This window comes from Strongylocentrotus purpuratus, unplaced genomic scaffold (assembly GCF_000002235.5).
Source record: "Strongylocentrotus purpuratus isolate Spur 01 unplaced genomic scaffold, Spur_5.0 spur5_scaffold_6, whole genome shotgun sequence".
NCBI classification, from domain to species: Eukaryota; Metazoa; Echinodermata; class Echinoidea; order Camarodonta; family Strongylocentrotidae; genus Strongylocentrotus; species Strongylocentrotus purpuratus.
Window position 1 is genome coordinate 31302935 of NW_022145612.1, and position 144179 is coordinate 31447113.

The window sequence follows — 144179 nt, forward strand, 5'->3', positions numbered from 1 at the left end:
CTTTGCCAAAAAATAAATCGAATGATATTAATAAATGCTTGAACTAGGCATGCATTATTCCAATGTAATTTTCGTTATACGCTTTTTGTAGTTTGTATCTGTTCAAGATTATAAATTTCTGACATTACTGACTACTTTCGTCAATATGATATGATCGGGGAGAAGTTTACTTCCTTTCAATCATGTTTGTCTCATACTGTGCATGCCGCGACCATTAGCATCACCCTCAAGGTTACCTACGAGCGCTCGAATATGATCATCATGAAAAAGGCGACTTGAAAGGAATCATCCTGTAGAGATGTATTGTGCCAGCGAAGTATAAATAGGCCATTTCTATTTCTCTACAATGTCCATTGGCACATCAAAATGGTTGCTACGATCTTAACCAAGGTAGTTCAGATGGTGAAGGTCACTTTCAACTCTTCATTATCGATTCCTTGTTATACCCATTTACATTGATCCACACGAACCTTCAAGATCCACTTTACCACTCGTAAATACCAGGAACATTGGCAGTTCACCCAGAAACGATGAAGATATCATTATGCAGTCAATTCAATACAGTATACGTCAAACTAGATCAGCTCTTTAATATGTGACTGCTTTGAGAAGCCGTCTCTTTTTGTATATAAGGGTGTATGTTGTACTTTGTAGCTTCTTTAAGGAATGACTCAGGGGTCGGTATGAAATACCTATCATCACTCTTCCCTCCTTAACATTTGTTGACATATCAAATACAGACTACCCGTAATACCATTTGAACATAAGGCGCCATTTGCTGATGAACATGTATGCCTATGGCAAACAAGGTTGCACTTTTCGGTAAAGCAGATTTCAAACGAACAAAATAACCTTAGCGGTTTATGAAATTTTCTATGATAAAGCCTGTGTTACATGACTCAGTATTTTTCGTGTGAAAGGAAATAATGCAGTAAATAAATGGTTTTTTAATTTCCATCATGTGATTATTTGTTCTCACTTACTCTTCCGTAAAACACGATGACTGCATTATTAAAAGATCATCGTGTAAACTTGAAAGTGCGAGAAAAATATACATTCCAAATCCTCTATACCGTTTGAGTAAAAAAAAGATTCCACCCAGAAAATTGTCATTTATTTTAAAAGTCAGCTATGAACGAAAGCTTATCATTTATGTTTTGAAAGAGTGTTATATCCTGAATCGCTTTGTATCATTTTGTTGTGTGGTACTTGTTCACGCTTGGATGAACAGGAGGCATTGTTTGCGAGAGTGCAAAAATCGACTTGCACAAAAGTAATAAAGTGAAAGAATGATTAAAAGGTATCAAATGAGATGCAATGAATTTCATATGTTTTTGCAGAAGCATATTCACACACACACACACACACACACGCGCGCGCGCTCGCGCACAAATGTTATATTGATAATTTATATAATTATGTGTGGCATGATTAATTTTTGTTAGGGATGTTATTTGGATCTGCAAAGACCGAATTAATACCCAAATCCCAATTCTTTTATTCAAACATCATTATGAGCATTACCGGCGCAAGTCGATTTTTGCACTCTCGCAAACAATGCCTCCTGTTTATCCAAGCGTGAACACATACCACACAAATATGATACTTAATGATTCGGTACAAAACACTCTTTCATAAGATGTATAATAATTTACTGTTCGTCGATGATTTATAAAATAATTAGCAATTTTCTAGGTGGAAATTTTTTGGACTCACATTGTATAGAATAAGTACGGTTAACCTAAATTAAACGGCGGTACGAAAAAGGTCATGCCATTTAAAAGGACACCTACGAACAAAACACATACACTAATAGACTTGAAACTCCCCATGAACGCCTGGGTCCGCAACACTGTGCCCGCCCGGGGTGTCTGAGCCCACCCCTTTCCTTGAATGATCAAAGTTAACCATCCACGTATCTACCCCGTAGGTTTGCAATTATGATTAAGAACATTTTCAGGTAGCTTTTCTACATATGCCTTCGTAAATGAAAAATTTAATTCTTTATTTTTCTTCAAGTGAATGTACTCTCTTGTTTAAAGGTTGATTTATTTAGGAACACCTCGCATTTTCAAATATGAAAGTAATTAAGTTACCTCCAATGGATATTCCATAATCATGATATAACCGCCTCGGCTAAAAGGAAAAAAAGAAAGATATCAATTAAATCGCCTTGTAGTTCTTTTGATACATATAAGTTTTCCATAACATAATAACATACCGAGAGGTAGAAACCCGGTTATATTTATATGTACAGAACAGAAAAAAGAAAATAATTATCATCGCAGATGCTCCAAAACACATAATTGTAGTCGTTTAGAAAACGTCAACGGTATGATTTCGCCGCTAGGGATGAACATGGTAGATGATTTATGATTTCATGGTCAACCACCGGATGATAACCGGATGATCTATCTACGTTTAAATCATTTCTTTCATTTAGCGCAGATACGTGCCTATTTTTCATCAGAAGTTACGCTTTCCCGGTGACAATCGGAACATTGTTGTAATCAGAAAAGAGCCTTTCTAAACAGGCATTCGGATTTGTTCGGATTTGTGCTTAGCAAATTGTTAACGAAGTGCATTGTTTCTATGTAATCGTTTCTCCTTCATACTCATGATACATGTTATGAAAAGAGACGGTGGTGGTGGTTATTTTACCTGACTGCAAAAAAAGTATAAATGCTTGATAGAAGGCAGATATTGAGGATTAATGCCTTACCGAAGGGCACTAGCGCATCGACTTGGTTTCGAACCCGGGCCACCGGATCACGAGACCACCGCTCTACCGACTAAGCTATCGCGCCTCGTCCCCATGTTCATGATGTATTATATGACATATATCTCATGGTTGTACGGATTGTCAATGACCATAACTATATACACGTGTTGACGAGCAGATCTATCCTCGAATGGGGACCGATCCATCCCTGGATTATTGAGTAACACCGGGTGGACATTCATGAAAATAATCAGTTCATAATACAACTCATGTTACACACATTGACCTGATATACCCATTTATATTTAACCATTTGGTGAAGATGTTTAATTTAGTTTCATGATTGAGTATCCATCAATACTCCAAATATTTAGCATCGCTCTATATTCGTTTGGATGGGTATCCTCAAGGTACAAACATGCAAATTGTGCTTCTTGGGTAACTCTCGATGTGGTCAGATATTTCCCCTTTTTGTAATAGAAATTTTTCCGACATTTACTATGATACCTATACATTTCTTGAAATGTGTAATCATCTTTAAATCTTTTAGCGTCGTTTAGGACTTTGAGAAGTTATTGGACAGTTTTTTTTCAATTGACTAACTATACATGTATGGTGGCCTTCAAATTTATGCTCCATACCAAAATACTCTTAGGTATGGAGCATAAGAATGTTTAGATTTCTGAAAATTCGGAACAGATTCTACCTGTTAAATGTTATCCGGGACGTGGAATAAATTATATGTCCCCTATATCCATTTCAATTTCTCTCTCTTCTTCCTTCTTTCTTGTTTTTTCCTCGTATTCAGCATTCGTTGCTACGACACTAAAACCCTGGGTTAACAAAAGATGATTAGCAATGAAAGTATAATGACATATTGGTATTTAGGCTATAGCAAACAATTCTTACAACAATCTTCATTGGAGGAATAAGCCAGACAAAATGATTAGCAACAATAACAAAAAGATTCTTACGGAAAGACAGGCGATATTAAAAAGAGTTGAAATGAATTAAATCCAGAAGAAAGATTTCGTCATTTTCTGCAAATAATAATCTCACAAAATTAAAAAAAAAAAAATCATAAGTCAATGTATGAATAGGATGTTGAACGTCATGCTCTGAAATGACGCGAGTATCATTGTTTGCGATCTAAGCATATTAAGAAAAAATTCTGAGTAATTGTCACTGGTGAACATAATAAACACTTTGACAGTTTCAAATATATTTGTATCAATCGGCAGTTTAATCCAACGCTACGTTTTACACCATCATTTAGCAAATAAAGATTGGGCATCTAAAATAAGCGTCCAAATGCTACTTCCCAACAATGATCGGATGATTATTTGTTTTAACTTGATATTAGTTGTTTAATTGTTCTTTAAGATATTCGATATATTTTGTTTTTGAAAGTAAGGACCTGTCCTGATTTGAATTTAAATATCAACTGTAGTGTAAAAACTGTTTAAAACGTCACTTTCCGTTTGTCTATTTTAATATTCCAATGTTTAAGAATAATTTTACCTCCTTTACCTAAGTACTCCATTTTTAATTTAATTTAAAAAAGGACATTTGCTTTGGTTCTTAACATCATAGTATGCCTGTCCAACGCCATGCTTTAGTTCTATCAACAATTCCTGCCCAGTCAACGGAAAAGAGAACATTTTAAGTCATCTTAAAGTACCTAAATATTATTTTAAAAAGGACATTTGCTTTGGTTGTTAACAACATGCCTGTTCAACGCCATTCTTTCGTTTTATGAACAATGGCCTGCCCAATCAACGACAAAGAGAACATTTTAGGTCATCTTAAAGTACCTAAATATTATAAAGTCACAAATGTTTATACCTATTATGATTGCTGGCAGGAAATCAACATAGATTAATCACTCTTAAAGGTAAAGACCAGTATTGGAAACGCCCCAATTTCAAAAAATGAAATGGAAGCTCTCATTACCAATCATGTGAAAGAATATGTTTTGACTAATACATGATGATAAAAAATTTGCCGGGAAACCGCCTACTAATTCATATATTTGGTAAATTTGTTTCTCTCATGGTCTGTGAGAGATATAGGGTAGTCCCATATACATCTTTCTGTGTATAGTGCTTGTAACTTTAGGAAGAATGGGCCAAATTTCTTATCATTAATGATTCCAGAACCTTGCAGATGCTAGATGCTAGATGATCAACCTTTTCTCATCGATTCCACAACGTTTCTTTCACAATGCAATCGCATGACCTTAACTGGTCTTTACCTTTAAGATCATTTCTCAAATACAAAATATGGGTACTTAACAGATCTAGAACGTGAACTCAGTGCTTAGTTCAAACGAATATATTATTAGAGGAGATAATAACTTGGTCAACGAGCTTAACCTTTTTCGGAAGAAAAAAATCGTTCTAATTCTTAAGATGTGGGAGTAAATCGTTCATTTACAAAGCTTATGTATGCATGTTTGCTAGATTAACCGTCGAGGGAATCTTGATCATCAAAATATACATTAGATATATTCAAAGCTTGTCTAAATCCATAATGAAGAATATATTTTTAGTCTATTCGAAGACATCTCGCCGAAAGGAGTATTGCACACCGCGTTTTCAACACATGCATAACCCAAAATGACAGAATCTAGAGATGCTTTATGGAAATGTATGCGATATATTCAATTACTGGTAAAGATATAGTTTTTGAAAACAACTTTGAAATTCAGAAAATAAGCGTGCTGTTGAGTAATTTTGTTTTTCATGTTCGCTTTAATAATGAAAAGGGTGCAACAAAATTCCCACAAAATAGGAGTTTAAGATTATCTTAATCATCGTGTGGTACGTTGGAAGAATTGATTTGTTTTCCATCATTCTTCAATCAAGACTGTTCTGCATTCCAGAGCTAAGCGTTGTGGCGTGCGCCTGTAATCCAAACAAACTGATTCAGCCGAGGACGCAGGTTCGAAACTGAGTCACGTCTTTCAGATGGTGACGTTAAAAAGGTCGGTCCCCAGACGTAAATAATCAGATCTGATTGATACACGTCTGTAAAAACCCAATACACACATATACACACACGCTATAAAGAATAGTTTAGAATAACTATTGTAAATCCACAATTAAGGGGACATTTTCGGTCTATTTGAAGACATTTCACCGAAAATATTCTTGCAAACCACGTTTTTAACACACGCAATAACCCCATATAACAGAATATAGAGATGCTTCGTGGTACAGCATGCGATTTATTTATTGGTAAGCATCTACTTTTTGTTAACGGCTTTGAAATACAGAAAACAAGTGTTTTGTTGAGTTAACAGCGTTCTGCATTCCGAAACTATAAAGAATTTATATATGTGCGTTATGGTGGGGTATGTGAGGGTGTGGGTATGTGTAGGCTCTTGAGTGTGGGCGTGTCTGAATGTAAATTCGATGTTTGTAGAATTTCACATTATGGTCACTTCTCTCGCCTAAACGTACTAAACGCACTTAACGCGAATCCCAAACGAATTTTTGGAACATTTAAGTCAGATTACACGGATTTATTTATTTGTTTTGTTTTGTGTTTTTTGGAGAAAATTGAATAAAAAGGGAAGTATGCAGCCATCACTAACTAGACCTGATTTAAATATTTATTATTTTGAAGAAAAAAAATCATCGCTACGCAATCATAATCTGCCATTCAGTTAACCTGTCGGGAAATAAATAGGATATTTAAAATCTCTAAGAAAGTCAGATAATAAGTGACTCAATAAAAATATTGACGGCCAGTTTTCATTCAAGTTTGTTGTAATTAAATACCTGATAGTCATTACAGATGAAAACAATAAAAGTGACAGAAATCACTATCGTTCATAAATGTTGCGGGGGCTTTTGCGTTTCTAATAACAAATCTTGACGCATTGACGTGTTTTATCAATTGTCAGTTTTTTTTAATATTGTACATGTTTTTACAGATCAGTCAAACAATCGTTTGAATATCCCCTGACTTTAAATGAAGGTCAAAAATGCTCTAAGAAACTTGGATTCCTTTATAAACTGACCTTTTCGTCAGCCTTTCTTGTCATAAACAGGAATAAGCAGGGGCGGTTCTTTGCATCATTTGACATCAATGTGTTTACAAACTATTGAAAAAAAATATTTATAAAGCGGCTCTCACACTGAAGTCTCCTTCTAATGAAACAAAGCATTTACTTTTTTATTTTGCAATTTTCTTTTCACTTCATAAAGTTCATGACAACATATGCCCTTCACATTTTAGTGATGAGGCAACATTTGACATTGAATAACCTTTGATTCTTTCCTGTTTTGTCTTTTTCACTGGATAATATTTGCTTCCTTTCACAACTATGAAGAATCATTTTGATATTACCCAGGATCCGACGTAAATGATACCCGCCCTTGTGAAACAAGCCTTTGTCTGACGTTCGTCCATTCAAAATATTAAGTATTAAATAATGACGTGTGTAAAAATAAAACATTGGAAATGACATTTCCTTCTTACGCTGTCGAGTGAATGGTAGTTCCCTTATACAAAGGAGAATAGATTGTTTTCCTTTGGGTTATAGCTCTGCGACCTTCACTGGGCGGGGCGACGCTTTCGTCCTTTAGATTAGAAGACGAATGTGACAGCTTCTCGAGGAATTCAATGGAATGCAAATGCGTAAAGTTGGATGGGAACAGGTGAAGGATAGTGGAGGGGGGGGGGGGGATAAGAAGAACATTTTATGGCGTCTTTTAATTATATGAACAATCGCTAAACATGAAGATGATTTGGCAAATCGGTAAAGCGTGTGTGACGTCATTCCATAAAGATGTTTTGTATATCATGGATATCGTGTATTTCCAATACATTCCACCGGAAATTGATTTCCTCATTTCCTTTCCCCAGCTGATCTACGAGTAAGCTTGCGTTTAGACACATTTAGATCGAGTAACTTCGTATATAGTACCACCCTCATTAAAAGTTGATACGATATTGATGCTGTCATCCCCGAAAGCAACGAGATTATCATCTTAAAAGTCTGCCAATTACGCAGAATAAGTAGGTCACGATTTATTGTAATACTAAAAAAGAGGTAAATGTCTGTCAGTACAGAGTTCTTTTGACACAAAAAGTCATCGGAAGCCTTTTATGTGTCAAAATGATACACGTATGAAGTTCCGTGGACTATACAGTGCGTCCCAGAAAAAAAGAAACCGAGAATTACCGATGTTTTATCATAACTTAGTCACAATTATAGTTTATAAATGACACATATTTGTACAGCTTAGATCCTCCTCTTCATTTGATGCAACTCATGTGATGCATATTTCACGCATGAGTGATTAAAACAATTTAAAGAAAGGGTACCAAAATGTCATTTGGCGAACGGTATCTGAGTTTCAAAGGGAAAATCACATTTCCAGAAAGTTCATTTTGTGCCCTTTCATATGACACCTCAATCAGGAAAAATGAGCCAAGAATAACAAAGTTCTGTTCGTTTAAAGTAATGTTTGCATTTACATAATTGTATCAAACAAATTCTTTTTCATTGCCTGCCTGCCTGCCTGCCTGCCTGCCGTAGCAACAAACAACAAACTCCGTTTCGTTGACGATCAGCCATGCATGAAGTATTTCGTCTTCTTGGTTATTAGGGCAGACAGCCATTTTGTCTTACCGTATTCGTGGTATCATATGGTTAAATAAAGCTGTCGCACTGTATTTTAAAAGTTCATAATTATTCTGTCAAATCAGATAGGTTGGTATATTCATCTTTATATCTGTCACTCCGCCCCCCCCCCCAAATCGCTCTCTCTCTCTCTCTCTCTCTCTCTCTCTCTTTCTTTCCAATTGCGGGCACCTCGGAAAAATTTCTTATGAGAGCTCTCCGAGATAGAGATGCAGAAAATCTCTGATTTTTTTTTAATACTAAAATGCAAAAATAAATTGCTGCTCGATTGCCTTGTGTCGCCTAATTCTAGGTTTGGACGACTACAAATTAGAGCGCGTACCAGTTATTTATAAAAGAATCTCAGGATAAGTTAATTCTATTATCATTAATATTATTTTTTTCATATTACGTTTACAAGAGTTAGAGAAAGCAAATTTCCAAAAGCATCTTATATCCTGATTTGAATCTACCAATTTAAATTGATAGGACGTATAATGGATTTAATTTTGCCTGTGTGGTAAAAAGTGTTTATACCATATACAAAATTCAATTTTCTTGCTCAGTCACGGCGCTCCCTTACAAAGGGAATTGTATCTTTTTACAAAATGCGTTGATAGAAGTTGGAAATTCCTTGTTTATTCTCTGTATTCTCTTTAATGATGCGTTCCTTGCCCCCCCCCCCCACCACCACCACCACCACCATGGGTGTCGATACTTACGTAATACCTATTCATCAGGGGGGATGAATGAATAGATCATCCCCCCCTGATGAATAGGTATCAGTTACGGATCGACACCCATGACCACCACCACCACGGGCCACGACAATTTCTTCTAGAACCGAGCCCCCGGGCCGAGCCTGTTCATCCCTTGCCCCTTAAAACACGCTCCGCGGTCCATTAATTTTCTTTTAATTGTTTTCTTCAAATAGGTGTTAATAAATACATCATAATGAAGAAGTAACATGAATGAATGTAATGTAATACAAAACATTAAAAATTATTCAAAAAATATTAGTGTCAGTACAGACATTGCAACTATTATGTGAGCGATATGGTCCATCACAAAAGTAATCTTTGCATTTACAAAGTAACTATTGTTTGATTAGAAGGAAAATTGCAATTAACTGTCAGCGTTAAATCCAGGCTGATTATTGTTTTGCTTTTCCTTATTTATATTTTTTATAAATCATTTAGAAAGTCCTCCGCAAAAGGGTAAACATTCTTTCCATAACTATAATTTTAAGTACCATTAGCGCCACAGCGTGACGGATATTAGCGCTTTTTTAGAAGCCATTACTATCATTCACTTTTGATGTTTAGTATGATTGATTAAATCTAAAAATCAAGATGTACAAGTGTTTGTCTTTAGTTAAATGTGTGTATACTTTTGTATTTGTTTAAGCGTGAAGCCTAAACAAGTTTGGTATGTTAATCGACTCCGATGTGAGAACGTTTTTATATACCAGACAGTTGATACTACATTTCAATTTGACAAATGATCAAATCCCGAATCCTCGTCCTTTCTACTGCCCCTTAATTATCTCAATTACGGACAGAATCTCTTAAGCTATTTCAATCACTCGCAGAGACTTAGAAGATATAGGTTGCTAATTAAAAAAAAAATCAGATATAGCTGAACGGCAAAGCTTTGTTTGCCTCATTTTAGTCATTTAAAAGAACAATTTTATTAAATTGGTCGGCCTCTCTCTCTCTCTCCCTCCCTCTTTCTCTCTCTCTGCATAAATTTCTCTACCTCCCACTCTCCTTCACTTTTTAGTTTCTCCACCATTGTTATTCGCAAAATACGATTGCTGAAAAGTTGAATAAAATGTATTCGATATTTTAACGATTATAGGATCTGACTTTGGCATTTCTATAACAACAAAAAATCCAAATTTGTTAATAAATCCTTTGAATAATAATTAGGAAATCTTGGTAGGAATCTTATGGAATGCAAAGAAGAATGCACTAGATAATATTGTAGAAGGCAAATAGTTCTCCATAAGTGATAAATATTTACTTATTGAAAATTATCTGCAACGGGATTGAGGGATGAAATATGACTAAAAAGGGGTATTTCTAAAAATGCAGTCTTCTTGACAAAAACAACAACCGGGAGTTGTAATTCAGTTGTAATTCGCGTATTGTGTGTAAAATGGAGGCCGTCTTGTAGATCATTACTCAAAAGCATCGTGTTAGATGCATTTGAGAATCGTAATTCTTGATAACTACAACGAAGATTTTGTCTTGATATAAAATTCAACATTTACTATTGTAGAGTCCTTCAATGATTTCATATCAGTTTTACCATTAGCCAGTAATCAAATAGGCCTAACAGTTTTTGCAAATTAAATTTTGAAATTAAGAGACAACGGTTATGCTCCATTCCTAAAACCGTTCATGAAATCATGTGTTCCGACATTTACTCTGGCGACAAATGCTCCGGGTTTTGTTTCTCTCAAAAGCATAGGTTAAGTGTTATGATTGCAATTCGGTTTTAGGATAGGTTTAGGGTTAGGTTTATTGGTCTTGTGTAGAATTGGTTATTAAGCATCCAGGGCTTAAGTTAGGAATTCGGTAAGTGTAGGCAATCGTCGCAGGAGAACCTTAAATCACGATGAAAATGATCAACGTCTTTTAGTCAAGTCAGGAGAAATGAAAAGGATACTATAAGCTTATCATACACTAAATAAAAGAAGTACATATTTCTGAGACAATCCCTTTAAATACTTCCTGGCTGCTTTCGATTGTGTCTACTGGTATGTGAAATGAGATGTTATATCATGTTAAGAGGGTAGGATGGGGTGGTGAGACTGGTCGGATGCTTATTAGGTCATTTATTCACAATCATCGCATCACATCCGTCGAATGGCTACAAATGAGCAGTAAAAACAGATCAATAATTGGCATAGATTCTCTTCCTGGCAGCTTTGTGAATAACTACAACGGGTTATGAGCTTCCGAGCACGCTCCGGAAAATGCATCAAACCAGGCACTACTGAAACTTCAAGAATAGTGGGCGAGATATAAGGCTTAGATACTAAAGATATCCTGATTTTTTGAGTGAACAGAGGTATGAACAAAAAACGTTAATTTCATCTTATTAAAATTCACTTAATTCACCATTATGATATTTTAAAATCAATTTTCTGGCTATTCATGTTTTTGATGACTACAGATGAAAATATCATCTTCATTACGAAAAAGGCTTTTTCATATTTCGTATATGCTAAAGTTCACGAAAGGAAATGACATTCACAAAGAAAATCAATGAAAAAATGAGAGAATGATACAACAAATAGTAGCATAAAGAAAAATAGACGATAAAATGAAAGAAGGATAAACACGAAGCATGAAATAAGTAAAGGAATTAAAATTAAACGACAACATAATTAATGGCATGAGGGGAGATAAAAGATTGTTATTTTCTAAAGCCACCTAAACATGTCGTGACTTCTTTAATGGAAGTTTATTTCTATTATTACAGAAAGACAATATCTAAACTGATGGGAGTATATCTATTAGAAAAAGGCAAGATAACGCGGGGATAAGTCTTCCGGTTTGCATCGAGTAGTGCGGATAGCGTTGGCATTCTACACAGAATCCACTTCCGGTCCGGACTAAATATGGACTAGGGGAAGTCTCGCAGTGGATCGAGAAAATCCGCATCAAGTGCGGAGCAAGAGATGCTAAAGGCGTTCACCTGGGCGTTCACATTAGCTTTTGGTCCGTACTTAATCCAGACTTTATCTGGATTTATACCCCCTTCTATCCGTAATAATGTAGCAACAGCTTTAAAAAGAGATTCCTCCTCAAAGACTTTACAAAACAGTTTGACTGTTCAGAAAGGAACAACAGGAACGGAGAATAATATGTGACGTAATCATTTTATTTCCGGGTTTTTAGCCATATTCGAAAGTAATTCGATTATTACGAATAACTAGAAAAAATAGACCGTGCTGTAAATAAAATAATATTGAAAATCATTTCTTACTGGTTGTATGCCTGTTAATTTTTTTTCTTAAAATAGTAAAATATGAACGACATTCTGCAGACAAATACCTAAATGAAATAACATGGTGATAACATTTTATGCAATTCAATATCAATCAGTACATCATTAAGGCATTAATGAGAATATAAAATAAATGACAATTTAAAGACAATAGGCCTATCTCTTGAAAACGGAGGACCCTGCCAAAGGGACGGTCCTTGAGGGCAGGATGTCAAAAGGGAAACATCAGTTATGAAGACAATGCCCCTTTTTTCCTTCCTTCTTAAAGGAAAGAACTTAAAATCTGATCAACGAGTTACATTGATAGAATGTGGCTTATCTGTAAATTGTCTTCAATTTTCTGCATCCTGTGCAAATCATTTTCAGATTTTGATGAAATTCATATGCCTGTTAAACTTAGAAATGTCTGTGATTGCCGCTTTATTAAGAGGCATGCACTGTAAAGCACTTTATGAATCTTGAAAATGTAAGATTTGTTTGTAATCTCGTGAATATGATTTTTTTTAAATTAATTTTGGTCAATTGAATGACATCATGAAGGAAGTTATTGAAATTGAATCTTTTCAATGGAATATCAAACTCTCAATTTTACGGATTGCGTGATGGAATTATGCAAGATTATATATTCGGCCTTGTTACGTCTGCGTGACCCCTAAACTCCTGCATACCAATTGAATATAGAGCAGAAAATATTATACAGTTGTCTGCATCTGTAATTTCACTCAGGAAAATTTGATTTCGTTTTAAAAAATAAAAATCGAAATCCAATTTCCTCTGAAAGGTTGTTACAGTCTGATGGTATGGTCTTTGAAATCATCTCTGAATTCATTATGTTCACCGAGCTGTTCGCGACGGCTTCACACACTCTTAAAGATATTGGGTAAAAGGTTCCCCAATGTGAGGTCATTTACGTATTGCATGCCCAACTTGGGATATTTTCTTCCAAGTCATGATCACCTTTTACTACGAACATGAAGAAAAACAGTCACATGGGTTAGGCTTTATAATAGTTGGTAGGACAAATAATTACACTGTTTTTATCCATTCTATTTTTTACAGTGCAGACACATAAATACCATGTTTGTGAGGGTAATGGCATTACTTAACTCCCCACAAATCCGTCTTTTCTGTTAAATGATCCTTCATGAAATGTTAAATGCAATTAGGAGGTCCAATCTGATTTCAATGTGTGCACATAGAAATTTGGTACCACCAACAGAAATACTTAGAATTGCCTTGCCTTGAAAATTATGTAGAAGAGTGAATGAATTAACATGTATGTTCTTCGCAAGAGTTTGGCAAGTTTGGCTCTCACGTAACTCACATTTTAGTAGGCCGGGGGACAAGTTAGCAAGTCCCTCCCTTAGAGTAGCGTCTGACTCAGGGAAGTCCACAATTTGTGGTGATACACCGATCATTAGTGAAGCTCCTGGTGTTAGGGCGGATAGGCTAGTCGTTATAGATGATTATTATTGATGTAAAAAAAGGAAGGGTGCCAAGACGCTATCCTTGGGGAGGCCATTCTTCTTCCCACGCCAACGCTTCTTTTTACCAACATCCCACCAAAGAAGCGTTCTGGACCAACGTCTTTAACTGGTTAGTAAGTGTGTGTTATAGGTGTAGTAGCCAATGCTCTGTTTATTAATCGGCGATGATTTAACTGCATAATGTGTTGCTGAGAGAAATAAAAGTGCAATGACTGCATGGTATGATATCTTAGGCTGAATTCATTTTTTCCCTGATAGTCTTGAACCATTGTTATTGTATCCTTTCTTGTATTGCTGTACGTTGAGATCTGACATAACCATTCAAGATTACAATTTCTCATTAATTCTAGGGTCTACACTGTATTTTGAGGTTTTGAAATTTCAAAATGTTTGAAATGTTTGGACACCGATCATATATATATATTTTTTTTTTGGTAACATTTTTTTTATTGCATTCATTCAGTACAAATTATATTTTAAAAAAACATACAGCTTCATTGATTTACATAACATATCAAAATATAAAGAAAATTGTACATCCCTCAACAAAATACATAAGATAGTTAAATACACAAAACATAATGTTTTCAAATTAATTACACTGAATGAATATTATAAATCAAAGCCTTACGCATAGACAGACAGACACACCACATACGTTCACATACTCAGACACACATACAAACTTACATATCCCCTCCCCCTTCATTCCAAAGCTCAACAAATCCCCCTCCCTTCCCGAGCATTCACATCTACATGACGATTATGATATACTCACAACATGAAGATCATGAAACAATAACAGAGCCGACAATTCCGTCATTCTCAAAGGATTTTCATTTTTTGTTCTCATCAAAACAGATTGCAATAATAATTGATGAATCTCACAAGAGCTTTAGCTACACCTTCACGCAGTAAACCTATTATCTGCTACCAAATTGACAAGTTTATCTATATGCAGATTCCCTTAAACCACGTATCTAATAAGTCATTAGAGGGTACGCAATTTCCATATTATTTATTTTTCTTCACAAGAAAATAGCAATATTAACTCAGGAAGAGGATATCCTGTAATCAAAATTTGTATCATAGGAGATTCGACGCGCTTCAAATCTCCTTCATTCGTCTAGATTATATACTTGATGTAATTATCTCTTCGCAACCTGGATATACGTTATAGATAGTTCTTAAAATGAGATAACTTATATAATCCTAATCACGGTAGAGGTTTACGGTACACCATGTGTAAAGTCCTAGAAGGACTAAGGAAAGTGGATAGAAATTAGAAGTGAAAATAGAAAGGCGAGAAAGTGGAGGTTGGAAGGAAGAGTATCTTTCAGAAGTACACTTACTCCTGAAGACGGACAGTCAACCTGTCCGAAACGTCGAGTCTACTCTCCTGCTCCTGCTCTGCAACTCTACTCAACTCTCCAACTCAATCCAGTCTTCTACTCAAACCTCTCATCCTATCTACAACTTTCTGGTTTACAGTCCTTTTCAGGACTATACTCACTTCTGAAAGATACTCTTCCTTCCAACCTCCACTTTCTCGCCTTTCTATTTTCACTTCTATTTTCTATCCACTTTCCTTAGTCCTTCTAGGACTTTACACAATGTGTACCGTAAACCTCTACCGTGATTATTCATACCACCATGCAAACCTTCAAACATCATCTTATATAATCCTGTACGACAACGGAATTTATCTACTCGTTGTGCTCATTTTCCAATGATTATGATGTATCTATTTTCATAATTATCTATACTGATTTGATAAATTAAGTGTATATACCACATGAGCTATAAAAATAGGATAATAAAATGCAATGAGTTCAAGATATCTGAGCCTTTCGTTGCACTTATTTCGGATTTTTGTAGGAAACTACACAAAAAATGGTTGTATTAGGATAAAAATGTGACCGTTTGCGATACACCAGCCACCGTTCAAAATCACCCAAATTTGAAAATGGATGCACTTTATTTATCTGTCATAAGAAATGAATACAGCAACAGAAACAACAAATGTCTTAGTTTGAATGACAAATGAAAGGCAAGATGATTATTATATCTTCTTCACTGGCTGTCATTGGCTGTCAAATTATATTTGTATTAATTTGACAAAGACATTGAATATTATACACAATCAATGTAATCAGTTTGATATATACCATCTCATAGACTATTGATAACTTTTAAAAATGATATCATCTTTTATGCAAATTCTACTCGGGCATACAAAGAGATAAGTAAAATGCAATTTTTTACACTTAAAAATACTTTCAATAGTGAATAATGAACCACAAACTTCAGTTGCAATTTCGTTTTCAATGCCAAAGGTGCAAATATTTATTTTCTCATTCTTTTTTTAAATTTTTAGTAAAGTGTTTAATTTCATGTTTAAAAATGTGATGGTATGTAATAAAAACCACCATAGCTAGTACTTATTTGAATTATATCATCAAAACATAGTATCTCGGGGTGACTTGTGTACTTTGATTTAGCGTAATAAGCCAGAGTGTTCGCCTGAGGTTGTCTGCCGGTCTTAAATCCACTTTGGAGTATATGCTGGCTTGAATTCCTTGAAATTATAAACGGAGTATTCATTCCTATTCTGTACCCAGTGGGGAAGCAGAAAGCTTCCTCATTTTGTTGAAAATTATCACACAGACTATCAGGCACGTAGTCAGAGTTAGATGGTTTTTTTTTTTGGGGGGGGGCATATACATGTAATCGATCGGGGTAAAAAAAAAAAGGGGGGGTCTAAAAAAGTTCAACCGATCCTGGAACTTTTTTGGGGGCACTTACCCCCCCCCCCCCCCCCCCCCGTGGCTACGTGCCTGCAGAGTATGTTCTAAGCTCGCGCACATATACACACACAATGTTATTCAAGTATTTTTTTAAGCGTTTTTTTTAATCTGCTTTTATAAGATTCTTCGTAATCTCATTGTGACATACATGATTTTGATGCCATCAAGTGGTATTACAAAACTACATTACGACTTAATACAAAACTGTATCCACACAATCTTAAATATCATCACTTTTATGTGCGTATGACAAGCTTGCAAAATAGATCTGTCTTTTTCATTCAAAATTATAATCATAATTACTTCAGCAAAATTGTCCATGTCTAATTAAGCATTTTATGATTGCTTGCTACGCGGAAGGTCTGCTCTTTGGAATTCTTATTAGCTGAGCAAATTTCCTCCCTTAAAGGATAGTTGAGTTCTGTTGCAGAGGGCACTACACAAAATATTTTTTTGTGAGATAGTGAAAACTTGAGTGTCAAATTTGAAAGAACATATCATTTAAATGACAATATCATCTTTGTTTGATCAAAATTGGTTCATAGACGGCTAAAATATAACGATTTCTAATACTTGTGTACTACCGCAAATATTAGATATTTAGAAAAATTTGAAAAAAACATTGACAAAAACGAAATAACGCCTTTTACGTCGTATTTCAGCCAATGCCGATGTTGGCTTTTTTGTTGGCATTTTCGTGTTGCTTATATTACCCACAATTAGCCGGCTCATGTATTGTTATTTTTAATTAAATAATTAATTAACGGTCACCGTGTTTTTTGGAAAGTGTAGCTGAATTGGTATGCTCGTATTGGCTAAATTTCACACATTTTGGGGTCTAAAATTACCTTCATAGCAATTTTAGGTTCTAAAAGGGCACTATAAATGTCATAGATAAGAATAAGAGCAATAACCATGCACTTTGAAGGCATTTGCGGTCTGAAAACAGAACTCAACTATCCCTTTAATAGTTACACGTGTTGCTCAGATTATTGTATTTAATTTGAGTGGCAGGTAGCATTAATTTTCTTCTCATAAAGATTCGTGATTAGAAATTTATTTATTCTGACTTTGACACACGCTCCGGTTTAATAAACATTGCTTGTAAAATTCGTGATGATAAGGATGAAGCCTTTTGTATTCTACTTCTCTTTATATTTTTAAAATCCATTCTTGTTGAGATGATATATAGACTTCTTTATTAATGAAAACAAGATCATTTTCAGAGTTTTAAGGTAATATATTGACATTAAAATGATATAATTCAACCCTATTTTTTACTTTTAATGTTGAGTTAATCTTTCAAGTCTTCCCTAAAATAACATTTGTTCAAAAAATTGCTACTCAATAAACTTGATAAATATTATGAGATAGATTTTGTTTTACATTGTACTTAATTTAATCGAAGAACGTTGCGCTGTTGCCCATGCCACACAACTAGGCGATATAGCGGTCGGCCTATCGATAGCTTCCTACCGTGTAGGTGTTTTTGTTGTGTGTGTGTGTGTGTGTGTGTGTGTGTGTAATTCTTTATTTCCACGGGTAGTACTATGTTCTATTCAAAGAGTATTATAATTTCATATGCAAAGCATCGTTTAAATTAAAAAATTGTTTTAAAAAAAAAAAGGATGTCTATTTTAAATATTGTTCCACTGTATACTGTTTGGATGAAAAAAAACATGTAAGAATTTAGTTTTGACTCGTAACTAATTAACTTCTGAATGATGTAATTTGTATTTAGTTTGTTTTGATTTGTACTACCTCTGTTGGGGAATTTAACATTTCATAAAACAAAACAAAAAAGTGACGTCAAACAGGTTTCATCCAGGATAGCCCCGTTTATGTCACGCAACATCCTTTTTTTTTCCTTCTTTATCCTGGAAGTAAGCAAATATTAATCGACTACGAGGGTAATGGTGCAAACTATCATCGCCGAGGTGATCTCGGGGCTACTATCGAGGGAAGATGGTATCCCCGAGATCACCGAGGCGAAGATAGTTTGTATCCATTGCCCGAGTAAAGGAGGCTAATATTTGTTTTATATCCCACATCGGCAATAAGGTCTATTTAAAGTGAATTTTACATAATAATAATAACTGATCTGCAGACAGTTTAGCTTCAGCTAGATTTTACAAAGCGCACATGCATACATGTAATACAGTCGATGCGCGCTCATTTTACATTGACATTGACTTTGACGTTTCGCGTAACCTACTTTGCTATGCGTATTCAATGGGCAAGGGTGGGCAAGTGAGGTAGCAGCAAAAAAATACTTTACAATAAGTACTATCTCAGGTAGATAGTACTTATCTATACCTTTTTCGTGCTCTGTACAATCGCAATGCAAACAACTATATATAAAGGATATAATTGTTTATATATAGATGTGGGCTATAGAGTACCCTAGTGTGCCGTCATAGTGGCCAAGTTGTCAAGGTTGCTGGTTCCAAATTATGTTGTGCTAAGATCACACCAGCGCCAAACGCTGAATTTGCCCTGCTCCAGCCCGTTGCATTAATGATTTCGCGGTGATCCTCACGCACAGCCACTTTTGTTTGGAGCCAGTAACCTGGACGACGAGCGAATATGACTTTTGCATTTCGGTGCTTTGTAATATGAATTAGGGTCATTTTATACAGTTTATGTAGATTCCAGTTGCCTTTTGCATTTTGCTTGAAGGAAATACGTTGACAAAAGTTCATATATTCTACATCTTTGGCATGAACGACATCATCAAACTTTAGTGAGCATCCACTAATGTATACGATTGAAACTATTCCATTGATTATAAATATGTGCCCTTTATCTCACGCACTAAATCATACCCTAACAGAAATGATATTACGGGTCGTAGAAACAAGGTAATAACGGACAAAATAAGCCTTGTAAAAGAACCGCATGATTATGGTAGGCGGTGGACCTAGAGGCGGAGAGGTTATCAAAAAAATGCATCCCCCCAAAATGCAATTATACGAGGTTGCTATTATGACTACATTGCTCCAAGAACAATACTGTATAAATCTACTCCATTTCTCAGGATTTTACTAAATGAGAAACTTAAGAGGAGAATCACACATTCATCAATCTTAGACAACTAGCAATTTCTGCCTTAAGAATTGTAACAGTTGTAACCTGATTCATCAATCTGCGTATTTACTATTTTGATATACTATACCATTTTGTTTTAAGACATATAAATAGAAAGTCTATTTATAATGATAATAAGTTCGGGAAATATGATTAGATTTCATTATTTATAAACTGCCTGACATCGGCCCGACTTGGTTATTTATCGTGAATTGGCGTGTAAGAGTTCCTCTGCAATACATAACACCCTAATGGCTAGCTTTACAGTTACAGTTGCCAATTTGCATTTGCTTATCTAATGTAATTTGTACTCCTTAACCACGGTTCTCTGGAATGATTATGGTTCGACAATTGATCCACGGCGATCTCATTTGAATTTAAAGAGAATTATACCGCTCATCAAATCTCCACTCCAGGCAGTCCTGCTTACAGAATGCACAGTAATTGGATTTTGTATGATGAGTCAAGAATCTCATATTATTTCCTTTTTTGCGGGACGCACTGTATAGGGAAAGAAATTATCCCGATATCATGGGTCTCTTCCTCTGAGATCAAAATAAAATCTGTTGACCTTTTGGAATAATTATCATTTTGAAATAGATATTAACTAACCTCCCACACAGCCTTAAAGTTATCATTGAAGAATTAGCATTTTGTGCCAGACTTAAATGAATGGAACATTTTAATGTATCTGTTTAATCTGTTCATTTCACAAATATACACAAAAAATTTCTCTTTCGACAACTATCATTGAATTATAATTAATCTCATACATCTACCTTTCTTCTGTTTATGACTAACTTCTGCTCTACTTCATCACCGAGTACATGTGTTGAAACTTTCAAATTGAGTTTCATATCATACTAAATTTAAAATATTTTTCATTCATTCAATATCGACGCATCATAATATAACGGCAAACGTGTGTATTTCTTATAGGATAGGCGATTTTATTTTTTCAAACGATGTGAGCGTTTAATGTATCGTTGTGATGTATCGGTTATCGCGACCACACTGACCCTTTATTTGCCACATTAAAAACTCTAAAAAATAAGTGATTTACACAACATGCAAACATCTCTGTTCATGTTTGGGTTTAAATCCGGCATTCTTCCCCCATCACTAGTCATATTATTCCAACATAATGCTAATTTTCATTCCTACCCAACCAGGCATTCTAATGACTATCACTGGTTTAACGCCAAAACAGCCTTAGCTCAAAACTCAAAACTCAACTTTTTAAAATGAGGTATTTGACAGTATAAATGCGATTCTGGCCCTGATACCTGGAATGCTCTACCCCCTGAAATAAAGACGATGAATACAATGCTAACCTTTTAAAGAGCGGTGAAAAAGTTTCTTATCGATCATTATCTTTAAATCCACCGTCAGTTACAAAACTCGATAATTTTCAGTACTCTTCCCTTTTTTGGCTTCCATTCATTGAGACGTTGATTATAACCTTCCATGACCTGGTTTGAATAAACGTATGAATAAAGAGTGACCTACTTGGGATACTGACTAAACACTGTTTTGTATACAAACATTTCAAGGATCCGACTCGCAGGCCCAGGTTTACAGTCTTTATAAACCTCTCGCTGATCTCACATTCTTATTCATATTGTCCAGAAATCTCGCGAGTCTCCTCATTCTATATTAGGGACTTTTAGATTTGCGTGGACTGATACGTGTGACGTCGATTCAAGGTAGTGCATTAAAAGGACGTCGATCGTAGCAATCCACATTGTCTTCGTGCGAATCTAAAAGTCCCTAATATATCCCAAGTTGGCCACCCAATATTTAAATGTGCTTCTTCTTTTTATCTATATATCAAATTGAGATCCAACTACCATATACATCTGTTAATCTTGATGTACACCCCCTCTTTCTTTCTTTTTTTTTCTCTCTCATTTACCAATATTTTCCTCCATATTTGTATTAGTATGTATCTATTGAGGGTAGTCATGCTATCCAGCTTTGCTTATTTTGTCAACCCTCCTCTTTGATGTTTTAGATTAGTAACAACCAGCCTTACTTTATTGTACATATACTCTTTTGGCATGTGTAAAATTTGCAATGATTTGTTTTATATATATTTGTAAAACTGCAAAAGAAAAATAAATTCAAACAGAATTAAATCAATCAAATCAAATTAAAAGAATAGAATACTGGCCACGAGAATTAAAACAAACTATAGCGATATATGTAAATATGTAGCAAATAAAATGACTTTTATGAAAATATAAATATATATAAATATATATATATATATATCCATGCATACAGTGTCAAAGTTATCATGATTGCAAATATGCGATTGAGTAAGAAAAAATGCCCATTACAAGTTTAGCAACAATTCTTCTTCTTCTTTTTTCATAGTAGATTGTTTTGTGCGAGAGCACAGGTCATCGGGAAACGGTATATAGCACTGTCAGAGATGGTCTGAGGAGTCGTATAGAAAACCAACAAATCGGTCATCATTGAAAACACTTTTCATTATTAGATTATGTATAAACAAGTTGTGCAATTGAAGAGGAATAAAAATATACATAAAGTGCGCATCAAGTGTACCCAACTTTGGTAGCTTCTAATTGAAAGGTTTATAACCTATGTGACCTTGAATCATATATCATGGTAAAGGTTAACAATTACTCTGTCCTGATTTTTTAGTTATTACATCTGGTCTGTTTGTTTGTTTGATTGTTGTTGTTTTTTGGGGGGTAATTGTTACAGTGATTCGGATTTGATTATTGTTCTTTTAATGTTATACAATTATTTAATTCTTGTATGATTGTTGTGTTTGTAATGTTACAAAAAATTTCGAAAATCAATAAAAATTTGGAAAAAAAACAAAAAACAAAAAAACAATTACTCTGTCTACTGATACCATATTCATAATTGTGCTGCCACAGATGCCTGAGCAGCATGCCTTATCAAAAAAATATTGTCACGATCCTCTTGTACCAAATTAGGACTGAAACAACGAATTTGGGTAAAAAGCCATAGCGTGTGTGTTATCTCATTCAAAAAAGCAATAGCTCATTTATTTACATTGACTATAAGGTAGTTGAGAAGAAAAGGTTTTATATCATCTCAAATTCAAGGCAAGGCTTATTACAAGCGAAAGGTATTTATAATTTTTTTCATTATGATGATTACAATCTTGATTTCATTTGAATCCCTCGTTTAAGGTAACCCTTCTCAGAGTGATATATAATGGATACATTTTTATTTGGGTTGTTATATTATTTTTAATGAAAGTCGACTGTCAATTTCTTTTTCTCTTATCATCATATGTGTTCTTTCTTGCATTTGGGTTTAGTAGCCTTTAAGTTTTGATTCGCTATTCCAGATAAATAATGTATGCTCCTTACACGCATACACGGACAAGTGAGCAGAGAGAACTTCGATATCACGAGACAAGACGTTAGTAGGCTGTTCAAAATGATTAAAGGTAATCCTACGGATTGAAACAAGGTTCTGTGAAAGCCTAGATAAATTGTATCCTTTTAAACAATGAAGCAATGAAGCACGAGGCATAATTTAACTTTAAAAGGATTTAAGACCAAAAAGCGCGTGCATATGGCCTGACCCACAATTGTCCATCAGCCCAAACTCCGTACAAGGCAACTTTGACAACACCTCAAAGCTCTGCCACCCGTGACAGAAATATTATGAAGAGGGTATCATACAACAGAAAACAAGTGACTGTTAATGATGAAATAGATTTCAAAGTCATATTGGATATTACTTTCAAATTAAGAGCTATCAAAGTTGGTACACTTTTTTCTCCATTTCTCATTTGAATTCCTATATCGTAAGGTGTGAATTCATATCGGGGTGTTGTGTCGATCAATTCAGAATGACTTGTTTGTCTTAGGAGAATCTTTGGTACTTATTGCATATACGCCTACTTAAATTCAATTGTGTATGCAGTTGACCGCTCTTACTAGGGACTTTTTGATTTGCGTGGTCTGATAGGTGTGACGTCCATTCAAGGCAGTGCACTAAAAGGACGTCGATCGTAGCAATCCACATCGTCTACGTGCGAATCTAAAAGTCCCTATTATCTGGTGATTTGTGACTACATTATTCACCAAATGGTTTCTTGTCTTATTTCATAACGTCATCCACTTAATTGGATCGTTGATGTCAGGGGATTGATCGACAAATGAATGAAATGAAATTGGAGTTGAAAACAGAAAAAAAGAACACGATATTCATATATCAAAGTCAAAGTGGGCAAACCGTTAAAATGGAAACTTTTAAACGGGAAATATATAATACTATAGGTAAGGTCATGTAAGGTATTTATTCATCAACATATCGCAGCCACATGGCTGAATTTCATGCATGATTTACAGATATTTGATTTGAAAATATTAAAAAAACATCATATTTACCATTCTTTTTTAACAATAATTCGACGAAAAAACCCAGTAAAACCCAGAAAGGAAAGAAAGAAGTAAAGAAGAATATGGAGAAAAGGAAAGGAAAGTTGAAGGAGAGGGACTGGAGAGAGAGGGGAGAAGAGAAGGGAGAGGGAAAGAGAGAGAAAGAGAGAGAGAGGGTGGGTGAGAGAGGAATACGAACACAGAGCTGGTATAATATAATACTTATTAAAAATGTAATTGAAAAAAAAATCATCCAAGTTATTGGAAATGCACATCAAAGGAATTTATTTACAAAAAAGTTATTTTGAGGCAAAAAAATACATTTCCACATTTACTAGCAACAATCATCTTTAATTCACTATTTTGTGTGTTCTAAAACTCTATGTTCAGATTTGCAGCATTAGAGTTCAACAGTTTGATAATTTGTGCCATTGCGCTATATTTGTAACGTTGTGTCCTACTCTTCAGTTATCGTAACCTGTTACTATGTCTTAATTGTCTGTTTAATGATCGACTTTCGGTAGCCAATGACGAAAGTTCTTGAAAAGCTTAGTGGCAAAGTTCCGAAAAAGAGCCTCTCTCCTTTCTTTGAGCGATACCAGGTTGCAAGCTCGGAGAGTACGGTGATAAGACCAGTACCTCCCGGCTAGTATGGTCCGAAGGGCACGCTTCTGGATACGCTTTAACTGGTTCTCTTGGTGCAAGGTTAGGGAGAAGTGCCACATTGCACAGCAGTACTCAAGGATCGGCCTTATGTATGCATAATGAGGTGAATACGGTGAAGAGGTCTATTGAAGGTATAGGAAAACTTTCGAGCATCCTCAAGATATAGAGCTTTCTTGCGGCTCTGGATGTGATATAATCGACGTGATCTGTCCAACGAAAATCGTTCCTCGCGATCACGCCAAGCAGTTTTACCTGCTGACTTTCGGGTATGAGTTGATCAAGAAGCTTTATCTCGTGTGGAGGCAGTTGGCGACGCGCGAAGGAGATTTGCATGACCAGACATTTGGTGGGGTTGAGGTGCATGTTTGATTCCTCGCACCAGTATTCAGTCTACAGAGTACCACTCATTAGGAAAACTAGCCACGAAGTATGTGGATTTGACTATTTCCTTGAAGTCTAAAGGTATTGTGGTTATATTCTATAAAGGAAAGTTATCTGGAGGTGGTATTTTTGTCGAAATACTTGTCAGTAATGTTATGGTACCAGACAACTATAATTGATCGCTACCTGCGAGGCTATGGCATTAAGGGATGTGCTCTGAAGTGGCTTGATTCGTACCTGGATAATCACAAACAGCACATCGTTGTGTATGACTCTACTTCCAGACCATTTTCCCTCTCCTAGGGTGTTCCCCAAGCGTCTGTCTTCGAACCATCGGAATTCACCTGTATACTGGTCCGTTGAGTGCGGCCATCTCTTCCCATCGAGACATTCATCATGTCATGTACGCCGATGACAAATCTTTGGGTGCTGCTATTGTAGCAGAAGACTGCACCCGCTAAGGATGCAAATTTGTACCTTTTTTCTTTGTGCGTAGTGTAATAACTTACGGTCCTCCTCCATCTTACAGTGATCATTTACAACTATTGTTTTAAAGGCCCACTGCACTACTGGTAGCTACTTGCGCCCTCTATATAACAAACAATGCCTAGTCGGTGACCATTGGTCCCCCATGATCCTCTTTTTCTTATGTTAACTGAGAGCTGAGTTGATTAGATAACCACCCGTCCAGTGACCTTGCAGAGCGGTCTAATCCCTCCTGTAAACTATGGCAGATAAGCTTTAAGGTAATGTGGTCATAAGTTGAAAGTTTCATAATAGCGCAAGGTGCTCAAGGCGCTCCGATCCGATATTACCCCGGCACTGCTTGGCTACCGATATCGGTGCTCATAGCATTCAAGGAATTTCTTCCTACCATTTCCCATTTAGCACCTGGGTGGAGAGTGGTAAATTTAGAATGGTGTCTTGCCTTAGTGCCGCGGCAGGACTCGAACCGTAACCCTCTGGCTTATTTAAACCCACATGTTGATCTCAGGATAAGATATATTAACTAAGAATGTGAGGTGTCGTAGTCGAGTGGTTTATAAGCACTTGACTTGAAATTCAAAGGTCTTGGGTTCATACCCCGACACGGCACAAATATCTTTTGGCAAATCATTAATCTACATTTACCACTCCTTATCCAGGAGAGAAGTTCAAAGGAACAATTATTACTTTTTACTTAATACTCTCATTACAGATTTTCAGTTGCCTTTAAAAAGCGTTCTGCACGAAGGGCCTGTGAATGCTAAACGCATGATGTAGTTGTGTTTTCCTCTACACACTAAGAAAAAATGGTGCAAGTGTGCACCTTTAGGGGTGTAAACCGATGCAACACTGGCAGCATCTTTAGGGGTCAAATCCTGCACCCTTTTTAAAGGTGCAATCCTGCACCCTTTAAAAGGGTGCCAGATTGAACCTTTGAGGCGACATGTTAGTACCTTTTATGGTTCAATCCTGCTCCAGTAGGGGTGCAAACTGATGCAATAGCAGCACTTTAAAGGGTTCAATTCTGCACCCTTTAAAAGGTGCAATCCTGCACCCATCATCGTGGAATACTCATGAAATTTGCTCGTACAAAAATACATATTAAACATGCATGATTTTTTTTGGTTAGTAATCATATAATCAATATATCTATTGCTAAAACGTGAATGTAATTGTAATTGTAACATTGCCAAAAATATGTGCATTGTCATAATTTGCTTAACAAATCATAATAAATGTATTTTTATGTGAACACGTGGAAACTCTTATTTTGCACCCTTTTTTCTTAGAGTGTATCCAAAGCTTGATTGTGGTGGCACTAAATGGTTTAGTAAAAATTCCTCGGCATCGCCTCCGAAACCCTTACCAGCCCGTTTTAGACCAACCTGAACGGACATCGAAAAGCTGGGGGAAGTGAGGCAGTGTTGTACTGCCCATTACCCCTATAACTAAATCAAATAAAACTTCGAGTCAGCCACTTGAATTGGCCTCGCCCTCGTGTGAATGAATCACATCCAATTTGACTGCAGGCCCATAAGACTGAGTGTCAATGAGACCGATATCTGCTGTTGACTTGTCTTTGGAACATCAGACCTCTAAGTTCACCAATTTTTTTTTATCCGCCCCATGAGCTTTTGGTCTGCCGTATACAAGTCGGCTAGGCAACGTAGACCACTGAGGAATAGACCGTATTTGTATTTGGAAAATTTCTGATTATAAATTGTGGAGTTACAGCCCCTTGTTATTTGAACGAACTATCATGTTTTAACATTTTCACAAAAATGATTATACCACATAATAAATCTAGTCAGTTTCCATGAATAAATCTTTCAATTTAAATTCATCCGATCTAGGATAAGCGAAAGATAATCAATCTTTAAAAATACAAAATAATTTAGTCAATAATTCCTTGCTAAATCTTTATCCAAACGAATTTTAAGACATTTCTGCTTTTTTCCTCCTTTTTTTGGCCTGTAAAACTCTTGCTTATAAATGTAAAAGCCATGCAGATTTTAAAAAAAAAGCAAAATGTAATATCCCTAGTTATAATACAGTGAGCATGACAAGGATTACATATACCTTTACTAATTGTGTTATCACATTTTCACCTGTCAAGTAGCAACTGGAGCTGGATTATGAGGTTTATTGCTTGTCTATCTGGATTTCATGGGGATTTCAATTTCAATTTCATTTATTTCCACAGATTCATAAAAGACAGTATAAATTACAATCAAATATAAAAACATGACAACAAAAGATGAACCTGCAGAGGGGGTGATCAAAAACCACAGAGGTTTATCGGGGATCATCCCCTGCTTAAAATTACAATATCAAAATACAATTATTTTTTGTTTAAATTAAACAATAACACATACAAAAACATATATAAATATTACATGCAAATATATGTGTGGGGTGAGTAGTAGTGGGTTGGTGGTACCAAGAAATACAATATATAGAGGAAATGAATGATATACAGGAAAGAAATAGTGAGAAAAATAGAAATGAATAACAAGGGATTCTGCTACTAGTACTCACGGCATTAAAATTAATTAATATTGTTTGCCATGGTCTCCTATCCAGTAGCGGGATCAAGGTAGTTTCCTTTCAAGATTTGTTGCTCCCTCCCTCAATGAGCAAGGTTTAGATGTATTGTGAAATTATTCACGTAGGAGGAAAATCCCGTCAGATAACAATTGAAATGAACCATTACTCAATCTGTTGTTCATTTTTATATTCCCTCTCTGTTTGTGTATTTGGATATCTTCCACAAAAGTCTCCTTAGACTATTTGAAAATTGAAATTACCCGAGGTTCATAATAATGTCAAAGCACTTGGTATTGTATCTTATGTCGTATGTTCTTCGTGTTTTTTTTCTTTCCAGAAAACCTACTACAAGGTAGGACACCTAATATCGTTCAGAAACGGGATCCCAAACGCTGTAGACAATGTGACAATATAACCTGTATGTTGCTTTGTATGGGTAAGTATCATTCATATTGATTGGATTCAGCTATATTTGAATTTATACAACTCACTCCTGGATCCTGGTCAAGCGCGGCCACATGTGATTCCTTAACTGCGACTATCCAAGAAGTTTCCGATACTATCCAACGGAATTTAAGTACGCGATGCGCAGTTCAGTTCTTGTAGAGGTGAGCACTTTTATCTCCGTTTGCGAGCAGTAAGCCCATTAAACTTGAGATTTTTTCGTCAGCGACAATGACAATAAAAAAATCTAGATTTTTTTTTTTGCTTCAGATAAAAAGGATCTAGAAGTTTCGTTGCATGAAACAAATGAGGCATGTTTTCACAAATGAGGAATCTATCGTACTTAGCTTGGTGGCTTCATATGAAAAAAGCTTACAACCTCAACTCGAGTGAGCGTAGATTATATAATGAATTAATTGACATGCATCATTGTTATGATATTCAAAGACATGTTTCTCGGACAAAACGTCGCCTTCCATGGCCTTTAAGTGATATAACGAGATGGCGCATTATATCTGTATCCGGACACCTACCCCCTGGACATCCACCTCCAGATTACCACCCCCAGTAAACTACCCCCTAGGACAACTACCCCTGGATAACTACCACCCAGACAACTACCCCCTACGACAACCTTCCTTTAGGACGATACCCCCAGTCAACTATCCAAGGGGGAAGTTGTCTGGATGGTACTTGTCCGGGGGGTAGTTGTCCTAGGGGGTATTTGTCCGGGGGTAGTTATCCAGGGGGTAGTTGTCCTAGGGGGTAGTTGTCTCGGGGTAGTTGTCCGGGGGTAGTTGTTCCGGGGGTAGTCGTCCTAGAGGGTGGTTGCCCTAGGGGGTAGTTGTCCTAGGAGGTAGTTGACTGGGGGGTGGTTATCCGGGGCTGGATGTCCAGCGGGTAGGAGTCCTAGAACCCATTATATCACAAGGTTCGTATCACCAAATACGAGGGCTGTTAAAGTTCATAGCCCGACTATGAAGGAGCAGGTATTTGGTTACTTGATGATGTCTTATCATACCCATTACAGGTGATAATCATGATATGATATTTAAGTTAAGCAGCACCCTTAGGCTACCTATGTATTAAAGCAGCTTTTCAAATTGTGGCTATGTCAGTGGATGTTGTTCAGCAACGTGCAGTCATCCGTTTCATGGCGCTCCAGAAGAAGGACCCGAAGCCCGAAGGATATCCATGAGCTGCTGCTGCAGGCCTCATTACAGGGGACATTGCTCATGTTTACATCACAGTAAAGAAAGGGGCAGCTCTCTCCAAAGCTGATACGGAGAGCATTGATGACAACCTGCGCAGTGGTCGCCCACCACTTCAGTAACAGATGACAATGTGAGGGCCTTGAGAAAATTGCAATTTTCATTAAGAACAGGCGCATATCGATACGACAATTGATGCCGAAATGTCTGTAGGGTGTGTTAAAACTATCCTACATATTCAGCTCAACTTTGCTTCTGCAAAATGGGTTTTTCTGACCCCCTGAGCAAATACACATCCGAAAGGAGGATTCACAATTGCGTTTTTCAGACCATGGGGACTCCCTTGATAGAATCGTTACTCAATGAAACTTGGGACTCTCACTTTGATCCTAAAAGCAAGTGGAAGGCCAGTGGAGGCATCCAGGCTCACCACCTCTTAGATAGGTTCTGTAGGGCTTCCAGACCCTCCTCGAAGAAGTTCACTAGGAACTCCCCTATAATCTTTATAACAGCAGCGTTCGTATATCCTCGTCGTCCTCACACTTGCGACCTCTTTGTGGTATCTTCATATGAGGGAAGAGATGATAGTCTGACAGTGCATGGTCCGGGGAGTAGAGTGGCTGAGGCAACAACTGGAAGCAGCACTCAATGACTTTATTTAGAGCTACTCAATTGATGTGTGCCGGAGCATTGTCTTGGAGTAGACACACACCTTTCCTCGACTTCCATCGACTCTTTTGCGAAGCTCCCAGTGATGAATGATAATCGCCGCGATCCTGTGGCCGTGCTCAAGGAAGTCCTCGAACAGGATTCCAGAAGCATCCCAGAAGATCATGACTATGATCTTGGCAACTGCTGAACAACATCCATTGACATAGTCATTTTTAAGTCTTAGGTATGAACAGCTGCTCTACTACGTTGGGGTGGGTACTGCTCAACTGTAATCTCTTCACCTGTAATGGAAAAGATGAAAATTTTAAGAGACATCAATAGGTTACTAAATAGCGGCTCCTTCATAGTCGGGCTATGAACTTATTGAACGTCCTTCGTACCGTCACACCTTGTAGTTGCATGAGTGGTAACGAGCGAATTGGAAATGAATTTATAGTGTCGGAATCATGGAGCGAGATCGTAATCTATAGGCTAACAATTGTCAATTATATATATATATATATATATATATATATATATTTTTAATCGAATCATTCTTAAAGGCAATCCAAACTTTACGCTTTCTCAGAAAGAAAGAGGAAAATTAGAGATTAAGCAGAAAGATAAAAGTTTGAAGGAAATCAGTCAAAATAAATTGGAATAAAAAAATATATACGTAGGGCACTTCAAATTGGCCGAATCTGTATTTTATTTTAATGTATGACCTAGGAGCAACTTTAGAGCACCTTAAAAATATGCTATCCGCAATATATTTTGAGTAGTGCCTGAAGGAATAAGGCACATAGCAGTAAAAACAGAAATTAATAATATTTTGTACACGAGAAACGGGAGAGTTGTCCAGTTGTTGAGTGGTGGAAATGTCAAAAATAAAGTGAGCAATGCAGAGAAATTATCAAGCTCTGGTGGTGGAGAAAATAGAGTGATAACATATGACAATGAAATAGCTAACGAATTTAACAACTATTTTGTAAACATAGGTCCAAAGCTGGCAAATGAAATACCACCAGTTAATTCTGACTTTACAGAATATTCAGGATATAGAACAGAAAAATCACTATTTTTTAAACCAATAACAGAGAATTAATTGAAAGGCCACTTACAGACTTCAGATACAAAAAAAAGCATGTGGATATGATAATTTGCCGGCAAGATTGTTGAGGGATGCTGCCCTATACATTTCAAGCTCATTAACATATATTTTCAATCTTTCCATAGAAAGAGGTAAATTTCCAGACGCTCTGAAAGTAGCAAAAGTGACACCTATTTATAAAAAAGGGGCGAAAAGATCTAGCTGGTAATTACAGGCCTATTTCAGTTTAACCTATACTGGCTAAAATCTTTGAGAAAATAATAAATAATCGTGTAATTGCCTATTTGGAAGTAAATAATATCTTGTTTCAACACCATTATGGTTTCCGTAAGAAACATAGCACTAAGTTTATCTTTGATTAATCTTGCAAAGATACTATTGAAATACTTTGATGAAGGTAGAACAACAGTTGGCATCTTTATTGACTTTCAAAAGGCATTTAATACTATAAACCACAGCATTCTCCTAAAAAAAATGTCACATTATGGAATACGTGGGTTAGCCTTGCAATGGTTTGAAGATTATTTGTGTAAACGATCACAGTTTATACAATATAAAGACAAAATATCTTTGAAGTTGAATATAACATGTGGTGTCCCTCAAGGCTCCGTTCTTGGACCAACATTATTTTTACTATACATAAATGACTTACCTAACTCCACAAATTTTTCAGATTATTTGCTGATGACTCAAATCTTTTTCATACTTTTAATCCTAGAAAAAAAGAAATTGATTTAGAAATTGTAAGTGGAAATTTAATGAAGGTGCAGGAATGGTGTAATGCAAATGAAGTCACAATTAACCTACAGAAAACAAACTATATGATTATGAAATCCAAAGGTAGATCAATAGACAAAAAAGGATATGTGAGAATATCAAGATCAGATATTAGTATCTATAAAGAGGTATCCGTTGCATCATTTGTAGGAATTGAAATTGATTGTCACCTTTCATGGAAAGAACATATTCAGACAATAAACAATTGCATAAGAAAGAAAGTAGGTATTCTGTTAAAATTGAGACATTATGTTCCCAAGAATATACTTGTGTTATTATATAAGGCGTTTATACAGCCTCATCTCTCTTATGGAGTAGAAGTATGGGGGAGCACTTACAAAAGTAATCTAAATTGTATATATTTAAGTCAAAAAATTGCAATGAGAGCAATTACATTCAGTCCACTTAGAACAGACTCCAAACCTCTTTTTCAAAGTCTAAACATTTTAAATATTTTTCAACTTCATGAACTTCTTGCATCAAAATTTATGTACGATTTGGTAAAAGGTGTTTTACCACACTCTTTGGTGGATTGTTGTCAGATGATACAGCACAGATATGCAACTAGGAGAAAAGAAAGTGGCTTACTCTATCATCTAAAATGTAAGACAACGGAAGGGCAATTTTGTATTTCGTTTGTAGGAACAAAGCTGTGGAATGATCTCCCAGATGAAATTAGATTAAAAACATCAAGGTTATCTTTTCGGAGACATCTTTCCACTTACCTTTTATGTAAATGACGTGGGCTCAATCCCATCCCCCTCCGTTTTTCCTTTTATTTTACTTATCTTCCTTTTATATATGTATACACTTGCTTGTTAACGATTATAGCTGCCTTAAGCTTTTACAGGATTTGTGCATGTACGCACATCTGTATGATTATTTTTATTAATACATCCTTTCCATTTTCATGAACTTATTGATGATTTTATTTGTTCAACGATTTGTCTTTTTTCATTATAATGCTGTAACACTTAAACTTTTTTCTTTTTTCATTTTAGTATGTAAAAAAGTTGCATGATACTGTATTATTTTGTCGTATATATGTAAATACAAAACAAACAAATTTTTCATTCATATGTATGAACAAATTAACAGAAAAAAATCTTGCCAAAGAATGGAACTAGGATCGACTAGCACTTGTGCTAACTTCTAGTTCCCATTAACAACTTCACCTTACTATAGTAATACACATATTTACGTATATATCTTTTGTACATTTAATAGTATGCATATGTATGTCTAAATATCGTTTTAAAACCATTACTGTTCAATCGACATTACTCTTATGTTATGTATACATGTATCAGTATCATTTTTGCATTGTATGATTTTTCATATGTACTGTCATTATTGTGATGTGTTGTTGTTTTTTTTAAATCAAATTTGTTAATAAATTCAAATTCAAAAGGATTACGTCACAATCGACTGACCTCAATGCCAATTTGAGATTTACTTGGATTTAGTGATGACAAATTTATTTAGCATTCATAGCTCTCTTTTTTTTGGACAGATTTATGGAAAACTTCGCCCTTCTGTTTCTCTAAATTTTCTGCTTTCATATAATAAACTAATTAAAAAGGTTAGATTATCTTTTAATTTATTTCTTCAAATATTTCAAAAGTTCTTTGGACATCCATTATACGAGATTTTCTTCCAAACATAACAACCGATGAAAACAATCCCGCCAAAAGGCAAATCAGACATGTTTTCCTGATAAAATAAAAAGGGGAGATTTTGATTGTATTCTACGAAATCGATTGCACAATTTCTTTGAACGCTTGGGGGAAACTAGCTTCATCAGGAAATGTCTGAATATGTGTTTGCCATGTCTATCTAGTGTTCAGAGACACATTTTGATCACGTTTTTAAAACTTTGCCTAATCTAATATCTCTTGACGGTGAGCGACCGTTTTGATGGATAACAGTAACAATCGAAAGCGTTTACACTTAAAGAGATTAAAAAGTTGCCTGACTCCATTTTCAGTATTCGTCTCAAATGGGGAGTTAGATGAGTGGAAGAATGGATGGCTATAGAATGAGGGAATGGGGTAAAAACCCGGAGGTTGCTCATTTCACCAATGACATTGTAATAAATACATTCCTATGGGAAGCTGTTTGAATCTCAATGATATTCAAGTCACTTGAGGGCGTATAACACTCTCCAGTCCTCGATTGGCATGCAATCGGGGTGTGAATTTGGAGAAACGCATTCATGAATACCAGCGTATTTGATAACAAACTCATACTAGACGAAGTAAGATGTAAGGAATAAGCAACTTGATCATCTACCTGATGCAAGGTGAAGTGGTATAAATTAAAAAATGCTCTTGGGATAGCAAGCGTGTTTTTTTTCAGTCATCCTTAGTCTAAATTTGACATATGCATTCCACTAGCGTTAGGGTTAAATATGCAGTTGCCGTAATATTCATATAATCATTAAATATTTAACGACAATTATAAGCAGAGGTTATAAGATAAGAGACAGGTGGGAGATAACTTGATAACAATATCACCTGTTCATCTCTCCTTACAATTTCAGAATTTATTTGTACACGTGCCCCAAATCAATTAATCATGCATTATTTTCTTTAATGCTCCATACTAATGTTTCCTCTTTGTTTTCTTAAATAGGTGTTGAGTGAGAACGGTCATGAGCAAGATGTAATGTTTACTGGAGGAAATTCCTTTCTTGCATTAATCATGCATTGTTTTCTGTAATGCTCCATACTAATGTTTCCTCTTTGTTTTCTTAAATAGGTGTTGAGTGAGAACGGTAATGAGCAAGATGTAATGTTTACTGGAGGAAATTCCTTTCAATTTAGCGTGCTAGTACCATTATCAAGGCATTACTCATCAACGATATAATTCATCAGAGAGTATGTCAGTTACTGGGTTACTCTGAATCACTAATAGTAGTTTAATTTCTTCCATTTTTAAAGATTCCATAATCACATATTCCATTGAACACAGAAATAATAATAATAAATTAAAGCCATCTAAATACCTTTCCAAATGTGGGACCAATCTTGTTTACAGAAATTCTATTAAAATGCATACAATCATATCCATTGAACGCAAGCTGAATACGCGAGAATCATGCATGTGAATAAGTGGAAGGTGATGTAGAACACACGTTAGACAATAAACAAAATAAACAAATATGAGAAAATATTCAATAAAGTTCAGTTTCGAGACGAAAATAATAATAATGATATAAAAAGTCAACTATAAAGTGCATTTCCAAATTTTTGATAATACCTTGTGTGAAGATGTTTCTATTTTGTGCAACAAATCTCGTAGAGTTTGTTCGTTTGGAAGATTTCATTCGTACAACTTGGCCAGTCATCAGGTTATTCAGGACATCTAAGATGAAAGTCGGAAGGCGCGTCTGAGTCGCTATGCTGTACACACATGGAGCAAAGCGACCGGAAGCGCCCTCGGAACTTCTTCCGGGTCATCAATATCTACTCGTCTACGTCGTCTATTATGCGCTCTTTTTCAGTTACGTCACTGTTTCCGTCACCATTGTTAATATGTTTGATTGTTTCCTCGACTGTCGCTACCATATTTATTTTTTGAAGCGCTCGGCTTGAAATTAATCTTATTTTCCTTTTTATATATATTTTATCGCACAGTAGAGGGTCGATTTAATTTCTTAACTAACTTCCTCTCACTTTTACAGATTATGATTATTTTTCTAATATTGGGAAAAGTAGTAGCAGTGTAGTAGCAATAGAAGTAGCATTACACTATTGTAGTAACGGCTGTGGTTGTGGTAGAAGTAGTATTAGTAGTAATAGTATTTCTAGAAGTAGAAGAAATAGTAGCGGTAGTTATTGTATATGATTTTTTAAAAATCTAAACTCTGTATTAGCCTCGAACAAGGCCCACGAATTTGTGTAGTTTACTTTAATAAGTATGATAGTTCATACAACAAAAAAGAAACGATATATCAAATATAATTTTGAATCTTGTCATAGAATTATTTCCTAATTATTCACTCCATCCTGATAAGAATGTTCAGCAAGAAAAGTTTATTTTTTAACCGTTAAATTGATGACATTTTTCATTTTTCATTTTGTTTTTTACAGATAAAAGGGATTACAATCCAGCAGAAGAAATCGGTTTTTCTGTACAAAAAAAGACACAAGAGGTGATTATTAAAAGTATCATATTCTTTAATATTTATGTATTCATTTAATCCCAAGACAAAAAGAATGAAATGTGTAGAAACTAATACATAATGCTCAATATAGAATATGTTGTTTTGAGTAAGCTGTAATTTTTACATGCTCTTCTTTCTTTAAAATGCATCTATATCTTACAAGAAGTATGAGTATTTGGTAAGATTTCAGATGAAATGGAGAAAGTCGTACCGCTGAAAAACAACCATTGTACTGAGTCATAAGAATGCTATTGACATAAGTTTGTTAAAGGCGTTTTTTAACAGTTGAAATCAAATTCATTGGGTAATGGAATGCAAAGCAATGTAAATTTTGGTAATGTTGCGCGAGCTCTGTAATGATGTTCCTCTCATTATTATGATAAATCAGTAATCTTAAACAGATCTGTTCGGATGTAACTCCTATTTTCATATTCCTATTTTTTCTTTCCTACACAGAGATAATTATGATTAACCCATCTCATTTCCCCGACCATGTTAACATTTCTAATTAGTATACCTTAAAGGTACTATGTCCCATTTGCAGGCCAAAAAAATGAAAAAGTTAAATTCCAACTGCATTTGAAAGATAATACTAATTTAGAACTTCCCTAAAAGAGGTGGGGCTTGAAAATGACTTCAAGTGGGAAAATTATGACTATTAGTTGTAAAATCAACTTTAGGGCTATAGAGCCCAAAAGTAATAGTCTTGATTTTCAGACAATTGTACCGAATGGTCATACGTTTTATGCTGCGCAAAGATTCAACCAGTTTAATCTTGGCCGTCACAAGAAGTGGGTTATTGATATAGACAAATGCTCATGTACCCTTTACAACTCTTTTCATGTATGTTATTAGCAAAGAAGAAAAAAGGCCAGTCAGTCACTCAATAGTGTCTGACAGTGAAGTCTAGCAAGTAAACGGGTTTCCTTGCATAATTTGAATATGAGGACACTGCTAACGTTTAAATTTCACAGATAGGACATACATGACATATTCATAATTCCTGCAAAGTTCTACAGCATTTGAGGTTGGCTGCAAAAGGGACATAGTACCTTTAAGGGAATTTGAGCAGTGTGAAACCTGATTGCATAACAAGTATTCTTGAAATGCATTCACCTATTTCTCAACCTTTTTATCCCTTACGAATGACCTCGAGAATCTTAATTAGCTAGTGTGTCTAGCCATCCATGACCAAAGTAAAAGTCATAGGTTGAAAACAATATCAGTCATCTAATCATCTTATATCTAAGATCCTCTAAAGTTGCAGAAGAAAACTTCATAAAGGTTCCATTTTCTATCAAATATAAATCACGTGACTGGTTAGATATCAACGATTATAGTCAAGCCAGGTGACTGGCTTCCAGAAACCAACTGAATCTACGGACAGATCGGGCTACAAAACAAATATTAACTTATTTTACTCGAGACGCCAGCTAAATCCATCAACTGCAATAAAACTGAATAGGGAATGCCAACCAAAATAGAATAATACTATTACCTGGTTTCCCACAGTAACCTCCTCCCAACAGCTTACAATTATTGTAGTGCCTCGATTGACTCATGATGAATCTTTGAATGGAATTCGTGGCGATATCGTTTGGTGTGGAGTGGCCCATCCAGCAAATTTGCGTTATATACATGTATGAGTTTCTATCTCATCATTGTGCACTTACGATTTTTTTAAACAATTTTACTTTCATGATATTTTTTGTTTTTTCCTGTTTGTCTTTTAGGAGCTAGGATGCGTATTTGACGAGATCTTGGAAGAATTACCAGAAAAGGGCAAAGCTGAGTTATTTGATGTAAGATTACGAGTCTCCGAAAAGGATTAGGCCTATCCATTTTCTGATCTTTTGAGTATGCATTGAAAATTATAAAGTAATTCTTTGATAAATGTTTTTCATTTTAAATGTTTAATTTATAGGTATGGGATTGGCTTTTTATTGAAATGCTCTCAGACACACACCCACATGCAAAGGTTTTTATTAAAAAATATGTACTTACAATATAAGGTTTTACTTTCAACCTTAAAGGCTAAGTCCACTCCAAAAATAATTTGCTTTTATAGATGCAGAGAAACAAGAGAAGCACAGCCAAAAAAAAATGAGTAAAAATCGGATAACTGATAAGGAAGTTATTTTTTTGTGAAAAGTATGAAAAAGTATGGAACATTTGAAATCACTACACGAATTGCCGATTGGTTATCAGTTTGTGACGTCATTGCCCCACTATTTATCGATGGCTTTATATATTTTATCCCATTAATTTCTCCTTTTATCCCCCAAAACTTGATTTCCCCATGCCTTTGCCCAGATTTATATGATGTGTATCATATTGCGTGCATAACATTTCACAAAACTTTTCATGAACTTTGAAGAACTGATACTATTTCCTAAATATTGTATTTTCATAATTATTGATTTTTATATAAATAGTTTACCAAAATTCACATTTATCATGATTTAACTGAAAAAAATTACTCTATATTAGTGCATCCACACAAAAACATATTACCATCGATATCACTTGGATGCTGGTGTGAAGAAATAGGATTCTCAGGGGGGAATAAAAAATTTATATTATCAATATAAAGGAAACAAATAGTGGATATTGAGGCAATGACGCCACAGACTCATGTTTGAGTTGCCAATTCTTCTTCTGATTTTCTAAGTTTTTTATGTCATTAAAAATTCATAACTTTCTTATTAGTAATCCCATTTTGCTCAAACTTTTTTGTTTGGTTTGTGTGATTTTTGTGTTTCTATTGAAAGTAAGTTATTTTTGGAAAGGACTTGCCCTTTAATAGTTACTTATTGAACCGTGCGTATATATACTTGTTTTCGCTCCCTTACAAAAAAGGCAAAAAGGATTTAACATTTAAATCGCTCTTTTCTCCCCCACCCATTTATCCACCACTCCATCTCTCTCTCCCTCCCACTCTTCCTTTATCTCTCCCTCATCCTCATCTTTTTCTCGGATTTTCTCGGATTCATTCTATTGCAGGTGATAATGCGATGGGTTGACTACGACTGAAGATAAGGTCTCCTATTTCGTTTGTTCATATCATATCCTTTTGATTGATTTCATGTCCTCCTGTCATCAGCTGTTCTTCAAATGCTGTCATCATTAATCGTCGTCATTTTTTCCAAAAAAATATAGTTTCTCCTTGTTAACTGCAATGGATTTTTAATGGTAATAAGGAGTGGGAGGCCAATTAAATGTGTGGTGTGAAGAGTCGCTATATCCGGCAGGTGACCGATGTTATGCACTATGAAATTAGAGCAAATTAGATTGATGAACGAGTTCAATTATCGGTTGAGACCTGTCAAACCATTACCAACAAAGTAATACTTCATCAAAGAAATCAATTGTGGATTCTATATTTTATTCATTCCACGTTTCCTATCCTACTCTTGATGATAATCGAGTACAGGTTCACCATTATTTGAATATTCGTTCGGAGATACCTTGCAAAGTTCCAACCTCTCCACCTCAATAGCCTCTACACTGGGTATTGGAGAGAATAATCATATTTGGAATCAGTTTGGTGCGTCTTTTTTGGATCTTAACTTGTGCCCTTTGTCAAGAGAATGTCTGTAAGGGACCCCACTGGAAATAAGCTCTCGAGCTTTCGTGGGTTATCCTGTTCAAGCTGACTTTTTTTTGATCTGTTATTATTGTATATTGTTGTATGTTGGAAGCTTGTCGAATAAAAATCAATCAATCAATCAATCATTAAGATAATAGAGAAAGTGATTAAAAGTACCATTGTTAGATTTGAATTTGTAAAATATCCATGAGTCTAGTTTGTGTGTTTTAACTTTCAACTTTCAGATTTTTGCAGATATATTCTATGAAGTGGATACATTTTTTTTCGCCTTTAGTATACATATCAAAAGTAAGCCTACTAACTGGAAGGTAGAAAGGTAGAGTTTATGTTTAAAAAACATTCGATGAAATCTTTTGATAGTGTTGAATATTCAAAACAAATATGCTTTTTCATTCAGACTGAACGAAAGCCATGTAAAAAGAAAAGAAAGACTAAGACCATGCTGGCAGAGTAATACAAGGTATAATAGATTCAAAATGTGAAGACATTGGAGACGTAACTGTTTTAAGAATAAGAAGGTGAAATCGAAGACCATGAGAAAGATGTAGAAATAGAAATAGTGTGTCATCGACCATGCGTTATGAATAGAACACTTTAATTTATTATAATTGCATATTATTGCCAAAAATGGTAATCGTAGATCTGCTGAGTAGAACTAAAAGAAATAAGAACAATCGGAGTACGATTATTTGGTAACCCTAACAACGACTAACAACAATTTTCATCACTTCACATTCCTTTCCTGGTTCATTAAGCCAACCAATTAAATAACAGGCTTAAAGCCTTGGGATGTTCTTTAAAGAAAATAAATAACAACCCTTCCACGCAATACAATGGAATCCCCAATTAGCCTGGACTCCCCACGCAGTAGATTACAATGATTAACTTATAGAATTCGTAAAAGTATAATTTAAAAGTATTTATGAAAAGCAAAGGCTAATCTGTGTGGCGAACGGTTGTGTTTGTTTCTTGCTTAACTCAAGGTGGCGCCATTGTAGAGTTAAACTGCCCATAGTAGTACTTCCTGCAAGTATCGTCTTTTTGTTTTGCAGCCAGTAGAAGTGTCTGTTAGAGTCCTCTGGAACATACGTCTCTCCGTCTCTACAGGAAGTGAATCTATCATGGGTTTTTTTTTCATGTGAATTTAAACAAATGATTGAATATGAATGTAACACGTTATAATTAATGTCAGCAATGTACATTCAAGTCATGACAAATATTCAAAAGGAAACTTGAAGCACATTCTATCTTGATAATAAAAGTGTGTTTTCTGCATGGTAATGAACGATCCAACAATTAAGAATGTATTAACAAAATCTATACAACCTTAGAAATAAGGAATGTAATGAAAATTATGGTTATCGTTCTCATGAAAAAATCCTTTTAAGCCCCAATGCTATGACATATTGATCTTTTAAACCGCCTTGATATTTTCCATTTGCAGTACTTGATTATCTTTTTTGGATCAAAGCGGGGCGATGCTTTCTCAAACTTCAAAGGTATTTAAACTAAAGGATAGTTTAATTATAAACTGATCTTGTATTCTCTAGATATGAATAAAAGTAGAAATCCTGTTTTGTATTGAATATAAAGTCGTATTCTCATGTCAGCTGACGTACATTTGATAACCCTGTTTAATTTAGCGATATTCAACTTGGCTTCAGGGCTTTAATTTAGAACCAAATGATGAATGATACAGTGTACATGAATGCAAATTTGTCTACGAATACGAAGGTATTGAATATGCGTGAAGGTACTTGACACCTAGAAGTCCCTGATTAAACATAAGCGTTTGCCACCGGTAGTGTGTAACATTGTGTGATAATATTTGAAAATGATTGCTTTCTTTGGGTGTGATAAAGCATACCAGTACTCACAGCTTGAAAAACATAGCCCTAGGTAGGGACAAACTGAAATGATTCATCTATTGTATTGTTTTAAAACAGGGTAAATATGTACTCTACTGTAAAATATTGTGAACAGTCTATACATGTCATTTTCCATCAACGTGTTACACTATCTGGTAGTGTAAGCTGATTGAAGAACAAATAATGATGCATGGAAAACAGTTATTTTTATCATATGTACTGCATAATGTATATTCTCTCACTATATATGTGTACAAGATATATATATATACTTAAAAAATCATCCCAAATGGGTGTTTTATGAGAAATATATCATATGTTAAGGCATATATCATTTTGATTCACGTAATCTTCATCAAAGCTCTATGCCATGATTCAGGTTGTGCAATTTTAGACTGGAATATGTTAGTGTAAGCCTTTTATTACAATGCTGGTTCTTACTTTAGCAGTTAAGTTATAGTTGATAGTCTTGCTGTAGACGTAGAAACAGCTAGAATAGAATATCATGGATTTAAATGAGTATGAAAATGAGAATTGATCAATGTTTTTTCAATGTAAATGCAACAAAGCGAGTAATTAAGTACGTCCCAAATACTCAAAACGAATAGACCAATTAAAGAGTACTTTTTCATCGATAGACGGCGCTAGATAAGAGCGCTTTTATCGGGCTCATTGAGTTTTTAGTTACAGCTACTGGTGTATGTTTCGAGGCATTTTTCTCAGAGTGGCATTGGGAAAAGATGTATAATGCTCATGGGTGTCGATCCTTACGTAATATCTATTCATCGGGGGGGGGGGTGAATGAATAGATCACCCCCCCCCCCCTGATGAATAGGTATCAGTTACAGATCGACACCCATGATAATACTTTTTAAAAGCTGTAATCATCCTCTACTAAAACATGTCTTTAACGGAAAACGTCGGCCAAAAGCTTCTTACTGTGTAGGCCTAATATGAAAGGGAATTATGTGATCTTTATTCACGCTTTGATCCTTTATATTTAAATGAATCGTTTAAATCATAGTACAAAGTGAACGAACTGAAGCGTCAATATATTTAAAACGATAAGTTATCATACATGATGAGATTTAAATGGCTTTTCCTTTACAAACCTTGATTTTATGATTACATATATTTATTTAGGCATTTTATTCGTTTGGCTCGATATGTTGATTGAACACAGAGATTTGTTTCTGTGGAATAAATTTATTCAACAGTATGTTAATTATTTCTCTGATGAAGTAAAATGTTCGAATTCGTTTTTCGTTTTCTTTTATTCTCTTTTACTTTTATTCTCTTTTACTTTTATTCTCTTTTACTTTTATTCTCTTTTACTTTTATTCTCTTTTACTTTTATTCTCTTTTACCTTTATTCTCTTTTACTTTTATTTTACCTTTTACCGGTGATTTTTAAATACGTAGATGTCTATACATTCTATCTTAGTAAAAAATTGTCATATACAAACTGAATTCATGTCTATTAAATTAGCATAGGTACACAACAAATGTAAATAAAGATGGCTTTCAAATTAAATTGGAAACTTTGAATGTGAATATTTTATTACGATGTTAGCTGGTGTTTGTGAGGGAACAATTATGTGTTTGTGAGTACTTCCTTTGCATCGATCACTTCTATTTGGTTACAACCTTGTTTCCCGCGCAGTGCATTTTAATCGGAGATGACGTGTTTTATACTGATGTAATACATGTGTGGGTGTGTGTGTGCGCATGTGTGCGTGCGTACGAGTAGCAGCGAGTGTATTTGGGGTGTGTGCGTGTGCACGCGCGTGTATGTGTGAGCGTGTGCGTGTGTGTGTGTGTGTGTGCGTATGTGTGTGTGTGTTTGCTCGTTAGAGAGTAAGGGTTTTGTTTGTAGTTGAGTGGGCGGGCGTGTGGGTGCGCATGTGGGTGGATTCAGTAATGTGTTTTGAGTCTGGCATTATTCTTTCGATAAGTGCATATCAATAACAAGAAGACAGGTCCCACATTTTCCTATTCATGAATATACTCCTATTATAAACGGCCGGGGAGTATATGGAAACGTTTGCTTGGATTTGTCACATACAAGATGTTGACCACAAACTAACTCCCACACAGTGTTGTGTGCAGGGGTTACGGGTAAATGAGTAAATTCTGACAAAATATACAACCAATTAACACAAGTTAATTACCAAAAGAAAGCTAACGATTAGATGATTAGCCGCTCACCCCAAAGCCGGCCGACCACAATGGAACGAGTGAGGGCTTGCGAGAGTGGCCGAAGTGGAATTGAAACTCGCTATTTTGCTCTTCTCCAACGCAAAAACAGACGATATTGTGCTGGATTACTATGTTTTTTCCGACAAAAGTACAGAGAGAGTGCATATTATTTTTTGATATTATACATGTTGATAGGTTACCCAATTGACTACCGGGCACCCGAATGGAGGAAAGAAACGCACTTTTTTAGAAAACTTCATTTTTTTCATGCAAAACTGCTCATTTGTTCTCTGCACGCAAGTCAGATTGAGCGGATGATGCATCGTTTCCATATATGGGAATTCTAAATTGATTTTAGATCTTATTTTGAGGAAAGTGAGACATATACTTTAGTGAATGAAAGATGAGAAATGAATACAGTTAATAATTTTGAAAATCTTTATTTTTCCATCTTAAACATAATCACAAAATTAGTGCTTAAGTAAAAGGAACTTGGTTAATATACATATATATACCATAAAAGTATTTGAGGCTACGGAATGGGAGGGGGGTGCCTCACTTCATAACATAATGTTTTTAAATTCAATATTATTATCAAATTATTAAAACTTTCTAATATTGGATTCTAAATTGTATGCTTCAAAGCACAAACAATTTTCCATTTAAATCACCTCGACTTGATAGTAGGTGATGTAAATTATTTTGAGAACATTACAAATGTGCCATTTAGTGATCGGATTTGTTTAACCATGTTGCGCTAGAAGGTTCCTTGTTCTTTACACAACACTAATACTCTGACAATCTGCTGACAAATTGTATTAAGCTAATCCATCTTCCTCAGTGAGGTAATTGTCTCTATATCGTCTACCCACGCTGATCAACACGGTCACTTTTAACCAGTGGCTACAAAAAAAAATGCCGCCTAGTTTAGCTGTAAACATCTCAAAGCTATAGGCCATCATTAAAGTTTATGTTATCTCTATTAAAACCTTAAATCTGTGGCTTTAACCAGTGGCTACAAGAAAATCTATAAGCCATCATTAACATTTATATATTAATGTTATTTGAGAGATAGAAGGTGAATGCATCATCTTGTAGTAGGTCATAGTTGACAGACAGCTTCCGAGTGTCTAATATGAACCAGCCCCTCCCCCCCCCCCCCCTCCATTCTCAAATGAATTTGCCACCATCCAAAACTTAAAGAGAAGGTTGCGTTCTGGGAGAGGTGAAAATAATTTATGAGCTTTTTCATTGTTATTATGCAAGTGTGGAAGAATATCAGAGAAAACAAATATTCATGGCTCTTAAAATGCCCTCATATTCTAAATATGACATGTTACTGTTTAAAATGAGGACCACATTGTATGCCACATGTTTGTATAGTCCCAAGTACATCTTTATGTGAACAGTGCTTGTTCCTTTTACCAAGACTGGGCTAAATTTCTTATCATTTTGATGATTCCAGAACCTTGCAATACACTCCAATAATTATATGCTACAATTCAATCAAATTTTTAAATTTAAATTGTATTGATTAAAATCCAAGCATATAGGATCATTCTCAATTTGTATTTTATAACATTAGATAACAAATTCCCAAAATGATAGTTAAACATAGATAACTGAGTGAAAGAGCAAAGATGACAATAACCAGGAAAGACAAAAATGAATGTACTACTTCTCGTCTCTTATGGAATATAATACAGGGATGAAAATAAATTAAATTACTCGTAATACTTGTTACCTTTTTTCTTCATCTTTTTCTTTTCAAATGAAAAGGAAAATGAAAAGAAAAGAAAAATACAACATGATAGTAAAACAATAGATATCTAATGTCTATCTACCCCTCCCCATGAGATGACAACGACAATACGACCCTATTCCAAATCCAACTTCGTGGGAGACAGTGAGCATCATATGACAATTAATAATGCTTGTAACGATACTAAATTTCAGCGAGATTAATAATGTGGTTAAAAAGTATAAAAACAGCAATAATAAAACAATGAAACAACCAATAATCTTCATCTCATACAGTCGTATCTCTATCTTTTAAAAGACTTAATATTAAAAAGTCGAAACATGTTAATACATGTAGTACAAAGATAAACGGCATTGTAAATGAAAATGTAAATATATGTATTTATATATATATTCATTTTCATATATATATATATACATATGTTTATATTTATTCAATTAGTTATACTATTTTTTTTTTTTTTTTAACGGGTGGGGGGGGGGTGAAGATCGATTTTTTTTTCTAATCGATTTCATATCATTTATTTTACAATGCAATCGCATGACCAGAACTGAACTGTATCTTTAAATCTATGCCTTATTACAAGCAGATGCCGCCTAGTTTATTTGTAAACACCACAAAGCTATACGCCATCATTAAAACTTATGTCATCTCTATTAACAACTTAGATCTACAAGAAACACTATCTCGAATAACAATTGGAAAATCCAATTTTTCCAATTTTCACCCAGTGGTTGGTTATTTCCCCGTAAATCACTCCTTCATGTTTAATAGTACTTTAAAGCAAACAACATTATTGCTAAAACTCTCGCGATATCAATCAACTCTTGAAACATTGTCATGTGCGTCATCTTTTGAAATGTACGAACATGATAATTATCCGAACACAATTTCTATGGGCAATTACACTTTTGGTATTTAAATAGCCCTTAGAGTTGATTTTCGAAAGTCTTAACGACCGTCATAACATTTTAAATATGCACAGCTAAAAACCATTTTGTCAATTTCTGTTAAGTAGAATTAGAGCAGGAATAGGGTCACATCATTACACAATTTGATACCAAAATGAAATGTATAACATAAATTAATTTGTATTTCTTAAGACATTTGTATTCTTAAATTTTGAAGAATCACCAGAACAAGCGATTTCGTTCATATCCAACGAAAACTATAAGTAGTAAACACACGTATATTATACATTATATAATATCATGATTTCTCCAGGATATACAATATTATAATACTGATGCATTAACAACAATAATGGCCTCGTGGAAACTATAACATTGAGATATAAAGGCAGGGTGTAATCATAGGTCTGTGGTGTAACCATTGTGCACAAATGTAGTAATGAATATTTAGCGATGAAAGGTGCAGGTAAACTAAACTAATTTATCTTTTGGAAAATTCAATCAAGGAAAATCACTTCATATGTCACAACAGAGGGGTAACTAGGCCTTCACTTAAAGACATTAGAAATGGTATCGGGAATTCACCTAGAAGTACGTGAATTCATTGCCATAAGGTGTTCATATTACTTATAACTTGAAATGAATCAATTTAGTACCTTCATAGTATAATTTGGAGAAATATCCAAACATCATTTTCATTTTTAGAAATGGTAGAAGTTAAAATGTTAAGCGGAGGACTATTTTTGCACCCCGGATTTTTCGAAATGTTCGAAGCATTTCTTTGTCAATCAAAAATGAGTTGCAAAAATGATCCTCTTCCTGTGACAGGACTAACTGATGTCTTCCTTGATGTCCGATGCTCAAGATGGTGTCATTCTGACTCAAGGAGGGCCTGTGAAAAGTTAGAGAAAAGGGAGGAAATGTATTATTAAATCCATCTTCAAAGTAAAGCTGCACTGTGTAGCCCTCTTATATCTACTTTACGTTGCGTATTGATTCAGCAGGTATACAGAAACCAATGAGTTAAAATTGAAATTTAAAGTGACCTTTTTACTAAGTGAATTTTTGCCTTTAATGTTTATATATTTCCTTTTCCGTTCACAATGCCTTGTCCTTTCCCTCAACTCCATTTTCCCCAGGATAATGCGCTTTATATTCATGTTCTGCTCTGGTAGGGGTAAAAGATTTAGTTGCAATCACGTAATCCCTACTCAGAATGATTAAGATTTTATTTCAAGAAATTAATACACAGTTATAATTATCAATACAGAGGTATAGTTCTATTCAACTTCATTTTACTTTCATTGTCAGGAATTGCCAAGCAGAAATAATTGACTTTTTAAAAAATAGAGTCGAACATATACCTTAATCTTCACAAGTAGGTGTCTCTGACTAAACATTCCAAGAAAATTGAATGCCTTATTAATCACACTCGATCACTTCCAAACTAATTTGTCTGTCTCTGGCCCTCTCTGTCTTTCTCTCTCTGTCTTTCTCTCTCTCTCTCTCTCTCTCTCTCTTTCTCTCTCACTCTCTCTCTCTCTCTCTCTCTCTCTTTCCTTCTCTCTCTCTCTCTCTCTCTCTGACTATGTGTATGTGTTTCTCCCTTATTTTCTCTCCCTCTCTCTCTCTCTCTCTCTCTCTCTCTCTGTTGTTCGACAATTTCGAAACTGCTCTTGATTTTTGTTCTTACCTTCATTACTCGATCTCTTCCTTCTTCTGACAGCGACTCAAATACAGAATCTAGAAGACAGGTTTGGCTGCTGATTCGAGGCGTGTACTAAAAGAATAAACAAAAGCAAAAACACAATTTGTTTCCTCTAATTTTCTTGATTGGTCTTTCTTGATGTCGTACAATGCATTTCATTTCTGCGCTAACCTCACAGCTGATCTCACATACCTTCATATCACACATAATTATTGACATACCTGACACACGCAAAATGATTAAAATTAAGATCTGGACGGCCATGCATAATGGCTCAAGGCATGGACACACAGAGGATTTTCTTATGTTGGGGACCGGGGTAAAATGCAATACATTATTGAAAATGTATTGCATTTTCTTTCTTCTTTTTTTTATTTATGGAAACTTCCCCCTTCCCTAGCCCCGCTGCGTACAGTTATGGTTCAGGGACAAAGCATTACTGTGAGGCCCCAGGATCGAAACCGTGTCGATGTGCCATATTAGTGCCCTTTTGTGGGGCATTAATCCTCATTACTGTCATTTATGACTTAAGGGCGTAGGTCCCCTAGTTAATAAGCATAGTAGCATACACATGCTTTAACAGTCACGCAAAACATCATTGGCAAATTATTATTCAATAAAATTTGAAAATGTATACTATCATCTAGATCCATTAGGAATAAATTATTTTAAAAATAATTCCATAAATTGGGGTAAAACAAAAATATTCCAACTATATGAGCGACAGTGTATCTTTAAATGAAGAGATAACCATACTGATTTTGTAGATCGCATAGGTCATCTTGTTAAGTTATTATTAATCTTATAATTTTGATTTCATTTTATGATATCATTTTACTCGTTGTTTTTATATTAAATTGAACTTGACTGATAGTTCAAATCAAATTGAAATCACTTCAAATTACGCAACAAGTAGATTGATAGTATAAATTACAGATTGGTTTTCCCAGCAAACCTTGTAGTTTTGTTTCAGTCCATTTGATATTGAGCGTTCTTCAGTCATTCAAGTTTGATTATCGGACAAGAGATTTTACACATTTATCATTCAAATTCATTCCGTCTCGAGCTAAGATTCATTCAAGTTCATCGGCAATTGCCGGAAGGTGATCTCGGGCATTCGCAAATGGGCAGTCAATTTGGTAATACATAATTTTATGTTCTTTTAATTTAACATGGATGTAGCTTATGTAGGCCCCTACCTAAATTTCTTTCTTAATTCCTTAAAAATCAAAGGATTTTGATTTATTCCGTTCCATTGTCGATATCGCACAAAATGTTAACATGGTCAAAATGAAGTTCTTGTAAATATATTTTATGTTTCCGTATTTTCTTCACCTCTCATAGCTACATGAGATCAGATGCCTCAAAATCCCCCCCCCCAAAAAAAAAAAACTAATAAAAAATAGGAGGTAGTGTGCTCATGCAGAAGATCATAGAAGGGTAGAAATGTACCCCCCATATTATAGGGTGCACGCCCAATGGCGTAGCTACGGAGTCACTTGCTTAAGTCATTAAGTATAACACTTATTTGCAAAATATAGTTTGAATTACTTAAACGGGAATCATTCGAGAAATTGGACTAATTTGAATGAACGAAGTGCTATAGATTGGTTGCTCTAAAACGAATTTGAGTGTATACGGACGGCAGTATTACGTGATCAAGACAGTCGTGCTATAATTGAATGAACAATTTTTTGACAAAAAGCGTGCATAAAACATGAATTGAATGACAAACATATAAAATACAAATATATAAAATACGAATTTGTAGGCACGGCTCATGAATTTGAACTATCGAATAGAAAGACTATATTGTTCAAAACTGAATGCACGCAAAATGAATCGGATTGGCAAAGTTGCGAAATTGGACGGGAAAACCGGTATCATACTGGTATAGCCTGAAACCACTTTAAAAACTAGATTCTGTTATTCGATCTTCCGATCAATATTTTCGGTCGCAAAATATATCATCCTATTTCTCTCATGACACCAGTGGTATGTTCGCCTAAAACCTTCACAAGACACCGACAGAGTGCCGAGTACGGTCTTGCATATTTTTCCATCTGTCTAATTTTCATTATATTTTCAATCTGCTATTGTATTTCTTTTTGCGTTGTACTATTTAGATATGAATATCTGCATTTGTTTGTTCTATTTGAATTGTTGATAAAGGAAGTACATTTATTTTGTAATCGTCCGTTATATTTACCTCATCCTTTGATACTGTTTCATGATCTTCTGGTTCTAGACTGAATGATCGCTTTCGGCCCACTAGAAAATATAGAGAGTACATGAGTAATTAATCAAGAAAATATAAATATCACGTATTTCAGTAAGTGTCGAGCTTCATAACTTTGAACATTATATGGCATTAGCTAAGAAATTAGGCCAGAAAAATACCGGGCTTGATTAATATTTTGATCATTTTATTAACCTTCATGATTTTCCTGAACCTGACGCTGTTCCATTTATCAAAAAAAGTGAACAAGATGACATCTTTTCACCATAATATCTCCCCATAGTACAATCCTACACTCGTTATTGTTTCAAACACGATGCGTTCATTCTCCTGTCAGTCTCTATAATTGTCTTCATCAATCTTTCTCCCTCTCCTCACAACCTGTCTTCATGTGCTTGTAACATCTCTCTCTCTCTCCCATTCTCCTCTGTCATTACTCTCTCTCTCTCTCTCTCTCTCTCTCTCTTTTCATTAAGAAAAATGAACAAGATGATAATCTATTTACCACAATCCTAAACTTGTTATTGTTTAAAAAACGATGCCTTCATTTTTCTGTCAGTCTCTATAATTGTCTTCTTCTATCTTTCTCTCTTCCTCTCTCTCCATACAACCTATATGATTTTCCTGAACCTGACGCTGTTTAATTTATTAAAAAAGGGAACAAGATGATATCTATTTACCGTAATACCTCCCCATAGAACAATCCTACACTCGTTATTGTTTCAAACACGATGCGTTCATTTTCCTGCCAGTCTCTATTGTCTTCATGTGCTTGTAACATCTCTCTCTCTCCCATCTCCTATGTCATTACTCTCTCTCTCTCTCTCTCTCTCTCTCTCTCTCTCTCTCTCTCTCTCTCTCTATGTCTGTCCCTCGCTATTGTAATGAAAGGAACAAGATGCGTTCATTTTCCTGTCAGTCTCTAGAAGTGTCTTCTTCTCTCTCTCTCTCTCTCTCTCTCTCTCTCTCTCTCTCTCCTCTCTCTCTCTCTCTCTCTCTCTCTCTCTAACTCTTTACCCTCCTGCTATCTTTATTTCTTCCCATTCATCATAGTGATGAAGTCATTGAGAGGTGCTGAAACAGACAGGGCGGGAGATTTTTTCTGACACTCCTCCACGTCACCATGGTTACATTCTATAAAGGCATTATATCAAAAGCGTGTATACGTTCTACCAAGTATGAGCATATTCATGCAGTTCATTGCTTGATGAATTGTTACAATGAACAAAAAATTCGAATACAAAATTATGTTATTAACATGGAAGACAATGCATGAATATGCCCCGGTGTACATTTCTGACAAGATGACTGTTTATAACCCTCGAACTAATTTGCGATCAACAGGTTAATACCTGCTTGAGAGTCCTCGAACACGCTCTCTTCTAGGTGATCGACCATTTACTGTCTGTGCATCGAGATTGTGGAATGGTCTTCCCCTGTGTCACCAGTTATCCACTTTCAGAACTCAACTAAAGACATACCTATTTCAGATTGCTTAAAATTTAGTCACTATTTTTTTTTGGTTTTTCCCAGTTAGAATCATGAGACATTTTTGGTAGTTTTTCAGTCTCACCAGCGCCTTTGATTAGGCAACTAGATAATGGCGCTTTATAAATTCCGGGATTGGATTGGATTGGAATGATTTAAATTATTCATATTATTCATAAGTTTGCTTTCTGTTAATCACATATCATTAATTTGGTACCAAATTTTGATGGAAGAAAAAATGTATAACCTTCAACAAGCTTATCATTGTTAAATTTATCATATCAAAAAGAACAAAGTGAGCATTATACGCAGACACGTTGAATATAATCTTTCATAACGATCAATTAACTGTTTGTTTTAGATGAACACAACAACAACACAAAAGGGCGTCGCTTTAGGGAGTGGTAGGCACGATACTCCATCATTCAACATTTAGACAAAATTCGTCTAACACCGTTCCCCTCCCATCAAATATTGGTCTTCCATGAAGATTTGTATTTTTAGACCAGTATTAAGAATCTTAAGTTACAATTTTTGTTAATATTGGGTATGGTTTGAAATTTACGAAAGCTATGATGAAAAACCCTTCTTTTCTACTTTATCGGGGCCGGACATGGTGGTTGTAGCCCACTGTTCTCAATGGCAAGTGTAAAAGGGAGAGTCAGCCCTCCCCCCACTTACCCGGCCCTCATATTTAGCCCTGCCCCACCGCATTCGCTAGAGTTTATACATAGTATATAATACATTCGTGTTGAAAGTGCTTGCTTGATTATGAGGGAAGAAGTAGATGGGAATGTCGAAAAGTCCCTTGGAATACACGTCTAGATTTTTATTTTTTATTTTTTTTAAATTTTTGTTTACATTGTCTAAATAGGCCGGTTGTTTATTTGTATGGAATATAACATATTATATTAAAATTAGTATAAAAATAATTAATTGGTTGATCGTGAAAACCACAGTAGAATTCTGTCTTCGACTAGAAGAAGTGGATGTTGATTACACCTATCGTCTATAGGTTGATATCGGATGAAATTTCGAGGGCGATTCCGGTCGCTTTGCTTTTACGATGACAAGAGAAAAACAGCGAAGCGACGCGAACGCGCCTCCGAACTTTCCCGAAATCTGCCGAAAGGCGAGCGTTTCTCTAGAGTTGCACAATGTCACAAAACTTCAATCTTCTTCAAAAACTCTTCGACTTGCTCATTATCTCATTAAAGCTACACCTGCACATTATGAAGAGCTTTTAATAATTACATGGTAACACATAATGCGAGGCACACGTTATCTATCAACCCAAATACGATAAAACATTAAGTTCTGAATTAATAATCCATTTCTCTATTCCCATCAGATGATGATAAATACGTGCTTTCATCAGTAGGTGTTGATGTTTTAATTCAATGAAAAGCCGCTTTGATGATAATATCATATCATACTTACTTGTGCATGTCCGCACACAGGACATGTTGGTACACCCTTTGCATCCTAAAAACACAAACACAAAGGAAAAGACGTTAAACAAAATTGAAATATCATGTTCTGCTCATTCCCAATTTAAAATTCTCTCTCTCTCTCTCTCTCTCTTTCTCTCTTTCTCTCTTTCTCTCTCTCTCATTCTCTCTCTCTCTCTCTCTCTCTCTCTCTCTCTCTCTGTATGTGGGTGTGTGAGATCGTAAGTTAGAGTCTGGAAGTCGGTATGATACATATTTTTCAGTTTCGTATCACGAATACATTCATTTCACGTATTCACTAACAGACATTATAGACCCACTTAAAATAGTCTTCGACAGTCATGGTGTCCACTAATCATTAATTCGGTTTCTCCATTTTGATATTTCAGGTTTTAAAACATGTATTTTCATGTCTTCCAGTCAGGAATACTAAATCATTAAAAAAAAACCTGTCAAGATTCAATTTGAAACTCATTAATGATTCATTGATAATCTAATGTGGGATGATTAAAGTCTATTTCCGCGACAAAGCATACTTGATTACGGATACACGCATTGCATGAAAAATATGCTATTATTCATCTTCACATCGCTGTAAAATCGTTACAACCTGGGATGTTTATCTCATACTTCGGGTCAACGACTGCCATCAACCATAATTTTGTCAGATTACTGATATTACTGATATTTGTCTCCCCACATTCAAGAAAATATCAAAATATATGTAAACGGCTCTACGACACATGCTTAAGCGACATTGTTCAGCGGTCATTTTCTACTATTTAACCAAAACCCTAACTTCATCCTTTGACCAAACGATATACCTATCCTTGAAATCAAACCCTATTGCAACCCTAACCATTGTCCTAATAATGGTTTATAGAACAAAACGTTACACTCGTGGTTTACATGAAGGAGAGGGGAGGGAGAGAGAAAGGGGTGGAACCGTGGAAGGTTGGAGGAAGAAAGAGAGAGAGAGAGAGAGAGAGAAAGGGGAGAGGATGAGAGAGAAGGGGGAGAGGATGAGAGGGAGGGATGGGAGGAAGGAGGGAGAAAGAAAGAAAGGCAGACAAATAACGACAGACAGAGATTGGGGGAAGTTTCGGTTGGCAGCTGTTCTTCTAAGTCCAAGGAGTTTGAGAAAAGGGAAGGGATGGGAGGGTAGATTTTAATAAAGGAAAACTCGTAACTTCAATTTTGTAAGATTAGGCCTATATGTTGAGAAATGTGAAAATCAAAATTTTAAAGAATATTCAGATATCTTTTGGAGGAAAAAAAACATTGCTTGATCTCGTTTTGGGTCGTCAAATAACTGTGTCGTGCGGTAATATTTTCATATTATGTAGTTGCGTTATATTTAAGTGATAAAAAGCTTTGTTATAATAATGTTTTAGTTTGTAAAAGATAAGACTGTGGATGAATGCTTTGCTGCTATGTTATGTACGAGACAAAAATGGAAGTATGAGAAATAACATCTATGAATACAACAAAGAATACTATCTCCTATATGTGACTTCAGGAGAATAATAATCTACCCAAGAGCAGACAGTCCCTCCCCTCCCCCCTCCCCCCTATCAAACATAGAAAAGCTGGTTTGGTGAAGTAGGGATGTTGACGCTATTACTGACTGTAATGATTGTTGGTATATGATTGCCTCCTCTGGTAATCTTCAAGTGTGAGTTACATTAAAATGTTACATCAACACTGCTCCATTTACAGACTAATTTAAATGAGTCTTAATCTGCTACAGGCTACTTCCAACTTCGAAGTTAGTCGAAGTTAAAGCGGCACTGCACTACTTGTTGCTCATTGCGCCCTCTATACAGCAAACAATGCCTAAGCGGTACCCGTTGATCCCCGTGGTTAGCTGATTTGATGAGATAACCACCTGCCAGTTACCAGCAGGGAGGTCGAATCCCTCCTGGCCAAACTAATGCAGATAGGCTCTCTCGCATACTGACTGTCAACCAATATTCAAAACTTGTCTTAAAGCCTATATCTGCACTAGTTTGGCCAGGAGCGATTGGACCTCATTCCATGGTCACGGGCAGTTGGTTATCTCACCAAATTAGCTCTCAATTAACATAAGAAAAGGGGACCATGGGGGACCAACGGTCAACGCTTAGGCATTGTTTGCTATATGCAGAGGACGCAAATAGCTATAAGTAATGCAGTGGGGCTTTAAAGGGACTTGGTAACATTGTTCAGATGACAGAAAATGGTGCTCAGGTAGTGACTTGGATGCTACAGATGTCAAATTTAAGATAATCTTAAAGTTTGAGCAAAAACAGACCATTATTAATGATAAAAATTGAATAACACTGATCTAATCGATTCCCTAATTCTCCCAACTATATTATTACAATTTAATTACATTTTAGGTGAATGTTAATTGTCACAAATGTATGATCGGCTCTATATCCCATTCCTGATTTTTAAGTGTTGATATATTTTTTAAAGCCTGTCTGATGTCTTACTTTCATGGAAAATCGGTTGGAAAATTCAAATATTGTTTTGGAGAATTTACTGTTAATGTTAGAGGGTGTCGCACAGTGACGCCTTCAAAGAAAACCATAAATTATTTGTGGTTTGAGAATATTTCAGGAATGTTTGCACGGTAGAAAAATATAATAAGTATCATTTCATACAATAGTTACGCAGTTTTTTCATCAACCTTCAACAATGTTACCAGTTCACTTAAAGTTCAAACAGTTAATCCATACCCAAGCATGCTCAAATGGTGTGCGTGATGTTACGTATTAGATTTTACTAGGGAATCGCAATTCCTAAAAATCCTAACAATAAAAAAGTGTATTTTGACCCACAACATAAATCATAAACTAAAATGAGTTAGTTCTTTGACATAGCCTACACACAGGAAAAAAATCGCTGTTGGTCAGCAATAATTGTTATGCCCTGTAGATTTTCCGAATTACTTTACAAAAACTGGTATCATCACTTAAACAATAATCTTTTTTCACTAAAAAAGAATATGGCACTACATGAAAATTGCAATTGCGATACCTTAACCCGAACTGAGCATAATCTACACTAAGGTGTAAACAAATTACTGGTAAAATGTTCCATCTGTAGCTCTTTGGAAAAATACATGTTCAAGTACTATAACCGCAATTAGGGGGGTTTGCAAAATTGATCTTATTCATTAAACACACAAACGGGAGTCATCTTGAATTTTGAAATTTAGAAGAAGAAAAAAGGTGCAAATTTTTCAAAACACTATATTTTGTCCGAACTTTACCCTGGCTTCGAGTACAAAATTGAGAAAATTTCTAAATGTATATAATTGAGCGTAATTGCACATGATGCATGACGGAATCTGGGCGAGACTTGGCAGCTTATTCATTATCAGTGGTTGTTGCTTGAAGCGTTTTGTTTAGCTTTACTTTTCATTTTACTGGCTATGAACAAGTTAGAATTGACCAGGATTTTTTTCTACTAAAAACTTAGTCAACAATAATTGAATATCGCATTCCATCTGTTTTGCCTCTCTAGAAATGTACTATATCATTAGGAGTCTCTCTCTTCAAATTCATCAAAGATTAATATAGCATGTACAGTGACCCCGTGTTAAGTATGCAAAGTGTCATCAACGTCTTGCACCTGTATGTATGAAGCCTAAATGACCGCAACCGGTGAGACAATATTTGCATGGTGTCGAGTCTAAATATCATTTTGCGCTTGAGAAGTTGAGATCAGACTGTTTATTAAGAATCAAGAGCAACATTTATTCATTTATTCAAGATATCAAAATATTATTCTTAGCCTCCCCCCTTCCCCACCCCCAAGGGTAGATTCAATATTTTCCTAAAAGGGGGGTGTGAAATGTACAAACCTGCGTGCGCCCCGCCCCCTGGATCCGCCCCTGCGCGTGCCCTCCCTTTCTTAAGCTTCGTCACACCATCCCTGGATCGTTTGCTTGTTTCCTTGTTTTATTTTATTTCTGCATTATTTACATAAACAAACAGTAATATACAAACCAAGTACAGATATATTATTACAAAAGTTAAAAAATAAAATTCAATCATAGGCCTATCATTAAAAAGAAATCAATAAAATAATTATACCTTTAACAAAAAAAGGTGATAAATCATTTCAAAATTGAAAAAAATACAAACGAAGAAGAATGTTTGTACTTACCTACTCTGCTCCTCTTATATTCTTGGTTGTATCTTGCCATTTCCATGTCATCTAGAAGATTACACGTACACTGGACTGCAATGAGCACCAGAAGAAAGACCACTGTCAAGTAAAATTGACAACTCATCGATGCCATTTTCCTCGCCATCACTGATTTTGTCCTGGTATACTAACGGTCACTTATGTGAAAAATTATTGAGAGTAGTAGATTCTTCTTTTGTAACGCTAAATCAATAATATTCTTCTGTTGATCACTTCAAACAGTTCTATCCAAATAATATACTGACACAATATGCAGTACAAACAAAAGGTAACAGATTAGTGTTGATCCCAGCAGTTCTCTAATCCATTTGTAGTTTGACGCTTCCTTATATCGATTCTATTTCAATAATTTATCGTCTGACAATATTACTGTGAAGCTAATATTACTAATTTCCACGATGTCGCTGATGGAAATGACGTATAATCTTGATGCTGAATTAAAAATCTATGGGTCATCAGCCAACCAAGCTCCGATCTGTTCGTATTAACAATGCTCCTCAAAGAAATATGATAATTATCCTATATAGGAATCGAAAGTTGGATAACGTGAATAATCACATCCATCTGATTCGTGGAAAGCTACGCAAGTGTATCCATACATCGCCGCATCTTCTACATACGGTATTCCGGTACGCCGAATCGAGCACGTCCTCTATCGTCGGCGGGACAAAGCAAATAGCAATTTTTCTGTAAAGTATATTTGATGGAGTCCAGCCCATGGTCGTTGCTATTGATTTTTTTCCCCCTCTCCCCGACAATGATTTTTTTTTATATATTAACGGTAAAATTAGTAGTTACCGGACACCATTACTTTCTGCGCACGACTGGACACATTAAGACTAATTGCATGTTTCTGGCTTTCCAGTTGGCGGAACTCCTGGAGTCTGCGAATTATCATCATTATTGGTAATATATTTCCTCGCAACGTTATCAATGATCGGTTACATAAAGAGAGAGAGAGAGAGAGAGAGAGAGAGAGAGAGAGAGAGAGAGAGAGAGCATGACGTCTCGAACAGAAGTTGCGCTAATAAAGCAATACATGATTAACAAGAGAGCGCGTTAATCAACCATAAACCAATTCAAAGTTTACCAACACACTTGTCATAAAGGAAGAAAAATATGATGGCTGTAGGATAAAACGTAATGAGTGGTACAAAAATTTATCTTTTTCTTGTCATTTTGCAAAACAATATCAAATAAAACTTTATTTCGGCAAATCTTTTACATTTATACTTTGTTCACGAACGTATAAATAAGTGATTTGCTTCATTCGACTTCGGAAATTAGTAAATGATTTATTAATCATAATTAGATACATCGTGACACATCTTCATATCTATTCAGCTCATTCACTTTCTAAAATCATCAGTCTAGACATCAATCTCTTTCTTACAACCCACTTACATTGATGCAAATTAATAGAATCATGCTTTCTTTCTTGATAGTGACTGGCCGGCTACTTAATAATTAGACTCCACCTATCATTATGATGTCTAGAATGGTGATAAAAATTGTTTGGTTTAAACATCTTTTGTTCATCCTCAATTACCTAGTCTGATTGCTCATGTCACGATGTCATGAGACAATGATAACATCAAACCAATTGTAATGTAAGAGGTCAACTCACCAAAGCACATTTATCACATCAACTTAGAAAATTATCTTTATGGTTCGAGAGCTGACGGGAATAAATAACTAATTATACACACACATTCATACGCGATTTGTTTTCCTACCAAATGACGCACCAAGTCAGTTTACAGCTCCGTGAGAAGTAAAAAAAAAAAAAAAAAAACGATCCACTATTCAACGTTGCTTTTCTTCTCCGTCGTTTTGAATATCGGATAATAGAATATAGGATATTGGCAAAGACAACCCACTTTCCTCTAGTTTGCGTAATCCTTCCGATCATAAACCAATGAAAGATTACTTCAGGAAGTCAGGATGTCTTGTTGCAACTACAACATTCATCAAACACGACAATATTTTGGAACGCAGTCAGAAATACGTTGAGCCCCTTTCTTTATAAATCTTTTTACGTTTCAGTTAGTGGGTTTTTTTTGCGAGCGTCAACGGGCTCCAATTTTCAGAAGTGTTCTATCCGTTTTGGCTAAAATAAAAATTAGTTCAGGGTAGTTAGAAAGTGACACAAAGAATAAATCCAACAAGAAACGTTGCATTGCACTAAATGTGTATGCAAAATGTTTTTTAAAGTGAAATACGTGTCTGTTTTTTTGTTTGTTATACACGACTGCTTAGAAAGCATGGATAGTAAATAAGCAACCAGTGGCCCGACGGCTTTAAGTCCTCTCCGAGGGCTTTGGAAATGGGGATTGATGCTTTAACAAATGGTACTAGCGCATCGACTAGGTTTCGAACCCGGGATCCCCCGGTTACGAGACCACTGCTGTACCACTGAACCATCGCGAACCATAGAGACTCAAAACAAGGGGATCCTGTTTACATTGTTTGTGCTATCTCCTTTAGATATGAAAGTCGACTCCCTGTTGCTCTTTGATTCCTGGACATAAAATAGGACGCACAAATTAACAGGCAGTACAAAATTATTCCAAAGGACTATGATTTCCTTAACTCCTTCTTGGACCAGTACTAGTGACAACTAGAACCCCCCCCCCCCCCACCACCACCACCACCACCTTTCCCCCTTTCACGTGTGGCAGGTACCTCAGGCTCAGTCGTTAGATTTCTGCTGCGAAGAGTAGTAGGACTAATAGGGGTAGTATACCAGTACTGGGGGGGGGGGCAGTACTCATATTACGTAACCCTTTATTTTTGATGGAGAAGTATATTAAAAGGGATTGGGTAACTTTGCCTCAGTTTCAATAAAAAAAATCCTGGATTTAGCTCATGCTGAACCATAATTATAAACCTTTAGGTCAGTCAGGAAACCCATCACTTTTACAAGCCAATCGCCTGTCTGATTATCAAGATATCGATGATTAAAATTAGAAATTTCAGAATTCGTTTGCTTAACGGTTTTTATAACACTACGTCCACCAAGGGTCATGCATCTCAGATTAACATTGTTGAACGATGCCTTTAAAGGAATTGCTATGAACGTAGGCCTACATTATTAAAACAAATATGTTGACAAAATAATTCAAGTGGAGTTAAGGTCATTTATTTCTGAATGGGCTTGGGTCTTTTTTGAGAGGGAGTGTAAACACACCTTTAATGAGGGCCTTAAGGTGCGGACATGTTTTGCCCGATTCAGTGACGCTATCGTCGTCATGCAGCATCTATTAATAGGCATGATAGGACGAAGAGATATGGCGATCATTCGTTAAGTCCCCGCCTCTTCTTAGTAAATGGCATGAACTCAACTGCTATATATTCATCAGGCACTATCATATTCTTTTAAATACTATTGTTTGTGTCATAAAAACCTCGATATTGCCCGCCTTTTTTGTGTCACGAAATTCCGGTTAAAACTGCCAATCTTCTTCACACTAAATTTCATATCCAACATACCGTATTGCTTTCGTGATGAAAGCGCTGAGATTCCCACCTATCAAAGAGCTGGATCACTTTTCAGAGCTGAAGTATTGAAAAGTTGTTCGACGTCTGAAATTTGACGGTGTCCCTAAAATCGAAAGCATGAGAAAAGAGCTCGTATTCGTTACAATCTAAAAAGTCTCCAACTCTCAAGTAAATGCATTGCTGGGAGCTATCACCTGCTTTTTAACGCGTGGAGTAAAATTGCCGACATCAAACCATAGGCCATCACTAAATCTCAACATCTCTTTTCTTTCTTGGTTTCGACAAGAGTTGGAGATTTCTTGTATTAACATCGCACTCGAGCATATACGAACACTTTTCCAGTTCACTCAAGGTGTTGGGTTCGGGAAGGCTTTTTGAAGAAGTTAGTTTTTATATAAAAACAATATAATTGTTTTATTCAGAAGATGTCTGGTTCTAGGCATTGGAGTGGGGTCCAGAGTTGGTTGGTGGTTGCGTGCCTTATGATTGTGGTTGAATATTCGACATGTACTCTCCTAGAAGAAATGGACCTCATGAGACACAGGAATGCAGAGAAAAAGGGCGGTCTAAGTAAGTACATAACACATTTTTTTTTTTATTAAATCCTATATATACTCATAGCATGGTTTCAAACGTCATGTTTCTGTATAGCTTATGAGAATGGACCTAATACATTTTGTTTCCAAGACGATTTAACGATGATTGGATGATTTGTTTGGATTCTAGCGTGTGTGTTTTTAGAATGATGACACCTCATATTGTGATGGTGAGAAAATATGAAAATGTATTACGCATCCTCCAAAGTATGAGAGTTCCTTAGCTTGCAGATAAAAATGGAAATATGACGTGTGAAAAAAAGGAAGGGTATAAATCTACGTGGACCTGAAAAAGATCAAAAGGGAAATCGGAGAGTAAGGGTATTTATACGCTGATGTTTTTAGCGTTTAAACGGAAAAGATAATCTAAATGGCCTGGGCACCTCTATATCCATTAAGAGTTGATTCGAGGATAATTAACCACGTTTTTGTGCGAACTGGCACTTTATCCTCTCTGATCCCCTCTTGTTCTATTTTAGTATAATACTTCTTATCCTATTAACCCAGCGAATATAGTTTATGCCGCGAGGGGCTTATAATTGTAGATGTGTTTGTATTCAAAGAAACTTAGAACGCGTTGTCATTATGCTCGTTATAATGTTCCTGTGAATAACGGTAATTAAGCCATTTTGGGAATCCATGAGCAGTAGAAGTCCTATTGACAGGTCAGTGAGAGTTAGGAGGTTGTAATAGTGATGTCTAGAGGGTGTGTGAAGTCATGGTGTGTGCAGATCATGCTGATAGTGCCTCCCAGGAGATCACTGTCACTTGCTGGTATTCTGACTCTGTTTCATTAAAACTCTGAATTGGTCATTCTTGATTTATATCAATTTTCAGTATTGATGTCTGTTATGTTTTGTCCACAGGGCTCTTTGTTTCCTCCGTCCTTTGTCTTCATCTTTGTCTCCTCCCTCCCTCTCTCTCTCTCTCTCTCTCTCTCTTCTTTCTCTCCCTACCCCTCTTTTTTCCATTCTCTCTCCCTACCTCTCTTTTTTCCATTCTCTCTCCCCATTCTTCCTCTCCCTCTCTTCTCTGTTTCTCCTTTCCTCCTTACACTTCAACTTGCTCTCATTCTTCCTTCATTTCCCCTTTGTTTGTTCTCTCTCCTCTCTCTCTCTCTCTCTCTCTCTCTCCCTCTATCTCTCTCTCTTTCTCTCTCTTTCCCTCTCTCTCCATCCCTCCACCTCTCTATCTATCTCTCTGCCGGTCTCTCTCTCCTTTCCTCTCTCTCTCTCTCTTTCTCTCTTTCTTTCTCTTTATCCCTCTATCAACTATACCTCAGATTCATTCCCCTCCTTCAGCTACAATAGTCTGTCTGTATTTTTGCCCCTACGTATTTGTTGAAGTACCCGTAATCTATACATATTTAAGATCTAAATCTTGTTAATATGGTATCTGTTCTGAGAATCACTTGTACCATTTCCGATCTAGAGACACTAAACACCTCTCATGCTATGAAGCTTCTCTGATCTCATCTTAAACGAGTAGGATCACTCCATATTTTCATCAGTCTACGATTTGATTATAGCGATGCTTTCTCCTCCTATCCCCCCTCCTCTCTCTCTCTCTCTCTCTCTCTCTCTCTCTCTCTCTCTATTTATCTCTCTGTCTCTGTCTCTCTCTGTCTCTCTATGTATCTATCTCTCTCTCTTTCTCTCTTTCTCTCTTCCCCATGTTCCCCTTATTTTTTTCTCCTTGAGAAACATTAGGATTTGAATTTGGTTTTTATTCTTATTCATATTTTATATCCATGTTCAATTCAGTAAATTTTTTCGCTCTTACGGCCAACTTAATCATGACGAATCTCTAAACGTATTCCCATCATTAATTGATCTCAATTCCATGTGAACTTTATTTTCCTCACACGGTAATTCTGTCACCCCTGTGGTATAAAAGTAGGTGAGGAGGCAGTTTAAAACATAAGCGAATAAAAGAGTAAGATAGAGAGAAAAAAAGAGGACAGAGATTGAGAATAGAGAGAGAGAGAGAGAGAGAGATAATGAAAGAGGGTGGGATAAGAAAGAGGAACAGGAGGAGAATGAGGGGCGTATGAGAGAGATAAGGATAGATAGATAGATAGATAGATAGAGAAGGAATGAGAGAGAGGAGGTGGAGGGAGAAAGAGAGAGAAAGTAATATGATGAAAATGTCACGACATGTTACAGATGTATTTTTGTCATTGCTGTAATTGGTTACATAGCTCACAGCCGTTGACCTCTATTTTAGTTTACTTGTGTCCCGTCTCTCGGTATCCCCCTCCCCCCATCTTTAACAAATTTTCCAATCAAATATCCATAGAACTTGGGGGAAAAACATTTAATAAAACTACCTTTTCATCTTTCCTTTACCTCCACCCTCTCCCTTTTTGGCCTTGATGGTTTTTAAACAATATTCCCTGTTCGTGGTCCTATTTCTGAAATTTATCGAATAGTGGAATTTGATGAATACTCATCACACCGTTATCGCCGCTTTTAATTGCTTGGCCTTTTGTGTGATTGATCTTGTGAATAAAATGATCATTAAACAGATTAGAAATGATGATCAACGTAGCTGGTATATGCCATTTATGAATTTGCGTGAATAATATTGATCCCATTGCATAAAAATTACATTAAAAGTGAAGGTACTCCTGATACAATCTCCCTTTTGAAAATCTGTCAGATAAATGCAAGATTTGCATTTGAACATGTTCCTCTCGTTCTGTTTTCAAATATTTACATCTTTATGTTTCCCTTTCTCTCCGTTTTTCCCCATTTTTTTTCACAGACTGTAGACAGTGTTCAGTGAACAAGGAATACCTCATCTCACACATGGACACTTGCAAAAATATCTGTACCAGGCCTTTGGGTAAGTGAAGTGGTCCTGCCCTGCACCTCCAAATTACATTAGCTTTATTGTTCACCCGTTTCGATTTCATTGCCATTATGATACTGTTACCTCTAAGTTATCTACTTTCTGCGCCTTGAGAATATTCAATTTTTGCTCGCTATGAATTTACTACGATCGATCGCTGCATGCAGCTGGTATGAAAAAAGGGCCACTAGTCACAGTCATGGCTTAATCGTCAAAAGTCATATACGTATCTGAAGTAAGTGGGAATGGATCTTATGAAATGCTCTCAAAGTAATGCCAAACAAGACGAAACAAGCCACCCTTGCATTTCGAATAACAACGTCAATGACCTTCATACCTTCGTGTAAAAGTATCAACCACCATTAGCACAATCAATGTTTAGATGGAAAGCGTCTATCTATTAGGTTCTGTGAATTTTAAACCTTCAAATACAACTATCTAATGCAGCGTTTTTACAACCGGGGTGCCGCGACGAAAATTTAGTTGTATCTAAAAATTATTTTGTAATAATTTCGAATTCGTGAAACACCAAATATTAGATACCGCTAGAGTATGTAATTTCATGAACATTTTCTCTCGCATTTTTTAGAAAAAGGATTGTTTCAGGCCGCGAAGTGCCTTAACACGTCGATATTTTTGCAATGAAGTGCCCGAATGTCATATATATATATTTCATATCTTCTTCGCTTCACCCGTTCGCAACTAGATGCTCGAATATATCCTCATTTTTGTAGCGGGGTGCCCGCATACATTATTTTTTAATATAGCTTATTCCGTGTGTTGATTAAAACGATATTGGTTAAAAATGTCAAATATATGTCATTTTTGGCTCGTTCGCCAAAACAAATGACACAAAATATATGCCTGTAGGTGTGTACTTGACACTTGACAAGTTTCGGGGTGATGCAGAAGTAATTTTCTTTGATGAAGTTGGGATTGGGGTGACGCGAAACCTTTTATTCCTGAACAAGGTGCCGTGACTGAAATAAAGGTTGAAAAACGCTGTTCTTCTGTACAAATTGGCAGTTGTAGTTATATGAAGTGGCGAATGAAAGGAAATGAATCGCATTCACTGATCTTAATTTTAACCTCAAAAATCAGCTGCATAGATAGGGCTTATTGTGATTTCAAGTTCATATCAAAATACGCGTACGGAATTATTTTCTTCATTGTTCTAGATAACTAGATCCGTGACATAGGAAAATTGCGCTTAACTACTCGTTGTCATATTTTCTAATAGTAAAATCAATTTCTAACGATCTACAATGGATTCCATTATAGTTTCTGAAAGTTATTGATTTTGGCTTTCGCTAGCTTGAATAATAGAATGGTTCAATATGAACGGATAAGTATACGTTAAACAATACATGAAACAGTCAACGTCTACGAGAACTACAACCAGCAACTGGTTTGTCAAGCCTCAATCGGTCTGGGTAGCAGGGCAGGTATATCAAGAATTCAAAACTCGGAATATACAATTAACAAACTAATATATTCATGCCCTTACCAAGTTAAGTATTTTTGTAAACATGTGAAAATTGATTTGTAATAATAATAATAATAATAATAATAATAGTGGGTTCTTGTATAGCGCTCATGTCAGTCAGATTTGACCCTCCTGGCGCTCCCGATTATTACCCTGGCTTTAGCACGGCTGCCATACGGCGCTATAGCATTTCAAGGAATAAATTCCTACCAGGTACCCAGTTACTTCACCTGGGTGGAGTGAGGCAAATGTAGATCAATGTCTTGCCAAAGATTATGTTTCTTGATAATGTGACACACTAAAGGTTACATTTAAAATTATTCATCGAAGGCCCTAATTTAACCAGTTAACCTTCTATTCTTGAGTAACGGAAACACCCCATAAACATCAAATTTATAAAGGGTATGAATAATTTAGTTGTTAACTGTACATGTAAACACAAGAGGATCAGCTGCCGACAGACGATAATGGTGCTTAACACTGATTTTCTGATATGCTATAAAAATTGCCCTAAAATAAAGCGGTTTTTGAAAGGCATTTGAAGCAATTTTATAGTAAAGAAATATAATCTCCAAATAGATACTTGTATTTTCCGTCCGGTGTTTGTTGCCCTCCGGTGATAGAGGAGAGGAGGGAGCTGGTCAGCGAACCATCTCAAGAAATTTGGGATGAAATTATAACAGTCAGCATCATCCGGTCAAGTCTGGGAACCATAAAATACAACCCGAAGGAGAAAAAAAGGAGTAATATCGGTGCAGGAAGAAGATGGAGAAGATTAAGACGCATATTAGAAAAAGAAGGAAAGAAGAAGAAAAACGAGCAGAAGAAGAAAAATGAAGATGGAGTAGAAGAAGAGGAAGAGTTGACAGGGAATGAAACATATTGAGACGAAAACTAAAATATGTCTAAGAACAGACAAATAAAGATACTTCGGAAGATCAAATACACCAAGAGTATGAGTTATAAGATGGGGGGGGGGGGGGTAGGAAAGGAATAGATATCGAGTGTCTGGAAAATGATTAAAGCCTATCTGCACTAGTTTGGCCAGGAGAGATTATACCTCCCTGCGTGGTCACTGGCAGGTGGTTACCTCATAAAATCAGCTCTTAATCAACATAAGAAAAAGGGGACCATGGGGGACCATGGGGGGTCAACGGGTACCGCTTAGGCATTGTTGGCTATATAGAGGGCGCAAGTAGCTACAAGTAGTGCAGTCCTGCTTTAAATAACGGATAACTCAAAGTACTTTAAGATCAGGAGTGTAACACAAGGAAGGAAACAAAGAGAACGACCGAAATGGAGAGAAGATATCTTGTGTCAGTCCAGTCCAAGAAGATGTTTACAGCGTTCGATTCCAAGTGAGAGGGGTCGGGAGGCGCGTCCGAGTCGCTATGCTGCTATGTCGGGTAAACAAGCAAAGCGACCGGAAGCGCCCTCCGAACTCTTCCCAGGTCATCGGTCATCGCTTTAACAAATATTAATGATATATTTGGGTGCTAACAATGGGATATATCGGTTATTTGGTGTTCATTTTTTTTCTCAATGAGTTATGGTTATTTTCAATTTGGGCGATGGTATACGTTACATTTTTCATGTGCTTTTGAAACACTGCCGTTACATTATGCCAAGGCAAAGTGCTTTTTCATTAAAGTTACTAAGAAAGCAATATTTAGAAGAGACATATCCTAAACTCCAACCCTAGCTTTGGGAGAATACCTGTACATGTACACTGTAGAATATCGGTTAAAAGGCCCAGGTATAAAAAAAAATAATAATAATAATTTCGTTAGGCAGCTTTATGGAGGCAAACGGTATTTGTTTTTACATGGATGTCATTTTCAATTATTTTGTTTACCGAAAATTCATATTTTTATCAAAACGCCCAATATTAGTTTGTCCTACAACGACGTTCTTCTCTTGACCTATCCATAATGATGTGTCCAATAAACATATATTCTAAGAACCTCAGGCAATTGATTTGAATCGTTCCGTATCTTGCGATATCTATTTTTTTTAAATTGTATTATGTCATTACTGTATCAACATTATAGTGTTGTTGTTTTTTTCTCTATTTTTTTTTCTTCATAAAAACCATTCACAATTTCCCTTCCACCAGCAAGATATGTAACCTTTCTGAACACAAAATTGAGATCTTTACCTCGACCTAAATCGAAGTAGAGTAGCTTACTAACTTACTAAGACCTATCAAAGCAGACAGATGTTTCAATAATCCATGCAAATCGGAAATCAAATATGAAGACAAAGACAGGATAATGGAAATCCTTTCGAAAACCCTGCCAAGATCTTTCTATTTCATTTTCGATAATACTACGATGTTTTCAGAACCGCTTAGTATGGATATAAGTTCGTGGTATCTATGAATGTAAAAATAGACCATGGTCTTAAACTACAGAATCTGGCGTACAGTTTCAGTAAAAATCGAAATGATCAGATTAATTAACGTTTCATACAAAATGATTTTGTTTGAATTGGGACAGAATTAATCTTTATCAATAGAAAATTAGCTACTGATAAATACCCAAGCATCGTTGAAACCTATTGTATTTTTATTTTCTCGTTCTCAAATTCACACTTGTCCTCAGAATAGTAGATAAATAGAGAAATATCCGTACTTTTTATCATTATTAATAATATTATCATTAAAAACAACGTTCATAACCCGAAGAGATATACATTTTAAGGCTATTTCTTAATATCATTTCCTAATAATGTATGATTATGTGTCCCTCTTTAATTCGATGCGTTCTTAAATTAATTATTGTACAGAGAACGCATCAAATAAATAAAAGAAAAAGAATCGGAGTAGGAGAAAATGATGAACAATACAAAAGTGACTACTTCAAGAATTAGAGAAATCGGTTAAAACCCAAGGATGAAAAGTTTGGTGGAAACATAATTATGAGCGATCTGATGCTGTTACGTAATGAATTTAACCGTTACTTCATCTATTCTTGCAGGTAAGAGAGGATTCGAAGCTGAGGAAGAACAGGATAACAACAGTGAGAAGAACTCATCAGTAAGAAGTCATTTGATATCTTATTCATTTTATCCTCTCCTCTTCTCTTCTCTTCACTATTCTTCTCTTCTCTTCTCTTCTCTTCTCTTCTCTTCTCTTTTCTTTTCTTCTCTTTTCTTCTCTTTTCTTCTCTTTTCTTCTCTTCTCTTCTCTTTTCTTCTCTTCTCTTCTCTCCTTTCCTCTTCTCTTCTCTTATCTTCTCTCCTCTTTTCTTCTTCTATTCTCTTCTCTCCTTTTCTCTTCTTCTCTTCTCTTCTCTTCTCTTTCTCTCTTCTCTCATCCTCTCTTCCTCTCTTAAATTCGATTCTCTCCTCTTTTCTTCTCCTCTCTTTTCTTTTCTCCTATTCTCTTCCCCTCTCTTCTCTCCGATTATCTCCTCTTTTCTCCTCTTCTCTTCTCTTCGTATTACAATATAATCTTTAAATATCTGATTGACAGTATATACAGTTATTTCAAAACAAGTTATCATAAGCAGTGACTACATACCTTAAAACCTTTCCACCATTCACCTAACCAATTTTCACCACTTTCTTAATATCACTCAATGGTTTACCCCGTTGATTTATTTAACTCTAAGAAATGAAATTACCTAGCGAAAACTGTGTAATGTAATTCAAAGCTCACGCTTGCCTTCCTGAAAAAATACGAATTTTGAAATTATGTGACTCGAGGGAGACATACTTGTCATTGTTTTTCTGTTTCCAATTCTTAATATATGAATCTTCCTGTAGGCAAAATATTACAGGCGTAGATATGTCCCGTATTTTGTCTTTTTATGCGAGAAATAGGAGAGATATGAAAAGCGCAAGTCGTTGTTACTCCTTGGCTGACGACCTTTTTAAAGATGTTATTCAACACTCTTCGTAAATTTAATATTGCTGGATTGTGCATAAATCTAACAAAAAGGATTCATTTTCAATAACAATTTTTTTCGTTGATTGGGTTGACATAGAAATTTGCCCCATTAAATTTCCTTGTTTACTCAATATGTTTCCTAAATACACAAGGGGAAATCTGCCATAAGTTCATTGTGAAAATGTGTTATATTTTATCTATGGTTATTTGTATTCGTTCTCTTGATGTCCATAACACTATGAATAGATGTTTCATATTATAAAATAAATGTAGCACTATTTAAGATACCAATAGTTACCCTATCCAACAGGGGTGCTGCTATCAAACCCCCCCCCTCCCCCTCCCCCCCCCCTCCCCCCCCAAAAAAAAAAATTTTATATATATATATATATTCAAGACGGTACACACAAGAAATGCAGGAAACTCCTTTACCTTAGTGGTAAAGTCAGAGATTGAAATTATCATCAAGAGTTTACTATGCGTCCCTTTTAAATGTTGATGTCAAATCTTCACTTTATTCGAGCTTTTCTTCGGGGAAAATGCACTTGTTTGGCATTACACGATCCAAATATACCTCCCCAAGACCGGGAAGGGGGGCGTATATCACCTGAACACAATGCTGGTCAAAGATGGTCAAAATTTTCTTATTTAGATTTCTATCTTCAAGAGAGAGAGAGAGAGAGAGAGAGAGAGAGAGAGGGTCTCATTTTTAGGTGATTACGAATATAAATTTATATTCGTGTCATATGTTATCCAATGCATATCTAAATGATGAATTTTTAGATGTTGTTATTTGTGGACAAATTGGCCTAGGTGACAAGAAGAAAGGTCAGCTGTGTCCAAATGTAGGCTTTTTCAAAACTTGGTAGTAAACGGGAAAAAAAAGAACATTTGAGAAAATTTCCACGGCATTATGGAACAGAGCACGATGTACGTGAGCAGTAAATCAGTTAGAGTAATTACTTAAAGTACTTTCTTTTGAATCCAAGTATCCGTGCCATATACCTCTGGCCTTTCTTCGAGCATTATTCCATTACGGATGTATAGTAATTGAGTGTAGAATATAACCTGAATAGGATACGAAAAATAAGGGAATAGTCGCAATTTTAATTGTACTTTTTTAACATGCATGGAAGGGCGCACGCACTGCCAAATAGCAGGGTAATGATTTAGCACTACTTCGAAAAATCGTCACACTTGCTATGTGTCACAACAACACAACTAAAATCATCTTTTCCAATTATTACAACGCCAACCTATTTCTAATTTGTTTAGCAAAAAAGAAAATTAAAAACACATTTCAGCATCCAAATCAGAGTTTTTTAAGGTAATTAACATAGCTAATTGTGGATTACATGGCATTTGTAAAAATGTATCTGCACGATTTTGTTTTGAATCCAACTATCATTTCCAAATATACATTGTAACAATTAGATTACCACTTCAAACGTCCCCCATTTTCCACCACCCTCGAATCGCCTATTTGCGTTTACTGGCATTTACTGGCTGCAAATCAAATTTACACATAATCTCTTTACAACAAAACTATTTTGAAACTAGGGAAAAAAGGTTGGTACATTGGTTAGAAGTAATCGGCCTTAAAATTTTGAAAGCAATATTCTCGCATGAACTATAATACTCAGTGTAAGGTTTCAATATGGATAATTCAATTATGGAGAGGAGAGTGAGATTTTTTTTCGTGCTTAGCTTGTCACTTTTTACTGCCAATTGGCGAGAGGAATTAATAAATGGAAAGGTTTGATGCCTCGGATGAAAATAATGTGTTCTCCGAATAAATGAGCGCTATACACTGCACTCAAAAACCCTCTACCAGAGCATCGGGGTCAACAAAGTGAAACATAACATGTAGTCAAACATGTTTTTTTTTAATATTTATATTTGTTCTAGCGAGCATGTTTTCAGAAAGAATATCATATAATGATTTATTATGTTTTAAAAGTTGTCATATATGTGAGCGTATCACAAAGTTCATCATACAAAATTATCAAAGCTTTTTTTCAGATATAGAACAAAATTTAAACTCTTTAACGATTATTAACATCTGTCATCAAATATAAAAGACAAAAAATTGCCACAGTCACAAAGGAAATAAAGCCCCATCGGTGTCAACGTTCCAAAATGATAATGATAATATTAGTCACATTTATATAACGTTTAATTTCCATGTATTCCTGTGAATCTGGATAAATCAAAATAGTTGAATTCAATTGAATATTACGTTTCTAAGCGCATTACATTGTAATCGTTATTACCTTTGTCATTGGATTCAATTGGTAATTCGCACATGATAGTGCACACGCTCCGCTCCCTGGGGAGTCTTCCGGTAAGGGGCCATTTGACAAGCGCACACATGCCAATCCAACCAAATTAACGTTCGCATCCTACCAGACACCCACGTAACTCCTGGGTGGAGGGTGGCAAATGTATAATAATGCCTTGCCAAAGGACATTATTGCTGCGGGACTTAAAGCTTATCTGCCATAGTTTACAGGAGGGATTAGACTGCCCTGCAAGGTCACTGGACAGGTGGTTATCTCATCAACTCAGCTCTCAGTTAACATAAGAAAAAGAGGATCATGGGGACCAATGGTCACCGATTAGGCATTGTTTGTTATATAGAGGGCGCAAGTAGCTACAAGTAGTGCAGTGTGCCTTTAAACCGCAAAACATGTGATACACAGTCCGGTGACGTATTTACTACACAAGACAACGACACCTCTTTAAAATCTATAAAATTTCGCTCGGTCGCTACGCTCCCTCGTATTTCCCTAGTAGCAATGTTATTGTTTCTTATTTTTGTACAAATCTTGTCTGTCATAGGTCCTTGTCTTCAATGATTGGAGAGAAACAGGATGAATTTAACAAGATTAGCATGTTCGATAATAGTAAACAAAGATTAGCTTTTTCAATTAGCCTCAAGAGTCACCCTTGGAAATCGTTTTGCATTCATAAGAATTGGAATAAAAACACCAGTAATTATGTTTCATATAGTTTGATAACTGTGAAATTTGTTCTGATTGGATTTGATTGATTCAGGTGAAGTCCAGCCAATGTGTGATTGATCCTCTGTACTATGCTTTATCTGAGGAAGGCAAGAAACAAGTTATGCAGGTGAGAATTAATAATAATGGACCTTTGATTATTTAATTGTTCGAAATTGCTTGAATGATTTAGACGAGATTTTCTTATTTTTTTCCTTCTTTTTACTTTGATATTCCAGTACTTCAAAATTAATGTATACTAGGAATCGTTACAGAGAATTTCCTGACCTTAGATTCAATGGTTGATGTAAATGTATCCTACAATATTCTACTCTTATTTATTTGATATTGTACCGTTTCCACGCTTCCCTTCTTTACAGTATCTCTCTCTTTCTCTCTTTCTCTCTCTCTTCTCTCTCTCTTCTCTTCTCTCCTCTCCCTGCCTGCCTCCCTCCCTCCCTCCCTCCCTCCCTAATTCCTCCCCTCTCTCTCTCCCCGACATCTTTCTGACCCTTTTTCTTTAAGTAAGAACAAGAGCCACATGAACTTATTTGCTGTCGTTTCAGGAATTTTCATCGGCGCCATTTGGTGTTTAAAATTTGTTAACTTAATTTCTTTAGGTTTCTGCCAACTCTTAATTCCTACATTTTTAACCATTGGTGACAAATTTCATCACGTGACAACAGCTGAAACCCTTTTGACGCGTATTTTAATTTGATCAAAGCCGATTAGAAATTGTAAGAAAAAGCACGTAACTGCCAAGGTCATTCGGATTATAAAGATCTTGGGTTCAAAATTCGACACACGTCATTAATAACCTCTAAAATATCGCCAGTTATTACACATCATGTGATATGTGAGGAAGGATTGTAGCAATCGGTTCAAGTCTGCTCGAGTTCATACATAATTACCTTGGCAAGACATTGAATGTTAAACATTAACATAGTGAGTATTGTCGAACATGTCAATTAGACATGAATCCTTCGTCTTGATTTAAGACATTATTCCAGATGAAATCTCATCACATTTAGAAACTCTTTAAAATCCAGATCAATCACATATCCTTGCATTTACTTTATGTTTTTCTTCTCATGCTTAAAATTGTCTCTTTACGAATCTGCTTGAATGCACGAACTTTGTACGTTTATCGTCCGAGGCCACTGTAAGTCAGGAATTTGATGTACCTAATGGATCAAAGCTGATCTTATGTCAGCCACAATCTATACTCTCATCTCATCCATATTCCAACTTGGATACACATCCACATGTCGCCACAGGGTGCATTTACCTTTCGACTTCTATCTTGAGATTTTTCCTTTAATGTGCGTAACGCTAGGTCAGATATTCTCTGGTCGTATTATGTTCCTCGTCACATTCCGGCATGGGAAAATTATCGACGAGAAAATAAATTGTTATACAGAGGGAATGTGACAAGATTGGGGGCGGGGTGAGAGAGAGAGAGAGAGAGAGAGAGGGACGCAATCATGCACACACACACCCACACACCCACACACACACGCACACACATTCACTCACACCAACTACCCGCACCCTCATAAGCCCACACATAATTACCCTCACACACGCGTCCTCGAGGACATATAGAGGTGGCTAGAAACAGTAATGATATAACCATAATTATAGTGTACACATTCTATTGCATACTCTAGAGATACATGCATTGTAATTTAAATGAAAGCAATTGGTTTAGATAATGTGCAATAATTGAGAACTGGCTACTACATAGATATGATATCTACTAATAAAATATAAATTGTACATAATGTGTCTCCCAACTTAAATCTTTCTAATTTATATCTCTCTTTTAAATGCGTTTCAACCTTTCTTTCAATGTTTTTTTGTAATGATAATGCAGCTATACAAAGAACAACTATGGCTGCCAATTTGTCGTGGCTTCGAAATGTTTGGTAGAAATTATGTTATAATGAATTTTTTATATTCAGATCAGGCTCCTCCTTTTCCATTTAAATCTGAATTTAGTGAGGAATATTATAAAACATAACACTTGCAATAACATGTAATGCATAAAGATCGCAAAAAGAAGTTTTCCCGTTAAAACCAGCAACAATGTTCAACCTTAAAGGGGTGTTTCTTTTGTAATAATTGTGAACAACAAAATCTAACAAACTACTTCAAAGAAAAACCTGCAATGACTGCTCATTCTGTAAAAGTATTCAGATCTCTTGCATACCTGCAGTGTATTTTGCTAATGCATGTCTGGCTTGAAAATAAAAATATGTATACATTATGTATCCTGGGTTTTTCAATATTAGAATACGGTACTTCACCACAATTCCTTGGGGGATTAACCAATCATAAATGTAGCCATTCCATTTATTCTTTCTATAAATGCGGTGGAAATTATAATTCTGGGCCCAGCTTAAAATCGTGTGGATTTATAACAGAAGTATGTAAAATTCATCACCACGACCACCACGACCATCATCATCACCATCAATCTGAATCATCGAAGTTTTATTCCAACCCCAGATTCCTACCAGATATCTCTAAGCCCGGACACATGTGACACTGTATTTGTTCTTTTTAGCTGCATTGTCTAGACTTATGAAACGATTTGATTGATAGAAAGGTTGAATCTCATTTGAAAGAAAGGTAAGAGTTAGAATGATTCGTTTAAAGGTTATACCAAATAATGCTCAATGAGTTTTCAGCGTTTGAGAAAAGAGGGGAATCAATTTCGAATTAGCAAAAAAGCACTGCTTTAAAATTCGTTTACCTTATTGCGGTTGATCTAATTTGAAAGCAGACTGCATCCACTCCGAGCGAACATTTCTTAAATCTTCATTTGAAGCTAGGGTGTAGATTCCACGTCCCTGAACTTATAGTCATACGTAATAATAGACAATAATTGTCTTGAAATCGTAATGGGAGGACGGCAAACTGGCGTTTAATTCAAGAAATCGCGTGCCGATATCGATATTATCGTGCGGTGAAGTTATTGACTGCCATACAAGCCGATCTGAATATTGTCAGGGGGTTATCTATTATCAATTTTCCATGAATGGTGATATTTCAAGATATTATGTTTCATTGTTTGGCTTTAACTCTCATACACATGAATCTAATGTTAATAAAAACGTTTCATTCGTGATGATATTGCATTATGACTGCCTGGGATGTCATTTTGTAATGCTGGACGAAAATTAATTGCCAGAAATATGAGATCGTGTGCAATTAAAAAACCCTCATGGCTTTAAATCAATCAAGCGAATACTTGGTGTTATGAATGTGAAGTAGGCTGTTTGATCATTAAGGTATACTCAAAGGTCTGTAATTTCCCGTCCCATTGTTCTGCTTTTGTTCATCAGTTTCATGTTAAATATCTAAAAACTTGCTGAATGCTTAATAGATTCCTAGGAAACATTCTACAAGGTCAAAAGCCTATTAATACCACCGCTTGTTTTATATCTCATGTACTTGTTTCTATTTTTTCTTCCGCAGGTCTTGACGGAATGGCTCTGATGAGAAACTGATATGTTTCCGTGTTTTTATCCTTTCAAAATAAGTCATCAGTTAAGTATAACATCACATTTTGTAGATGATGCCGAATGTTGAATAACAATTACATTTTAAAGGTGAATTTTTTTCAGTACTCGAATTAGCTTATTAATGCATTTCTTTTAAAGCCCCACTGTCCTACTTGTAGCTACATGCTCCCTCTAAATAGAAAACCTCCCCAATCGGTGCCTGTTGGTCCCCCATGATCCTCTTCTTCTAATGTTAGTTGAGAGCTGAGTTGATGTGAGCCACCTGTCAGTGACCTGGCTGGGTGGTCTAATTCCTTCTGGCCCAGTAGTATTGATGGTCTTTAAGAGAAGGCCAACTGTGACAAATGTGATATTCAAATAATGTTTAATCAGTTCGAGTGACTTCCAAAATGAGGAGGGGGCACCAACAAAATAGGGAACTTTCTAGAAAAAGTGGGCACCTACAAAGGGAAATCTCAAAGCGAAAATATACAATTTGGGGGACATGGTATGTACCCATACATTGTGATTACATTCTCTGGGATGCTTTCAATATCTGTTTCTCTTTATACGTCATAAAATATATTGTTTAAGCATAAAAGGGGCACGTATCATTGTTAAAAGGGAAATAATTAGAGGTGAAAAGGGCACTTATCGCACCTGAAAAGGGGCACTGACCAGATATGAAATGGCGTACTTGTGAGAATGAAAAAGGGCTATAAAAGGAAAATGTGCATTTGTTTAAAGAAAAGGGACACCGATACATTTTGAGGAGACTTTTATGAGAAGTTGAAAGTGGTTCTTATTAAAATTAAAAAGTTAAAATAAACGGAGCACTTATAAGAGATAAACGGGGTAATTATGAGAAAGGGAAGGGGTACTTATGAGAATGAAAAGGGAAAGTCTTCATAGGGGAAAAGGGGCATTCATGAAAAGGGGAAGGAGCTCTTTTTGTATGGGGGCACTTATCATACGGAAAAGGGACACGTGTAAAATAAAACGTGTGCTTATCGGAGTTAATAAGGGGGAGTTATTTAAATTGTAAGGGACACTTCTTACAAAGGAAAAGGGGCACTTGTCAAATTGAAAGGGTAATTATCAGAGGTAAAGGGAGCACTTATCAAAAGTGAAAAGGGGCACTTCTCGTACCTGAAAAGGGGCACTTACTAGAGATTTAAAAGGGCACTCATGTGAATAGAAAATGGAAACGTATTGCAAGGGAAAATGGGAACTTGTCGCAGGAAAAGGGGCATGTGTCAAAATAAAAGGGGCACTTATTATAGGTGAAAAGTAATAGGGGCACTTTTTCTTTGTAAAAAGGGGCACTTCTTACGAAGTTATAGGGGCACTTTACCTACGTGAAAAGGGGTACTTTTGAGGTACTTCAACAATTGGGGGAACTGTGCCCCCCCCCCCGGAGCGCCGCCTCTGACTCACTTAATAAGAAGATATTTTGAGAGGGACAAGGTAATTTGCTGTTGATGGAATTTTAGGGAAATCAATAAAAAGTTAAGAATTAGATCGTCACTTATGTAAGATTTTAGATCTTTAAACATTCCGCTAAATCTAGCTCAACAGACCCGCCCCTCCTTATTAAATTTCAAAATGCTTTCGATGTTTAAACATGGGGAGTGGCTATTGGGCCGTCGTTGCTGTAAGATCGTAAATTCGCTTTGTTAATCCAAAATGAGTGGTCGAATCAAGCCATTTAAAAAAATTTCTTTGACCTTTCAGTTATGTGTATTTGTTTCATCGTCTCAGTGAGTCTTTAATCATAACAGTGTCATTCGATTTGTATTTTAAGATCTGTACTTGACAGAGCAGCTCATGCACATTCGAGCTCTGTCTATATAACCCCTCAGCCATTTTGGGGATGTCTTATAATAATGTCTTAAGTAATAATATATAATATAATGTCTTAAGTATAATATATTTCATGCTAGCATAACTGATAATTAATTTAGCATATTATCTCCTTAATTTATCTTTATCTCTTAAATATAATGTTTAGTGTTACTGAATACAACTTAAATATACACTAGCTTGAGACAGGTTATTAATAACGTTTTAGATGAATATGTTTGAAATTGTGATAAATCTCTTTATGAGAATAAAATATCCTAATATGATGTTGAATTAGATTTCTTAATATAAAGAGATGACTCTGATTTTCCCAGTAATATAATGGAAAAACACATAGTATGATATAACCTCATGCCCTTGACAGCATCATCTAAAATGCGCCATCATGTTTTGTATATTTGTAAATTGTAAGAAGCATTAAATGTTAAGTCAACTCATAGAACTGATTTAAAAAATAAAAGAATTATCCTATATTACAATCACATCAAATCAGTTGATTTCTTATTTTTGTGCTATTGTTGATTGATTGAATGTACACAACGATTGCTTGTTTCTGTGATTTGGGCATTTTATTATGTCTATAGTTTGGGGTAATTACTCTTCGTTTGACATCTGTTATCAGCGGCCGCCTTTTTTGAAAAGTTACAATAAAAGAGTATTATTTCTACATATACTTCTCCCTTTTGGAGCTATAACAATATTCGTTTTGGTTTTCGTCTCTTGACTGAACTACATCCATACAGTTGAATTGTAAAATACATGTAGATTCTGATATGCATCTGAGTATATATTATAGCTCTTGTCAGTGGTCATTTCACTGAGTCAGTACCTAAATTCAATTTGTTGTTTTTACTTTAGTTCCTGATGGTGATCATATATTAAAACTCGTCATATCTCTGATCGGAGGTTTCTTTTTAGTCCTGTTTGTTCGTATTATATATGGCAACGATGAAACCAAGAAGTGTTCCGTATTTCACATTATTAGCAATCAATTATTATTTGTATTAACAATCGATAGATCCTGATACTATTTTTGTGTGAAGTAAACAAAAACGAAATAAAAGCGCGTCTCCGCTGAATGAACGTGTCTGAAGACGAGTCAGTTCTTAACTCCCCATCAAATTAGTTGGTGATGGAAGTTTCATGGGAAAACTTCACCCTCATTTCACATTCTATCCAAGAGACGGTGTTTTTCTTTTGCTTTTAAGTTTGAGTTTTTGGAACCGAGAAGTGTATGTCTAACGATCGAAACGGTGAGGAGCATTATTATTATTATGAAGATGATAACGTGGAGGAGAAAGAGGAGAAGGGGAGAGGAGAATGAAAGGAGGAGGAGGAGAAAGAGGAGAACAGAAAGAGGAGGAGGATGAGAAAGATAAGGAGGATGGTAATCATGCTGATGAAAACGGTGATGTTATTTGTGTATGTAAATGACGATCAAGATGATAATGAAGATGAAAATGATGATGATAATGACGATCAGGATGATAATGAAGATGAAAATGATGATGATAATGACGATCAAGATGATAATGATAATGATGATGATGATGATGATGATAATGATGATAATGATGATGATAATGATGATGATGATGCTGATGATGATGATGATAATGATGATGATGATGATGATGATGATAATGTAGACTGCCTGATTGAATGACGACTTGGTTGACCAACTTGATTTAATGAATGAATGATTTACTGACTGATTGGTTGATTGATTGATTATTTGATTGATTGAATGAATGAAGATTTACAAAATAAATGAATGATCGATTGCATAATAATTGATTGGATGTTTGGTTGACCGAATGTCTGTCCTGCCACCTCCTTCAGAAGAGATACAATTCTCCCTCACACCTTTACAACATTAAACAGTACCCCTTTTTAAAGGTGACCCTCTCCACAAGTGGTCTAGTGAAAACGATTTTCAGACCCATGACAACCTATTCTTTGACCTTCTACCATGTTAAAGTAGTTGATATGTTCTTTCTCACTTCAATCTTAATGACTTTTCAAATAACGCAACAATACTAGGATGGTGTTTCACAAATGTTTGACTAATATCAGTAACAAATCTGCTCATGACCAATCAGAAGCAAGGATTTCAGTAGCTTATAACAAAAACTGTCATTTGTCACTGATGACAAGTTCTGTGAAACGCCCCTGGACAAACTCGACACAGCGCTATTCAATTACTCAAGCATGCATCTTCAAATATCCAGAAATTTCCACCCACATTCCAAAATTCCTTGCACAAAATGCCCTTTAAACAGTTAAAACGATAGTATTTTCCGTTAACGAGGAAAAATGACTACAATGTCACAGTGTCTTTCTTAATTTACAAAGAAGTACCTTTTAGGAAGCTTAAGGTATCAATTGCCCTTTTTATTTCAAAAGACCATAATGTGGAACTTTTAAAATCCCCGGCTAGTGCTACGTACTTTACCAAAGGGCAATCAGGTTGAAATGAAGGCACTATTAAGTGCTACGACAAAACATCCCCCCTCGAAAAAGCTTTGTCAAGCCACTCATTCTCATTTGCCACTAACTTAATGCAACTAAAGGGAAACATTCTAAAATCAAGCAGATAGGACCACGCGTATTAACGGTGGATGGCAACGTCTTCCTGGTCGAATTTATCTTACAATCATCAGCTTATTAAGCATCTCTCAAGACAGTGTTGGGTGTCCCAAAAATTTGATGGAACAATTTCAATTATATTGTATAATGAAGTGGAAGTGGGCATCATATAACATTAACTTCTGCAAGGATTTGTAAAATAATTGTGTTTGACGAAAAATATTGATGAAAGTTTACACAATTGGGTTTTTCTGTTGTACGCAGAATACTTAATTTTGCATTCTTTCATTAATATTTGTCTTTAGACACATTTGTTTTGAAAACCCTTACACAAGTGAGTGTTAAATGACATCCTCTTTCACGTCATTATAACTTTGAAGTGAAATGCTGAAATGAGATTTTTGGGGAAAATTGGGGCTCCTAAATTTAGGGGGGGGGGGGCTTTAAAACCCAACAAGTATGGTTTTCTAGAATTACAAAAATGCAATGTTGCATGGTGTACTCAAACCATCGTCAGATCAACGTGTGTATTTTGAAACCTAATCAAATTTATTTAAATTAAATTGAATGGTTTATTGAAAATACTGAAAATGACAGCTCAAAGGCTGAATTACATGATAAATAAACTGAAGTAACATGAAAGGAGTGCTCGGTATGTCGCTCCACTCGCTCACATTATGGAGCATTGAACCACTTCACACACACACATAAAGTATGATGAGCAAGCAATTATGACGTCACAAGAACACTTGTGACTTAGCAAATGGTCCTTGATAATGTAATAATTAGGACAGAGGGGTATAGCGTCAATAACGTAGACGTACAGTGTCCTTATGTGCCCCGACCCCCCCCCCCCCCCTGTCAAAAGTCTCATATGCCTATATAGATATACATTGATGTTCAGTGGTGTGTATACAAGCTCAACTTTAAAAAAAATGTGAATTTGATGATATTTTATTTATTTATTTATTTATCTATTCGGCAATTTCACAAAATATATAACAATGTAAAAATGAGTAAACAAACATTAAAGGAATGTGAGTTATGAATGCACAACCTTACTGGAGGTCCTTACACTACGGTCATGACGTTATTATTCTCATTTTCCTCTGATTCAACCAACCTTTCAAAATAATTTTGAAGTTCAAATGTTCTGTTCTGGGGACTAAAATTAACACCACTAGCAATGGATGAAAAGGTGATCTAAACTCTTATTTGGATCACTCCTAATGATTTGAAATTATTCGAGATATTGAAGACGTGTGAGGAAAAAGAATCTACATTAGTTACATTTGTAATACGTCACGAGTTAAATTTGTAATACGTCACGAGTTAAATTTGTAATACGTCACGAGTTAAATTATAATACGTCACGAGTTAAATTTTAATACGTCACGAGTTAAAATTTTAATCAAGCACGCAGGGCTAGTATCTAATCATGGCTCTACATCCATAGGGTTGTTGTTAGTATATAGATCTGGGGGGGGGGGGAGGGGGGGAGGAGGGGGAGGGGGAGGAGGGGGTGTTTCACAAAGACTAAGATCGATTTAATTTGGACTTTAACTATGGCTTCATGCCACTGGTTGCTCTCAATATTGATCTCTCAATTATGATCTTTAGATAATGTTTTTTACTTCAATAATGAGCTATCAAAAAAGGTAAATTCTGTAGATTTGTGACCACGATTTGTACGTCCCTTGATAAAACAATTCCAGGAATGGTGGCATGAGCGGCCTGCCATAGTTCAAGTCCAACTTAAGTCGATCTTAGTCTTTGTGAAACATCCTCCCCCCCCCCCCCCCTTGAACCGTACTAAGAATATTTGCTCTAGGCAGGAAACAATGATATCGAATAATGCAACTTTGATTTATTCTTTTGAAAAGTCCCCCCAACTTTTGTTGTGGGGTAGGGGGGGGGGAGGTAATAATTTATTCGCACCGAGATAACACTCGTGATGAATCATTTTACGACCTCAAAATGATTAATTCTACACCAATGGATGTCCATATTTCATATAAATGAATGGATATTAAGAGTTTATTACGGTATTGATCGGTTTGATTAGCGAAGCTTGTCCTTTTCACGCTTTGATTATTAATGCTTTTTGAAGACATCCTGATGAGATGCGGTGCGGGAAGAGGGCGATGATCAATCGTCCGCCGGCAACCTTTTCCGCCTGATGTGTCACGCCTGACGCTAATTGTCATTATCTTAATGGAATACCCGGCATCGAAAAAATAAATATGAGTGACACGGTATATTAGCCCGACAGGCCCAAATCACTCACTTTTCAATGATGAAAGTGAAACAATAGGCGGTATATATTTAGAATTAAAATAAAAAACTATTGTGAGTTGACATGTTTGGGGCGAGATGACAAACAATTGTCTTCCTCATGAATTTTACTGTATGATATGGTAGGCATCAACATACTTTCCATTTCCTTTTTTTCTTCAACAAAACCCTAATGGTTTGTGCAATTTGCCTAAATACATCAATTAAAACTAATGTATTTTTGCAATTCGGGATTTGCAAACAAGAGATTACCATGAGATTTTTGTTGGAAATAATTAGAAATTGAAACAAAAAGGGATGGCAATAGGAGTTATAATAACAATCTAACCGACTACGGATACAAGAACCAAGTTGGAAAGTGGAAACACAAGTATCTCAGTGATTCGGACAGTGACTTCTTAATATATAAGAAAGACATTATAATTATATTCAAGCGTTTGCATCACCCATGAATCGCATGTATTCTTATCTTGTACTAGCCTTGTAGATGAGTAATGTTGATGGACGTTGATAAAATAAAAAAGCGACGAATGAGTTGTATCCTAAGTCAATGAATGCAAACATGTTTCAGGCCTATCAAATTTGTTTGTAGAAGCCAAATCGTTTCGAGAATTAATCTATATTCACTGCAGCTTTATGCCAATATCTCTCTCTCTCTCTCTCTCTCTCTCGCTCACGCCCACACATGGACGAGCATGCACGCACACACAAACTCTCTCTCTTTCTATTATCGTCAGTACTAAAAAGGAATTAATACACTATAACGATATTAATGATAAATGATACATAAGGCAACAAAACTTGAAATATGAATTGAATTTAATAAACAATGTTCTTTCGAAGCAGTCTAATACGTAGTTACTAGAAATAGCAGATGCATTGCATCACAAACACTACTTTCAATAAATGTTTAGGGCTAGCTGAACAAATATACCGAAAAGTTGTCAGAAAAATTGAAAGCATGCCGACAAGGGTACTAAAAAATTTCAAATTTTGCCAACAGTACTAACAACAACCAAAACAAAAATTCAACATTTTCCCTCTTAACACTAAGATAGAGAGGATAGAGGTTCACATAATACATTTCCACCTCATCTCACCATAATGCATCTCCCAAACTGTATAGGGGACACCCAACCCCCGACACGTCACTCTGATATATGAATTCAGTAGTACGTACACAATTAAGAATGTACTTTGATATTGTTCCCTCTTTACTGTTCAATACAGCCTTTTGAGTATCCATTTATGTATTTTCATTTTTTCAGCTTTTTTCACATTTTTCTTTTCCTTCTTATTCTTTGTGCATGCGTGTATGTGCGTTTGGTTTGTGATTATGTATATGTTACAAATGATTTCATTTTTGTTTTCATTAATCGTACAATCTGTGTAATAAAAATGTTTTGAATTCATGTCAAGATGAAAAACAACTGTATTTTATTTCTAAGATTGATTTGTATCGAAGAAATCATATACAAAATTTCGATGAGATGTAAATTTAATAGGTGATCCTCACGCTGTGTATTGGACCTGTTACATCCATGACATATCTTATACCAAGTTGTTGAGATGCTACTCTCCTTGAGAGGAGGAGGCTTCTTAAACCTGACATAACACCCCATATAGAGAGGATTCAATCCCCGAGGCAGAGTGTGGGACGCTTCCATCATTCTTCATTGTTTTCCACCAAATCTTGCCCCGATTTAATTATTTGCGACAATAACCCACTTCCTACGACATCTACCACCATCCTGTTGTCATGGCAACCAGGTAGCGTACCCGTTGATTCTGCATCACTGGTTTCCGATACGCAGACATGTGTTTCGAAGAGAGGGATTCAGTATGTAAATAAACATCTCTCCCAGCCTCTAAGCACTTCCCGACTTGATATGGAGCTTCCATTCTTCACTTTAGGCCCAAGATGGAGATCATTCATTTCTATTTTGTCATCCAAACTACATCCCTCATTTTCTCGAGTCTTTTCCATTCCATTTTTGCCGACCAACAGGTTCTTTCTCTCAAGAATCGACATATTTTCAAAAGTTGTTGGAATTGGCTTTTGAAATGGATTTATGTTTGTTGTAATTTATACGTCGTTAGAATAATTAGTTCCACACGATTTGTAATGGCAACTTTTCTTATTTTTTGCCCCTAATCTGTCAAGTCCGCGTAGCTGACGTACTCGATGTTCTGAAAATCTTTATTTTGGAACGAATTCAGAGCATGGTCCATCTTTTAAAGCAATATGTAGGAATTCGTATACAAAGGAAGGTTTCTTTACTCAAACTTTCAAAGCATTAAAAAAGTCAGGTAACTGCACCTTTATAATAACGAAATCTCAAAAAATGAACCTTCAAAAGAAACTCCAGACAAACGCACCTGCCGATAAATGTACTTTCGAAATAAACAAAACTTTAAACAGACCCATCTTCAAAATAAAGGTAAAAAAACAAATAAATATACCATCAAAATAAAGTTGATGGTTTCGGAATCGTCTGACATTTTGAATAATTTCTTTGAAAAAAAATGAAAAATTACCAGCTGTGCGGAATTAAATATCGTCATGATTACAGGTTCAATACCTGGAAATGTACATATCGGACTCTTGTAATAATGGGATCAGTACATTGATTTTTCATTTTATTTCGTAATATCAATTTTTCTAGGTCGAGGCCAGTACAAGATAATCACATCCCAAATGGCTTTTTTCGTAATGTAATCAAATGTAATGCATACGTCTTTGTGAGATGCCTCGTTACAAATCATTTGATTCATCTGTTGCGAATAATTGTATTTCAATAGTCAGAATGCGAATTGAATACATTACGTGTTGTTAAGTAGGTCAAGTTATAATGTTTGTGTTACCTAGCAACAACTACAATGTAATGTATGCAATTCACATTATGAATTGAAATATATTTATTTGTAACAGGTGCATGAAATGATTTGTAATGAGGCACTTAATAAAGGCTTAAGTATCAAATTTGATTACATGACGAAAATGGCCTATTAAAAGCCTCACGCTTTTAAAAGCCTTACTACCTACCAGTTAGTCACTCACTCACTCGCACCCTATCAATATGTTAAGATTTCAACATGTTCTAATCGATTTCCTCCATTTTCCTTGTTTTAGTCTCAGTTTCAGTTTCAGTTTCCGAGTTTTAAACTTTGTTTTTTCCTCCAACACCTGAGTATTTGTAATGGAAATGTTTTGGTAGGCAAAGTACATGACATATAAATTCATTGGTTTCTGAGAAAGAGATTAAGAGAGAAACTTTAACGGCTACGTGATGTCAGTGATAAATGTAGACGTATGATTTTAATATAGAAAACATTTTGTAATCAACTTCCTAACGACACCAACAAATAACAATAAATGATCACTCTCATTTCGTGGCAATTAGTCTAATTGGTATATGAATTAGCGGTTATCAGAATAATAACATGAGTGATTGGCTTGATCGGTTTATAGCAATTAATCCGGATACTGGGGAAATAAATTCTATCTTAATATGCCATAAAAGAGCAATGAAGATAAAAGTGATAAATGTGATAATTTTGATAATGGAAATTATAAATAAATGAGGTGAGAATGGAAGATGATGATGAAACTAAAGAGGGGGGGGGGGACAGGAAGATATCTTTAATCATAATTATAGCTAAAGCAATGAGTATAATGGCCATGTTATACAATAAACGACCAAAATCAGAATTGGTATATAAATTAAATCAATTTAAAAAACTTAAACACTTTCAAACACAAAATATATTAAAATGTTATGTGTGTGCGACCGAAAATGGATTAACCGGATCTTTGTCATTAAGATTATTGGAAAGATAAAGTTTGGCAATACTAATTTGCACCATTGGCATGATTTACATCAAACTGATTCTATGTGTCACTGTAGAGAAACAAATACGGCGTGATCATGTCGGATCATTTCAATATAGACAGATTGTACACAAAATATGAATCCATTCTACATGTGTATTTGGCTATAGTAATACAAAAAGATGCGAAACGAACACAAAAGGTATCCTCATCCAGTACTCGGGTAACATCACTTTCTTGATCATCACCCTACAGAATAATGATTCACACGTATTCTGGATACTCCTGGGGGAAAAGGAAATAGCCACATTTTGTTTGAAGTTAATTTGTACGTAAGATTACCTCTGTAATCAGGCAGAGACCGGCGACATGATATCTTACGGTCCTTTAGCTAGACATGTTTCTAGATCATTAAAATAATGCGATGAGTAATGGGATATGTTAATCCCGAATGATGTTGTTTAGCGTTACCGGAATACAATCCAATCATATCACAAGGCTAGGATGGACAATAATAGGCTTGAGCGACCCACTAAGGTATGCATCTTTAGAGTAAACATTATGATTAAGTAATTATAAATGATTGGACGGAGATGGTAGGTAGAAGCGTGGTCACTGTCTCTAGAGGATTAAGATGCTATGCGCAACATTGCTGTGTGAAAATAACGCCATGGTCAATGAGCAACGCTGGAAATGGGTTTGTACCCCCCCCCCCCCTCCCCCCACTCAGTGTTATTTAGGGTACGCATATGCGTGTTCCCTCCTTTTGGAAAAAAAACCGTAAGTCCGGTGTGTAAAGTCAATTTTGTGTATGTACGAGCCGGACTTTGGTGCGTGAAAAGTACCCCTTTACCGGACATTTTGGTAACACGCATGCGATAATTCCGACCCCGGAGTGGGGGAGGGTGGGTTTGTACAGATGTGTATCCATCAGATATGTTTAAAGCCTATATCTTCACTAGTTTGGCTATGAAGGATTATACCTCACTGCGTGGTCACCGATAGGTGGTTATCTCATCAAGTCAGCTCTCAATTAACATAAGAAAAGGGGGATCATGGGGGACCAACCGGTGCCGCTTAGGCATTGTTTGGTATATAGAGGGCGCAAGTAGCTACAAGTACTGCAGTCCCGCTTAACGTCACCGTGCGAAACAAAGAGCTAACAGTTAAACTCACTGTACCACTGGACCAACCCACATTTCACTCTGTCTCCACTGAATGTTTCCATATGGTTTGTTTTCGTCATCATAAAACGATCATGCGTCCCCTACTATAGAACACCATTGCCACCACCACAAATACCACCACCAACACCACTACCACCACCACCACCACCAATACTACAATAAACACCACCACCATCACCGCCGCGAACACCACCATCACCACCACCATCACCATCACCATCACCAACCATCACCATCATCACCAACATCACTACGAAACACACTACTTCTACTACTACTACTCTTACTATACTACTACTACTACTACTACTACTACTACTCTACTACTTTCACTACTTCTGTATTTTCATTTGTCATAAATAAAAAAATAGCTTTTTAGTAATAATATTATAAGAAGTCATAGGAGTAGTGTATTTACTACAACTGTTGTTATCATTAATATTACACTACTCCTACGACTTCTTCTAATACTATTATAAAATACCAATTTGTTATTTATGATAACTGAAAGTGCTTCTGCTACTGCAACCATATTAACTTGAATAACACAATGAATATAAAAACAAACATAATTCGTTTATACACAGTGGCGGAACCGGGGGGGGGGGCACAGGGGGCACGTGCCCCCCCCCCCCCCCCGCCAAAACAAATATGTTAAAATCAGCCCTAAATTCGTCCAAAATGTACTGAAAAACAGGGACGTGCCCCCCCCCCCCGGCCAAAAAAAAATTATTAAAAAATGATTTAGAAAAAAAAACGTGTCCTCTTACCCCCCCCCCCCCCCCCCCCCCCCCCGTGTGGCCCCCGGCAAGAAATTCCTGGATCCGCGCCTGATACAAGCGTGTATAAATCGATATCATCAATTGTCAATACTAGTAGGTTTTGTACTCGGAATGGAATTGTTTTCTATAAACTAATTTTAAAATATAACTCCCCCCCCCCCCCCCCCCACAGAAAAAAAAATCACAAACTCACTTCTGGCAACATTTTTTCTATAAATGTATTGATTACTTGCTTACTCAACTAATGTTATTGTTATACATGCTGAAATGATTTGGCAAGATAAGTTTCTTTGTCATTACCCCGGTTATTACCAATCAAAACCATCGTCAAAGCTCTACAACGTGCCGATGTAAGCTTGTCTTATCTTGTACACTGTAGCTACCCGTTTCACCGGATACCTTCAAACAGATTCCGTCGATATGACCACTCTCTTACTTATGAATTCACAGAAATTGAACTCCAGTCATGGATCTGAGAATCTTGTATGATTGTGGGTCAGGACAGACAGGTGCACGTCTCTGATCTTATGAGAACGTTTAAAGTTAAAGTGGAGTTGTGGTCATGCGATTGCATTGTGAAAGAAACGTTGTGGAATCGATCAGAAAATGTTGATCATCTAGCATACTATTGGTGTGTACTGGAAGGTTCTGGAATCATCAAAATAATAATAAATTTGGCCCAGTCTTGGTAAAGATACAAGCACTGTACAAAGAAAGATGTATATAGGACTACACGAACATAATCCTTCCCGATTTGTATGATTTTACAAGCAATATTTAGAATATTATTGCATTTGAAGAGCCATTCTTTTCAGGGAACATTTTGTATCTGATGTTCTTCCACACTTGCATATACACAATAACAACTCTCACAAATTGTCTTTCACCTCTTCCCAGAACTCAACCTTCTCTTTAAGAACGTTGGAAATATGATATGTAGATGAACTTGAGTCATCTCCACTTAGTTATCACTGGAGACTTTGAGTTATGGATGGATGGATGGGTGGTGGAGGTATCGAGGTGTCGTGGTATATTGGTTCATTGACTTGACTCTCACTCAAAGGGTTGAGGGTTCAAATCTCAGCCGGGCACGAGCGTCCTTTGGCGAGACGTTTATCCACGGTTGCCACTCTCAACCCAGCTTTTATCGGGTACCTGGCTAATGAGGCTTCCCCGGGTATAAATTATTCTTATCATTATCATTATTCTTATTAATAGATTACAATTTTTATTATTATTATCATTATTATAATCGAAGTGAGAAGTACAAACATGGGTATTACAGGATTATAATTAAGTAGCATTGGTAACGTAAATAGTATAATATTCTCATTGTACTAGCAGCAGCAGCAGTAGCAGTAGCAGCAGCAGTAGCAGTAGTAGTAACAGACTATCTGTAGTAGTAGTAGTAGTAGTAGTAGTAGTAGTAGTTGTTGTTGTTGTTGTTGTTGTTGTTGTTGCCTTCGTCCTCGTCGTCCTAGTTGCCTAAGTCGTCGTCGTCGTCGTTGTAGTAGTAGTAGTAGTAGTAGTAGTAATGGTGATATAGCCCCCGTATTTTTATCCTATATAAGTGGGATTTAATAGTTATCGCCTTAGTGAAAGGGGTAATGCAGGTCAATGAAACAAGTGAAATTATTGATTACGATACACTTCAAACCAGCATACTTCAAACAGAATGATAAATTTACAAATCTACACATTTGTAATCGTATTCGTCACAGGCCATCGGTACGCCTATTCGTCCTCCATTTAATCATTGAGGCTTGGCAGATAGAGCGTGAAAACGAAGCGATTATCATCATCATCAATGCCATGCAACGAATCACACGTCTAGATAGGTGTATGGACAGACTGATTTCTTCATTCATAATTAATGATTGTCGGCATATAGACGATTAGTTTCTAACGGCTTATTTCTGGCTACCAAATCAACCTGTTTTACCTGCCGGCTAGCAATCGATTTTATGCTCATCGGCAAAATTCAAATGCTATTAAAAGAGAATGATGACCTGTTCTTTGGATGATCATTAAGAAAATATATTATCATTAATAATAGGTCCCAGAGTTGGGCTGTGCTTTTTGGATTTCGTTTTATCTGATTTGTATTTTTTGAGGGGGAGTGAATAATTACCTACTTTAACAAAAATCATGACCGTTATCTCATGAAGCCAATATAAACGTCGCTTTTTCTTCTTCTAAACAACTAGGTACAGTGTCTGTCTTTCCTTGATTGAATTTGTATAACTTCTATGACCAAGTTTAGGCAATGATACAATAATATGGATTCTCTTTTATAACTTGATATTTATTCAAGCTAAGTAACATAGCAATATCGAGAATCTATTGAAACACAAGTGAAAAGCAATTATTGCATTTGTTGGCCTTTTTTACAACATAATATAAACAGGTCCTGTACGGTTGTAGTAAACATGGAGCTTTCATCCCTGGTTGTGTAAGATTGATGGGAGGGGGCTTCACGTATAGTGTTTAGATCGTTGAATAGATATAATTGGGGGGCACCCAAGGAAGATGGATGAGAATGAATGATGTAACAGTGTGTATGAATAGACATTTCGAGGGAAACAAAAACACAGCCGCCATTAATATTGAAGTATGATCATATCCGCAGAAAATGGGTGTCCTTATTCTTTTAAAATTAATTCCGTTTTGAAATTATATTTATTTGTTTATTTATGAGGGGGAAACGTACCCACTTGTAGACATGTGATAATATCATGTTTCTTTGAAACATTTTTGTTATGATCAATGTGACCCCTAAATGCATGGTCGTCAACTACCGCGATGACAACAAAATGTCAAATTATATTTATGCTTAGAAAAAGGCATGGTCTGTTGTTTGCTATTTACCACAATGAAAGCAAAGCTTTTCTGAAGAAAGAATTTACACTGTTACTGTTATACAGACTGAGTACTCTGCAACGTCTAAGGCCATCCTACAGAAAGAAAATCAAACCTCTAGATGATATAGTATTACTTTTATTTACAAAAATTGGTTTGTTTTTGCTTTTAATACACAAAATCACAAGATCACGTAACATATTTTGAGAATACAACTAGTGGCGCAATATCATTTTTTTAAATTGGTTTTGTATGAGAAACCTCCTCTAGCAGAGAAGGTGGCAGAGGCAGTGATTTAAGCAGAATACCTCTCCCCCCCCCCCCCCCCCCCCGCCGCAGCGCCCGTCATGACTTAGAATGTAAGAGAAAAAAAATAACTCTCTCTCTCTCTCTCTCTCTCTCTCTCTCTCTCTCAAATCTACGACAGAAAAAGAAACAATCAAACAAAGTAACATACAACAACATCAACACTAATGAACCACCAAAGGTTATTACATTTGCTTGGTTGCATGTTTTACTCCAAAGCCGAACAACAGATAATTTCATTAATGAGGCTTTTTAAGCTTCAATTTTCTTGACCAATGACCTCTTTTATCCACCACTGCTAAACAAGCCGGTTATAATGGGCGCATTTAGAAGAAGATAATCAATACGTATATTAGCGACGTCATGTCCGATACAATGAATATGATATTTATACAATAAATACGTGTATCGCGTGCGCGTACGTACGTGAGGCCATGCATAAAGGTCGACACCTGCTAGACATGTGCAACCATATTATGGTTGCACAGTTCAATCAGGGAGAAAATCTCACAATTATACAGCTTTATTGTCTGTGGTTATGCAGGTGCAGTATTTTAGAGTTTAGTGTATTTACTTAGTTTTGTTTTTAAAAACAAATTTGGGTAAATTTGGCGATTCTTAATGTCATTTTGTACTCCACAGACAGAGCATGTATGTTGTCAACCCGTCGATCGAACCACCTCCCTGTAGGTGTGCCCGCCAGGCCCCGTCTATGTGTCCACAGTGGTAGGGTAATGAAATAAGACATCATATAGTTAGTGTTTTTAAGATACAAATTTGGTTTTAAAATATCAATTCAACTTTGTTGTACTGATGGTTTCTGAAATAATAACGTATTTTACGTTGTCAACTATACTAGTATATCCTTGCAGGTGTGCCCGCCTACATCTATAATTATTTGCCCGAGGAGATAGAACTTAGTGTATACGCAAGCGCGCCGGAAGCAATTTGGGATTGGGGTGGCAAACATTCCAGGGGGCTCATCACCTTCCAGGGGCAGTGACGTAATGAGAAAAAATGTTCGGAAGGGGGGGGGGGGCAGGCGAAAAATCTGCATCACCACCAGTCTTACACGTTACATGCAGGTCCCGCGGAACGTTTTTCAAAGTGGAGTATTAACGATCAGGTAGAGCGTAAATTGGCGTGGGGTCCAGGGCATGAGCCTCGGCAGGGGGTTAAGGGGCTGAGCCCCCGGAAGCTCTGGGGTTTTATGTATTTAAGTACGGTTAGATGAGCATCCAGGGGCCCTCTTTAAGGCTATTGACGTGTTCCAGGGGAGGGGGGGGGGGAGAACCCCCAGAAGCTCAGAGGTTTTAATATCTAACTACGGTCAGATGAGCATCGAGGGCGCCTTAGCGCCCTTGGTGGGGTCCAGGGGGCAGAGCACCCGGAAGCTCAGGGGTTTTAGGTATTTAATTACGGTCAGATGAGCATCCAGAGGCCCGCCTTAGGGCTCTTGGTGGGGTCCAGGGGGCAGAGCCCCCGGAAGCTCAGGGGTTTTAATATCTAACTACGGTCAGATGAGCATCCAGGGGCCCGCCATAGGGCCCTTGGTGGGGTCCAGTGGGCAGAGCCCCCGGAAGCTCAGGGGTTTTAGGTATTTAATAACGGTCAGATGAGCATCCAGAGGCCCGCCTTAGGTCCCTTGGTGGGGTCCAGGGGGCAGAGCCCCCGGAAGCTCAGGGGTTTTAATATCTAACTACGGTCAGATGAACATCCAGGGGCCCGCCATAGGGCTCTTGGTGGGGTCCAGGGGGCAGAGCCCCCGGAAGCTCAGGGGTTTTAATATTTAACTACGGTCAGATGAGCATCCAGGGGCCGCCTTAGGGCCTTTGGTGGGGTTCCAGGGGGCATAACCCCCGGAAGCTCAGGGGTTTTAGGTATTTAATAACTGTCAGATGAGCATCCAGGGGACGGCCTTGGGGCCCTTAGCTGGGTTCGGGAGCGGAGCCCCCGTAAGCTCTGGGGTTTTAGGCATTTAATTACTGTCAGATGAGCATTTTTTGTACCTAATTTGTAACATTGGCAGGTCACTTATTTTTTGTCTCCGTCTTTCTTTCTTTTTCTCTTTAACATACTTTTTCAAAAAGTGAGGGGGGGGGGGGGCTCGAGCCCAGCCACTTTGCAGACCATGACATAAAAGCTTCTAAATAAGCGCATTTTTCGCCCGACTGTAATTTGGAAATTTCTTGTTTTCCAACAAACGCATAAAAAGGTATGACTTACAAAAAAATGGAGAAAAAATACCGGAAAATCATGTCATAGCAGCAACATTTGTAAATCACTGGTATCGAATAAGAAATACACCCCCCCCCCCATGAGTACGCCAGCGTTCAGGGGCTCGTGTCTTCTCACCCCTATAACAAAAAAACAGACACGTTTTCCCATTCTCGCACAATATGTCCACGATATGCGCGTATCGCTATTTTAAAGACCTCCATTGCTAAATACCGTAAAGGTGGCATGCGCAATGTTTATGAAATTTAATTCCTGTGAACTTTTATTTTCTTTGAATGGAATTGTATATGTGATTTAATTCAGGTTTTTATTATTGTTATGTTCTTTTGGGTTAAGAATACATACCATGTTTACTCCTTTACTGCTTTTTTTTTTTTTTTTTTTTGAGGGGGGGGGGCATTTTGGGGGGCAAAAATGCGTTTTGCCCCCCCCCCCCCCCCCCCCTTCCGGCGCCTATGTGTATACGTACTTAACGTTTGATTATTCAATTAAAGGCAAATAAAGCTTCTTAATACAAATTAAACAAATTATTTTTTAGAAATATCAATAAAACTTCTATTTCGTTTATGTTATCTGGTATAATAACGTGTTTTATGGGGTCAACTATCCCCTTCCTGCAGGTCGCCAGGTGTGGCCACCCAGGCGCGTAAGCAGGGGGGTATACCCTTTGGTATTTGTATGTATGTAAACCCCCCTAAACCCCCCCCCCTAAACTCCCCCCCCCCCCCTTTGGATTTTTTTTTTTTAATTATTAAAAAAATTATGCCCATCGCTGACCTAAAAAAGGTGACCTTACCCCACCCCCCCCCCCCCCAACAAAGAAAAATTTCAAATTTTCAAATTTCGAGACCCCCCCCCCCCCAAAAAAAAAAGAAAGAAAGTGAAGGCATATAGTTAGCGTTTATATTAGTACGTGTTCATTATCATGAGTGTACCTTAAAAGCAAGAGCAAATACAGCTTTTTAAAATACAATTTAATTTAAAGATAATGTATATAAATTTAATTTTTAATGACAACGTCATTCATAAATCCTTGGTGTTACAGAAGTTTATGTCAATTCAAAGTCAAATGACTATTGTGCAATAATTCATGTTCAATTGGTTAAAGTGTAACTGATTCTTTAAATACATGTAGTTTGCATATAAATTTCAAATATGATTTAAGTCAAATTTGCATTAAAAAGCTTAATTTTGAATACGACAGGAATTAACTTTTCCCACTCAGTCTGTCTCGATCTCGTAAGTTCAGTCCATGTCAAACAATATTGATGCAAGTACTGTACAAGCTTGATAACATTGTTTACCTCTAATGTATTAAATATGATACCAAAAGCTATATTCCTTATTGCACTCGCAGGGAGGGGGAAGTTGACCACGTTAAACACGTTATTTTTCAATAATAACTGATGGAAAGATTTAAATGTATAACCACAGCAGGGGGCGCTAGAGCACTGTCTATAACATAGCCATTTGGGGAAAAGAATTTTGTCCCAATCGATGAATTTTGATAATGAGTTACGCATTGAATTTAATTACTTAATTTTACGAAATGGCGTAAAGATTAGCTATTGAAAGTGATTTAATGTTTGTATTCAGTGTTGAATTATATATCTATCTATCTATCAGGCTATAGCTCATTCACACTAAATAACTCAAAATTTTGCAAAAAAAATGTCAGTCATGCTGTTTTGTCATGGAAGGGCAATACAGTGATTACAACTTTGAAAACATTCATAACTTTCTAATGTTTTGTCCAATTTCTTTCAATCTGTCACCAGTCAAGACTTTTTTTCAGACAGAAATAGTCTATGCCAACATTTTCCCTACCCTGGGAGAGGGAGTACCCCTCCTCACAGACCCCCCCCCCCCCCCCCCCCCCCACTGAAATCCTTGTTACGGGCCTGAGTCAACTTCTCTGATTTTTCAGCTTTCCTCTATATTGAGTAGCTTGATCTTGTTGCATATTGAATTTAAATAGTCATTGGTCTCCCAGACATATAGCTCCAATGAATAGAGAAGTGCCATATTCAGTTCAGTTGAATAACTATTTGAATTTGAATTTGAGTTTGAATTTATTAACAACGACACATCACAATAATGACAGTATATAGTGCAGCTGGTACTCTGTCCTATTTCATTTCTCCTTTTAAACATTTTTTTCTCCCGTCTTTTCTTTCTATCTTAAACTTATTGTGAAAAGTGGCGTAGCTACGGGGGCATAGGTTCACGTGCCCCCAATCGAAAGGCAAAAACAGAGCGAGGGGAGAGATAAAGGAAAATGACAAATAACGTAAAATAATATAAGGAGTTAGGTTACTCGAAAGTGCAGTTTAAAGATTATATTATTATGTGAATCAGTCACTTGGGGACAACAGGATAAATCTTAAATGAAATTTGTTGTAAGATTAATCAAAAAAAAGTTTTTGGGATGTTCCGATCTTCGTCCTTGATGTGCCCCTCACGGCCCTTACGCGAAATGTGCCCGTACGTCTGTGTACGAAGGATGGATTTAGGTGACGCGAAACTCTTTTTCTCCTAAAAAGGATGCCGTGAATAAAACAAAAGTTTGAAAAACGCTGATCTATAGTAGACTAAAAATTGGTGCCCTCCCAATGAATGAGCCCACGCTATGTTACTGCTTGTCAATACTCTTTAATCAAATATAATTATTTTCCCTTTTTCTTCCACCCCCCCCCCCCCTCATCCCCTTTCTCTCTCTCTCTATCTCTGCCTGTCTGTATGTCTGTCTTTCTGTCTGTCTCTGTCTCCCTGTCTCTCCCTCTCACTCTCTCTCTCTCTTTCTCTCTCTCTCTCTCTCTCTCTCTCACTCTCGCTCAATTCTATCTCCTTTCCAACTCATCGCTTCCCTTCTATCTCCACCTTTTCCCAATCTAACTCTCTCTCTCTCTCTCTCTCTCTCTCTCTCACTATCTGTCATCATCTCTATCCCTTGCATGTCATTAACAAAAATCATGTGTCTCTCAATCATATTATCGTCCCATCGTCCTGTCCAGTATGCTTAAGGTAAAGACCAGTTATGGTCATGCGATTGCATTGTGAAAGAAACGTTGTGGAATCGATCAGAAAAGGTTGATCATCTAGCATATAAGTATTGGTGTGTACTGCAAGGTTCTGGAATCATCAAAATGATAAGAAATATGGCACAGTCTTCGTAAAGTTACAAGCACTGTGCAGAAAGATGTATATGGGTCTATACGCACGCGTGCGCGACACGTGCGTTTATCTCTCACAGACCATGTAGATAAACTAATTTACCAAATATATCAATTAGTAGGCGGTTTCCCGGCAACATTTTTATCATCATGTATTAGTCAAATCATGTTCTTTCACATGATTGGTAATAAGAGCTTCCATTTCATTTTTTGAAATTGGGGCGTTTCCAATACTGGTTTTTACCTTTAACATGAATGATGATTATTATAACTCAATTATCAGTCTAGATCGTGATTTTCAAAGGAAACAATTAAAAGGCAGAGGATATAGGGAAACATCAATTAGAATCGCATGATAAGCACTCAAAATATATGTCAAGACGGTTTAGTCTCAAAATGCAATGTTTTATCGAAACCCAAGATGAGCTTTAAAATTGAATAATACCTCGATATCATCTGGAAAAAGACGTTGAAAGTACACGCATTAAGTACAAAAACGATGTCTGGACGATAGGTTCTCAAGATTAATGGAACCAATGGTAACATTATACACACACGCATGGAAATGAAACCTTTTCTTTCTGTTTGTCTTCATTTAAATATTTCTTTATTCATTCTATTGTTTTCCATTTTTTACCTTTTAATTTTTTTTTCTTCTTCCCTTTTCCTCTTTTTGGACGTGGAACTGAGTCTCAGTTTATTTCGCCATGCAGTCTGTTGGTAAACGGAACAGAAGCTCCCAATATCTAATCCCGCATCACTTTGTCAAGACGTCTGCTACCCCCAACTAAAGTCAGTATTCTATGACCTGCCGTCAGTCTTTCCAACATTTCGTTTCACCAGTCGATATATTTTGGTTGAAAACGTAGCAGTTGGTCCCTTCTTGTCGTCCGGCACATTGTAACCTTGTCTACATAATCATCAATAGTGATCTGTCAGTTTATGACAGGGTCAGTGACCCAATCTGAATTTTACATCAAGTGTCTCGGTCTTGAGCCATCCTTTTCAACATTTCATATCCTGTTGCTCCATATTCTGCGATTAAATCATCTAGAAAGCATTTACGAGGTCTTCCCCCTCATCTTCTTTCCATGTAGACGACCTTCTATGACTGATCATCAAGCCATTGTCGTGCCGCATTATGTGTCCAAGCCATTTCTTCCGTCTCTCTCTAATCGTTTGAATCAGCACCCGCTTTTCTTTTGTTTTGCTTTGTTTTGTTTTGCCAGTCTGTTCATGAGACGGAACAGTTAGGTCCCTACCTGCACCGATCTCCTGTTTGGACTACTACCTTCAGTTTAATAGTCAGCATCCTCTGATCTCTGAACCTCAAGATATTTGCAAGTGTATTTGAAAACGAAACAGAAGCTCCTGAGACGTATAGCTGTCCCGCGCATCACTATGTGAGGACATCTGCTACCTCCAATTAAAAGTCATGTTTCTGTGATCTATCGCCAATCTATACAGCATTACATTTGTTTCAACAGTCCCTGTTGGTTTGAACCGGGACAGTATAGGTCCCTCCATGTCGTCCGGCACATTGTAACCTTGCCTGGAAAGCAACCTCCAGCTAAAGACACCATTCTGTGTAATCTCTGAACCCTTCTTTGTTTTGCCAGTCCGTTTAGAATCAGAACAGCACATCTCTATGAAGGAGGTTCCTATGTGTTGTCTGTCGTATCTCGATCATGTGGACTGCTACCTTCAGTAGTCATCACTGTGTCGTTGTCTGTCATATCCGAACCCTCATTGTGTTTCACCTATCCGTTTGGAAAACGGACCGACAGGCACGGTGCACCTTTAATGCCTGGACTGCTTTCTTCAGTGAAGTCGGCATTCTGTAATCTCCGAACCTCCATTATCTTTTTTATTACGCGAGTCTGTTGAGAAATTAAGGAAAAGTATGTATTAAGAAGAAGTCCAACTATTTTATTTTGTATTAAAATAGGAAATGGAGTTCTGGGCTCACAGCAGAATACATTTTCACGCATTTGTACCTATAATCTTCCCTTCATAAACTTAATCAAAGAACTGTTACCCAGCATGCATACAATTGTATAAGCAATGATGATTGAGGTTAGAGGCAGTTGTGTTATATTTAGACTTACATTATTTCAGAAATAAACGGCTTATTGTTTGCTTCATTTTGTGTGAAAAACTATGAAATATCTGACTGCAAAATATTCACCTAGATTTCTTCTAATCCGTCCCTTTCACACACTGGTTAAGATCTTCTTAATCATTTCAGCCAATTCTTGCCTTGTCTGGCTCTTTACTCTGAAGTAAGATCGCGGAGACGAACATGGTAGAGGGGTGTTGTTCCTGCGTCTCGGTGGAGATGTTAATCAACGCAGCCCTGGTGCACTTTATCGGCTTCTCTTCTCCATCCTTTATCTTTTTCTTTGAGGTTTTGATTTTGTGGCTTGCCGGATTCTGATGAAGTGAGAGGAAAGAAGTACAAGAAATTTATATGTTTTTGCTGTTGTTGTTTAAAATGAGCATGCAGTGTAAATCGTCATCCTCATACTAGGCTTTCCTCAATAATTTCAAAGTTTAATTATGATGCATTAAAGTAAGAAATATCCAACTGCATAATATTTACCAAGTTTTCTGAAAATGCGTTCCCCTTTCACAAAATGACAATGAGTTCTTCCTACTACCTTCGGGTCATCCTTGCCTTGCCTGCATGGATCAGTACTTTGACGGAAGACCACTATGCGTCTTTGCGGTGATCATCAACGCAATCCTGGTGCACTGCCTCTCCTGATTCCTCTTTCTCTTATTCGGGGAAGTTCTGGTTTTGTGGCTCCCGAATTCTGATGAAGAGATATGAATGAATTTATATGTTGTCGAAAGTTGATGTTGCTGTTGTTGTCGTTGACGTTGTCTTCGTTTTGAATGAGCATGTAGTGTATATAACTCGTCATTCTTATGTAAACCTTTCCTCAATTATTTATTGTGTAAAAGTATGAAATATCCAACGCAAAAATATTTACCTATAGTGCTCTGAAAATGCGTTTCCTTTTGAAATGATTTTGCATTGGTTCTTTCTGGGGTTCTTGCTTTCCCTTCAGCCCATCCTTGCCTTTAATGCTCAGTACTTTGAAGGAAGATCACTGTGCGTCTTGGCTTAGATTATCAACGCGGTTCTGAGGCACTTCATCTGCCTCTCCTGTTCCTTCTTTCTCTTATTCTTGGAAGTTTTGATTTTGTGGCTCCAGGATTCTGATGCAGAGATATGAATGAAATTATATGTTGTTGATGTTGCTGTTGTTGTTGTCGTCTTCGTTTTGAATGAGCATGTAGTGCATTATAACTCGTTATCCTTATGTTAAGCTTTCCTCAAAAATTTCAAATATTTTATGTGTAAAAGTATGAAATATCCAACGCCAAAATATTTACCTAGTGCTCTGAAAATGCGTTTCCTTTTCAGACAATGACCGTGCATTGGTTCTTCATGGGGTTCTTGCTACTCCGTTCAGCCCATCCTTGTCTTGCCATGCTCAGTACTTTGAAAGAAGATCACTGTGCGTCTTGGCTAAGATTATCAACGCGCTTCTGAGGCACTTCATCTGCATCTCCCGGATCCTCTTCCTTCTTTCTCTTATTCTTGGAAGTTATGATTTTGTGGCTCGCCGGATTCTGATGAAGAAATATGAATGAAATTACAGAATGTCTGTATGTTTTTTTTGCATTTAACGAGTACGTAGTGTCTAATCGTCAACCTTAATTATGCTAGGCGTTTATGCCTGTTACACAAATCCCCCATGTAATTATTTCCTTTAAACAAAACCCCAAGATTTTCTGCTTCAGCAGCGAACCAACCTTTGTTTTCGTCTCGTTGTCGGCAGGCATCAAGATCAGAGAGCATGTAGGCGACTAAAAGATCGGCTTTGATTTCCTCGGCGACGTGCGTCATGATGTCCGTGAGCCATGATTCGATCTGGTCATCGGTGGTCGTATTAGCGATGGAGGTAGACCCATTCGTTGCTCTGACTCCCTTTTTCCCTCTCTTCCTATTCCTCCTTCCTCTCGCCCTCCTTCCACGTGGCTATGAATGAATGGGATGATACTACAGTCAAACCTGTGTTAGTGGCCACCTCTCTACAAAGGCCGCCTGTCTATATATTGGACAAGCATTTGGTCTTCCTCGAGAAAAAAATGCGTATTGTAGAACCTGTTTCTTTTCTAGTAAGGCCCCCTGTCTACAGTAGCCACGTTTCATGTTTCCATTTGGTGGCCTTAGCAGACAGGTCTGCTTAAGTTAATCTTTTGATAGTTCCGTTAGCCCTTTTCCCCCATAGTTTACATGTTAATATTTTTACATTAATTAATTTAGCCAGGTTTTCTCGTTACAAAGATCTGTAAAATTTGTTTGTGTATGATTTGCCTTTAACCAAGTAAATCGTACACCTAGATTGTTAATAATTTAAATGCATTTTTAATGACCGACTTGCAATTTACTTCTTGTATGATACTAAATCTATGATTGAAACATAATATCTGATTTCTCTAGCCCATACCATCACGAGAAGAATATCCATTCAGATGTAAATCATTTCAATTTTTGGGGAATTCCAATGAGAGATGATACCTTAGGAAGAGGAATTTTGCCTCTCTTCACCGAGACATCTCCTTCTTCTTCTTCAGGATTAACTCCCCCCTCCTCCTCCTCCTCCCCCTCATCCATCTCCTCCTTCTCCATCCCCTTCTCTTCCTCCTCCTCCAGCTGCTGCTGGCTCATTATGTGCTGGTCGATCGCCATGATAAAAGCGGTGTTCAGGTCGTAAAGGCGTCGCAGGACCAGTCGTGCAGCTTCCTGATTATGTACGAAAATCAAGATCAAAAAGACTTGAAAAAGTCAACCTAAGACAATTTCAATAAGTTAAACGTTATCCACGATCTATTACAACATTAAACTGTTAACTTCAGTTCTTCCTCTTCCATATCTTTTTCCTTTGCCTTCTCATAAATACTCCGAAAGAATTTTGAACTAAATGAACTTTAGTTCTTTCCATAACTGCTTGTCTTCCAGGACTTCTTTCTTGGGAATATAGCCACAGAGTTCTTTTCGGAAATATTCCGGGGAAAAAAATATCATCATGATCATGACTTTAGTTCGTCTGTTCATTGAACTATATGAAGTTCAGTTCTTTGCAGATCTTATTCTCTTCCACGACAGAATCAACAGCAGTCCTCTTTAGAACTCATTTACCCACATGAAGTTACCGTAATAATCCTATATGATGATGATTACCCTCTTTGCACTTGTCTTTAGAGATGTATCCAGACTGGAGACTCCCCTCTCTCCAACTTCGGAACTCCTGGCAGTGTCACCACGTTCACTGGCATCTACGATACTGGTAGGAATGGTCGAGGACGTCGGTGAAGATTCAGCATCAAGGGGTGCATTGTCCGAGGTCTTTGGTCCTACAGGGGGGTTGGTAGGTACCTGTGATGTGGTATCTATACTCCAGGTCAGTGGGAACCCAGCTGGGCGTGGTCGCGTCAGTCTGGTGCCATCTGCTTTTGCCCACTATATGGAGGAAAGTATTTTTTTTTTTTTTTGGGGGGGGGGCGATGTTGTACGAAAGTGTTGAGAGGATAATACCTGAGGTTATATTTCACTTTTGTGGAGTATTTATCACTATCATTATAATTTGTCTCACTATAACATGCATTTATAACATTCACCTCCATTCTCAGTTTATCATTTTTGGTCGATGTTATTCTTCATAAATTATTTGTCATTCTGAATTTCTTCATGTTTGATTGTTGTAAATCTTATTACGTTGTATTATTTCAAATATGTAACAATGGATTTACGGATTTAAATTCACTTTAGAATGACTATGTATCAATTATATCGAAACGTGAATATAGAATCGGGAAAGAGGCAGCATTAAACATGTGAACATGAGAGACAAGAAAAAACTGAAGTTTATCATCATGACTTTAGTGAAAATATATTTGACAGGGGTGCGATAGAAGAAGAAGCACCTACCTTCTTCATATAGTATGAATCGTTTCTTCCATCTGGACAATAACCGTGACTGGGAGGGTGTGGTCCCCCTGCCCCTACCCACTGGTAAAACAGACAATATCAGATGCGATCAGATGGTAGTGTAAATCGTTTAATAGATACGATACAACACGCTATTCCACTCCATTTTCCGTTTTTCCAGTTTTTACGCATCATTCTATCGATGCTCCAATCTCGCAGATAAATATTTGAATTTGACTAATGGACACCAGAGCCGTAATCTTGAATGTATTTGATGTTGGTATTTTCACGATGCTTTCGTCAACTGTATTATCGTTATTACTATTATTAGTAGTAGTAGTATCATCATCACCTTAATTTTCATTAATAGTAATATTATTATATTTCACATACTGAGAATCTTGCTCTACGATTGGTCATAAGTAAATCACGTGCTGAAAAATAGATCGCCCATCATTGATGGGTGAAGAAAATTTCGTTGCACTATATGTTCAACGCACTTTAACTGCAGAAGTGAAATGTTTCCGATGTGGAATATAAAGCAAAAAAAAAATCACCTTTTGCTTTCAGGCGATGGCAAACTATCGCTTCCTCGGCTATATAATTATGTGAATGTATACGCTATCTTTCCTCAGCTTCGCTTCGGAGAGATAGCTACATCCAGATCGCCTCGGAAGTGATAGTTTGTCCCATCACCTTCACCAACGGTAATTATTTGCTTATTATTTAATTATTCTTATTATACATCATCTTTTTCTTCATCATTGTAATGTTGAGCCTGATGAGGATGGTGAGGAATAAAGACCTTATTAATTATGCCGCCTGGAAGCATTAATTACATTTAAATTCTAATGATGAATGTAAATATATTTCAGATAATAAGAAACAAAAAAGAACCGAGGAGGAAAAAATGTTAGATCACATGGATCTATATGATGATCAATGACATTCACAAAAATGAAGAGCTCACAAGGAGGAGACGGCATAGTTTTTCCCTTTTGTGACATTTATGAAAGGTCTATAATCCTTGATTGTAATTTAGCCATATCATTTTGAGTTCTTGAGCTTCAGCAATCAGCATTTCATTTTCATTTTCTCACGTCTGTCTTTAGAGTGTGATTGTTTGTACTGAGGTAATGCTCGGTCATCTTAGGCCTACCAAGAATATAACAAAGGCCATCATTTTTTCAAAGGGTATATTTTTATATTTTCACTCATAATTATGGAGGATTGTAGTAGAAAATTAACACAAAAGACCAAACTTTATTTGTCTAGGTTAAAAAAGAAAGATGAATTACTAAAGCTGTTCAGAGGAAACGACACACCAAGAATTGTAAATAACATTAGGTGTTAAATGGTTGAAAACCGCCAATTTCTTAAATCAGCCGGGATGTATTCTTAAATCGCGAATATGTTTGTTTTGTTAAGGGTGAAAGGGGATGGCTAATTTTCTTCCTTCTACATTCACTGTGTACATTCACTGCGTCATACCCGCCTGGAAATACCCAATTCTCAATGATCGAGCTCATCAAGTTGTCATGATTTAGAGTTACCTTTTTACGATAGTACTGGCCCTTCTTCCCAACACCGCGTCCTCTGGAAGATGAGCTGCCACCCTCCAATGGATATTTACAAGGTTTAACTTGAAGACATCCCATTTTTGTAAAGAAAATTATCCACAAATTCAATCAACAGAGAAAATCTCACGATAGTGATATTTTTGTGAAGATCTAAGATCATTATGAATCGCCGCTAAACAAAATTACATAGCAACTATATAATGTGCGCGTGGTCTATGACGTAACAATTATTGATTGCGCGCAGAGCCTAGGGCGTGACGCACAGGTGCTTGTAAACCCCTTAACAAGCCATGAGCAAACTGACAATAATAAAGGACAAAGACTTAAATTGGGTTTTTAATTAAAGGGACAAAACTGATCATTATTAAACGCGATAGTCCAAACTTGAAACAATTACTAACAAGGGCCGCATTTAAACCACAATCAAGTGCGGGAAGTAGTATAAAGAAATGAAAGGACAAAAGATGTAAAGATTGCTCTTGCGTAAAATAATCTAATCACATTTTCTTCAAAAACAGAACGAGGCTTTTAAAATATCATTCCCATTCCCATTTACTACTCGGAATTTAATTTACTGTATTATCTGTCATGGCTGTGGTGAATTTTTTTTTGGTGGAACGGGAGATATACATTCCGTTTAAGTGATTACGATATGGTTATATTTTCATGGGGAAAGAGTAAACCAACATCATATGAAAACCATTGTTATGATTCTTCTTGTAATATGAAGAAAATTTACCTCGAATCCATTGCTCAGGTCTTACGTAGCAAATCTTTGAACCAGGCGCGCCGGAAACAGTTTGGGATTTTTTTTTTTTTTTTTTTTTTTTTTTTTGGGGGGGGGGGGGGGGGCAAACATTCCAGGGGGCTCAAGAACATCTAGCACAGTATATGCAGATAAAAGTTAGCAATAATATCGAACAATTGGCTTGCTCACAAGAATCAAACTACTACATTTTACCTTTTTATAAAATGAAAGAAGACAACAAACTAAAAAGCGGTCTCAAACAGAAATAGTTTGTTTCGAAATTCATGCCTTCTTCGAATGTGTTGTAAAATATATGAATAATATGAACTACTTGAACTTAAAAATATCTTGTTATGCTAGATTAATCATGATCATATATCATGCAAAATCTTAAATTTATCACTTATTTAAACATTCAAAATCTTGTAATGCTAATAACAACCATTACCCATTTTCCTGCTTGAAATGTACAGTTCCTATCATTTCTGTCTTCTCAATCATATCACATCTAAACCTTCCTTTTGTACTTTTAAGAGCACATTACAGGTACTATTATAATAGGTTGCAATCATATTATATGTGATTATGCTTCTCATGTTTTATGAAAAATAATATTGTATATGTGTTTTTGTTTAATTGTACTCTTTACCATTACATTATAAACGTAGATAGAAAATATGTATAGAATCACTGGGTCATAATGATTATACCTTCTGCAACCACCCATCTCTCTCTCTCTCTCTCTCTCTCTCTCTCTCTCACACACACACACACACACACACACACACACACACGCTCTCTCTCTCTCTCTCTCTCTCTCTCTCTCTCTCTCTATTTGGCAAGCCATTGGGGGGGCTCATGTATTGTCTGAATGATTGCTTTGTGATTTAAAGAAAAGGCCCGTAAAAAGATTGAAAGGTTGTGAACACTGATGTGTTTTTTTTTTTGCAAAGCTTTTTTGCCTTAATCCAGATTTTCATTATCATACAAAATGATAAAGAGGAACATAATTGTTCTTACAGTATAAACATAGTTAGTACATGTTGCTGATAATCTTTAATTGTAGAGCTCCATCTACTGACGATATGTGGTTTAATGGCAACAACAGGGACTGCCTCGACTGTACACAACCTCGGATCGCTGAACATCATCGTCTCCGCCCGTACGTACATGTACATGTGTACAGTCTGCGGCGCCTGCTAGCTGCTCATTCATTCTGAAGCTTTGTTTACATGGATAATGGATTCACAGTGGAAGAACAAAACTTCGTGAACTCTTTATCTCCCACTCTAGCAATGCAGCATTATTAATGCTTATTTGGAAGATGATCGAATGGAGAGTATCTACAGAGTAATTTAGAATCATCTAGTCATATTGGATTAACAATGGAATTTTGAGTGAGTTTTATCACTTTGAGTCGGGTCGTTGAATATTGCACTGTTGCAGACTCTTTCTCATACACTGTAGACCTCTACTGTTTCACTCTCAGCTGGCAGCCTGAGGATAACTTGAGGATTTTGCTAGCACATTGTAATTCTCGTGATCTGTGTTCAGATTTAATGTTGGATCAATAACATCATGGCAAGAGGAAGTGTAAATGGTGCTCCTAACCCTGCACACCCTCCACCTTTTCACGAGGGAATTATGAATGGGCACACGACTGTTATCAGCGAGCGGGACCGGGTTGTTCTACGACGTTCTGCCCGGGCCCGTCGGGGAGCTAGCATGCAGAGACCCCGGCGAACCACACTGGCATTTGGCATTACTCAAGTGATTCTTGGCCTCGCTATTGTAGCTGTTAGCTTCACTGCTTTTGCTCTGTCCACTTCAAATAGGATCAGAAATGCATGTCCATATTGGGCAGGATTTTCGGTATGTGTATTTCTGTTTCGTATATTTCTATTTCGTATATTTCTGTTTCTTTCATGGAATAAAATAAATCATCAAATATGTTTAATTCTGGTCTACTCCCACTCCAGCAAAGCATAGAGGGTCAATGCTAATGCTAATACTCCTAAGTATTTACCATCAAAGCCTTCTAAGCTATTGTAAAGTGATTTATTATCTTTAAATTTGTGTACGTATTGTTAAAAAGTTCATGCAATTATGTATCTTACCCATTTATATGTTCATTTTTGATGGAAATGAGAAGTAAATATAAAAACAAAAACAAAAAAAATCCAAGTTTGTTTGTTAGTCAATTTGTACCTGTAGTGCTGTACATGTACGACGGGCTGTAGGTAATTTTGAATTCCATACTGGTACTAGTGGTACATTGTGAGTAAGAAGGTTGTATGAGTGGTCTAATCATGTTGCAAAAGTGTAATACAGTTAAATATTTGAATCGCAGTATTGAAATCGCAGTATTATTTTTTGAAAGTTTCTTTCCGTGAAAGACCAATTGCGAAAGTTTATGGTTATACAATTTTCAGATTACATGTAAGTTTTACGTGTGCAAGAGTCTTGTTGTGCTTTAGTTTTTCACCAATTAATGTCTTGTATATTTTTGTTAAATAGAACGTAGAATCATAATATATTTTAAAGATCTGGGCTCCTTTGACAAGCTAACGGGAGGCGGGTTGGCTCAGTCGGTAAAGCGTCTGCCTGTCGAACCAAAGAACTCGGGTTCGAATCCCACCAAGGCGGATGACTGAAGCCTGCATTGTGTGTAATATACGTGCCCCTCCCCTTGTTTCATAGACGCAGGCTATGTTGGGTGAAAAATAAATACTCCATACCTCGAATAGGACATTAAATGGAGGCCCTGTGTACAGGAGAGTCACCACCCTTGCACGTTAAGAACCCACTGCACTATTCGTATAAGTGGTCCACCTCAAACCCCAATCAGGCCGAGTATATACAGCATCTGCAAGAATCTTCAGTATTGAAGGAGTCAGATTATCTTGAAGAAGAAGAAGAAGAGAAGAAGCTAAGAGTGGATTTGATTCACTCAAATTGAAGTAGACTTCTACATGTGTGTCTACACACTTTTCTAGCTACATTTACCTCTAATATAGAAAAAAAAGTATAATTATTCTGCAATTTGTATGTGATATATTCATAATTCCTGCAAAGTTCTATATAATTTGATGTTGGCTGCAAAAGGGATACACTACCTTTGAGTTACTTAACATATTTCTATGTACAATGCAATGTGCCATATTCTAATTCATATTTCCAGTTACACTTTTAAAAGCAAACTGTAACCTTGATTCAACAACAACAACAAAATTGTTGGTGATAAAATTGATAAAAATGTCAAATGTACTGATTGCCATTAAACACTAATCAACAACAACAACAAAACCATTAACTCAAATGCTGTGCACTGTACCAGGGTAACAATTCCATGGATCTATCTCTCATTTAAGCCTTTTAGAGAGGAACAATTACCCTGCCCACTTCTTTAAACCCAGTAAGCTTCTTACCCCTTCAATGGAATCTAAAAAATGGAAAGTAATAGGTGTAAAGTTTGGTCTGTTACACTAACCTTTGCTGGCTTCATTGTGTGTTGCATTGCAGAAGTGGTGAATGTTTTTGTAACTGTGTATGATTCTTGTTGACCAGTATGAGAAACTTTTGATTCTGAAGGACCAGGGTGATACCACAGTGTATACAAGACGATGAAGGCTAAAAGACATAGTTAAAACATAAACATAGCAATATTATATTCAGAATAAATGAACATAAATAAATTGAATTAAATTCCTTAGTTAACAATGTCCACCCTATTTTCTGAAGAAAGAAATGTATGTGGTTGTACTACTGGGCAATGAGGAAAATGATGATAGCAAAAATAACGAGGTGAAATGTATTTACACGTAAAGAACTCTAATTTCTGTAGATTAAGAAAGGTTGGGTTAACAGATCTGTGGGAAATCTAAACATTGATAAGAACATGAGAATTCTCAGTCAGATTGTTTCATCAAAGACTTCCTTTAACCAAGGAGTTGTTTTAAAGGTACTACAGTATGTCCCATTTGCAGGCCAAAAAAATGAAAAAGTTAAATTCCAACTGCATTTGAAAGATAATACTAATTTAGAACTTCCCTGAAAAAGGTAGGGCTTGAAAATGTCTTCAAGTGGGAAAATATTGACTATTAGTTGTCAAATCGACACTAGGGCTATAGAGCCCAAAAGTAATAGTCTTGATTTTCAGACAATTGTACCGAATGGTCATACGTTTTATGCTGCGCAAAGATTCAATCAGTTTAATCTTGGCCATCACAAGAAGTGGGTTATTGATGTAGACAAATGCTCATGTACCCTTTACAACTCTTTTCATGTATGTTATTACCAAAGAAGAAAAAAGGCCAGTCAATCACTCGATAGTGTCTGACCGTGAAGTCTAGCAAGTAAACGGGTTTCCTTGCATAATTTGAATATGAGGACACTGCTAACGATTAAATTTCACAGATAGGACATACATGACATATTCATAATTCCTGCAAAGTTCTACAGAATTTGAGGTTGGCTGCAAAAGGGACATAGTACCTTTAACACATGATGCAGATCCTCGACTGTGAATAGCTCCTAACTGAGTGAGGTAGAGAAGGAAGAGTCTGAGCTTACCAAATTAGTTGTTTCCTTTACCAACAGTCCTCCGTTCCTTTTGAAAACTGGAACAAGAAAGAAGATGATCCAAGTTTGCACCAATTAGGGCTCTTGAAAATCTCTACCCGCTAAATCCAGTCCCAAAATAACAAGTTGGATTATGGGAGTGCCGTGAGACTGTCTGTTTGGGAGACAATTTCCTTCCAATTTTGATAGTCTGCTTGCTATCAGAATTGAAAGGTTGAAGACGGAGTGATTTTTTTTGTGGCTTACGCCTGTCTGATTAACTATTTATACCACCACAAATGCAAGATCATTCCCGGTGTGATTGTTGCACAGTGTAAGATGTGTGAAAGTTAACAATTCAGAATCATAAACAGAAGCAAAAAAGGTATTCAAAAGTTCAGACTTATGGTTACTACAGGGCCGATATTTATAACAGATCTCCACTCGCAATGCGTATAATCCTACTTTCATGTGTTAACATAAATGAGTTCTTATAAAGATGGAATAATGAAGACAAAATCAACTTACATAGAACGTACAAAACTACGAACAAGTGATTTCCACAAACAATTTACAAGAAATCATAGGCCTGTTATATTTGACTAATAAGTATTTACTAATAACCCAGGGAAGAAAATTAAACCCAGCGTATGAATGAAGCTTCTGACTCATGTATACATTCAGCAGTGGTCACTTACATCTATGTACATGTACATTTAGTGCCAATTTATGCAAGTTGCTTGGTTTGAGGTTGTTTTTTCTAAGAATGGAATTTCCAGCAAGTCTTTAATATATTTGCTTGGTTTGAGGTTGTTTTTTCTAAGAATGGAATTTCCAGCAAGTCTTTAATATGTTTGATTACATTTTGCTGGTCTAAACAACCTTTAAATACTGCCTGGTGAACAGGTCAGAATTGCTTTGGGTGAGTTCGCATTCATGCTTACACTAGATGTACAATGTACTTTAAGGATGATCCATGTACTCTGGATATTGTTTGTACCTTAATTAAAGGTGTAATATTGATGATTTGATTCCAGCTATCATAGTTCACAACTTTACATTTAAATTGTAACAAGCAAGTGATTGTAGATTGCAGATTGCATATTTTCAGCAAGGTGTGTGCAGTTCCCCCATGTACCTTGCTTCGATATAGATCTTGTGTGCTAATATACGTGCGCTTGTTGACATAGCATTAGAGGAACTGATATTATGCATGCCTAGAGGGGCATCATCTACAGTAGTATGCCAGGCGTATCGATTTCCATCTTTACTCATACTTTCCTTGCCGTTCAGTGGGAAGAAAAACCCACCACACGTGATGATGATGTTGCCTTTGGGTATAAAGTGGCCAATTTATGTAAGCCGATACTTTGTCCTGATAGAAAATTAATCACAGGAAATATGGGAGGGGTGGTTTCACTTTAGATTCAAAATAACTAAATGTTATTCCTTGAAAATTTTCTATTTGTTTCTTTTATCTGTTTCAAGTTGTTTTGGTGAGTGCATTTTTACTCTGGTTTGTAGTATTAAAAAGATAAAGCAGATTTAATTTGGAAGGGGGTGTAGGGCGAGTAACATTGCTTGTCCTCTGTATAACCATCTCCCCTAATCTCCCCCTCCCCTAATCTCCCCCTCCCCACCCTCCTCTCCTCCCTTACCCTCAGAATCACTACTGCTCCTAAATTTATTTTCACAGAAATATGTAGAAGCCCTAAGACAGATTCAGGTTTTATAATTGCTCATGACATTCTCAAATGTACATGAATATACCGGTACTTATTTATTTGAAGAAAAAAAAAGGTCCACATCATGATAAATGGAATATTGTGTCTATGAATACCGTAGAATCACAGAAACAACTTCTATAATCAAAATGTCAACAATTTTTTTGGCCTCAGAGTTCTTTGGCCTCATCATAAAACATTCACTGTAAATTTGTGTCAACTGTCAACGAAGGAAAAGTAATCATCCAAGTAGTATCTATCCGACAGTTGATAGTTTTGTTGGAGCCAGCATTTTAATTTGAATTCATTGGGAGACACCAAGTGTGAAATGTAAAGGTAATCAAGCCTGTACCAAAACTACCGCGGAGGTATGCAGTGGATACTGACTATTTCATGGTACGATTAATGGACTCTTTTTCTTTGGGCATCCTTGTCACAGAAAACAAGTACGCAATTAACTTGCATGGAGCTGGAAGTGATTGCATCGAGGTACCCAAGGTCAGCCTTGATTCATGTTCAGCGCGGTTAATGCTGATTAATTCAACCAATGTCATCATTACCCAGTTCTTTTTGTACATAATATTGAGGGGGGCTGGAGGGGTGGGATGTGGTTTTAGGGTGTTGGGTCAAATACATTAAATTAAAGCCTACTTCTAAAAAATATGATAATCACAATAATTCCTCGAGTGGCAATAGAAAATAGAAACTGAAATAAAAAATCTATGTTGCACAGCAAAACATTGGAATTATTTTGAACAAGTATACAGTATTATTTGGTGAATAAATGAAGCACGTGTATGCAAGCCCTGGCTTGAATTGTTTGTTGAATTGGCTGGTCAAAGATGTTGGGGAAACAAAACTACCCTACAGAAAATTCAGGTAGAAAAGACAAAAGAGAATATAAAAAGCCTTCTACACACAATGTACCAGCAAAGTTTTAGTTTGGTAATACTCTTTTCACACTGGTTTTGCTTAACCCCGTACTTTGCTTAGCCCCGTACTATCCTTAACCCTGGACTATTTTTTTTGGCTTTTCACGCTGTTTTTAGTCCCGTACTAGCGCCTATTCCGGAATAAGAAAATTCACGCTGTTCTCACTGCAATTCGTTAGCCCCGGAAATCATGAATGTTATGATTGGACAGTGGGCTCCTTACTTCGTATCTGGCCAGCTGCGATACACTCCATTGGGTAGTACCGAACTATTTTTCGTTTCTGTTCTCATTCATTTGCTTTGCACCGCAATTGCATGGTTAGCAGGAGTTAGCACCACAATTGCGGGGTTAGCCCTGCTATTTTGCAGGGTTAGTTAACCCCGTACTATAGGTGGGGCTAGCCCACTTTGGTAAATACGAGTCTGAACAGAAAGTGGAATAGGCTTAACCCCGGACTATAGGTTGGGCTAAGACCCCCCCCCCCCCCCCAATTTTTTTTTTTTTTTGCCAGTGTGAAAACAGTAAGAGAAGCCTCACAGGAAGCAGGCCTATACGATACCGTCAAATGTAGATATTGTGTCCCTGCTCGCCCCTGTTTGGCTGATCAAGGAAATGTAACAGAATTCTCAGGGATCATTGAATTATGCTGTAATACATCCTTTAATGTTGACACTAAAACTGTAATAATCAAGAAGTAAAATGTTAGTGAGAACAGTAGCTGCATATACACTACTGGCAAAAAATCATTAATTTTTGTCACAATTCATTTTTTTGCCGTCAGTCACTAAGCAACTACCGATAAACTGAAATAAACAAATCAACCCCTGGAGTGTGGTTTTTTGAAATGTTCATAAATTTCACTGATTTTTGCAGTGTAAATGCCCACTCTCAAAACATTGTTGAGTGATTCCAGTTTATCGTCATGTGACGACTCTCCTCGCTTCCATGTGATAGCATGCGCACTACTCACCCCAAAAAAATTGGAATGAGCAAACACTTGTTTAAAGGTATTGGTACAAAGTTTTGGTAAATTTTGAAAATTGGGTGGATAGTGATTCTTTACAATTTAGATGTATTAAAAGCACTAAAAAATTTAGCTCCTACAACACTTCTGCTTTCGAGAAAAATTGAATATTATACAAATAATGAATGGTTATGAGTTCAATAGTGCGAATATGTTCATGAGTTGAAAGATTAACATTCTATTCAACGAGGTCAGCCGAGTTGAATAGAATTAACGTTAATCTTTCAACGAATGAACATATTTGCACTATTAAACGAATGAAAAACATTCATTATTTGTTTTATACAACATCGAAGAAGACCTAATAGAACGTTATCAACAAATTATGCTTTACTCCTTATAAAGATAAATTAAAGTTCGAGTCAAGCCTCAGTCTCGATTACATGCAGATTGCCTTCGCGTCAGATACACGCAGGGACCGGATACGCGCACATGCAGCAGAGAGGTACGCAGTCTGCATATAACCAAAAATGCACGGCGCATATAACCAAAAATGCACGACCGTGCAATATACCATCTATTGAATATCATGTGACCAACAATCGTCCAATCAAATGACAAGGATCCACGTAGGTGTTGTATAAAACAATTTACCGGAGCTCCCGGTAAATGTTGATACATTTCAAATAGCGCCTACGGCCATACGATGGTAGCTGCGACCATGGAAATCTCAGAATATTCAGTGGTGATATATTCCAAACGGTAATAGCAAATCGGTCGATTTTAGTCAAATAACATTGTTTTATAGCTAAATCAATATCTTGACCTTGAGAGGGAGCTATACAACATAAAGACTTTATTATTTAAAATATCGTCACTTTAGACTCGATTACATCCGCAACAATGATCACTGAACATTTTAGGATCGCATGCTTTCAATATGTTCATTTGAACCAAATTCATGACCCCTTACCAAAATTTTGTATTACCTTTAAGGGTTTTTCCTCTAGTGTAAATGACAGTGTTTGTGGTATGTACATGGGCTTACATCATGTACTGTAGTCATACTTGTAACTACTTGAGATGAGTACACTATAAATATATGATGAACTCTGCTGCTGTTTAATTACTGCACTCAAAATCCCAGACATCTTTATGTCTAGCGCAATATATAAGGACTTAATTACAACGCCTGCTCCATTAATTGGTCCACAAGAACATGGGTGCGTGTTATGAATGTTGATGATACAAGTAGCTGATGGCAATCAATGAATTTCATAACAAGATTAAAAATTAATTACAAGTGATAACGTAAGGCAAGAAAAATCAATAGTTCATTATTTAAGTGCTATGTAGGCTCCATCAGAAGGAAAGGGTGTACAATACATGCGTGTGTACTGCAACTTAAAGGTACTATGTCCCATTTGCAGGCCACAAAAATGAAAAGGTTAAATTCCAATGGCATTTGAAGGATAATACTAATTTAGAACTTCCCTAATAAAAGGTGGGGCTTGAAAATGTCTTCAGGTGGGAAAATAACAACTATTAGTTTTCAAATCGACTTAGGAGCTATAGAGCCAATAATTAATAGTCTTGATTTTCAGACCATTGTACCCAATGGTCATACGTTTTATGCTGCGCAAAGATTCAATCAGTTTAATTTTGGACATCACAAGAAGTGGGTTATTGATGTAGACAAATGCTTATGTACCATTTACAGCTCATTTTATGTATATTACCAAAGAAGAAAAAAAGCCAGTCAGTCACTCAATAGTGTCTGACAGTGACGTCTAGCAAGTAAACGGGTTTCCTTGCATAATCTGAGTATTAGGACACTGCTAACGTTTACATTTCACAGATAGGACATACATGTACATGACATATTCATAATTCCTGCAAAGTTCTACAGAATTTGAGGTTGGCTGCAAAAGGGACATAGTACATGTACCTTTAACATATCATATTCTGCTACAATTAACATGAATATATGTTGTAGATTCTGACTTGCTGTACACGTACATGTACAGTGTAGTACTGTTAGTGAGCCAATTGTATGTAATGCTCAAATTATTCATTTTCTATCTAATATTCCAACAGCTACATGTATCTGATGATTAAGGCACGAGTTTAATTCATGTCTCTATAACCATGCCCGGAAAATGTTCATGTTAATTCAGTCCTGTAAAGGGTAAAAATATTCTCCAGCAAATTTCTCAAATACCATATGAAGTCACAATTTAGGGCGTAATTTTTTTATTCATTTGTTTTAACTTCCTGTTGTGAAATGCAGTTGATTAAATCAATCATATTGTCTGTTTCTTAATCTAAGTGCTGCCAGAAGTATTTATGAGCTGAAAGAATGTCTGTGAAACATTTCTTTCAAATCAATTCCATGCCTGCATCCTGCCAGTTATGAGTCTCGTTCAGTTCATGTTGTAGTCAGTTTGAGATCATCAATTTGAACAATCAGTGTTCCAGTTTGTGGAGGAACTTTCATCTGTTTTATTTATCTACATGAACATATGTCTTGGATGTCCCCTTTGTTTCTCTGTAATAATGTTATTCAGAGAGCAAAATATATTTGATTACGGTATAATATTGGAAAATAATCAACACAGAAGTAACATTCTGTCAAAAAATGTCCTTGGAATTACTTAACCTCATTTTTGTTTGTTATAGATACATTAATTTAAATGTGAGGCAAGTGAATTAATGAACTAATCATCATAAATACTGAGTCACAGTCACTCAAGCTGCACATGGCACAATCAATCTTGAAAAGATAGGACTTGGTTTTATCACTGCATGAATGTTCTCTTTTTATTTTCCCTTATAAATGCAGTATAAAATGGTTTGGAAACTCTCACAGGAAAGAAAGTGTACATGTACTGTGATGAAGGTACATTGAAAGCCTATCTTTTTTGTGGGCTGTTTCTTAGCCCTCAAAAAGCTCTTATTGCATTTACCATTTCCTGTCTTGGAGTGATTTCTGATGGTGATAATAGCTCAGTCACAGTGGGGCCGAAGCATTGCTTTCATGATAACAAGTGAAGACAAATATCACAATACATGTACCAATTATTGGTTTGTGTTTTAGCTTCCTGCTCTGGTGTTTTCTGATTTGAATCCTTCTTCTGGTAATACCAAACTCGCTCTAATTTCCTGTTTTTGTTATACAAGATACATGTATGTGTAACTGCTCTAAAAAGCTGACCTGTATACAGTCATGGTCAGGATGTAGAAGAAGAAGGAAAAAAAAGGATGAGTAAACTTGATTAATCCTGTAATCTCTCTGAATTTGATGATATCATGGTAAAATAGCCACAATCAAACGTGTTGCTTTTATGCTTACTCATGTACAGAGTGTTCATGTTTTGTACTTGTGCAGTAACTCTGGGTCAAAGTTAGCATGCTAATCATTTATCATCATCACCACCATCATCATAACTATTATTAGTCTTTTCCTCCTGAGTGACACTCAACTCATTTGACAATTATTTTTCTTTATTTCATTTAGAGTGGTTGTTCTGAACTTCTGACCTTAAGCTGTGTACAATTTATGAAGTATTATTTTAAATGTAGAATACAATTGTAAATTTCAAGGAGCTTTTACTTTTTTTCTTCAAATTTGATGAAACACTGACTGCAGAATTTAAATTGTAAAGAGATGGATTAACCCCAAATATCCCAGAGTAATCCAGGGATTAGCTTTTAATCTGTAACGGTCAGTAAACAATAATGATTATTAGTCCATACAGAAAAGCAACAGACCACTTGCCCCAAAATATATAATACAACACAGTTATAAAATACAGTGTGCATTATGTGAGTAATAGAGCTTGTAATACCCACCTTGTTTATGAATGTAAACAAAAAAAAATCACTAAATTTGACTCAATTGTAGTAATCTGATTGGAATGTATTGTAAGTTCCTTTCATATATATATATACAAAGTCCCTTTCCAGGGTTAAATAATAACAACTGTAGGCAGTGAAAAGAATGGATTAGAATGTTTGCACAAAAACATATTCAGAAACAAATTGGATGTCCTGTATGCTTTGATAACCTAATGGCAGTCCATATGACCCTTGCGCAAGCATGATTACAGACAAAGATGTGTTTGGATAAGGGTTGTATACTCTAATTAACTGGACAAACAAATCATTACACCCGAGATGATAAGTTATCGTTATCAAATTGTCTGGTATGAAGGACTCCCACAGAGCGATGCAGACAAAGAGATGTGCAATATACAAATAACATCACTCACCCAGGCCTAGTCTAGTCAAGGAGTTACTCCTTGGTCTAGTAAAACAGCATTGCTAGAAAGTCTCTGGCAAGATGAAACAAACTTCTCTGCCAAGAACATACTAATACCTGCAGTTAATATAGTTTTTATTAATTTTTGTTCATACGCTTGATTGGTAGCTAAAGCTGATAATGTCTATGATTGAGTGGAATCTATAATACAACCGTAACGTATCAATTTTCATGATAAAGACTTTGATTTATAATCTTATTCAATACTCCTACACATGTACATTAGTTTTATGGGTAGGCCTACTTTTGTATATGTATTGTCAGAATATTTCATATCACAGCGAATGCCCATATTTCCAAATCTATTTTTGTGATATATCAGGCAAGATTTGTGGCATTTACAATCCCCATTTTATTCATTTGGTCCCCTCTGTATGACCCAAAATCATTCATTCATTGACCTCATGGGAGTCATATATGAAAAGTTAAAAGAGACTTGTGATATTGTTTTATGTATTCTCATACAATTTTCTGTGCTTGAGCCTATCTCTGATATCTCCTTCTCAAATTTGTATCCTCTTACTTTTATTACATTTCTATGACGTGATCAAAGGAGAAATAGATTCATTTGAGCATGAACGTCCCGCTCTGATGACTAAAAATAAAAACGGCACCTGTCATCATTTTATGCATGAAATGGGGATTTAATGCCTGCATTATTGTCTATTGATCTTCTTTAAACCTCGTATTTCCCCGTTTCCTTTGAATGGTGAAAGCCGATTTCACAATTGCAAGTCCAAAATCAATATTATTGAATTCTATCTTCAAGTGGTGCAGGGGGGTTAGTGCATGGATGGAGATTTGGCAAATCTTTTTGGTTTTTCTCAAAAGGTCTCATTTCATTTCATTCAGATTTTTTTTTCTTTTGGATTTCTGTTTTGCTTCACCTGCACTTTCTAATGGGAAATGAGAGTACAGGACAAATGGACAGAGGGAGAGATAGAGAGGAAGAATTGAATATTTTAACAGTCTTGCCGTAAAGTAGAAAATTAAAGACAGGAGGGAGAGCAAGAGAGAGAGTCGGTAGAGATGAAGAAAATAGTCATTTGAACTATTTTTACACGTACATTTGTAGGTCTTAAATGTGATGTAGAGAGTTAAATTTAACACAAAGAATTGGATGAAAATTTGTTACTTTAGAAAGTAAAGAGGACATAATAATTGTAATGAGGCAAACACTTTCAAATCTAAATCCAGATGACACGTCTAAAAAAATGTAAAGTAAAGTCAAGATTTTGGATGAATAATATAAGATGCTTGAAATAATGAACCCTATGCTGTGTCTGTAATTGTTTCATCTTAAATAGTTGCAGTATTTCAAAGGTTCAGTCTGCTTCTATTTCTCAATATGTTCCAATGACCTGCATTCGTTCATGTGTCGATGGTTTTGTTCCGTTCTAAAGGTTGCTACAATGACACACATTCCATGCAGCAAGGTACAAATCTCTTTTCCCTACCCCTGAATGTATTCTTGTTCAAATATTTGGGAGGCAAATGTAAATATCACCCAAATCAACCATCATTGCTCAGGAGCTAGACTTCTCTACCAGACAGTAATTAATTATGTTCTGTTTGTATCGGCAGTACTCATGGCAAGAGAAGAAGGGCAGGTCTGAAATGTTGAGAATAATAATATAACTGGTATTGCAACAATAATTCCCTATATGTGCATATGTATAGAAAATATGAAGAGCTCACCTGTATGAAACAGACACCTTGTGTAAAATTCTGTATACCGGTATGTTATTTTTAATGGTTCATCTATCGGTATATACATTTTCAATCTCTTCTCTCTTTTATAAAATTGACATATAAATTGGTGTATGCTATTGCTTCCAAACATGATAAAACAGGGCAACATTTTCAAAAGTTTGTATTTTCCTTGAACATGTACTTCATAATCCTGTACCTTGCATATCACCATTCATTGTAAATAGGTTTTTAGAGTTCCCAATGAAAACCAATAGCCTATACTAAATTACCCTCGTTGAGGCAGACTATATTATTTTGAGGGTAAACATTATATTGAGTTTACTGTTGAGAAGTAACGAATCATGAAACCCTCATTTTTATGTTCAGACTATGATGTCTAGAAACTGCCAGAAGGCTAGACTACTTTAATATACATTTAATAATCTATTCCATTATATGTTATTGATCCAATCGATGACTATGCACATCAGCCACTAATTACTAGTGGTTATTTCACAGCTACTGTAATTTAATTGTTATCCATGCTGCATGCGGTTGTTGTATTGATATTGTCAATTAGTTAACTTGATACATGTAGCACAGGTGCCAGACAGGTCTTGTACATGTACATGTAGGTGCATACCTCGTCCACATCCAGCCTGCATTGTGTGTTGACGTGCCCCTCCCCTTGTTTCATAGACGCAGGCTATGTTAAGTGGAAGACACTCCGTCCCTCGGATAGGACGTTAAATGGAGGCCCCGTGTACAGGAGAGTCACCACCCTTGCCCGTTAAGAACCCACCGCACGATTAGTTTAAGAGTAGGGGGGAAACCCTGGTGTAGTGGTCCACCTGCACACCCCAATCAGGCCAAGTATACCATATACGGCATCTGCAAGAATCTTCTTCAGTATTGAAGGAGGCAGATTATCTTGAAGAAGAAGAAGACACCCATTGAACTAAATTTAAACCCAATGCTTGGTTTAATCTCGGTCTAAAGTTATAAGTTGAATTCATGTGCACCCCCACTTCGACCAGCAAAGAATGCAGTTTCCTGGGGCCATGAAATATGTGTTGCTTTTTAATCTTATTTCTTGAAAGATAAAGTTTATTGTACTTACATGATAAATATCTATAATAAGATGTTCCTTTCCCGTCTCCATGATAGTGCCTTCAATTTTGTATCTCCCTTTCTTGTCTTATCTCATTTGGTGACACATCTGTCTCTCCAGCAATGTATATTTTTTTCATTTTCTCTATCAAATGCATCATTACTAATACTACACCATCACACTGCTATCTTACAATCACAAACTTTAGTTGATAATCTTTTACAAGAATACAACTTGATAAACATGATAACATATCATATCCATCTCAGACTAGTTTAACGAAGAACATTGACATGATATGATATTGGATAGAGATCAGGTTTAAAACTGTTCTCACTTTAGGTTTATTTACATTTTTAAAAATCACTGATTTTCTTGACTGACATTTACACTACAATTTACACTACTAGAAAAACCCATAAAAAACGTTGGTGTTTGCTCATTTCTATAATTTAGTGATTAGTGTGCATACTAGACTAGTGGCTGCTCGGCATGAGATTGCACAGAAGCAAGGAGAGTCACATGACCATAAACTGACATTGTGGTAGTTGTACCAAAATTTCAAGAGTGAGCATTTACACTGCAAAAATTTGTAAAATTTTGGCAGGCATTTAAAAAAACCACACCCCAGAGATGGATTTTTCATTTTTCATTTTTTTCTTCCCCAGTTGTGTTTGCCGGTAGTTCCTATGCAACGCAATGCATTGCAACCACCAATGAAAGACCAGATTGTTCCAAAAAATCAATGTTTTTTGCTTGCAGCGTAAATGTATCTTTTGATTATCCTTTGATTTGATGATTATTGAACTAAAGATTATACAGTGTGCACCGTATATCAAATTGAAATGGAGTGTAGACATAAATGGTCAGACAGTAAATAGGTGCAGTTAAACACAATTTTAACAACAACAACAACAACACTACTGCAACAACAACATTAACTTTGTCAGGAAAGGTGCTACACACCACATGTACGTCAGAACATGCATGGCCTACTTTGATACATAGTCGATATACTGTACAGGTAAGAGAGGTGTTTTGTCTGACATTTCTCCTAAGTACTCGTTCTCACTGATGTAGAAATACATCCATCAACATATGACTGTGTTGAAAGCGGAGCATATCAATATATTCCAAGGTAATGATATATTGGTGATAACGAGAACTAATGCAATAGCCTTCTAACCGTCCTACCTACCTACCTGTCTGGCTAGAAATAACTCAGGGGCTGGCTGCATACCTATACTCGTTGATTTAATTAATGGGCTCACCTCGCTACAGAATGACATAGGAGATTCCTAATTGTGTTAGGTACATGTACATGCAGGTACACTTTACCTTTCGGCACTCAGTGCTTACTTTAAATATCACTCTACTATGAAAACCTGATGTCCTACAACAAGTTTTATGTTACAAGTTACACCCCCCCCCCTTTTTTTTAAAAGAGAGAGAGAGAGAGAGAGGGGGTGGGGAGAGAGAGAGAGGGGAGGTCTGCAGCATTGGCTATGGTCAGAGAGAACAAGGATATGTTTTTTTTTAATGAAGTATTTGTACATACACATGTACTGATTTTTGTTAAAAGCAAGTTAAAATAGAAAGTTAAACAAATATATATTTTTGCAGAATCTCGAATTGGGCCCTGATTAATTGAGTGGCTTAATTCATTATTAATTATTCTCATACCCTGTTTAAGAAGACTAGCTTGTAAACAAAATAAATGTTGCTGGTGTATCTTTTATATTTAAACTGCTTCTTAAGCACACCCTATCACTGAGAGACCACCATTGAATTAAAAATTTAATATTAATTGAGGATTAGAAAATCACAGACAATTTTTTTCATAAATTGGTTACAAATTAAAACAAGTCATTCAAGACAATATATATGTTTTTTTGTTTGATTTTGTATGAATGGTAACTTGTTTAGGTATTAAGCACAACACAGATGGGTTCTAAACTCATCTCATTAATCTCATTACTAAGTAGCCCGTGCAGCTGTACAGCTTAATTTCTTGTTTAGTTTTTGTTAGTCATCATGAGACCACATTATGCACACGTTTAACATGATTTTTCAAACGTACCTTATTTATCATCATGCCTGATTCTTAGAATGGAGAAGGATAGACATCCGTCATCATGTATCAGGAGACTAGAGAGGTTAATTGGGGGAAGGATACGGTATGGAAGGGCTGGAAATGAATGTCATTAAAACACATGTTATAACATCATGTAAATATATGTACACATGTTGATACATCATGTGCATACACATGTTGATACATGTATGTGAAACACATGCTTTATCTGACACTTGATAGCTTTATGGCGAGATAGGTAGATGTCCAAATGGTTTGATTATGCACAGAGTACACCCACCATCTCATTTTGAGTATCAATTTAATTTTTGTAATGTAATCAAATTTAATGCACAAATCTTTATTAAGTGCCTCGATCGATCGATCATGTCAAATGTTTTCGTTCACCTGTTAAGAATAATCTTATTTCAATAGTCAGAATGCGAATTGCATACATTAAATGTTGTTGTTAGGCTGGTCAAGCCGTGTTTCTCCTAGCTAGCAACAATAAATGTATGCAACTCGCATTCTGACTATACATGTAGATGATTATTCATACATGTACATGTAGCAGGTGAATGAAATAATTTGTAACATGCCACTTTACAAAGAATCATGCATTAAATTTGATTACATTATGAAAATGGTCTATAAGTTAGACAAATTTAAATGATTTACTTTTCAGTTTTGTAACAATGCTGTAATTATGTGAGAAAAAAATTCATTCATAGAAGAACTTTATTCTCAAATTGATATTTTTAAACATACAAGTTCTCTGAAGAAATTTTTGTAATAAGACCAGAAATAGTCAATTTTTATGTAAAGACATGATTCCCTCTTTAATGACTTTACATACATGTACAATCCAGCTTTTCAGCTAGCTAACTAGGTGCATATAGTTTTGCTATGCTGTAACTACTCCTGAAACAGAACACGCTATAACGTGAAGCTGTCTGTTATTAAACTCTTGAAATTTCTATGAAAACAACATTCTCCTTTCATTCTAGCTTGATACAAAAAGTGAACCACTTTTATTTTGCAGCTCGAACAAAACTTGTTATTTTAATTTTGTGTGTGTGAGAGAGAGAGAGAGAGAGAGAGAGAGAGAGAGAGAGAGAGAGAGAGAGAGAGAGAGAAAGAGCTCAAAGGAGGGGAGGGAGAAAGAGAGAAATTAGGGAGAATGAATGTTAAATAGGATGTTCTTAGAATTGTTATGCCTCTGTACAGATTCAATTCAATTAAATCAAAACAACATCTATTTATTTCAAACAAAAAGTGTCCTGGTACAATTGAAGGAAGCATGGCCCCTTGCTATTCAAGGCAAAAATAAGTCAGAAAAACCCCAGTACACTGTACATGTACATGTATGTATAATCTCTGGTAAGAAGATGTACATGTAGCAAGATTTCATCATCATCAATCATTAGGCCCGTTCACACATAACAATAAGTGCGATTTGGATCACGATGCAAAGTTCAATTTTTGTTTGCAACCATTCACACATGTCAATTTAGTGCAAAGTGGATTTTAAATCTCACTTTTTTCTATAGGACTGGTGTGAAGGCCCCTTACTATTACTTGTTTGTTGTTTAGGAGCTACAATACACAAAATGATACAACAAAAGTATAATTAATGACAAAGTAATTAAGTACCAACAGCGCTTATTTTAAAAACTTGTGTGTGATCACAATGTGTATTTTCAATTCTGCATATTGACTAATGAGGAATAAACAATATATGGTTCGCCTAACATTTATAATGATCAATGTGTCTGATAGCAATTTAATTACAGTCAAGAGAGATGATTGACCCTCAGACATTTGTTAATTTTTTGTTATATTTGATGCTTTAAACTTAAAGTTTGTTCTTTGGAATGGAAGCCATGCTCACTCAATTATCACAAGTAGATGTGGATACACTGGTAATACATGAAAACATGATTGTGTCTCCTGTTCTGTGATTATACTTTATCTGAGCTTTTGTTTTATTTGAATGTTGTCATAGGTTTGATAGGAATGTTCATGTTTACTTCTGTTTTCCTTTATAAAATTGTGGTAATGTCAGAGGAATAACATACTGAAAAATGTCTTCACTGGGGCTTTTGAAGAAGTTTTGAAATAGCCATACTCAGGTTCTCTAAACTCTCTTTCTCTTTCACATTCAGCATGCTGTTCTGTTCCCCCAAGCTTTATTTATTTAAAACAACATCTTGTTCAGTTAAAAGTTTTGAATGAAACCTAAGAATCTGTGGTTGTAGCCAGTTATATCTTCCAAACTGTTCATGCTATCCAACAGTTGAGGGAGGGTAAATCCTCAAACTCTCTGCATTCAGGGATCGATTTCTTGGTTTTCTTTCATTCACCAAGCCAAGCTTGTCTGTAAGTCATGGATACGCCAACCATTCACCCCATGATATTCAATGACAATTTGATTGCTGCACCTGCTTTCTTCAATCCTATCATCACTCGTATTAGATATGGATCCATGATTTAGATTTAAAGCCCCTCTGCACCAGTCTGGCATGAAGGGATTAGACCTCCCTGCAAGGTCACTGGCAGGTGGTTCTTCATCAAATCAGCTCTCAATTAAAATAAGAAAAAGAGCATCATGGGGGATCAACGGATACCGCTTAGGCATTATTGGCTGTATAGAGGACGCAAGTAGCTATAAGTAGAACAGTGGGGCTTTTAATTTCTATATGAAATGGGAATCATAATTCATAGGCATTACAGTTCTATTTGATCAACCTCTCTTTTATACCTGTATTTGATTAATCAATTAGTCAATTTTGATTAACTGGATAGTAATTGGGAAAGGCTAGCTCTTCTGTTTTTCCATCTCCTTATCTCATTCTCTCTCCATCTGCTTCTCTTTCTTCCTCTGCGCCCCTATCCCTCCGTCTTTCCATTCTTCCCATCATTGTCCTTGGCCTTCTTTCCTTCACAGGTCCGTCATGATCCTCCTCACATCCCAAGTGTGACTTGTTTACGGTTTGCCTGCCATATGAAGTACCAACCTTGTAATATCTCTTGCTACTCTCCTAATAGAATCTAATGATTTGATTAGTGTCTCTAGATGCTAACTGCACTATATCCCTAGGCCTGTCATCATCAGCTCAAGTTTGCCAAATAACCTGCTATTTTCAGAATTATCCCAAAGCTCGAAATTGCATCTTCACCAGACCGATACGCTCAGAGACTTCGGTGGTAAGCGCTTTATAAGCACTGTTTTTATTATTATTTTATTATTATCACAAACTAGCTCGGACGGGTGCAATCAGCCTGCTATTTCCCAATTAGCGCGATATTTTGGAAACGACTAATATTTCTCAGGATATTTCCTCGTCCAAATATCCCGCTAATTGCAACTGCGTGCTGATGATGACGCAAATTAACTGGCTAATTTGCGATCGGGATAGTTAAAATAGCAGGTTATTTGGCAAACTCGAGCTGATGAAGCCAGGCCTAATTGTGCATGCACCAAGTTCATGGATGGAATGGAAACAGTGCTGTGTTATGATAGTATTAAAGGTTATGATCACACTGTAGTGTTATGGATGCACTCCTCCTGCAGATGGGGATATAATATGGTGGAATAATAAAGGGCAGGCATGTGGATTGGAAGAGGGTGTGATACGACAGCCTCTGTTTGTTTCTCTAGATTGAGGTCTGTTTAGCTGGAGTAATACCGCACTGGCTGCTGCCAGGGCATGGAGAGTTGAAGTTAAAGGGATGGCTGGTTTAGCTGTAACCAGGGAGATAGGAGGGAACGTAACTAGCCACCGTTACTAGTTTGTGGCATTTATGATTATGGCAAAGGCTGTTATGCTGAAATAAAACACCTCTCTTAAAGTTGGGGGACTGCAATGATCACCAATTAGCCTCTATTGTTTCCTATACGGTATAGAGGGCATATAGCTAGTGCAGTGGGGCTTTAAAGGAGAGGTTATGGGGGACATACAATGTATGTGCTGCAGAAGGAAAAATTAGAGTCTCTTCAGATGGCTGGATCCCCCTTCTCCATTCAGTTTCTCACCAATATCTACTAATCTACTTTTAAAAAATGTGTTAATCATAGAATGACTTACATGTATACATGTACATGTATATTAATGAAACTATGTCATTTCTTCGCTTTAAATTAAGTAATATTTAGCTCATGGCATGGCTGCTTTGTGCATCTCTGCATCCAAAGCAAGGGATTACTGAAGAAAAAAAATGAAAACTCCCAATTTGCTTTCCATTATGCTAATTAATGCCACAGGTGAAACATCTGCTAGTAAATATGAAATTGACTGATGTTTAAAGATGGAGTGTATACAAGGTGAAAATCTACTATCCAGACAGGAGCTATCAATCATCATACTCCTCCCAGAATATATGTGATGCATTATGTATGCTCCAGGCGTACCACCAGTCCAGAATGGCGTAGGAAAACATCCGAACTGGAAGATACCACCATCAGGAAGACAAGAAGAAACTATGAATTCACAGCTTCACGCTTTCCTTGATGGATGCAGGCACATGCGGTGTGTAGATCATCAGCATGCTGAAGAGCTAGGGGTCGGTCGGTCGGCCGGTGAGGTGCGGGAATTCAACAAATTTATATATGCAGGAGTCATGACTCACACGTACACGCACATGTACATTATGGGAGTTGTTACGATGCGGTTGCTATGCGTAATGTGTGTGCACAACTGCACACGTAACGTTGCTTTGGGGTTGAATTCAGTGGTTTTGAGAGGGAGAAAATTGGGCCGGTTGGGAAAGGTGGATAAATAGTTTTAAGATACACTTTAAACATGAGTTTGTGATGCGGATGGTAATGCGGGATGCAGTGAACATGGAAAAGGAGGACTTCAGAAATAGGTCTCGTGTGTTACTGTAGACCATGTAAATGTTGGCATGCCACATAGAGTAACAATCATCTTATGTTTCAGATTTTTTATAGATTTTGATAGAATACCTTCTCACGAGAAGGGACATGTCCTGCACCCCCCCCCCCCACTCCGGGGTCGGGGGGACCGCATGCGTGTTCCCAAAATGTCCTGTGAAGGGGTACTTTTCACACACCAAAGTCCGGCTCATAATACACAAAAATCTGGCCTGTATTGACTTTACATACCCGACTTAGGGGGGTGTTTTCAAAAGGAGGGAACATGCATACGCGTACAGGGGACATGTATAGTATCCTTGCACAAAAGTGACACTCTCATTTAGTCTTAATCCTTATCTGATTATAGAACCCACTCACATCATCATTGTCAAGTGTACTGTTAATGCAACGTGATAAGCTTTTAAATCCACACCCCCTCTCCTCAATTAACACATCAACAATAACCAATAGTATGCAATCACATCTTGATTACTCTCTAAAATGTATATATGCCTGTTTATGATAGAGCTGAAATTGGATTATCAGTCTGTCAAATTATACCTAAGGCTAAGCCGTTACAATTTCAGAAGTGATGATAATTACCTTGATTGGAATGACCTTGATTGGGATGAGCGCTCTGCTATCAGAAAGTCAATTTGAGGTCATCATCTCATAAATGGAAGTAGCTGACCGCTGCAGAGTTGAAACCAAATATACGATTCATGTTTAATTGGATCGTATCTGTTTAGTCTTGTTATACATTCTGGTGAAGTCATAATGGATTAAATGTCTGTTGGAGGTGATTGTCACTTACGATTAAAAAATGTTCATGGGGGTATGTTATGCCAAATACATTGTACGTGGAACGATACTTTTTTTTTCAACAAAAAGGAATGATGTTAATTATCAAACCTGTACTGAGATTCATGTCAAATTTGTGCGACAACAGTGACTCAAATGGTTGTCTTCATTGTTTATAATATATGTACATGTACTTGCTCTTGCGATATACCTGTCTTTGTGGCAGATGAATACTATACACAGCCTTAATAATTTGAATGTTACAATGTTTCTCATTTGTTGAACTTATGGTATTTCGTCACAACAATTATTTACTGTGTAAAGTTTTATGTGCTTGTCAATACCTACTGGTTGTCACACGTTTAAGACAAGAAGCAGCTGAATGTTATGCCAAGATTGTAGCAGATTCAACCATATTGGAATTATTACAAATGCTCAAACTCGCTTCTGACATACTTGGAGACGTCTCATACAGGAATGATCATAATTGAATTGTGGATGATGGCTCCATGAGACTGCAAACCACATGTCTCTAATTCAGTATGCATGGAGCTTCTGTGCACTTTGGTGTCACAAGTGGCATTAACTAATCCACTCCTACATACCAAAATGTTGATAACTTGATATAAGCATTACTTTCACACTGAAATTAAATACATAGGAACTCTTCTAAAGTCAGGAGGCATTTTATAGCCAAGACAAGATTGGACAGTTGACCTTCCATCTTCTGCATCCTGGATATTGGTCGGTCATTCTTGATGTTGATTAAAGCAGGTTATGCTTATTCATGGAAATGGTATATTCCTGACCAAATAAAAGTGTCTGATTTGAGTGGAAACATGGCATTTCCTGATCAAAATAGTGGACAAATTATCCTGACGTACTATTGGATGGCTGCAAGATATTTGCATTGAACATGTCAGAGCAGATTGAAAGCAATGTGAGGGACGGGAAGAGGTAGAACCTCTCAGTATGGTAATGGTACGGCATGGAGATGATGGTAAAAAGGAAGCGATAAGGAAATCCAAAGAGATGTAATGGAAGATAGAATTATTAGATTAGCCGATATGCGAACTAAGAATAACTTACTGTAGAGGTACTGGTTATAGAGGGATAGGAAGAGAGAAAGAGAGAGAGACAGAGAGAGAGAGAGAGAGAGACAGAGAGAGAGAGAGAGAGAGAGAGAGAGCTAGATTGACGACAAAATAAGTTAAATGTTAAATAAAGAGAAAAGGGAAATGTTATGAGATAGAGAAATGAGAGAGAGAAATGAGACAGAGAGAGAGAAAGAGAGAAAGAGAGAGAGAGAGAGAGAGAGAAAGAGAGAGGGGGAGGGGGGAGAGAGAGAGAAAGAGGATGGGTTTGAAGTTTACGACATGTGTACATGTGTAATTTCATGCCCCATCACATTCGATACAGTCCTAGCTTATTTGCATAGATGTGGATGATAGTGAGATCAGCCAAGCTCAACCTGGGAAAGAGAAAATTGCTCTAGTGAGAAATTGAATATAATTATACTTGCTTGCCAAGTGAGAAGAAAATGAGGGAAAGTTGAATATATCAATGGCTAAGAGTAGGGAAGAGTTTTTATCATTTGATTGTGCAGTATGAGCAAGAGAGATGGATAATTGGGTGTGATTGGGTAAATGAAGCATACATGTCGGTACATGAAGAAAAAACAGGACAATATTCATTTTTTCTGCAAGGAAATCATAACTCGTTATTAAATAATTGAGAAAAGAAAGTTCATGAATCTATTTGAACATCAAGCAAAGCAATGACTTTGAAAGTTATTAATCAGATAGTGTCTAAAGATCAGTAAAGTCTCTTATGATATACCATATATGGCACAGCAAATTTTGGTGTGTCTTTCTAGAACTTCATCGAACAATGATTAATTTGCTTTTTCCCCCTTCCTTTTCTATACTTTTACAGGTATTATTCACAGGAGGAGTTGGTCTTATAGCCTGGAAACAGCCCTCGTCTTTAGCAGTAAGTTCCTTCCGTGTTATTGTTTATTCATTGCATGCCGTATCAGATTATATAATTCAATATTTGAAATTAACTGATTCATAGAATTATTACGCAATGTTCAATGAGTCGGCCTATGTATATGTAATTTGAGAGTAAATTGATGAGGATATGAAAACGAAATTGTTTGTTGAAAAGTTGTGATGAAGCTGATATATTACATGGTGTGTGGATTGGTGTTGATGTTTGTGTGCTTTTAATAAATTTACTCTCAAATTATGTTTTATAAATTGCTTGTTTTATCATTGATGCTAAATCTTGCCAGAATGTTATGCTCAGTTTTGAGGAGTGATGTTTATAGAAGCCAGATATCTTAAAATTAAATTTGTTAAATGCTTGTAATTTACAAATCAATAGTTAGATTTAAAACAATCAGAAAACCTTGCTCAGTTGGAAAATCCTTGAGCATTAAAACAAAATTGTCTACATGTAATATACTGTATGTACAATAATGACAATATATTTTAAAAATTTATTGAGGAGATTTGTCCTGTAGCTTCGAACATTCATGGTATAAGATTGTACATGCTAGATGATAGTTGAATAAACTGAATGTCAATAAGTTACTGCCAGCGGGATTGGAATTCATTTTAACTTGTCACCATTCATAACAATTCAGTAAATCTTCCCAATTCCAATAAAATATAAAATGATCAAAATCACATGACTGTTCTCTATTGTCACTCGACTTCATGAGAGCTGATTTTGTGAATAGAAGTTCTTTGCATCCCATCAAACTCACTGACATGAATCAATTGATTTGTAGTTGGCACAGGAATTCATCATTTATTTAAACAGCTCAATCATGTATGTATTATTACTTTGATTGGTGTATGTATGGTACATTGTATAGAGGGTTTTACCTGTGCAGTTGACTATCAAATGTCAGAATATTAAATACAGCCTACCAATTGTTGCGGGTACCATCATTTATTGTAATCTGGGATTTCAATTTATAATAACTGTATCATTCATCTGTCTGGTTGATAGGGTGTAAGAAAGGTCATTGTCTGTATGACAAAGATGTGAACGATGTTTGTATTGTGGGTTGGGAAGAACTTCTATTCACAAAATCATCCCTCATTATATCGAGTAACAATTGTACAGTGATGTTATTTTGATTATTTTATTGATAGTGCATGAGAAGATTTACTGAATTGATAGTGAATGGTGACAGTTTACAATGGATTCCAATCCCTTTGGCAGTAACTTGGCGACTGTCAGATTGATAGGGGGTACATGTACATTGTAGAAATCTTGTTCTTGTCTGTGTGACAAAGATGCGAACAGTTTTCATATATTTGTTTTGTGTATTGGTGATTAGCAATTTCAATGAGCAAAAGCATCTGTGAAAAGGACACATTGCTTGATTTGAAAGGTTGGAACTCAATCTTGCATGAAATGATGACCAGAAGAATGAAAACTATTCCTCAGTTATACTTATAAAAATTTGAATGGAAGGATCTTATATTGAAATATACACCAAATTTATGATAATGTCCACAAGAGAAGTGCCTGTTTTCTCAATCATGAAAAATCATAGGACTATCATATTGCACTTTTGAACTGCATCGTCGGGTCTGTCGCTAGCCGGGGCAGGCACGATTGCCTCGTACATCATCGTTGGCCTCTCAGCTCACACCGATTCATGTAGAGGAGGCCATGATTTATTTTCATTTGCAGAGAGATGATGGTTTGCGAAGTGGTGGTGGTGCGGTGGAAGGAATGAAGCAATGAGTGGTAGAATTAAGCATAAGTCTTCCAGAATGACTTACACAGGTGACTGGCCCTATATATCTTTATCCACTTGTTTAGTAGGGAGATGTCCCTGTTTACATTATCGCAAGGAGCTATTCTTTAGGATGTAGTGAGAGATGTGGGAAGCCTGTAGTCGATGTTCAGCAACCATCGATCCATGGGCTGTTGTGAAAGTGTGGGTGCTACCTAGATTTATCACGAGCGCTCTAACCGCAGCTACCGAGGAAGCCGTTTATTTTGATTTTTTTTTAATGCTCCTCTCCTAGGACAGGATTTTAAACACTTGCTTGATGAATGGTCATACCTTAGCATTAAATAACAGTTTTGCTGTCGTTAAATCATTCCTCAACATGTACTGTATGTACTTCTTATTTGTTAACATGTTATCCCATATTTTCACCCCTTACTCCTACATGTACATGTACGTACCCACCACTCAAAGAGAAAAAATGGATTTGACTTGGTACTAAGGAGGACATTTAACCCCAAGACTAATACAACATTGAATTCTATGAAATGCACGAGACCATGCATGGATACAGAAATCGAGGTTGACTTGGCAGTCGGCAATAGTCCTCAATTTTGATTCTCTTTCTCATTCTGCACCCTTCATCAGGTTCATTTGAATATAAATTTGCTGGGATTAATTTTCCACCCCTCATTTATTTCATCCCTGTGTGATAATGCATGATATTGACCACAATGTCAAGCCCGCCTCCGGTCTGTGGACCAAGACGCCAAGCCGGAGCAAGCCGGAGCATGACTCGTAATTGAGGTTCATGATGCGTAGTTATCACGCTCTCCAGAACCTGTCACATGGCATTACAGTCTGTGCCCCTTACACATTCTGCTGTGTATACAGCTACCATCTTGGGACGGTCCTAGGAATACTATCATCAGATTGTAATTGTGCCAAAGGAATGTTTAAAGGGATGGAAAATATCATTTTAATGAACCCTGTGTTTTGAAAAAAAACTTTTGGAATTGATCATAGCTTGTTTAAAATGCAGTCCGCAGAGATTTCAGTAAATTAATCATTTTTGAAAATTATTTTAGTTCAGCCAATTATGAAATGTGAACTGAATGTTAACTGGAAAGAAAGGTTCTTATCACATGGTTATACAGTAAACACCAAATGGACTAACAAAGTCTTCAACATATGTTACTTTACCTTTGAAAAAATTGATAATTTTTACATTTGACACTTAATACCTTTTGTCAATGTTCATGCACTAATGACTGTGTCTTCTTTAATTTAAAGATGGTTAGTTTAATTTATTGATGTATTTATTTATTGAAACATGTTGATACAGGATAAAAAACATGATCAGCAAAGCTGTTTTTCATCATGGTACTAATTAAGGACATATAGTAAAAAATAGTAAAAATTAAAAACAATTTGAATAGAACAAACAAATACATAAATTCATAGATAAACATTACAATAATTCTGGCATACAATAATCTACTTGGATTAATATAAATCATAGGCTTACCACTTTTCCAAGAAAACATTTCCTTACACACCTAAACATTTAGATGTAAGAGCAAAGTATTTTTATTTCATCTTTGATTTGCTTTTATAAGCCCATCCCCCATTTGTATTCTGGGACATGGCTTAAAACTGAAATGAAATTTATGAAAGTTAATTGATTGCAATGCGAAGCCCTCATTTGGCAGGAATGGATGTCACATTCAGAAGATTTAGAGCAGGAATTAGAGCAAAGCATCAATCAAAAAGAACCATTCAAATTGACAATAAAACGCAGTGATAATCCTTAATACATACTAGATGATCTTGCTCTTATTTTGTTGTTGTCTTGCACAGAAATACTCATAATTTCTTTTAAAGAGGCATGTTCCCCGTACTCCAGAGGGCGTTCAAAATACGTACCCGATGGCGGACGGTGCTAGCTGCCTATTGACACCAACAGAATACGGCTCTTACGCAGATGGCATGTTCCGAATGCCCGGACAATACCGATTATCGCATACATGTGCCGAAGTAATGCCAATCGCAGTTCGGCTCTAAGATTCGGCTGCTGTTTCCGCCCACTTTCGTGACGTCGCGATCGTCAGCGATCAGCTGGCTTGGCGAAGGCAGGCCAGGCCGCGCGTACTTTGATTGACAGCTGTATGCAAATTAGAAGTCGATCTTCGGAACCAAGATGGCGATTACTAGAGCAGCGATAACTACACTGGCGGGAACGTGCCACTTTAACTCCAACATGAGACAGTTTTAGGAGTTGATGAGTTTAAGTTCATTTTGCACAGTGTTATACAGTTAGTATTCATCTCTTGGATTCTTTTGCAAGATAATTTCATAATAAATAAAACTTCAGTAACTTTTCCTTTTAGCCTGTTGGATACTAAGCCTTGTAATTAAAACCATTTTATTGAAGTGTGTATTTAGAATACTAAATCAGCACCAATAGATATGCCACTGTCTCTTAGAATGATTGGGATAAAGACTAGTGGTAAAATTACAAGTCCTCCTAAAACGGAGAATGAGGATTTCTGTAACTATTTATTTCTTTAGATCATCGTTAAACAGATGATAGTGGGAAAGGGGGGGGGGGGAGAGAAAATAGTTGTTTCCATCATCTTTGGTTGTACAGTATTTTGATGCATAATTATCTCTGCTGTTTTCCATATCAATTACTATTCGCTTGATTTACCCTTGTAGATGTCTGTTTATACGTTGACCCACATCATTACTTCTCAAAGAATATTTATATCCATCTGATTTCCAGAGGTCAATGATGGATGGTCAGTGATAGGGCTGGTCAAGTATGACAGATTCATTGAGGTTACGACTATATATATATTCTGCTGTCATTAGGTTCATATGTCACAATCTTCATTTATGTGAACATATTTGGTGTAATATGTTGTTTCATATACAGTTACTGGTATCTTTGATCCATGTGCTAAGTAATTTCACTAATTTGACAAAAACAGTCTTGATGCATCTGGAAAAGCTCAATTACACACATAAACACACACAACACACATATTTATTTCGACCTAGTTCAGAAAAGTTTTTGGAGTAATCACTAATCTCCCATTTGTGAATGTTTTGATACAACTCAACTCAAGGAGAACTTATTTTAGTACTGGTAGGTTTTATTTATACATATGTATCCCTGATTGTATTACAAATTTGCGAATAAGATCTAATCCATAATGGAAATTGTCTTGTACTGGTATTGAGTGTTTATCAGTGTATATTGATAGGCTATTCTTGTGGGCGTGTGGGCTCTGACCCTCCATCGTGAGATGGCCTCTCGTTGACGATGAGAGCCATGAAAGTCTAATTTGATCAGGAATACAAGGATGATGATAAGAGACAGATCTCAAGTATCTGAACCGAATTGCTCCTCATGCAGACAGTAATTTGAGCAAGTTTGACCCTTCAATAAGTATAGTTCCTTTAGAGAATTCAACCACCATTCTAAAGAGACAGAAGCCCTTTCAAGTGAGCGCTAACAAATGTCACATGTAATAATGGATTAATTCAGAACAGATAACAGACAGGTTTTAGGGTATTCTGTAAATGACCTACTGGTGATCGAGAACAAGCTTGACCCGGTCCCTGCTTGACGTTACCTGTCAAAATCAACTCGAACTTGCCCCAAGAAAGTGGACCCTTGGGTTGTGTTAATTTTAAAGCAGAATGGACCAGTAGAATAGAGATTGCGAATACAGACTACACAATGAGTCATGATGAGTGTGAGGTGTGATGGGGGATTTCCCTTCCTCTCTATACCCCCTCCACGCACCCAGGTAGACCCTCACACACCCCCTTCCTATCAGAACGACCCCCTTTCCTCACAATTACCTTACCTGTTTTCACAACCTCGCACCTATGGCTTCCGCATCCTTCGTTTAGTATAGTAAAAACAATTGTATGATTTCTTGAGTGAAACATTTGTAAATAACTTTGATGATATATGTAGTGCTTCCCATTAGTCACAGTTTGTAAGCTTCCACTGCATATTACCTTTTGGACTTAAAGGGGTAGTCCACCTTGATATATTGAGTTGATTTTAATAGAAGCAGGCAAATGAGCGGAATAGGTCAGTGAAGTTTGAGCAATACTTGATTAAAAATTAGAAAGTTATGAATTTGTAAAGGTGCAATCAATCATAAGATTTCACTCAAACTTTCACCGATCTGTTTGTCTCATTTTTCTGCTTTTATTTTAAATATATATATATATATATATATATATATATATATATATAATATTAGGATGGACCTCTCCTTTAACTTTCATGGCTGTCTGAAAATTCTAGCAAATAGTTTCTGTTAGCCCTGAAGATTATTTTGACAGTTACTAATTTCTTTTGAGAATATTGAAATATCCACAACTTTATGTTCTCACATTTTTCCTTGTCCACAGTAAAGTCATCTCTTTTGGTGCTTTTTGAAAAGGAATGGTTGAAATAATTAAATAATTAAAAGTATGAGCCTACGTTATATTTTAATGTGAAAGAAGGACCCTTTGCACTCATTGCGTTGCTGCCATTTGCATCAATGAAAAGCAGATTTTTTTCACAAACCTTCTCAATGCATGCAGGTCACATTTGTTCTGCTGCGCATCTTGTTGATTGAAGACGTGTTCAATACAAGTAATCAAAAACTCTGGGTATATCAAGTAGAAGTTTTGAATTGCATAGATGATTGTAGTAATCTTGATTTGAAGATGAGTTGTTGCCTTGGAGCTGTGGATGTTAGCGTAACGGACTCCTCCGAGGGGGCTATTCATCTATCCCCATGGGACGTTACATCATGCTTCCTGACGCCCGCCTTTCACTCCGCCCACTCTCTCAAATTGATGCCCAAAGTCAACCTGATTTCCAGGCTTTAGGAGTTATATTTACTGATTTTGCCAGTGTTTTCATGACATTTATTCCAGAAGCTGCATATTGGTTTGAAGTATAAACAAAATTAAGAGGTCCCTCTTATACCATTTCCATTTCATCCGTCTATCAAAAATATTCTACAAATGTATTATGAAAAAAGTAATTGTAACTAATAGAACCCTTTTTAGACATGCTCATTTCAAGTAGCAAGTCGCAGATCAAAGATTGCCAAATAGCCCGCTATTTCTGAATTGGGAAATAATCCCAAAGTTATAAATCACGTCTTCATCAGCTCAAGACTTGGAACTCGAGCTCAAGATATTTTGCTCAGCGTTAGCGCATAGTGCGAGTCTTCGGGCTGGTGAAGATGCACCGGATAAATAGCGGGATATTTTACAAACTAGCCCAATATCTTTGGATGATTATCTTGACCAAATATCCTGTTAATTGTAACTGCGGGCTGATGAAGACGCAAATAAGCTGGATAATTTGCGATCGGGATAGTTAAAATAGCGGGTTATTTGGCAAACTCGAGCTGATGAAAACAGGCCTTATGTGACTGGGTGAAAGGCTACACATCATACTGCGAGCAAGCAAATTCACCCAGGGGTGTGTTCAATGTTTCAGTGATTTATCGTTCAAGTTCTTCATTTCCGATGCATTCCACTCAAGCCTGTCTTTGTTTACCTCATGACAAACCAGCAGAATAACATCACGATCATAACATTTTCATCTGACATTATTGCTGCCCTACATGCAACTCTCGATTTGTTTTGCTTTCTATATTACTTTTCATGTTGTCAGTTCTGGTGTTACAGAACTTGACCACATTATTTATAGAACTTTAGGCACTAACAGAGCACAACAACTTTGTCAGTTTCTTGTAAATGTGTTCATTTTTATAAGAGCTTGAAAATTTTTTGTTTTTATTTCCCTTCCATTCTATTATAGAATCTATAGGCAAAATAATACAGACTTTTTTTCCTAAGATATTTGATTTGATTTGATTTGCTTTATTGGTTTCTGCATCTTTTTTCTTTTTTTCATCATACATTTTCCTGAACATAATATGGTTTGATACAATATTTCAAGTGTATGTAATTTTATACAGATAATAAACAATATTAAACAAACATATTGAATTTAAACAAATACATTGAATGCATAATTAACATACATTAGATGCAGGAGGGCTACAGAAATAAGCAAAGTAGCTTGACGTGCCGGCAGCCCTCAACTTAGATACAACAATACAAATAAAAATAAAAAAGAGTGACTTGCAGAAAAGAAAAGGAAAGGGGAGAGAAGGAGGAGGAGGAGCATTGGTAATGATACAATAAATCTCATACATCTGCAGATTGAATGTATATATTTGTAAAGCGCTTAGAGACATTTGTATTAAGCGCTATATAAAAAGTAGATATTATTATTAATATTAATGCAGGTTCATTCATGAATTCTTATTGCTGTCAAGGAAAGAATAATAAGGTCTTATAAATACACCTACAGAGCAATCCGAGAGATTTATTTTTGGGTGAGAATGGATCTCTTCCCTGGCTATCCCATCTTGCATCTGTAGAAAGAGTCTCTGTGAGAATGATAAAGCACATGTAGGATCTTACTACTTTCACTGAATTTTGATTATTCATAATCTCATGATCTGTATCCCAGGGTTTGTATGTGATGAGATTTCCAAACGGGCAATATATCTTCTCAGATCCGGGAAAGATGAAATGCCGTTGTCGAGTCAAAGGACGATGGTTGCCGATCGAGATGAGGAGAAGATGAAAGTCCCCTTCATCCCTGACATAATAGAAGTTCCTGAAAATTCGGTGCATGTGCTTGTATCGATTAGGTTTCTTGAATTGTGTGTATCTAGTGTCAGGTGAACGCTCCTAGAATGTGATTATGGAGAGCACCTGCGATTGGGAGAGCTTACTTTTTAACTCAATAAATGACTTATGTCGAAAATATGAATGAGAGAAACTACTGTATATGCACTTGCTCTGAATGTGTTGCAGTCAACTGAATAATGACTTATGTTGAAATATGAATGAGAGAAACGATGCACTTGCTCTGAATTTGTTTCAGTATGTTGCAGTATTCAATTTCATATCATTTTTGCATTATTACAGTTTTTATTTGTTCATTTTATTCTGTTTTCTTCTAAAATGATACTTGATGGCATTTATGATGGCACTCAATTTGTTCCATATTGATTGCAGTATACACAGGGGCAAGAAGTCCAGACAGCAAAATAACTAAACACTTTCTTAAGTTATTGCATTAAGTATTGTAATATTAAGAATTCTTGTACATGTATATTACACTACCTATACTTTGAAATTCTTAATATTTCAATATATCCAGTAAAAACAATCTCATGTAAATAAATTGTACATTCTTGGTGATAAATAGGTTAATACATGATCCCTTGGGTTAAGTGATCGTTTATTGAGAGTCTCTATTTTGAAGGATTACTCACCCAAACTGGATATAAAGGATATTACATATTCCAAAACCCTGGATTAAAAGAAAAATAGAGCAAGCCAATTGAATACCGCCTCTCTAAATTTCATCATGTGGAGACACAAACAAACCAAGTCCTTGGAGAGCAGACTGATAAATACTTGAGTTGTCTCCGTTTGTTCTTGACCTTGCTTATATTTACTTGCACAGAATGTGCCTGGAGCAAGCTATCTTTATCCCCTTACTCTTCTCCAATTGTAATTTGATTGCAATTGCTGCCTAGCAACAAAGATAGGACAAGGTTTGTTGCATATTTTTGGAGAATCACAGTGAAATAAAAAAGGCACAAAATTGTATCAGTCTCTACATATTGTATATTGCCTACAGATACACTGATAGTTTGATTGCATACTGACCTACATGTAGACAGTGGGTGGAGAACGGTATGCTTGCAGTTTGTTGTTTATTGTCACAAAAACAGAACCTTTTGTGTGGATTGTATGTATAGAATGCCTATCATTTGAATGTGTTTGTTTATTTCACTTTAATTGAGTTATGTATGGCTGGATATGAATTATGCAGAATATCTCAAAATAGGTAGGCAATATTTACATTAGCAAGTGATGCATCAAATGCTATTAATGTTTAACACAAGTACAATAGAAAAGGGTGCGAACTATTAAGATGTCAACAAACAACACGTTTAAATTATCCACAATAAACAACATCAACTGGAAATGATAAGTCTCTGTGACAGTTGTTTATACCAAGCCTGAATGAAGAATTAAAGGAAAATATATTTCGAATATATTATGATTCATTTGGGAAAAATTCATCTGGACAAACTTTTGCTTTCTTATCCAGCCTCACAAGCCTGCTGAGGTTTTATCTGACCTAGCAACAAAGGAATGTACATGTAGGCATTTTTTTATCAGCATCAGCTAAATTAAACTGGCCATTTAGATAGAGTAAAGACAAATTAATTTAAATACATCATATTTTAAAGCTATGTTTATTTACAATAATTGAAGAACAAACAACCTGTATTACTTTACTTTAATATTACACCATTCAAATAGTCCTCAGCTCATCACGAACCCTATAAAGTACTCTATCATGGTATAATGCTGCCAATAGTTTGATAGATATCTGCTATGACAGTATACACCTGGTAAAAGCATATATAAAGCTCTTTCCTCCTAGGCTCCTACCCAATAGGCCTGTTCTCATCAGCTTGAGTTGGCCGAATAACCCGCTTTTAACTAGCCCGATCTCAAAATAGCCAGCTAATTTGCATCTTTATCAGCTCAGTCTTCATTAGCGGGCTATTTGGTAGAGAAAATATCTAGAGAAATCTTGGTCTTGTTTCCAAATTTGCGCCTGTCCGAGCTAGTTTGAGATGAGCGTATCTGTCTGGTGAGGACGCAATTTCGAGCTTCAGGAAATTTGCAACTTTGGTCTGATGAGGACAGGCCTATTGAGATGGTGGCTCGATTAAATATTTTGAAGTTCAAAAGTTAGTGTACTCAGTGGGGATTCTGTGGATGGAGAGGAGAGTACGCTGAATTATGTTCCAAGAAATAGACGCTTGATACCCTATACTCACTCCAGTTGAGATCGCTTTCATTTGGAATGCAGCGTTTTCCAAATATATAAACAAGGCAGGTTTCAGAGAAAACTGCTATTGATCAAATACTACATGTAGGCCCAGACAAACATAAGAAAAGTAAAGACTGGAACTGCATTTCAATAGGTCTGTTCAAAGCCAGAAGATGGATAGTTACTGTGTATGTGCTTACTGTTTTGGAACCTGTTCACAAATGGGATATAACTTGATTTTTTTAAATTTTTTTTTATTTCACTTCAATCGACCTTCGATGAAACATGGATTACATGGCAAAAGGTAGCAGTCACTCACAATAAAGTGCACCCTTTTAGAATCGGCTTGATCCAAATTTAAAAAATCAGTGAGATTTTGTGGGGGGAGGGGGCGGGTTTAAACACAGGCGAAGAAAATGGAGATTCTGATCACATTTAAAAGAAAAGATGTAAGTTAAATCTCACCAATTGCTCTCTGTGTGAATGGCTCTGTTGAATGGATGTTATGAGACAGCTGTAGAAGGGATTTCGCTTTGCTTTGTTCATATTCATCTCCAGCTCTGAGGAGGTCAAATAAACCATATTCTTCTCGATCTACTTTTTGTCAATTGAAGTCGTATCTTGTAGGCCATTCTACAGTGTATGTGTCTTTCTTTTCCAAAGTGTATGCATATTCCTTCAAAGTGTGATAGATGTAGTGCTTCTGTTCCTTTAATTCTTTATATGAAATAATAATCAGTGTCTTAATACATCACTTTTATGGGTATTTGATACTTTCTGAAGTCAGAGGTGCTCTTCACGATCATGTATGAGCAATAGATTATGCTTTTCTAATGATATATTTCGAGGCATGCTTGCTGATTGACTTCTGTTATAATACTCAGAACAATCAAAGATATGGGGTACATACAGGGAAGGTTCCATCCAAAGCACTAAACCAGGCAGACATATTGAAACTCATTAGGAATTCAACATTATGATGAGTCCAATTGATATTGCCGCTCCTTTGCCTTGGGTGCCTGCATAGCGTGGAGGCAATCATGGCCAGTATGGGTTCAACATGGAGGTGTCGGAAAAGCTCTTTTCACTTAAACATCTGCAGTCAATATACATTACCTTTCATCAGTAATATCATTTCTATTAATCAGAGTGCTCAAATTGTTACTTACAATATGTGTTATTAATCAAGGTACGCTTTAGAGATTTCTTTGTGCAAAATATAGCATAAACGTTCAATGCATAAATACATAGCCCAATTGTTACTTGTGAGAAAAGCATACTTGTATTGTAGCCTTTATTCCTTTTTCAGTCTCATCAAAGAGATACCAGCTATCCTCCTTGGTCTCATAGTCATATCACATTCTAAATTCTCCATGTAAATCAATACGATTAACTTTCAAGTGTGAACCGGATCATTGTTCTTCCCTTCAAACCCAATTGAATTAATCCAGTTGATCCCATCCACCTGTTTCTTTATATTAAATTAGACCCTGATTGGGTTTGATGAATCATGATTGAGGGATACCCATAGAGGTCAAGTAAGGTCAAATGTTTCAAGGCTCCTATGAAGAGTAGTTTCATAATCGCTATATATGTACATTTGATCAAAACGCACACGTTTCTTTGTATTTATTTCAATTGTAGTTGTAGCAAATGAGATATGAGAGTTTAGATTTCTTCAAAGAAAAAAGAGTGATATAAAAGGTGAGGGTCACTTACTCAATCGATCCATACAGAATCCCTTTTTTCCATGGTTTTTATTGTACATCTCAATCGATATATACAGAATCCCTTTCCCATCATTTTTGATTGCACACCTACGAGGGAAAAAAGAATTCTTGTTTATCCTAATGTAGAGAGTAAGATTCCATCAATAATAAAGGTCTTCTTTAGTGTATTAGGTTGTGTGTTCAGCAGAGAGTGCAATTGAATCATAGGACAGTGAGAATATATTTCTAGCAAAGAGCAATTTGTAGTTTTGAACATTTGTCTAAAACTTCAACAATGATATTTCTACTTCAGGTATCAGGACTAGAGTATCGAAATTCAGTGAAATTGTGCATTCTTACCCTT

The 144179-nt window shown here is 36.3% G+C and overlaps 2 protein-coding genes and 1 long non-coding RNA gene across 3 annotated transcripts; 2 read left to right on the forward strand and 1 right to left on the reverse strand.

Annotated features, from left to right (window-relative positions):
• The first annotated feature begins 36529 nt into the window (after positions 1–36529).
• LOC115919541 lies at positions 36530–40181 on the forward strand. Its single transcript, XR_004061895.1, has 3 exons — positions 36530–36582; positions 38328–38396; positions 39598–40181. It is a non-coding gene; the product is annotated as an uncharacterized LOC115919541 (long non-coding RNA).
• A 6848-nt stretch (positions 40182–47029) lies between these two features.
• On the reverse strand, positions 47030–58703 carry LOC105446301. The gene is made up of 5 exons (XM_030972874.1): positions 57989–58703; positions 53820–53864; positions 50862–50923; positions 48638–48724; positions 47030–47836 (listed from the first exon to the last, which is right to left on the reverse strand). Exons 1-5 carry the CDS (start codon positions 58134–58136, stop codon positions 47816–47818), a joined length of 363 nt encoding a protein of 120 aa, XP_030828734.1. The 5' UTR covers positions 58137–58703; the 3' UTR covers positions 47030–47815.
• Positions 58704–61612: 2909 nt separating this feature from the next.
• On the forward strand, positions 61613–77123 carry LOC105446300. Its single transcript, XM_011682922.2, has 5 exons — positions 61613–62101; positions 64894–64974; positions 69445–69503; positions 73416–73490; positions 76844–77123. The coding sequence occupies exons 1-5, from the start codon at positions 61957–61959 to the stop codon at positions 76862–76864; spliced, it is 381 nt and encodes a 126-aa protein (XP_011681224.1). The 5' UTR covers positions 61613–61956; the 3' UTR covers positions 76865–77123.
• Positions 77124–144179: the final 67056 nt, after the last annotated feature.

Coding starts and splice junctions, on each gene's coding strand:
- LOC105446301 (XM_030972874.1), bottom strand. CDS start 58,136: ATGGCGAGGAAAATGGCATCGATGAGTTGTCAATTTTACTTGACAGTG. Junction 53,865..57,988: donor ATATAAGAGGAGCAGAGTAG/GTAAGTACAAAC, acceptor TTGTGTTTTTAG/GATGCAAAGGGTGTACCAAC. Junction 50,924..53,819: donor CTGTGTGCGGACATGCACAA/GTAAGTATGATA, acceptor TATATTTTCTAG/TGGGCCGAAAGCGATCATTC.
- LOC105446300 (XM_011682922.2), top strand. CDS start 61,957: ATGTCTGGTTCTAGGCATTGGAGTGGGGTCCAGAGTTGGTTGGTGGTT. Junction 69,504..73,415: donor ACAGTGAGAAGAACTCATCA/GTAAGAAGTCAT, acceptor TGATTGATTCAG/GTGAAGTCCAGCCAATGTGT. Junction 73,491..76,843: donor GCAAGAAACAAGTTATGCAG/GTGAGAATTAAT, acceptor TTTCTTCCGCAG/GTCTTGACGGAATGGCTCTG.